General features: G+C 45.7%; 2 protein-coding genes across 5 annotated transcripts in view; one reads left to right on the forward strand and one right to left on the reverse strand.

The window, feature by feature from the left end:
* Positions 1–9,638, reverse strand: part of STAM (signal transducing adaptor molecule) — a 67,018-nt gene extending 57,380 nt beyond the window's left edge. For 2 of the 3 annotated variants that reach the window (XM_088478605.1, XM_088478607.1), the window contains exon 1: positions 5,527–5,997. In XM_088478605.1, the coding sequence (XP_088334731.1) occupies positions 5,527–5,566 (40 nt within the window). In that variant the 5' untranslated portion in view covers positions 5,567–5,997. Of the gene's footprint in view, positions 1–5,526; positions 5,998–9,567 lie in introns of those variants that run through there. The other variant, XM_088478606.1, reaches the window with a different exon arrangement.
* A 13,778-nt stretch (positions 9,639–23,416) lies between these two features.
* On the forward strand, positions 23,417–95,758 carry HACD1 (3-hydroxyacyl-CoA dehydratase 1). Of its 2 annotated transcripts, XM_088478645.1 has the most exons (7): positions 23,417–23,561; positions 75,269–75,386; positions 76,605–76,623; positions 77,333–77,421; positions 86,649–86,770; positions 89,830–90,008; positions 95,359–95,758. In XM_088478645.1, the coding sequence occupies exons 1-7, from the start codon at positions 23,446–23,448 to the stop codon at positions 95,439–95,441; spliced, it is 726 nt and encodes a 241-aa protein (XP_088334771.1). In that variant the 5' UTR covers positions 23,417–23,445; the 3' UTR covers positions 95,442–95,758. The 2 variants fall into 2 exon arrangements, with proteins under 2 accessions (XP_088334771.1, XP_088334770.1); XM_088478644.1 differs by lacking the exons at positions 86,649–86,770; positions 89,830–90,008; positions 95,359–95,758 and adding exons at positions 81,336–81,755; positions 83,084–83,303.
* Positions 95,759–144,179: the final 48,421 nt, after the last annotated feature.

The following is a 144,179-nucleotide window of genomic DNA, read 5'->3' on the forward strand; positions in this document are numbered from 1 at the left end:
CGAGCCCCGATGCAAGAGAATTTCTCTCTCGCTCCCGGGCTTGCGCATGCACAATGCCCCACCATCGACCCGCTTGCGAGCGCATAGCGCTTGCGAGCGGGTCTGAATCAGGCCCCAAGTCCAAACTCATGTAAAAACAAACAGAGTAAAGCCCCGTACACACTGGACGATGTGTGTATTGAGCGATATCGGGGGTGCTGGCATCAGTAAGTGCACACACATTTGCCGGCAATGACAAACGACGACGAGGGGGGGCATTCGGCAACATGGCATCGTTAATGATACCCCCAGATTGAGCTACATGTACAGACAACTGGAGATTTAGATTACGTCCTGCGGAAGCACGCATCGTTTATCACTTAGTGACAGATATCGTCCAGTGTTTATTGGGCTTGAGATATCTAACTGCACTAATAAGAGTATGTTTTAGGTAGAGAGTAAATAAAATAGGAAACGAGTAGCTTTGCAGTGAATCCATCAGCCGTGCATGCAGTGGAGGCAGACATTTTGTTGGCTGGGTCAATATTAATTAGAATGCAGCATAGCAATTTACTAGGAATCATGACATCACTGAGAACGCAGCCTATCCATTTACTAGGAAAATCACTGAAGTATTCAATAAGAACCAATGACATTAATGAGGATACACAGTCTATGGGATTGATGAAGCAGTGAAAAGTGTGTGTAGAAGTGGTCCAGTAGAGAAGTTGCACCTTGCAACCAATCAGCTTTGAGGTAGCATTTATCAAGTACATTCTATAAAAAAAAAAAAAAAAAAAAAGATAGAAGCTGATTGGTTGCTATGGGCAACTTCTCTACTGGTTCACTTCTCCACTCTTTTCACAGCTTGGTACAGCAACTCCTACTGTATATATTCTCTAGCAACCGGCGATATCACTAAGAGTACAGACTATATATTGTCTAGGAACCAATGATATCACAAGAAGTACAGGCTATATTTTCTAGGAACTAAAGACATCACTAAGAGTACAGCTTATATCCGTGATTCCCAACCTCGGACCTCAAGGCACACTAAAGGGGCCTATCCATTAGCAGATAAATTTGAACGATGAAAGATTTATCGTTCAGTCGTCCAATTTATCTGCTAATGGATAGGCTCTGAACGATGAAAATGCGCACTCCCTGTCACCTGTGCTCAACTATGGCTATCCTTAAAACCTGGACTGTTAGTGTGCCTTGAGGACCGTGGTTGGGAATCCCTGGACTATATTTTCTAGGAACCAGTAACATCACTAAGTGGTCAATCCAATTACGTGTGATGTGCCATTGCAACGGCGTTAAAACGCTGGCAACGACCTGGCACATCGCACCTTTCGCAGCCCGACTCGACACTGAATTCGCCGGACTTTGCTCGCTGCCCCATACTTTTAGGCAAATCCGGGCGGCCGTCAAGCATGGCCGCTGTCGCGATGACTCGCATACGTGAGTACATCGCACCTGATTGGATTGACCACTACGGAGTACAGCCTAATTGGCTAGGAACCAATTTCATCACTAAAGGCCCCCTACACGGTGCGATTTGCAAACGATCCAATCTCGTTTGCGATTTTCCTTGAATTCCTGAACCCTCCCGGCCAAACGATATTTAGTGCCCACACACGGAACGATTGTACAAACGAATAAACTATATAGATGGGTTCGTAAACGATTGCAGATCGTAACTGATATATAGTTTGTAGCAAACAACCTCACGATGCTGGTAGGAAAAGTGACAACATATCGTCCATCGCATCGTTCATCATGCACACACATGAAATGATGTGTGCCGAATCGTGAAAGATAGGTCAATATCTTCCTGCAGGTTCAATTGATCAGCGATGACTACGTACGACGGCAGGGGCAGCACTTTTTACACAATTGGTCGATCCAATTGATCGAAATCGGCCAAATAGTTAAAAAAAAAAAAAAATCACACCGTGTATGGGGGCGTTAAGAGTATACTGTAGCCTATGTATTGACGAAGAACCAGTGACATCACTAAGAGTACAGCCTATCAATTTACTAGGAACCAATGACATCACTGTTGCTCAGCCCACAGGACAGCTGCATCCTCTGTGTAACAAGTAAACATTAATGGTAAACAGTGACTGGAAAACAAATGGTATTGAAGTTGACAGTCATCCTCTGAAGTTGTATCATCAGGAAAGCTATCCCCTTGGCAGCAGGGTCCCTAATATGCTTATTGTGCCCTATATTATTAATTCCAGCTATTCAATAGCATGATCATTCTCCTGGTGCTGTTCTGTGCTTTTCTCCCCATAAGCTATGCTCCATTTATCATCGCCTGGGAGTGATTCTAAATAGAGATCTTCTAACAATCGCAGTACTGACTTATTTATGGACTTTCTTTGTGTCTGCTGGAGACACTGAACTCTTGTGTATGTATGAGAACAAGACATCCCCTAAACCTCACAATGACTGGCCTCGCTTACAGTCCCCAGTAATAGTAACCATGACAGAGACTCCACACTCACTGTTACATAATCACTGCTGATAGACATACAATGCAAGAAGAGGCAGCTATTCCAGAAGATGAAGACAAAGGGCCGTATTCAATTAGAAGCGAAAAGTCCCGTACTTTTCGCCGACATCGCTGGTTTTGCATGCGAAAATGTATTGCGTGCGTCTCCGCTTATCCCCGTATTCAATTCCAAAGGACGCGAAAACGCGTCCCGGCGAAACTTAGACAGACGGAAAGTGCTGGCAGATATGGGGAAATCAGCCTGACACCCCTTAAAAGATGCACTGGCATAGGGGATCACTATGGATACCACCGAATAGCCCTGCTGGGAGGTATTTGGGGTGCTTAAATGCTCTCAATTGGTGCTATTTTGTGTCTTTGCACAAGTGGTGAAGAATAGCATTTTGCAGGGTTTTTTTTGCAAAAATAAGTAGTCCCAGCAAATTTGGGGTACATGAAAATGGGTGCAAGCATGGTTAAAAATTGCTAAAGTGAGGTCTTAAAAAGCGTTAAAAACGCACCTTCAGCAAGCACCTGCAATCGAAAAAAAACAGAACTCACCCATACTTGCAGACCCCCCCCCAAAGTCTATTTCGCTAGTTTTTAAGTTTGTACCCCAACTTTAAACTTTTTCGCCCCCTTTTTCAAAGACATTTTTTGGGGTGTTCTTTAATTCTTTTTTGGATTTTTTTGACGCAGTTTACCTTTGGTGACCTGTCCTAAGGTCTCCCCAGGGTGGTTTCCCCACCTTTGCACCCAAAAACCGCAAGTATGCACTTTTTTCCGCCACCTATTCATAGGCGAAACTTTTCCGTCGGGTACACTGCATTGAATTTTTGCTCCGGCGAAAAGTCGCAACAATTGAATACGGTGATAAGTTTCCGCTGGCAAAATGACATCACCGGAGAAATTTTTTCACAAAAAAATTATTTTCGCTGCTAATTGAACATGGCCCAAAGACTTAGAAGTGAGATGGTAGGATGATAATACCTTTACATACATGCGGGGTGCTCCCACCTTACCTACAATGTAGAGTGCTGGCACCTTACCAACATGCAGGGTACTCATGCCTTATCTACATGTGGGGTGTTGGTATCTTACCTACATGCGCCCAGGTGTAGCAGCTGTCTGCTGGCACCTTACCCGCATTTGGGGTGCTACTACCTTACCCACATGCGGGGTGCTGGCACCTTACCAAAATTAGGATCAAAGAGGTAGGATGTGAAGAGAAGCATGTCTGCTGGCCCCTTACCTACATGCAGGGGTGCTCCCACCTTACCTACATGCAGGGGTGCTCCCACCTTACCTACATGCAGGGGTGCTCCTACCTTACCTACATGCAGGGGTGCTCCTACCTTACCTACATGCAGGGGTGCTCCTACCTTACCTACATGCAGGGGTGCTCCTACCTTACCTACATGCGGAGGTGCTCCTATCTTACCTACATGTGGAGTGCTCCTACCTTACCTACATGCGGGCTGCTCCTACCTTACCTACAGTAGTACATGCAGGGGTGCGCCCACCTTACCTACATGCAGGGGTGCTCCTACCTTACCTACATGCAGGGGTGCTCCTATCTTACTTACACGTGGAGTGCTCCTACCTTACCTACATGCAGGTGTGCTCCTACCTAACCTACATGCAGGGGTGCTCCTACCTTACCTACATGCGAGGTGCTCCTATCTTACCTACACGTGGAGTGCTCCTACCTTACCTACATGCAGGGGTGCTCCTACCTTACCTACATGCAGGGGTGCTCCTACCTTACCTACATGCAGGGGTGCTCCTACCTTACCTACATACAGGGGTGCTCCTACCTTACCTACATGCAGGGGTGCTCCTACCTTACCTACATGCGGAGGTGCTCCTATCTTACCTACATGTGGAGTGCTCCTACCTTACCTACATGCGGGCTGCTCCTACCTTACCTACAGTAGTACATGCAGGGGTGCGCCCACCTTACCTACATGCAGGGGTGCTCCTACCTTACCTACATGCAGGGGTGCTCCTATCTTACTTACACGTGGAGTGCTCCTACCTTACCTACATGCAGGTGTGCTCCTACCTAACCTACATGCAGGGGTGCTCCTACCTTACCTACATGCGAGGTGCTCCTATCTTACCTACACGTGGAGTGCTCCTACCTTACCTACATGCAGGGGTGCTCCTACCTTACCTACATGCAGGGGTGCTCCTACCTTACCTACATGCAGGGGTGCTCCTACCTTACCTACATACAGGGGTGCTCCTACCTTACCTACATGCAGGGGTGCTCCTACCTTACCTACATGCGGAGGTGCTCCTATCTTACCTACATGTGGAGTGCTCCTACCTTACCTACATGCGGGCTGCTCCTACCTTACCTACAGTAGTACATGCAGGGGTGCGCCCACCTTACCTACATGCAGGGGTGCTCCTACCTTACCTACATGCGGAGGTGCTCCTACCTTACCTACATGCAGGGGTGCGCCCACCTTGCCTACATGCAGGGGTGCTCCTACCTTACCTACATGCAGGGGTGCTCCTACCTTACCTACATGCGGAGGTGCTCCTATCTTACCTACATGTGGAGTGCTCCTACCTTACCTACATGCGGGCTGCTCCTACCTTACCTACAGTAGTACATGCAGGGGTGCGCCCACCTTACCTACATGCAGGGGTGCTCCTACCTTACCTACATGCGGAGGTGCTCCTACCTTACCTACATGCAGGGGTGCGCCCACCTTGCCTACATGCAGGGGTGCTCCTACCTTACCTACATGCAGGGGTGCTCCTACCTTACCTACCTGCAGGGGTGCTCCTACCTTACCTACATGTGGGGTGCTCCCACCTTACCTACATGCAGAGGTGCTCCTACCTTACCTACATGTAGGGTGCGCCCACCTTACCTACACGCGGGCTGCTCCCACCTTACCTACACGCGGGCTGCTCCCACCTTACCTACACGCGGGCTGCTCCCACCTTACCTACATGTAGGGTGCACCCACCTTACCTACATGTGGGGTGCTAGTACCTTACCTACATGTGGGGTGCTGGTTCCTTACCTACATCAGGATCAAAGAGGTTGGATGTGAAGAGAGGCATGTCTGCTGGCCCAGCCCAGGTGTAGCAGCAGCTGTCTGCACGGCTCCCAGAAGTCACAAAGAGGGGGATTCCTTGTTGTCCTCCTGCCCCTCTACCAGAGCAGCATCAGACCTCCAGAAACAGGGGGCTGTTGCCTGAGCCACTGAGCACGCTGGGATAAGCAGCCGTCCACTACATTGCCTGCCCTGACCACGATGCAGCGGCGACAGCAGGGGTGCGGGCCGGAGGAGCAGCAGCAGCCTGGGTAACAGTGTAATAACAGTGCAGGAGACAAAGGCAGCGGTTACTTGTCATTGGATCTCCCGGCGACTATTCAGTCAGTTCTTTCGGCTGCTGCTGAGAATGGAATTTGGTGACGCTCCCTGAGCTACACTGGGCTCTGCACATGCTCGCTGGGGAAGGTGGGGGCAACATTAGGGGGCAAAGAGTTACCCCTGGACTGCGCATGCGCGGGATCAGCTGCTGGGCTGGCTTGCCTTGCAAAACATAAACAGGAGAGTATGTACTATGTAATAATAGGTATTACAATACACACTGCCTGATAGGTGTGCTCACCTTTATTTCCAGGCACATTTCTATTCCCTGATGTTTAATATTGACAATTTGCCCACTATAACTTCCCTTGTTTTGGCTGCTGATTACATATATCAATGCTTGCCCATACCCTGCTCCAGGCTTAAGCAATAAGTTACTGGCTGTTGGGAAACTACAAAGCCAGGCAATGCTGAGACTTGTAGTTACATAACAGAGCTAAAGAGTGACAGTTTACTTTCGTCTGCTGAATGCTGTGTAAGTTAAAATTAAATAAATGGGAACCATGAAAGTGCATGTCCACATATACATGCAGAGATTCTCATATCCTACAGCAAAATATCTCTGGAATCAATTTTTTAAATTTTCTAGATTTGGTGATTATATGTAACGATTCATGATGGCGTACGGTGTCATTTACCCGTGTACTGTGTCATTCACCCGTGTACTGTCATTTACACATGTATTGTGTCATTTAGCCGTGTACTGTCATTTATCTGTGTACTGTCATTCACCCGTGTATTGTGTCATTTACCTGTGTACTGTCCTTTACCCCCGTGTACTGTGTCATTTACCCATGTACTGTCATTCACCCATGTATTGTGTCATTTAGCCGTGTACTGTCATTTATCTGTGTACTGTCATTTACCTGTGTACTGTGTTATTTACCCATGTACTGTGTCATTTACCCATGTACTGTCATTCACCCATGTACTGTATCATTTCCCCTTGTTACAATTCATTAAACTTTAGAATTCTACATATTCCTGGTTACAAAGGAAACCAAGATGTTCCTAGAATGCTGGCAAAGAGGCTCATATTTAGGGTCCTACTGTATGTATCAATTTTTAAAAAATTTTTTACAAAATGATGTAGAAACTGTATTGTAGCTATGTACTAATAGTATAACGCAGGAGATTTCACAGAAATCGCAGGCAGAGTGCTAATTAGTGCTGCAGATCGCAGTCCCCATTATTCTCAATAGAGACTACGATCTCAGCCCTATGTACCAAATTCCAAAAAGCAAGGGGGGTCATTCAGACCCGCTCGCGAGCGAAGGTCGCTCGCTAGCGGGTCGATGGTGGGCGAATGCGCATGCGCACGATGGAAAGAGCTCCGTCGTGCGCATGCGCGAGACACGGCGAGCGACGAGAAATACGTAGCTCGGGGTCTCGCACCAAAGGGGGCGTGCTGTCGATGGTGAGTGACAGCACGCCCATTTGGTGGGCGTGCCGGGGGCGTGGCTGCCAGACGGAGGCATTCCCATGGGAACGCCTACCGTCTAAGTCCGGCCCCACTGACATCACTAGTGATGTCAGTGGGAGTGATTTTGGCTCTGATAGAGCCAAAATCACTCCAGGGCTTGCGGCAGCGAGACCCTACCGCAAGGGTCTCGTCGCAAGCCCGATGGTCTTGACCATCGCGACCATCATCATGAACGCTCGCATAAGCTGTGGGTTTTAACCCGCAGCTATGCGAGCGTCCATAAGGCCGCTCCACATTTAAATAGGACGGCCCTGATTCAGAGCGAGCGTTCTGCTCAGAGCGTTCAGCTCTGAATTAGGGCCAAAGTTTGGCCCAGGAAGTTTACACCATGCACAGTGTCAGCTTCCCCCAGAGGAGAATTTCACTAAAGTGGAAAGGGAAAGACTTCTACATAATTCCAGGGATATAACTAGAAGGGACAGCGGTTACAGCAACTCCCCTTGGTACACAGCGGGGATATTTTCATTAAAAATGAAAATATCCGCTGCGATACGGAACCTTAATAATCTCGGCAGTTGGGTCATTCCATAATAACTTAAGCTACAAAATGACATAGCAAACAACAATTCCTGTATACTGTTTTTTTTAACCCATGGCTTCCTGACTACATCCCCTAGGTACAGTAGGTATACAAATAAAAATTGCACTTACAAGAAAAAAAAAAACAATATGCAGTTTGAAATGCAAATAATTAGGTATATCTATCCTGTCAGAGACAAGTAACTGTTAAATATGGCAGATCATCAGAAGCGGATTGGCCGTTACTCTTTGCGGGAAAAATCCCGGTGGGCCGATTGGTTGTGGGGACGCTTTTCAATTGAGGCCCTACCCCCCGATTTGTGTCACCCGGCTCCTGAATGGACTGTATGTGTTTTACACAGGCAGCCCGGCTGCCTGTCAGTGCCTGGCCGTGGCTGAGCCTCTCTCACGAGAAGAGAGGCCAGCCTATTTATGCCACAACCACCCAACCTGCCTTCAGTGTAATCAAGGGGCAAGGGATGAGGAAGTGGCGCGGGTCCGCGGATGACTGACGGTGGTGGTTGGCGTGGCCACGGGGGGTAAGTTGCGGGGCCGGGGGGCCGCTCAGGGTAGTCTGTCAGCCCAATTGTCATCACAGGTATTATTCACATATCCACACCCTGTCATCACATGTAACATGTACATGCCACGCCAACATACATATTATTAATATATCACACAATGTCACCACATGTATTATTCACATATAACAAGCCTGACCCCGCCAGCACACATTTTATGTACATATCACACTCACCTATCACAGATATTCACATATCACATGTCTGACCCCGACAGTACACATATTGTTGACATACAGTTCCACATGCCTGACTACCGCCCACAAATGTTTTGTTTACATATCACAAGTCTGACCCCTGCAAGCACACGCATTATTTACATATCACATGTCTGACCCCCGCCCACACACGTATTATTTATCACAAGTCTGATCACATATCACAACCCTGACCTCCGCCATAACACGTATTCACATATCACAACCCTGACCTCCGCCATAACACATTCACATATCACAACCCTGACCTCCGCCATAACACGTATTCACATATCACAACCCTGACCTCCGCCATAACACGTATTCACATATCACAACCCTGACCTCCGCCATAACACGTATTCACATATCACAACCCTGACCTCCGCCATAACACGTATTCACATATCACAACCCTGACCTCCGCCATAACACGTATTCACATATCACAACCCTGACCTCCGCCATAACACGTATTCACATTCAGCTTGACTTGTCCTGGCCACTACGGCACATCATTAATACCCCTTTTTCACTGCTGCTAAAACCCAGGCTATTGCCGTGTCAACCCGGGTTGCGGCTCAGTTAAAAAGGCTCCTAGGAAAAATCCCATTTCTTCCCGGATCTCCAGTACGGTTTTATGCGGGTAAGGCTCAGTGGAAACGAGTATCCCAGGTAATCACAGCATAGGGAGAGCCGCATTTCCTGGTGCTTGGAGATGATGTAATCTCCAAGCACCAGCAGATGTAAGCCCGACAATATCCCGGGTCCAGCCTGCGGTGTAAACGGGTTTCAAGCCGCAGTGACACAGTTTGAAATCCATGTTCAGTGTCCTGGGCTGGACCCAGGATTTTTGGGGGAAAGTGGTATTAGTCACCATGATGACTTGTGATCAGAATTTACTCGCCTTAAACTACATTGTTAAGGTGCCCATCCACTAGACCAGAGGTTCTCAAACTCGGTCCTCAGGACCCCACACTGGTCCCGTTTTCCAGGTCACCCAGCAGGTGCACAGGCGTATTCATTACTCACTGACACATTTTAAAAGATCCACAGGTGGAGCTAATTATTTCACTTGTGATTCTGAGGAGACCTGGAAAACATGTACTATTTGTGGTCCTGAGGACTGAGTTTGAGAACCTGTGCACTAGACGATCTAATTGAGGGATTGAACGATAACGATATCGTTATCATTCAATCGTTCATAAATCGTTTACAAAAATGTCTAAAACGACCAGCGATGCGCGCTCCTGCTGGTCGTTTAATCAATCATCGGCAAAACATGTTGGACAACTTAACGATAACGTCAGATTCAGCATGTTTGCAGATGATTGATGAGCCTGCACTGAATGACTGCTCGTTCAGTGCAGGCACATCACAGACTGACAAACGACTGCACGATTACAATGTCCTAATTGGGCAGTCGTTTTGAGCTCTGCCAGTGGCTGGGCACCTTTACAATATTAGATTCATTTACTTTATATTATTAAGAGTATGTTATTTTGTTATTCTAGAACAGCGGTTCTCTGTTTTGCGGATTTCTGGAATCATACAGGGGAGAATTAAGCTATTTTGCTGGGTCAGTAATTATCCCACCTGCTACCACAGACAGACATCCGAGGGTACTTGAGGGCTGAGGTTGAGAACCACAGTTGTAGAATACTACACAATAACATTGTAGTATCCTGTTTGGGAATCAGGCTAATGCAGATCCTCCTTATCCCACTATAGTTACACATTTATTTGGTAAGTGAAGTGTTGGCTGCTTAGAGGGTGGAGCTGGGCGTGCTGGAAAGAAAGCAGCTGGTGAGAGGAGTGACTGGCATCCACTGCAAGCTACATCAGAAGGAGACTGTATTGTTCTCCAGTCACTTCCATCTGAGTCAGACAGAAGGATCATGTGCTCTCAGTCATGCACTTTCTATTTATCACTCTAGCACATGTATATTACGCAATACCTCTGTGGTCATCATACCAATGATTAATGGGGCATATTACATGACTAGGTGTTTCCTCTAGCTCACAGGTAAGCGACACGTAGCTCTCCAACTATTCCAGAACTACAAGTGACTGGTTCTCAGGACGCACAAAAGCTGGAGGACTGTATGTTGCTCTAACACGGGGAAGGGTATTGTTTACATTGTGTCACTCATTTATATCCTAGTTAACATTTTCTACACACTGTTTCTTATGCACTGATATCACACACCTTATACACACTAATCACTATACACAGGTCACACTGATATCACACACCTTATATACACTGATCGCTATACACAACATACTTGCCTACACTCCCGATTTGGTCGGGAGCCTTCCGAAAATCGGGGGCCGCTCCCGACCTCCCGGGAAGGCAGGCAATCCTCCCGGCTCCGGTGATGTGTCCGCAACCCCCCGCGCTTTTAAGTAAAAACCCTGGCAGCAGGGGGACCGGTGACGCGATTAATCATGGCATTGTGAAGAGGGGTACAGCCACGATGACGCGATCGTGCTGTCACGCCCCCATGCTCCGCCCCCAATGCCTCATCATGTGCCGGGCCCCCGCCCCCTTTGGTCGCATCACGCCCCCAGCCCTGTAAGCCTGACAGCTCCCTCCCTTAAGGAGGGAGCTACATGTCGGCAAGCATGATACACAGGTCACACTGATATCACACTCCTGATACACACTGATCGCTATACACAGGTCACACTGATATCACACTCCTGATATACACTGATCGCTACACACAGGTCACACTGATATCACACTCCTGATACACACTGATCGCTATACACAGGTCACACTGATATCACACTCCTGATATACACTGATCGCTATACACAGGTCACACTGATATCACACTCCTGATACACACTGATCGCTATACACAGGTCACACTGATATCACACTCCTGATACACCCTGATTGCTATACACAGATCACACTCCTGATACACTGATCGCTATACACAGGTCACACTGATATCACACTCCTGATACACACTGATCGCTATACACAGGTCACACTGATATCACACTCCTGATACACACTGATCGCTATACACAGGTCACACTGATATCACACTCCTGATACACACTGATCGCTATACACAGGTCACACTGATATCATACACCTGATACACACTGATCACTATACACAGGTCACACTGATATTACACTGATCACTATACACAGGTCACACTGATATCACACTCCTGATACACACTGATCACTATACACAGGTCACACTGATATCACACTCCTGATACACACTGATCGCTATACACAGCTCACACTCCTGATACACTGATCGCTATACACAGGTCACACTGATATCACACTCCTGATACACACTGATCGCTATACACAGGTCACACTGATATCACACTCCTGATACACACTGATCGCTATACACAGGTCACACTGATTTCACACTCCTGATACACACTGATCGCTATACACAGGTCACACTGATATCATACACCTGATACACACTGATCACTATACACAGGTCACACTGATATTACACTGATCACTATACACAGGTCACACTGATATCACACTCCTGATACACACTGATCACTATACACAGGTCACACTGATATCACACTCCTGATACACACTGATCTCTATACACAGGTCACACTGATCACATACCTTATACACACTGATCACTATACACAGGTCACACTGATATCACACTCCTGATACACACTGATCGCTATACACAGGTCACACTGATATCACACTCCTGATACACACTGATCACTATACACAGGTCACACTGATATCACACTCCTGATACACACTGATCTCTATACACAGGTCACACTGATCACATACCTTATACACACTGATCACTATACACAGGTCACACTGATATTACACTGATCACTATACACAGGTCACACTGATATCACACTCCTGATACACACTGATCACTATACACAGGTCACACTCCTGATACACTGATCGCAATACACAGGTCACACTGATATCACACTCCTGATACACACTGATCGCTATACACAGGTCACACTGATATCACACTCCTGATACACACTGATCGCTATACACAGGTCACACTGATATCACACTCCTGATACACACTGATCGCTATACACAGGTCACACTGATATCACACTCCTGATACACACTGATCGCTATACACAGGTCACACTGATATCACACTCCTGATACACACTGATCGCTATACACAGGTCACACTGATATCATACACCTGATACACACTGATCACTATACACAGGTCACACTGATATTACACTGATCACTATACACAGGTCACACTGATATCACACTCCTGATACACACTGATCACTATACACAGGTCACACTGATATCACACTCCTGATACACACTGATCTCTATACACAGGTCACACTGATCACATACCTTATACACACTGATCACTATACACAGGTCACACTGATATCACACTCCTGATACACACTGATCACTATACACAGGTCACACTGATATTACACTGATCACTTTACACAGGTCACACTGATATCACACTCCTGATACACACTGATCGCTATACACAGGTCACACTGATATCACACTCCTGATACACACTGATCGCTATACACAGGTCACACTGATATCACACTCCTGATACACACTGATCGTTATACACAGGTCACACTGATATCACACTCCTGATACACACTGATCGCTATACACAGGTCACACTGATATCATACACCTGATACACACTGATCACTATACACAGGTCACACTGATATTACACTGATCACTATACACAGATCACACTGATATCACACTCCTGATACACACTGATCACTATACACAGGTCACACTGATATCACACTCCTGATACACACTGATCTCTATACACAGGTCACACTGATCACATACCTTATACACACTGATCACTATACACAGGTCACACTGATATCACACTCCTGATACACACTGATCACTATACACAGGTCACACTGATATTACACTGATCACTTTACACAGGTCACACTGATATCACACTCCTGATACACACTGATCACTATACACAGGTCACACTCCTGATACACTGATCGCTATACACAGGTCACACTGATATCACACTCCTGATACACACTGATCGCTATACACAGGTCACACTGATATCACACTCCTGATACACACTGATCGCTATACACAGATCACACTCCTGATACACTGATCGCTATACACAGGTCACACTGATATCACACTCCTGATACACACTGATCCCTATACACAGGTCACACTGATATCACACTCCTGATATACACTGATCGTTATACACAGGTCACACTGATATCACACTCCTGATACACACTGATCGCTATACACAGGTCACACTGATATCATACACCTGATACACACTGATCACTATACACAGGTCACACTGATATTACACTGATCACTATACACAGGTCACACTTATATCACACTCCTGATACACACTGATCACTATACACAGGTCACACTGATATCACACTCCTGATACACACTGATCTCTATACACAGGTCACACTGATCACATACCTTATACACACTGATCACTATACACAGGTCACACTGATATCACACTCCTGATGCACACTGATCACTATACACAGGTCACACTGATATTACACTGATCACTTTACACAGGTCACACTGATATCACACTCCTGATACACACTGATCGCTATACACAGGTCACACTGTTATCACACTCCTGATACACACTGATCGCTATACACAGGTCACACTGATATCACACTCCTGATACACACTGATCGTTATACACAGGTCACACTGATATCACACTCCTGATACACACTGATCGCTATACACAGGTCACACTGATATCATACACCTGATACACACTGATCACTATACACAGGTCACACTGATATTACACTGATCACTATACACAGATCACACTGATATCACACTCCTGATACACACTGATCACTATACACAGGTCACACTGATATCACACTCCTGATACACACTGATCTCTATACACAGGTCACACTGATCACATACCTTATACACACTGATCACTATACACAGGTCACACTGATATCACACTCCTGATACACACTGATCACTATACACAGGTCACACTGATATTACACTGATCACTTTACACAGGTCACACTGATATCACACTCCTGATACACACTGATCACTATACACAGGTCACACTCCTGATACACTGATCGCTATACACAGGTCACACTGATATCACACTCCTGATACACACTGATCGCTATACACAGGTCACACTGATATCACACTCCTGATACACACTGATCGCTATACACAGATCACACTCCTGATACACTGATCGCTATACACAGGTCACACTGATATCACACTCCTGATACACACTGATCCCTATACACAGGTCACACTGATATCACACTCCTGATATACACTGATCGTTATACACAGGTCACACTGATATCACACTCCTGATACACACTGATCGCTATACACAGGTCACACTGATATCATACACCTGATACACACTGATCACTACACACAGGTCACACTGATATTACACTGATCACTATACACAGATCACACTGATATCACACTCCTGATACACACTGATCACTATACACAGGTCACACTAATATCACACTCCTGATACACACTGATCTCTATACACAGGTCACACTGATCACATACCTTATACACACTGATCACTATACACAGGTCACACTGATATCACACTCCTGATACACACTGATCACTATACACAGGTCACACTGATATTACACTGATCACTATACACAGGTCACACTGATATCACACTCCTGATACACACTGATCACTATACACAGGTCACACTGATATCACACTCCTGATACACACTGATCGCTATACACAGCTCACACTCCTGATACACTGATCGCTATACACAGGTCACACTGATATCATACTCCTGATACACACTGATCGCTATACACAGGTCACACTGATATCACACTCCTGATACACACTGATCGCTATACACAGGTCACACTGATATCACACTCCTGATACACACTGATCGCTATACACAGATCACACTCCTGATACACTGATCGCTATACACAGGTCACACTGATATCACACTCCTGATACACACTGATCCCTATACACAGGTCACACTGATATCACACTCCTGATATACACTGATCGCTATACACAGGTCACACTGATATCACACTCCTGATACACACTGATTGCTATACACAGGTCACACTGATATCACACTCCTGATACACACTGATCGCTATACACAGGTCACACTGGTATCACACTCCTGATACACACTGATTGCTATACACAGATCACACTCCTGATACACTGATCGCTATACACAGGTCACACTGATATCACACTCCTGATACACACTGATCGCTATACACAGGTCACACTGATATCACACTCCTGATACACACTGATCGCTATACACAGGTCACACTGATATCACACTCCTGATACACACTGATCGCTATACACAGGTCACACTGATATCACACTCCTGATACACACTGATCGCTATACACAGGTCACACTGATATTACACTGATCACTATACACAGATCACACTGATATCACACTCCTGATACACACTGATCACTATACACAGGTCACACTGATATCACACTCCTGATACACACTGATCTCTATACACAGGTCACACTGATCACATACCTTATACACACTGATCACTATACACAGGTCACACTGATATCACACTCCTGATACACACTGATCACTATACACAGGTCACACTGATATTACACTGATCACTTTACACAGGTCACACTGATATCACACTCCTGATACACACTGATCACTATACACAGGTCACACTCCTGATACACTGATCGCTATACACAGGTCACACTGATATCACACTCCTGATACACACTGATCGCTATACACAGGTCACACTGATATCACACTCCTGATACACACTGATCGCTATACACAGATCACACTCCTGATACACTGATCGCTATACACAGGTCACACTGATATCACACTCCTGATACACACTGATCCCTATACACAGGTCACACTGATATCACACTCCTGATATACACTGATCGTTATACACAGGTCACACTGATATCACACTCCTGATACACACTGATCGCTATACACAGGTCACACTGATATCATACACCTGATACACACTGATCACTATACACAGGTCACACTGATATTACACTGATCACTATACACAGATCACACTGATATCACACTCCTGATACACACTGATCACTATACACAGGTCACACTAATATCACACTCCTGATACACACTGATCTCTATACACAGGTCACACTGATCACATACCTTATACACACTGATCACTATACACAGGTCACACTGATATCACACTCCTGATACACACTGATCACTATACACAGGTCACACTGATATTACACTGATCACTATACACAGGTCACACTGATATCACACTCCTGATACACACTGATCACTATACACAGGTCACACTGATATCACACTCCTGATACACACTGATCGCTATACACAGCTCACACTCCTGATACACTGATCGCTATACACAGGTCACACTGATATCATACTCCTGATACACACTGATCGCTATACACAGGTCACACTGATATCACACTCCTGATACACACTGATCGCTATACACAGGTCACACTGATATCACACTCCTGATACACACTGATCGCTATACACAGATCACACTCCTGATACACTGATCGCTATACACAGGTCACACTGATATCACACTCCTGATACACACTGATCCCTATACACAGGTCACACTGATATCACACTCCTGATACACACTGATCGCTATACACAGGTCACACTGATATCATACTCCTGATACACACTGATCGCTATACACAGGTCACACTGATATCACACTCCTGATACACACTGATCGCTATACACAGGTCACACTGATATCACACTCCTGATACACACTGATCGCTATACACAGGTCACACTGATATCACACTCCTGATACACACTGATCGCTATACACAGGTCACACTGATATCATACACCTGATACACACTGATCACTATACACAGGTCACACTGATATTACACTGATCACTATACACAGGTCACACTGATATCACACTCCTGATACACACTGATCACTATACACAGGTCACACTGATATCACACTCCTGATACACACTGATCTCTATACACAGGTCACACTGATCACATACCTTATACACACTGATCACTATACACAGGTCACACTGATATCACACTCCTGATACACACTGATCACTATACACAGGTCACACTGATATCACACTCCTGATACACACTGATCACTATACACAGGTCACTCTGATATCACACTCCTGATACACACTGATCGCTATACACAGCTCACACTCCTGATACACTGATCGCTATACACAGATCACACTGATATCACACTCCTGATACACACTGATCGCTATACACAGGTCACACTGATATCACACTCCTGATACACTCTGATCGCTATACACAGGTCACACTGATATCACACTCCTGATACACACTGATCGCTATACACAGGTCACACTGATATCATACACCTGATACACACTGATCACTATACACAGGTCACACTGATATTACACTGATCACTATACACAGGTCACACTGATATCACACTCCTGATACACACTGATCACTATACACAGGTCACACTGATATCACACTCCTGATACACACTGATCACTATACACAGGTCACACTGATATCACACTCCTGATACACACTGATCGCTATACACAGCTCACACTCCTGATACACTGATCACTATACACAGGTCACACTGATATCACACTCCTGATACACACTGATCGCTATACACAGGTCACACTGATATCACACTCCTGATACACACTGATCGTTATACACAGGTCACACTGATATCACACTCCTGATACACACTGATCGCTATACACAGGTTACACTGATATCATACACCTGATACACACTGATCACTATACACAGGTCACACTGATATTACACTGATCACTATACACAGGTCACACTGATATCCCACTCCTGATACACACTGATCACTATACACAGGTCACACTGATATCACACTCCTGATACACACTGATCGCTATACACAGGTCACACTGATATCACACTACTGATACACACTGTGCGCTATACACAGGTCACACTGATCACATACCTTATACACACTGATCATTATACACAGGTCACACTGATATCACATACCTTATACACACTGATCACTATACACAGATCACACTATCACATACCTTATACACACTGATCACTATACACAGGTCACACTGATATCACACTACTGATACACACTGATCATGATCACTATACAAAGGTTACAGTATCACATACCTTATACACACTGATCACTATACACAGGTCACACTGATATTACACTGATCACTATACACAGGTCACACTGATATTACACTGATCACTATACACAGGTCACACTGATATCACACTCCTGATACACACTGATCACTATACACAGGTCACACTGATATCACACTCCTGATACTCACTGATCGCTATACACAGGTCACACTGATATCACATACCTTATACACACTGATCACTATACACAGGTCACACTGATATCCCACTGATTATACACCGGTCACACTGATATCACACTACTGATACACACTGATCATGATCACTATACAAAGGTTACAGTATCACATACCTTATACACACTGATCACTATACACAGGTCACCGTGATCACTGCACACACATCACACTGATATCCCACTGATCATTATACACAGGTCACACTGATATCACATACCTTATACACACTGATCACTATACACAGGTCACCGTGATCACTGCACACACATCACACTGATATCCCACTGATTATTATACACAGGTCACACTGATATCACATACCTTATACACACTGATCACTATACACAGGTCACACTGATTTTACACTGATCACTATACCCAGGTCACACTGATATTACAGTGATCACTATACACAGGTCACACTGATATCACACTACTGATACACACTGATCATGATCACTATACAAAGGTTACACCATCACATACCTTATACACACTGATTACTATACACAGATCACACTGATATCCCACTGATCATTATACACAGGTGACACTATCACATACCTTATACACACTGATCACTATACACAGGTCACACTGATATCCCACTGATCACTATACACAGGTGACACAGATATCGCACTACTGATACACACTGATCATGTTCACTATACAAAGGTTACACTATCACATACCTTATACACACTGATCACTATACACAGGTCACACTGATATCACACACCTGATACACACTGATCGCTATACACAGGTCACACTGATCACTATACACAGATCACACTGATATCCCACTGATCATTATACACATGTCACACTGATATCACATACCTTATACTCACTGATCACTATACACATGTCTCACTGATATCACACACCTAATACAGAATGATCACTATACACATGTCACACTGTTCATTATACACAGGTCACACTGATATCACATACCTTATACACACTGATCACTATACACAGGTCACACTGATCATGATCACTATACAAAGGTTACACCATCACATACCTTATACACACTGATCACTATACACAGGTCACACTATTACACACTGATCACTATACACAGGTCACATTTATCACTATACACAGGTCACACTGATATCCCACTGATCATTATACACAGGTCACACTGATATCGCACACCTGATACACTGATCACTATACACAGGTAACACTGATATTACACTGATCGCTATACACAGGTCACACTAATATCACACACCTGATACACACTGATCATGATCATGATCACTATACAAAGGTTACACTATCACATACCTTATACACACTGGGCCTGATTCAGACCCGCTCGCGAGCGCTGAGCACTCGCAAGCGGGTCGATGTTGGGCCAGTGCGCATGCGCATGACGGACCCGGCTCCGTCATGCGCATGCGCGGGACCGGATAGCGACGGGCAAGCCGTCACTATGGGTCTCGCTACAAAGGGGTCGTGCTGTCGATGGTGAGTGACAGCACGCCCCCTTTGGTGGGCGTGCCAGGGCGTGGCTTGCCAGACAGAGGCGTTCTCATGGGAACGCCTACCGTCTGGGGCCGGCCCCACTGACATCACAAGTGATGTCAGTGTGAGTGCTTTTGGCTCTGATAGAGCCAAAAGCACTCCAGGGCTTGCGGCAGACGAGACCCTACCACAAGGGTCTTGTCGCAAGCCCAATGGTCTTGACCATCGCGACCATCTTTTTGGCCGCTCGCTATAGCTGTGGGTGGTCACCCACAGCTATGCGAGCGGCCAGGAGGCCGCTCTAAAATCAGGAAGGACGGCCCTGATTCAGAGCGAGCGCTCTGTCAGAGCGTCCAGCTCTGAATTAGGGCCACTGATCACTATACACAGGTCACACTGATATCACACACCTGATACACACTGATCACTATACACAGGTCACACTGATATCACACACCTGATACACACTGATCACTATACACAGGTCACACTGATATCACACTTCTGATATACACTGATCACTATACACAGGTCACACTGATATCACATACCTCATACATGGATCAAACTGATATTACACACCTGATACTGCCTAGAGTTTATGGGACCCCTTGGGGTCTTGACTGCACTTAATGCATAATCTTACCCTGCACTTGGCCACCTATATCCTCCAGATATATCAGCCATCTGCTGGTGTATTCGGGAAACCCGCCGGTCGCCTGTACACCTGCTGCATGGACCTGGAGGTGATTGACAGCTCAAGTAAGTGTGCAATTTAAATGCTCACCCACTTGAGATGTCAAACCCGGCACATTGGGAAGACGATTAGTAAGTGTGTATACACATTCCAATTGTCAGGTCAGCGGTTCAGCCAAAAGGCCGACCAGTCGACCTAGTGTGTACCCAGCTATAAAGTGGAGACAGATCAAGCACCAACCAATCAACTTCTAAATGTGTGTTTTGTTGTTTTTTTCTAGCATAGCCTGTAAAATGACAGTTACAAGCTGGTTGGTTAGTATTTTATCTCTCTCCACATTATCTCCAAGAATTGATACATCTCCTCCTAAACTTTCTGTGTTGACTAGAGAGATGCAGGATGTTCCCAGATGCAAAAACATGACTTCTTTTTGCAGGACCAGGGTGCACTACCCCCCACTGTAGAAATTTTAATTGTAAAACCATAATGGGCTACTACATGCAGAATTAGTATTTGTAGGAGTTAGTGATGATGTAAATGAGACAAAGGGCCGTATTCAATTTGGAGCGAAAATCCAGAATCGGCAAAAAAGTTTCGCCGATGACATCATTTCGCCAGGCAGAAAAGTATCACCGTATTCAATTTGAAAGAGGCGGAAAGTCAATGCAATGTAATAGGCAAAAGAGTTTCGCTTATGAATAGCAGGCGAAAAAAAAGTGCAGAATTGGGGTTTTGGGGTGCAACACTGCAGAAACCCCCGTGCAGCCTTCAGACAGTCCCCCAAAAGTAAACTGCATCAAATATATATATATTTTTTTTAAAAAGACTTCAGAACACCCCAAAAATGTACTTTTTATTTTGAGGGTGAAAAAAAAAAAAAGGTTTGGCACTATGGGCCCCAGTTATCAGCACTCGCCTAAGGGGTTATGTCCTCCTTTCAGCAATTACCAAACCTCTGTAAACTAAGATTACCACTGTTTGTCCCTGTATCGCTTATGCCATCTATAGCTGGTGAGAGCATTACGGTCACCATTGCTGACTATAGGGACCCAGCAGCAGCCTTTCCAGCTTCAGCGTAGTCTTCCAGGCATTGCCAAGTCCCCGCCAGGTGAAAGTGACATGCGTATGGCACAGCTGCCCATCGCTGGCAGTGATGGGCTGCTAGCATCAGAGCAGAGGCTGCTGCAGAGGAGGGGGGTGCCAATGGACCTTGCCGGAGTGTTAAGTAAAGTTAAAAACCAGTGGCATATTCGTGTGGGAATTGGTATGATTTACCGTCAGACCCATGCCCGGCGGCTGGAATCCCGGCAGAGGAGGAAATCCAGATCGTCAAAGGTAAGTATATACTTACCTATTTCTAACCCTCCCTTATGCGGTGCCTAACCCTAACCTTCCCACCCCCTCCAGCGCCTAACCCTAATCCCCCCCTCTAAGTGCCTAAACCTAAGTCGTCCCCCCCCTGGGGTGCCTAACGCTAACCCTCCCCATCCCATAGCCTAAACCTATCCTACCCCCCCCCCCCTTTGGAACCCTAAACCTAACAACCCCCCTCGCCTTCGGTCGGGATGCCGGACGTCGGACTCCCGGAATATGTCTAATGACAGGCGTACAGGCGTAAACCCTTGCCGGGATATGACAGTCGGGAAGCCAGCTGTCGGGATTAGGTCCGCCAGCTTCCCGTATGCATACCTTCACTGTGATACTAAACAAAATATGCCACTTTTCATAAGACTAGTTGGTAAATGTGGCCCTATGTAACCAGTGTTTGCATTAGTGCAATTCTTCACATTTTTGGGTCCTGTCGGCACTATCACTCGTTCACTGTTGACCCTCTGAGAAGCAGCAGACAAAGCTATTGAATTGCTCCTCCCTTGTGCTCTATTACTGGAGGGTCCATGTGCCACTAAATATGAGATTTGTCAGCCCCAGCTGTCAGCTTCGCTTCAAACTGTAGCCTGACCTGCAGCCGTGTCTGTGTAGCTATGGCACCAAGTGAGGAGGAAGGGTCTCTGGAAGAGAAGGAAAACTCCAAGAAAAAGCCCATCGGATCTGTGGCCACAGCATGGCTCACCTTCTACAACATTGCCATGACTGCGGGGTATGTACCACCTTGTGACACTGATCGCTGTGCTGGGATATTCCTGATAATTTTTACATTCCTGGAAACTTTGCTGCAATTCTTATATTGTATTCCTTGCAGTAGAACTCGGATCTCTAGCCGTGTTGCAGAACCGAAATGATTAGATAATGTGTTATCTCATGGCGGCAATTTCCGAAATATTAAATTTTTTTTTAAAATGTCATGAAGAATATTACATTATCTTTTAGTAAAAAAAAAATAATAATAATTTTATGTATTTAAAACAGATAAATAAAATATATATATATAGAAGTGATTGCAGGAATATAATAATGTTTCATATAACGTATTTATCCAGTGAATTGGGCATGTGTACTCCCATTCATAGGCATTTGTCTGCCTCATGTAATGCAAACACTTGGCAATCAGCTGACAATCAGGCTTTCAGAAAGTTTTACTGTTCCAACTTTAAAGCTTTATTACTGGCCGCTTCCTGCAGAAAGAAGGAATCGGTGAATGGAGAGCAGTTTGTCTGCAGCTCATCCGAGTTGCATTTCCTAATACGGTTCATTAGAGCAGCTGCGTCACCCTACCGCCGGTGTCTGTGGTTAAGTATAGCATAAGAAGCCAGTGGGCGGGGAAAGTGCTTCCCTAGGCACATTTTACTGTAACAGAAGCATGTATCCCTCAACTTATCATAGCCGTCTATTCAGAGTGCAGTACAGCTCACACATAAAGAGCAGACTTACTCTGGAATTGGCTGCATTAGACTGGGTGCGCATTGGTGTATGGTTTGCATTTAAAAACAGTTCAGGTGTATGTCAAATGTTTATGTATCTTAACTTTTACACAGGCTTTCAAATCTATCCCACCCCCACCAAAAAAAAAAAACATAAAAGGCAAAGCTTATAGGGCATATGTATCAAAGCTTGATGTGAGATAAAATTGTGAAAAATATCTCGCCAACAACCAATCAGCTCCAAACTATAATTTCTTAAATGCAGCCTGCAAAAATGTAAGTTAGAAGATGATTGGTTGGTGATATATACTGTATATCTCACATCTAGCTTTGATACATATGCCCCTGTATATCCGATCAAAAAAAATATTAGATATCACCACCTACCGTGTACAATTTTGGATCATATAGAAGCAGTGCCTAGATTATTTATTTATTTATTTTAATAATTTTTTTTTAAATAAAATGATGTTCACAGATCAATAAACTTTTTGTGTCACAGGTTGATTCAGTGCATTATAATTATAACTTACCAGATTCCAGGAATATCATAGTTCTAATAACGGCTGACAAATGATATGTGCTATTACATTATTATCTAGGTGTATGGTATGGTGGATGATGCATGTAAAAATTGTGACTCTGTAACTAAATATTAAAGGTGCATACACACACGATTTTTTGAAAGATTATCGATAACTATATCGTTTAATCGTTGAAAAAATCGTTCACTTTCTGAGTTAAAACGATGAATGATTATCGTTCATGCGCGTTCACGTTTGTAGTTCAGTCAGACTGACCAAGTGAACAATTTTCATTAAGGGAATATGCAAAAATTGTTTGTAGTTCAAAAAAATTGTTCATTACACTTGAAAAAAATCTGACAGATAAGGAGCGTACACACTAGACGATATGCTCCCTGAGCGATATCGTCTAGTGTGTCCCCGGCATTCTGTGCTCAATGTCGTTCATGACATTGAGCACACCCGCTGAACGATATCATTAACGATATCGTTCGGCACCGGGCTCTATCCCCCATTCCATAACATGCAGCAACCTGACAACATCATCAGGTTGGCCTGCATGTTAACCCGATGAACGATAATGACAAAAGACCCGCGGGATCGCACGTCGTCGTTATCGTTCATCGTTTTTGTTAAAAATTGACGATAAAATGGACAACTGAATGATAACTATATCGTTATCGTTAAGTCGTCCACTTTAATTGCCCAGTGTGTACGCACCTATAATCTGACAGAAAATCGTTCAGAAAATCGTTGGTAAAAAATCATTGTGTGTATGTAGCTTTAGAATTTATTTTAGTTTCCTCTGGTTGTATGCTGGACATGGGTTTGTATGTTAGCTATGGGGGTGGTATTATACTGGACATGTGGTTGTATGCTGGACATGGGTGGGGGTAGAATGCTGGATATTGAGTTATATTCTGGACATAGGGTTGTATGCTAGACTTGGGGTTGTATGCTGGCCATGGGCCATGTGGGAAGTAGAATGCTGCCCATGGGGGGGTAGTATGCTGTACATTGGATAATATTCCCAACATGAGGTCTTATGTTGGATAATGGGGTCTTATGCTGGACATGGAGTTGTGTACTAGCCATGGGAGGAAGGTAGTATGCGGCCATGGAGGGGGGGTAGTATGTTGGGCATGTGGTCTTATGCTGGGCGTGGAATTTTATGGTGGATATGGGGTTGTAGGCTGTTTAGATGAAGGGCACAGGATAGTAATTATATTATGTAAGTTGGGTATATTGGACGGTGCATTGCGGATGTTATGACAGTTTGTTTCTAGTCCAGTGTGTTTTCATGTACATTTTCATATTAGTTCCTTATTTAGGCTGTTTGTTTGGTTAATCTCCAGATAGGAATAATAATTTTGTTATTATGTGCCAGCAGGAGCAATGGTGGTACAATAACCATGATATAACATTCAGCCATTGTGAAATAAAAGCTGAGCACAATACATAGGACATCTTCAGTTCTACTACTGGGTGAGAAGATGATTACAGCAGTTGTGTATAAGTGCACATTACATTAGAGGAATAGACAGAACTTGTATAGACTCCCCCGTGGGAAACTTATCCTAACTGCGAACTCCCCATTGCTGCACACTCACACTCATTTAGCTGCAAGTGCATATTCAGTGGACTGCCGTGATGCTCTGCATAGACCACAGATCCCCAGAGGAGTGTAAGTACGCTTTGGGCGGCTGTGTGAGCATGCGCAGTGCCTGCAACTCTGAATCAGGCCCTCTGTGTATGAGGTGTCGGATCATACAAATCTGCGTACAAAGATGCAGATCAGTCGGTAATCGGGCTTCTGATCTGAGTAACTTTATGGTCACACAGAATGGCTGCTGGAACTGAAACACCAAGGCCATTTTTAATGTGTGTACAGGATCACAGTCACAGGCTGAGATACCCCCCAAAAACAGTCACGGCACGTCTGTGTTTGAGTTGCCAACCCCATGTTGCCACCCAAAAACAGTCCCTGCCTGTCAATCGCACTGCAAGTGACAACGAAAATTAATCTTGATGCATGCGCAGTGCGACAGATTACCGGTAATCGCTCAACTGCGTAACAATTGGCAAAGCATCAATCTCTGAATCAGGGCCTATGAGTTGTATTAAATTCCCTGGCGTTTCTCCTCGTATACCAAAATAAATAATAATGGAAAGACTTATTTCTGTAAAAGTATAAGCAAGCAAAGGAAGTAAACGCGTATAATGCTGTGTAAAGCCCTGTGTTCTGCTGCTACTACTGACTGTGGCATACCTCCCAACATTCGAATGATGGGAGAAGGGACAGGGCGCGTGCCCGGAAAGGGGGCATGGTTTCTGGAAAAGGGGTGGAGCCAATTGAAAATGGGACGGAGCCTCGCAGCTTCCCCCGTTTTCGTCACTTGGGGGCGTGCCCAGCACTCTCTGAGATGCTGGGCAGCCCCCAGGCTCTCCCTACACAAGAGAACAGATGCCGTGCGCATGCATGATCCTGCACACCCGCTGCTCTGCTATGCAGGGCAGCAGTTTGTGCTTTCCCCAACTCCCCACCCCCCTACCGCGGGACACTGCGGCCCGTGGAATGGACAGCGGGACAGTCCCAGAAAAACGGGACATTGGGAGGTATGCTGTGGGCCTGATTAAGACTTGGGAATAGAGAGAGACATAGCACTTAACTGTGAACCTGACCAAACCATATTGCAATGCAAGGGGTGTAAATACATGCATTTTTTTAGCATGTGGGGTAAATACTGGCTGCTTTTGCATGTAGCCCACAAATACTCTACAGCTTTATTATTACTCTACAATTTAGATGTCAGTTTGGACACACTCCTCCCAAATATAAATCTCTCTGCACATTTTAAATCTGCCCACCTGCAGTGCAGCATGGTTTCACCAAGATTATTAGTTGAGAGAGATATCTCACTCTGGGCCTGATTCAGACCCGCTCGTGAGCGCTGAGCGCTCGCAAGTGGGTCGATGTTGCCCAAGTGCGCATGCGCACGACGGAGGCGGCTCCGTCGTGCTCATGGGTCTCGCACCAAAGAGGGCGTGCTGTCGATGGTGATTTGGTGGGCGTGCTGGGGGCGTGGCTGCTCAGACGGAGGCGTTCCCATGGCGTTCCCACTAGTGATGTCAGTGGGAGTGCTTTTGGCTCTGCTAGAGCCAAAAGCACTCCAGGGCAGTGGCAAAGCAGGATTTTTAGAGGGGGGTTTCCAAATGCTTGACTTAGAGTGAGTGTGGCCAGTCCATGAAGAGGGCACAATTAGCACTTATCCAGCTTTAATATGTGTAGCCATATTGATTTATGGCTAAGTTTAAGTCAGAATACCACACACTTTATTCTTGTTATAATACATAGGTACCCACATATAGTAACTTGTGCAATGTATATAGGAGGTCAATTTAGTTAGATACAGGAGGTATAGGATTTATGTGTATTATACTAGTAAGGTAGATAGGGCATGAATTGTATGTGTATTATTCACTGTAAACATGTGGGTTTATGAGTGGAAGCCAGTAGCAGTGGCATGAGACTACCTAGGAAAGTGCTAGAAATGGCATGAGCAGCTAGGTAGTCTATTAGTAATGCAGGGACAGGAGAGAAGGGTTTGTGCTGCTGGCAGTCAGGGACTGGTCACATGGCTGTAGAGTGGGGAGATATAGGAGCTGGGGTGGCAGTTAAGTCAGTTGGTTGATCCCCCCTCAAGCGCTCAGGTCAGGGTGCCTCCAGCGCTGCTTGGACGTAGGGTGTTTGCTAGTAGCAGCGTTTAGGAGCCCCTGTCACTGGAGCCAGTAGGGCTTACCTTGCCGGGAGAAGGGCACCAGTACTCGCTACGCTTCGGGCGGCTGTGCTCACTGTGCTCCAGCGGAAGCGGGTAGCCGGGCAGCAGGAGTAAGTCAGAGGAAGGGCGGCGTCTGCCCTGACGACGGTAGAGGCGGAGCGGAGGCTGGGCTGTCTACACCAACGAGGGCTATAGCGGAGATTGGCGACAGTAGCTGCAGGATAAACCAGGGGGCGTGGCAGTCATCTGGCCCCCCTGGTGCAGTGACTAAGTCCAGCAACAGGCAGCAGAGGCCAGGCAGCAGAGTCCCTGTCCATTGTGATGGAGGAGCGGAGGAGCCGTTAGGGAGCGAGTGAGTAAGATACTGCACTGCAAGTAAAGATTAACTGACAGCAGTATTCCCTGCACTCAGGAATATAGGATAAATAATAGTGATACTGTCACTCAGATTAAAGATAGCAGGTTTCAGCTCTTATTATAGAAAGGACAGAGGAGCAGAGACAGCCCTGAAGGGAAATATATAAGCTGATAACTAACTTTAACAGTCAGCTACATCAAGCAATAAAGGCAAGCGAAGGAGCGTTAGTGAGGAGGATAATTGGAATTCAGGAAGTTTTCATTAAGACTTTGTAATCTCTAATTGGGAGAGTTGTACAAAGAAGGAAAAGGATACATATAGCTTAAACTATAGATAAACAGCTCAGCATCAGCTTAGCTCAGGGATACTGGACTACATATCCTAATACTACAAACATTGGATAGCAGCATATTATAGCTGTACATATATGGCACTGGCTTCACTCCCTAGACTCACATGTAATTGTTATTATATTTGTCGGTGTTGGTAAACTGTGTTTATTCACTCCAGCCCTTAAAGGACACTGCATTGAACTGGGGTGCATATATGAACTTCTTTATTTACCCAGCTAAGTGCAATGAGGGGATTTGTGCTACAAGGTTCTGGACAAGTAGAGACTTATTACCAGATAATATCGTAGACTTGAAGGCGAATATAGAGAGTTTAGCTTAATAATTAATAATTTGGGTTAAGTATATGTATATATTGCCATTTACTATTCCATTTGCATATGGAAACCAAGTTACGTTATGTTTGTAATGTAAGAATGTCATGAAATTATTTAATTTACTTTATGCATGATATAAAGTGGAAAGCGATTACCAAGTGGTGTGTAATAATTACCTCAATAGGAATCGAAAGATTCATAACCATCGGAGGACGGAGAGATCTGGAACGAAGAAATAAAAGGTGGTCAATTATGTGTATGTACTAGGGGTGAGCGGGTTCGGATTTCTGAAATCCGAACCCCCCCGAGCCCCCCCGATCCGAGGCAGATCCGAGTCAGGCTCGACTTTTCCCGCCTGACTCGGATCTGAAATCGAGGCAAAACGTCATCATCCCACCTTCCGAGTCTCGCGGGTTTTGGATCCTATATAAGGTACCTGCGTCGGCGCCATTTTCTCACTCGGCTGTGGACAGTGAAGAGGGAGGGTGGGAGTTAGGGCTGGCTGGGCTGTGTAGTGTAGTGTAGTGTAGTGCAGAGTAGTGTTGTGCTGTGCTGTGCTGCGCTGTGCTGCTGTTGTCCACTACTTCAAAGTCCATAGGGGCTGGCTGTGTTGTGCTGTGCTGCTGTTGTTAATAGGGGCTGTGTCCACTACTTCAAAGTCCATAGGGGCTGGCTGGACTGTGTTGTGCAGTCAGTTCTCCATAGGGGCTGTGTCCACTCCAAAGTCCTGTGCAGTGTCCCAGTCCTAAAGGGGTGCTGTAGTGTTGTCCAGGGGGTGCTCTGTCCATCAGGGGTGCTCCCCCCAAGTGCTAAAAAAATAATATTTTTTGTGTGTTTGTGAATTGTGTGCGCATTAGCCGCACGTGCATCAACAAAGTAGTGCCAAGCGTGCGCCTGTGTCATAAGTAAAGGGCCGGCTGGCTTGACCGTTAAAGGGTGCTGTGACCCCCAAAGTACACTCCAGTCCAAACCAAAAAAAAAATTATTTTCTGTGTTTGTGAATTGTGTGCGCAGTAGCCGCACGTGCATCGACAAAGTAGTGCCAAGCGTGCGCCTGTGTCATAAGTAAAGGGCCGGCTGGCTTGACCGTTAAAGGGTGCTGTAACCCCCAAAGTACACTCCAGTCCAAACCAAAAAAAAAATAATTTTCTGTGTTTGTGAATTGTGTGCACTGTGGCTGCACGTGCATCAACAAAGGAGCAGCGCCAAGCGTGCGCCTGTGTCATAAGTAAAGAGCCGGCTGGCTCATTTCTTAAAGGGTGGTGTAACCCACAAAGTGCACTACTCTCCAGCAAAAATAAAAAAATATTTTCTGTGTTTGTGTGCGCTTTAGCCGCACGTATATATCAATATAACATAAATGGAGGACCAAACTTTCTCCGATAAAAATAAAATAGGGAAAGATCAAGAACCACTTCCTCCTAGTGCTGTTGCTGCTGCTGGGAGTTGTTCATCACTCCAGAGAGGAAGTAGGAACATCACTACTTTTACTAAACAATTGACCCTCCAACAGTCCCTAGCGATGAGGATGAAGTACGACAGCAGTCATCCTGAAGCAAAACGTATAACTGAGGCCTTGACTGCTATGTTGGTGTTAGACGTGCGTCCGGTATCCGCCATTAGTGCAGTGGGATTTAGACAATTGATGGAGGTAGTGTGTCCCCGGTTCCAAATCCCGTCTAGATTCCACCTGCATCCTCAAAGCAGCAGCGACAAGCGTGCGTCTGTCTGTTAAAGGGTGGTGACACCCTCAAAGTGTGCTACACAAACAATAAAAATATTCGTCTTTTTTTTTCTGTCTTTGTGAATTGTGTGGGCTGTAGCTGCCCTTGCATCCTCAAAGCAGCAGCGACAAGCGTGCGTCTGTCTGTTAAAGGGTGGTGACACCCTCAAAGTGTGCTACACAAACAATAAAAATATTGTTCTTTTTTTTTCTGTCTTTGTGAAATGTGTGGGCTGTAGCCGCACCTGCATCCTCAAAGCAGCAGCGACAACCGTGCGTCTGTCTGTTAAAGGGTGGTGACACCCTCAAAGTGTGCTACACAAACAATAAAAATATGTTCTTTTTTTTTCTGTCTTTGTGAAGTGTGGGCTGTAGCCGCACCTGCATCCTTAAAGCAGCAGCGACAAGCGTGCGTCTGTCTGTTAAAGGGTGGTGACACCCTCAAAGTGTGCTACACAAACAATAAAAATATTGTTCTTTTTTTTTCTGTCTTTGTGAAATGTGTGGGCTGTAGCCGCACCTGCATCCTCAAAGCAGCAGCGCCAAGCGTGCGTCTGTCTGTTAAAGGGTGGTGTAACTCTCAAAGTGCTCCAAAAAATAAAAAACTATTTTTTTAATGTGTTTGTGACTTGTGTGCGATGTAGCCGCACTTGCATCCTCAAAGCAGCAGCGACAAGCGTGCGTCTGTCTGTTAAAGGGTGGTGACACCCTCAAAGTGTGCTACACAAACAATAAAAATATTCTTCTTTTTTTTTCTGTCTTTGTGAATTGTGTGGGCTGTAGCTGCACTTGCATCCTCAAAGCAGCAGCGACAAGCGTGCGTCTGTCTGTTAAAGGGTGGTGACACCCTCAAAGTGTGCTACACAAACAATAAAAATATTCTTCTTCTTTTTTCTGTCTTTGTGAATTGTGTGGGCTGTAGCCGCACTTGCATCCTCAAAGCAGCAGCGACAAGCGTGCGTCTGTCTGTTAAAGGATTACATCGGTGACAGCATCCAAGTAGGCATGTCAGACAGTCCGTACCTGTACTGGCAGGAAAAAGAAGCAATTTGGAGGTCCCTGTACAAACTGGCTCTATTTTACCTGAGTTGCCCCCCCTCCAGTGTGTACTCCGAAAGAGTGTTTAGTGCAGCCGGGAACCTTGTCAGCGAAAGGCGTAGGAGGTTGCTTCCACAAAATGTGGAGAAGATGATGTTCATAAAATGAATTATCAACTCTTCCAGGGAGACCAGCCTCCAGAACGTACAGAGGGACCTGTGGTTGTGGATTCCAGCGGGGACGAATTAATACTCTGTGAGGATGAGGATGTACACAACACTGAAGAGGGTGAGGAATCGGTGGATGAGGAGGATGAGGATGACATCTTGCCTCCGTAGAGCCAGTTTGTGCAGTGACAGATTAATTGCCAGCTTGTTTTGTGGGGGCCCAAACGAACCAATCATTTCAGCCACAGTCGTGTGGCAGACCCTGGCGCTGAAATGTTTGGTTTGTTAAAGTGTGCATGTCCTGTTTATACAACATAAGGGTGGGTGGGAGGGCCCAAGGACAATTCCATCTTGCACCTCTTTTTTTTATTTGCATTATGTATAGTTTGGGGCCTAGTTTTTCAAACTGCCATCCTGTCTGCCACTGCAGTGCCACTCCTAGATGGACCACGTGTTTGTGCCGCCCACTCGTATCTCTTAGCATAGTCATCCAACTACCTCGATGCAACCTTTTGGACATAAAAACACTATTGTGAGGTGTGAGGTGTTCAGAATAGACTGGAAATGAGTGGAAATTACGGTTATTGAGGTTAATAATAGCATAGGAGCAGAAAAACCTACAAATTCTGTGATTTTAGCTGTTTTATGCTTTTTTTCAAAAAAATACAGATCCAAAACACAAAACCCAGAACACAAAACACGGAAGGGTGGTTTTGGCAAAACCAATCCAGATCCAAAACACGAAGAAAGATCCAGATCCAAAACCAAAACACAAAACACGAAAAGTGGCCGATGCACACCCCTAGTATGTACACATAGCATTACATACTTTTAGTTACAGCCAACATTTATTTACATAAGAGTAGTTATTATAACCTCAAATAAGTGAGGGTTACATATGCATTATACAAAGTGTATTGTGTTGCATAATTCAAGCATATACAGGACCAGTGATCACAGTAAGCCATTAGATGCTGCAGTAGGTCCATCCTGTCTGAGCAGAATGGATTTTTTTCAGATGTGGGCACCATTCCTGAGCATGGGAGCAAGCCCAGGAGTCTGAGGGAGCAGCAGAATAACTTAGCACTGCCCTTGACATATATGTACATATCGGTCTCCTTATGTACTGGATAGTGTATTATTATACAATATTAATAATTAACCCTATTGATGGTCTATAGCAGTGCACCCCTAACAGTGCATGTTTTCCACATCTTCTAGTTGGTGCACAGGTGCATTTATTTATTTTAAAAGATCCACAGGTTGTGCTAATCATTTCATTTGTGATACTGAGAAGAACATGCAGCACTAGTAACATTTTGTTATATTACTATTTCTATTGTGGTCATGGTGTGTACTGAGGGGGGTTTCCAGGCAGACGGAACCCCCCCTGCGTTTGCCTATGCAGGGCTTGCGGCAGCGAGACCCTACCACAAGGGTCTCGTCGCAAGCCCGATGGTCGCTATGGTCTTGACCATCGCGACCATCATTTTGGGCGCTCGCTCATGCTGTCGGTGGTCACCCACAGATATGCGAGCGGCCAGGAGGCCGCTCCAAAAAGGAGGAGGGACAGCCCTGATTCAGAGCTAGCGCTCTGTCAGAGCGTCCGGCTCTGAATCAGGGCCTCTATTCCCAAGTCTGAATCCGGCCCTGTATCGGTTCAACCTTTGCTCTTTGCACTCAGTTTATTTCACTGAATATGCCCTACTCCAAGATGGCTGCAATTGTCTTGCCCTTTTTAATGCTAATTTCCTTCTTATGTGATCACCCATCTCTAGCTCACATGATCATGCCTGTGAGGTATAGCCATCTTGATTATTTGAAAAACTTCTCATATATTTCTAACCTACAGTAGGCTCCCAGTAGACCTGCATCTGCTTCGCCTCTGCTGTGTCCAATGGAACAGCCTATCTTTCAGCAAAATAGGTGGTTAAAATAAGGTCCATTCTTGGGCTGATGCAGACTTGAACGCACGTCGATTTGCAGAATCTATCTTACATTTTTTTTTTCTCACTATGGGCGGGATGTAGTAAAGGAAAAATGCGGTAAAAACCCCATATGTACTAAGCCCCAGCCACCCTATTATCGGTGCGGAGAGTAACGCCAGAAAAACCTGGTGTTATGCTATAGAAGCCTGTGGGCTTCTTATCGCATCTCGCACCCAACTCCTCGGCGCCCCGCAGTCGCCCAGCACTGGCCCTCACTCACCTGAGCGTCCTGCATGCCGGCCCGTGTTCCTCCTGGGTCCTCTGCCTCCTCCTCCTCCTAATCTTCTTTTGGATGCAGGGAGGAGAAGGAGGAGCCCAGGATTTCCTGCACAAGTCACCAGCAGGAAGTTCCCGGGGCTCAGAGGGGGCGGGGTCCCATGGAGACACCCTCACCCAGCGTCGGCTGCTTCGCAAAGGGCAGCTCTTATTGCAAGAGTTGTCCTTTGCGATACTAATCGCATATGTTAGTACATATGCGATTAGTAAGGTTGAGGTGACTGGCGGAATGTTGACCGCAACCTTAGTACATCTCGCACTATGCATGTTCCTACATGCTGCACAACATTTGTCGTAGATGTGCCGATATCGTGCCTATTTTTATGTGTGTGTGTGTGTGTATTTTTATGATCATGTGTCCGACAGTTCTGCTCATAATTGATAAATAACAAACTTTGTGACGAGCTTTAGGATAGCCAATCGTTCAGATCAGAATGATAAATCACTAGTGTGTACACTAGAAGTCTGATGTGCTCAAGATAGTTTAATCGCTCAGAAAATCATAAAGTTTGGCGGATTGTCAGTGAAATTGTACAGACGCGTACCTAGCATTAAGATGCCCACACACATACCGAGTTTTTCATCCAATTTGGCCGATTTCGACGAATCGTGACGACAGATCATGTAAAAAATGGGCAAATCGTGAGTTTCTATTCTTGATCACGATGCCGATGCGCGTCCCCGCTCGTCGTACCTCGCATCTTCAGATCTGCCGTGCTGTAGGGCAGATTAGCCAATCTGGGATACAATGCGTTGGCTGCAAGATAAATCTTTAGTCAGATTGGACATTTTTAACTCCAAATCGTGACTACGACTGCCTGGGGAGAGTTCAGGGGAAATCGTGTACATCGGCTGGGAGCAAGTCGGTATGTGTGTGGGCACCATTAGACTTTTGCGGTTAGTATTACTTTTGTGTCTGGTGTTTGTGTACATTTGCAACAGTTGCTTGTGATTTTGGGGTAAATGTATGAAGCAGTGAAAAGAGTGGATAAGTGTAAAAAGTGTAAAAGTTGCCCATGGCAACCTACCAGCTCCTACCTAGAGGTATATTATTTACAAAGTGAGAGGTTTTAGAAATGGAGATGTTGCCCACAGCAACCAATCAGATTCTAATTAATATTTAACTAGCACCTTCTAGAAGATAATAGCTAGAATCTGGTTGCTATGGGCAACATCTTCACTTCTAAAATTCTCACTATAAATATACCCCCTATCATTTTATAGAATGTACTTGATAAATGCAACCTCAAAGCTGATTGGTTGCCATGGGCAACTTCTCCACTGGCACACTTCTCCACTCTTTTCACTGCAGCATAAATCTACCTGTTTATTCCATGTAGCCAAATCAAGTCTAGGTGGGTGCAAAGGATCTGAGAGAGCCTCTGTGGAAAAGGTTCTGTTAAAGGTAACCAGCAGGGTAAGTGGCTTGTTCTGTAGTAATACTTCGAATCATTAAAGAATATATGATTCTACTTTTGTGCAAAACGACTTCATAGGGGCATATTTATAACAATGCAGATTTTTTTAATACAGACATGATAAATATGTTTTTGCATAATTTCGCAAAGCGAAAATTAATATTTTCATGCAAATTTACCATTCTGCTCTTCGATAAGAGCCCATCCTGTTGAAGAGCTGAAAGCAGTGGTGATTTGTGGTTCGGGTCCACGGCGCACACTGCGCATGTGTGGCTGTCAGCTGGTGCATGTGTCACCAGAGCCAGACAGAGAGGGATCAATCGGCAAAAATGGGAGACATGGCCACACCCCACTCCAAATTTTTAACAAAAATATTATTTATCCTCTTCAGCAGCTGACCGGCGCTACGCGCTGCAAAGGGGGATATTTATCCTCCTCAACAGCTGACCCGGGCCCCTCCAAACAGCCCTGGTAATCAGTAACACTTGCCCCTGAGCGGAATTGGAATGAGATGCTGCAGGCTGAATAGCAAATACCAAGGCTGGAAGGCTGAATGGTGAGAAGCCCGACAGGTGCAGGTAAGGACCCTAACCCTCCCTTAGTGGTGCCTAAACCTAACCTACCCCCAGTGGTTCCTAACCCTAACCCCCCCTTCCCGCACCCTAAACTAGGGGTGAGCGGGTTCGGATTTCTGAAATCCGAACCCCCCCGAGCCCCCCCGATCCGAGTCCGATCCGAGTCAGGCTCGACTTTTCCCGCCTGACTTGGATCTGAAATCGAGGCAAAACGTCATCATCCCGCCTTCCGAGTCTCGCGGGTTTTGGATCCTATATAAGGTACCCGCGTCGGCGCCATTTTCTCACTCGGCTGTGGACAGTGAAGAGGGAGGGTGGGAGTTAGGGCTGTGTAGTGTAGTGTAGTGTAGTGTAGTGCTGCTGTTGTCCACTACTTCAAAGTCCATAGGGGCTGGCTGTGTTGTGCTGTGCTGCTGTTGTTAACAGGGGCTGTGTCCACTACTTCAAAGTCCATAGGGGCTGGCTGGACTGTGTTGTGCAGTCAGTTCTCCATAGGGGCTGTGTCCACTCCAAAGTCCTGTGCAGTGTCCCAGTCCTAAAGGAGTGCTGTAGTGTTGTCCAGGGGGTGCTCTGTCCATCAGGGGTGCTCCCCCCAAGTGCTAAAAAAATAATATATTTTCTGTGTTTGTGAATTGTGTGCGCAGTAGCCGCACGTGCATCAACAAAGTAGTGCCAAGCGTGCGCCTGTGTCATAAGTAAAGGGCCGGCTGGCTTGACCGTTAAAGGGTGCTGTAACCCCTGAAAGTACACTCCAGTCCAAACCAAAAAAAAATTATTTTCTGTGTTTGTGAATTGTGTGCGCAGTAGCCGCACGTGCATCAACAAAGTAGTGCCAAGCGTGCGCCTGTGTCATAAGTAAAGGGCCGGCTGGCTTGACTGTTAAGGGTGCTGTAACCCCCGAAAGTACACTCCAGTCCAAACCAAAAAAAAAATTATTTTCTGTGTTTGTGAATTGTGTGCGCAGTAGCCGCACGTGCATCAACAAAGTAGTGCCAAGCGTGCGCCTGTGTCATAAGTAAAGGGCCGGCTGGCTTGACCGTTAAGGGTGCTGTAACCCCCGAAAGTACACTCCAGTCCAAACCAAAAAAAAAATTATTTTCTGTGTTTGTGAATTGTGTGCGCAGTAGCCGCACGTACATCAACAAAGTAGTGCCAAGCGTGCACCTGTGTCATAAGTAAAGGGCCGGCTGGCTTGACCGTTAAGGGTGCTGTAACCCCCGAAAGTACACTCCAGTCCAAACCAAAAAAAAAATTATTTTCTGTGTTTGTGAATTGTGTGCGCAGTAGCCGCACGTGCATCAACAAAGTAGTGCCAAGCGTGCGCCTGTGTCATAAGTAAAGGGCCGGCTGGCTTGACCGTTAAAGGGTGCTGTAACCCCCGAAAGTACACTCCAGTCCAAACCAAAAAAAAATTATTTTCTGTGTTTGTGAATTGTGTGCGCAGTAGCCGCACGTGCATCAACAAAGTAGTGCCAAGCGTGCGCCTGTGTCATAAGTAAAGGGCCGGCTGGCTTGACCGTTAAAGGGTGCTGTAACCCCCAAAGTACACTCCAGTCCAAACAAAAAAAAAAATTATTTTCTGTTTGTGAATTGTGTGCGCAGTAGCCGCACGTGCATCAACAAAGTAGTGCCAAGCGTGCGCCTGTGTCATAAGTAAAGGGCCGGCTGGCTTGACCGTTAAAGGGTGCTGTAACCCCCGAAAGTACACTCCAGTCCAAACCAAAAAAAAATTATTTTCTGTGTTTGTGAATTGTGTGCGCAGTAGCCGCACGTGCATCAACAAAGTAGTGCCAAGCGTGCGCCTGTGTCATAAGTAAAGGGCCGGCTGGCTTGACCGTTAAAGGGTGCTGTAACCCCCGAAAGTACACTCCAGTCCAAACCAAAAAAAAATTATTTTCTGTGTTTGTGAATTGTGTGCGCAGTAGCCACACGTGCATCAACAAAGTAGTGCCAAGCGTGCGCCTGTGTCATAAGTAAAGGGCCGGCTGGCTTGACCGTTAAAGGGTGCTGTAACCCCCGAAAGTACACTCCAGTCCAAACCAAAAAAAAATTATTTTCTGTGTTTGTGAATTGTGTGCGCAGTAGCCGCACGTGCATCAACAAAGTAGTGCCAAGCGTGCACCTGTGTCATAAGTAAAGGGCCGGCTGGCTTGACCGTTAAGGGTGCTGTAACCCCCGAAAGTACACTCCAGTCCAAACCAAAAAAAAAATTATTTTCTGTGTTTGTGAATTGTGTGCGCAGTAGCCGCACATGCATCAACAAAGTAGTGCCAAGCGTGCGCCTGTGTCATAAGTAAAGGGCCGGCTGGCTTGACCGTTAAAGGGTGCTGTAACCCCCAAAGTACACTCCAGTCCAAACCAAAAAAAAATTTATTTTCTGTGTTTGTGAATTGTGTGCGCAGTAGCCGCACGTGCATCAACAAAGTAGTGCCAAGCGTGCGCCTGTGTCATAAGTAAAGGGCCGGCTGGCTTGACCGTTAAAGGGTGCTGTAACCCCCGAAAGTACACTCCAGTCCAAACCAAAAAAAAAATATTTTCTGTGTTTGTGAATTGTGTGCGCAGTAGCCGCACGTGCATCAACAAAGTAGTGCCAAGTGTGCGCCTGTGTCATAAGTAAAGGGCCGGCTGGCTTGACCGTTAAAGGGTGCTGTAACCCCCGAAAGTACACTCCAGTCCAAACCAAAAAAAAATTATTTTCTGTGTTTGTGAATTGTGTGCGCAGTAGCCGCACGTGCATCAACAAAGTAGTGCCAAGCGTGCGCCTGTGTCATAAGTAAAGGGCCGGCTGGCTTGACCGTTAAAGGGTGCTGTAACCCCCAAAGTACACTCCAGTCCAAACCAAAAAAATATATATTTTCTGTGTTTGTGAATTGTGTGCGCAGTAGCCGCACGTGCATCAACAAAGTAGTGCCAAGCGTGCGCCTGTGTCATAAGTAAAGGGCCGGCTGGCTTGACCGTTAAAGGGTGCTGTAACCCCCGAAAGTACACTCCAGTCCAAACCAAAAAAAAATTATTTTCTGTGTTTGTGAATTGTGTGCGCAGTAGCCGCACGTGCATCAACAAAGTAGTGCCAAGCGTGCGCCTGTGTCATAAGTAAAGGGCCGGCTGGCTTGACCGTTAAAGGGTGCTGTAACCCCCAAAGTACACTCCAGTCCAAACCAAAAAAAAAATTATTTTCTGTGTTTGTGAATTGTGTGCGCAGTAGCCGCACGTGCATCAACAAAGTAGTGCCAAGCGTGCGCCTGTGTCATAAGTAAAGGGCCGGCTGGCTTGACCGTTAAAGGGTGCTGTAACCCCCGAAAGTACACTCCAGTCCAAACCAAAAAAAAATTATTTTCTGTGTTTGTGAATTGTGTGCGCAGTAGCCGCACGTGCATCAACAAAGTAGTGCCAAGCGTGCGCCTGTGTCATAAGTAAAGGGCCGGCTGGCTTGACCGTTAAAGGGTGCTGTAACCCCCGAAAGTACACTCCAGTCCAAACCAAAAAAAAATTATTTTCTGTGTTTGTGAATTGTGTGCGCAGTAGCCGCACGTGCATCAACAAAGTAGTGCCAAGCGTGCACCTGTGTCATAAGTAAAGGGCCGGCTGGCTTGACCGTTAAGGGTGCTGTAACCCCCGAAAGTACACTCCAGTCCAAACCAAAAAAAAAATTATTTTCTGTGTTTGTGAATTGTGTGCGCAGTAGCCGCACATGCATCAACAAAGTAGTGCCAAGCGTGCGCCTGTGTCATAAGTAAAGGACCGGCTGGCTTGACCGTTAAAGGGTGCTGTAACCCCCAAAGTACACTCCAGTCCAAACCAAAAAAAAAATTATTTTCTGTGTTTGTGAATTGTGTGCGCAGTAGCCGCACGTGCATCAACAAAGTAGTGCCAAGCGTGCGCCTGTGTCATAAGTAAAGGGCCGGCTGGCTTGACCGTTAAAGGGTGCTGTAACCCCCGAAAGTACACTCCAGTCCAAACCAAAAAAAAATTATTTTCTGTGTTTGTGAATTGTGTGCGCAGTAGCCGCACGTGCATCAACAAAGTAGTGCCAAGCGTGCGCCTGTGTCATAAGTAAAGGGCCGGCTGGCTTGACCGTTAAAGGGTGCTGTAACCCCCGAAAGTACACTCCAGTCCAAACCAAAAAAAAATTATTTTCTGTGTTTGTGAATTGTGTGCGCAGTAGCCGCACGTGTATCAACAAAGTAGTGCCAAGCGTGCGCCTGTGTCATAAGTAAAGGGCCGGCTGGCTTGACCGTTAAGGGTGCTGTAACCCCCGAAAGTACACTCCAGTCCAAACCAAAAAAAAAATTATTTTCTGTGTTTGTGAATTGTGTGCGCAGTAGCCGCACGTGCATCAACAAAGTAGTGCCAAGCGTGCGCCTGTGTCATAAGTAAAGGGCCGGCTGGCTTGACTGTTAAGGGTGCTGTAACCCCCGAAAGTACACTCCAGTCCAAACCAAAAAAAAAATTATTTTCTGTGTTTGTGAATTGTGTGCGCAGTAGCCGCACGTGCATCAACAAAGTAGTGCCAAGCGTGCGCCTGTGTCATAAGTAAAGGGCCGGCTGGCTTGACCGTTAAAGGGTGCTGTAACCCACAAAATACACTCCAGTCCAAACCAAAAAAAAAAATATTTTCTGTGTTTAGCCGCACGTATATATCAAATCGATATAACATAAATGGAGGACCAAACTTTCTCCGATAAAAATAAAATAGAGAAAGATCAAGAACCACTTCCTCCTAGTGCTGAAGCTGCTGCCACTAGTCATGACATAGAAGATAACATGCCATCAACGTCGTCTGCCAAGGCCGATGCCCAATGTCATAGTAGAGGGCACATACAATCCCAAATGGCAAAGTTCAGGAAAATGACCTTGAAAAAGACATTTAAATCAGCTGAAGAGAAACGTAAACTTGCCAATATGCCATTTACGACACGGAGTGGCAAGGAACGGCTAAGGTCGATCCCTAGTATGTTCATGACTAGTGGTTCAGCTTCACATGACGATGGAAGCCCTCCTCCCACTAAAAAAATCAAAAGAGTTAAGCTGGCAAAAGCACAGCGAAGAACTGTGCTTTCTAAGAAGATATCACAAATCCCCAAGGAGAGTCCAAGTGTGGTGGTGGTTGCGATGCCTGACCTTCCCAGCACTGGACGGGAAGAGGTGGCTCTTTCCACCATTTGCACGCCCCCTGCAAGTGCTGAAAGGAGCACCCACAGTCCACTTGCTGATATGCAAATTGAAGATGTCACTGTTGAAGTACAACAGGATGAGGATACTGGTGTAGCTGGCGCTGAGGAGGAAGTTGGCGAGGAGGATTCTGATGGTGATGTGGTTTGTTTAAATCAGGCTCCGGGGGAGACAGTTGTTGTCCGTGGGATGAAAAAGCCCATCACGGTCATGCCTGGGCAGAAGACCAAACATTCCACCTCTTTGGTCTGGCAATATTTCTATCCAAATCCGGACAACAACTGTCTTGCCATATGTACCATATGTAAAGGTGAAATAAGTAGGGGTAGGGACGTCAACCACCTAGGAACATCCTCCCTTATATGGCACCTGCAGCGCGTTCATAAAAAGTTACTGTCAAGTTCAGAAACTTTGGCTAAGACCGTAAGCAGTCCAGGGACACCTAAATCCCGTTGTCCTGTTGTATCCAAGCGCCTGCAAACCACACCGTCAACTCCCTCCTCGTCAATTTCCTCCTTAGTCAGGATCTGAAGTAGTCCTGCAGGCCATGTCACTGGCATGACTGACTCTCCTATCCGGGATTCCTCTGGAGGATCCTGCATTGCTACGCCTACTGCTGCCGCTGCTGCTGTTGCTGCTGCTGGGAGTCGTTCATCATCCCAGAGAGGAAGTAGGAACACCACTACTTTTACTAAACAATTGACCCTCCAACAGTCCTTAGCGAGGAGGATGAAGTACGACAGCAGTCATCCTGAAGCAAAACGTATAACTGAGGCCTTGACTGCTATGTTGGTGTTAGACGTGCGTCCGGTATCCGACATTAGTGCAGTGGGATTTAGACAATTGATGGAGGTAGTGTGTCCCCGGTTCCAAATCCCGTCTAGATTCCACTTCACTAGGCAGGCGATACCGAGACTGTACAGAAACGTCAGAAAAAGTGTCCTCAGTGTCCTGAAAAATGCCGTTGTACACAATGTCCACTTAACCACGGACATGTGGACAAGTGGAACAGGGCAGACTAAGGACTATATGACTGTGACAGCCCACTGGGTAGATGTATCACCTTATGCAGCAACAGCAGCAGCGTCACCAGTAGCAGCATCTCAGAAATGCCAGCTCGTTACAAGGCAGGCTACGCTGTGTATCACCGGTTTCAGTAAGAGGCACACCGCCGACAACCTCTTAGAGAAACTGAGGGAAATCATCGCCCAGTGGCTTACCCCACTTAGACTCTCCTGGGGATTTGTGATATCTGACAACGCCACCAATATTGTGCGGGCATTACATCTGGGCAAATTCCAGCACGTCCCATGTTTTGCTCACACAATAAACTTGGTGGTGCAGAATTTTCTGAAAAGCGACAGGGGCGTGCAGGAGACGCTTTGGGTAGCCCGAAAAATTTCTGGCCACTTTCGCCATTCAGCGACTGCGTGCCGAAGACTGGAGTGCCAGCAAACACTCTTGAACCTGCCCCGCCATCACCTGAAGCAAGAGGTTGTGACGCGGTGGAACTCAACCCTCTATATGCTTCAGAGGATGGAGGAGCAGCAAAAGGCCATACAAGCCTATACATCCACCTATGACATAGGCAAAGGAGGGGGTATGCACCTGACTCAAGCGCAGTGGAGAATGATTTCCGTGTTGTGCAAGGTTCTCCAGCCCTTCGAACTTGCCACACGTGAAGTCAGTTCAGACACTGCCAGCTTGAGTCAGGTCATTCCCCTCATCAGGCTTTTGCAGAAGCAGCTGGAGAAAGTGAAGGAGGAGCTAAGACGGAGCGATTCCGCTCGGCATGTGGGACTTGTGGATGAAGCCCTTCATTCGCTTTGCCAGGATTCCAGGGTGGTCAATCTGTTGAAATCAGACCACTACGTTTTGGCCACCGTGCTCGATCCTAGGTTTAAAGCCTATGTGGTGTCTCTCTTTCCGGCCGACACAAGCCTGCAGAGGTGCAAAGACCTGCTGGTTAACACACTGTCAGCTGAAGCGGAATGTGACACGTCAACGGCTCCTTCTTCATTTTCTCCTGCAACTGGGGCTGCCAGGAAAAAACTTAGGTATCCTAAGCAACCCGCTGGCGGTGATGCAGGGCAGGCAGGACCAAGTTTGGACATCTGGTCCGGACTGAAGGACCTGGCAACAATTTCTGACATGTCTACTGTCACTGCATATGATACTGTCACCATTGACAGAATGGTGGAGGATTACATCGGTGACAGCATCCAAGTAGGCATGGCAGACAGTCCATACCTGTACTGGCAGGAAAAAGAGGCAATTTGGAGGCCCCTGTACAAACTGGCTCTATTTTACCTGAGTTGCCCCCCCTCCAGTGTGTACTCCGAAAGAGTGTTTAGTGCAGCCGGGAACCTTGTCAGCGAAAGGCGTAGGAGGTTGCTTCCACAGAATGTGGAGAAGATGATGTTCATCAAAATGAATTATCAGCTCTTCCAGGGAGACCAGCCTCCAGAAGGTACAGAGGGACCTGTGGTGGTGGATTCAAGTGGGGACGAGTTAATACTTTGTGAGGATGAGGATGTACACACTGAAGAGGGTGAGGAATCGGTGGATGAGGAGGATGAGGATGACATCTTGCCTCCATAGAGCCAGTTTGTGCAGGGACACATTAATTGCCAGCTTGTTTTGTGGGGGCCCAAACGAACCAATCATTTCAGCCACAGTTGTGTGGCAGACCCTGGCGCTGAAATTATTGGTTTGTTAAAGTGTGCATGTCCTGTTTATACAACATAAGGGTGGGTGGGAGGGCCCAAGGACAATTCCATCTTGCACCTCTTTTTTTTCTTTGCATTATGTACAGTTTGGGGCCTAGTTTTTCAAACTGCCATCCTGTCTGCCACTGCAGTTTCACGCCTAGATGGGTCACGTGTTTGTGCCGCCCACTCGTGTCGCTTAGCATAGTCATCCAGCTACCTCGGTGCAACGTTTTGGACATAAAAACACTATTGTGAGGTGTGAGGTGTTCAGAATAGACTGGAAATGAGTGGAAATTAAGGTTATTGAGGTTAATAATAGCATAGGAGCAGAAAAACCTACAAATTCTGTGATTTTAGCTGTTTTTATGCTTTTTAAAAAAAAAATACAGATCCAAAACACAAAACCCAGAACCCAAAACACGGAAGGGTGGTTTTGGCAAAACCAATCCAGATCCAAAACACGAAGAAAGATCCAGATCCAAAACCAAAACACAAAACACGAAAAGTGGCCGGTGCACACCCCTACCCTAAACCAAACCCTCCCGTGGGGGTGCCTAACCCTAACCTCCCCTTCGGTGGCGCCTAACCCTTCCTGGGGAGCCGAACCCTAATCTCCCCTGGGGGTGCCTAATCCTAACCCGCCCCCATCCCCGGATAACTGCTTATACTTACCGCCGTTCGGTGGCCGGACTATGATGCCGTTTTGGGGGCGGGACCAGGGGCGTGACCACACGATCACGTCATCGTGGCCCCGCTCCCTCTTCACAATGCCGAAAAAAAGGTATTGTGTAGCAGGGGGCGGAGCAACGATGACACGATTCAGCGTGAATCGAGTCATCGGGCTCCCCCCGCTGTGGGGTTTTTTACTAGTTGTCCGGGGGTAGGCAGCAGCCGGGAGGCTTGCCTGCCTTTCCGGAGGGTCGGGAGCGGCACCCGATATTCGGGAGGCTCCCGACCAAATCGGGAGGGTAGGCAAGCCGGCATATAAACTGCATCCACCCTGGGCACACTAATTACTACAGTGCCCCTATTTGCCCTTGCTCCCTGGTATCCTCAGATTCTTAAGGCAGCATTCTTTGTCCAGCAATGTGGCCCGGAAGCTGTTCCTGGCTCTCTTATTCATAGCAGGAGTGAGGACATGTATGGCAGTCTGCAATGGTTCTAGCAGCCGAGCTCGGTGTGCATCACATTAGAGCAGGGATAAAGCAAGACTAAGGAACACTGACAAACTGTACTGGGGAGTGGGGGAATTCACTCCAATTGTGCCCCCTGGATCCGCCACTGCCTGTAGCACCATAACTTCTCTACCTAGTGAGAGGCCCAAAATGACCCATGGCAAACTGCACTCAGATCTACAATAGGCATCCATTTCCTTCAGACTGGATGCGGTCAATGGACCGGATGCCGACTGCCAAAATCCCGGTCCCAATCAACGTGAGAAGACCAGCAACGGAACCCCGACATGACTGGAGATGCCGACGCCGAAATCCCGGTGCCGGAGTCCCAATCAACGTGAGAAGACCAGCAACGGAACCCCGACATGACTGGAGATGCCGACGCCGAAATCCCGACAGCCGGCATCTCGATCATAAGTACATCGGGACCGGGTAGTTGCTAGCTGCGGGGGGGGGGAGATTTAGGCATAGGCTGCGTGAGGGAGGGTTAGGGTTAGGCACCACCGGGGGAGGTTAGGGTTAGACACTAAGGGGAAGTGCCTATCTTTCCAGGGGTGCGGGGGGGTACCCGAAAAATTGGGAGCCTCCCGCGAAAACCTGGAGGGTAGGCATGTATGATTTACACACCGCAGACGCAACTGCTATGTGTTCTGCGTCCATATCTAAATAAGGCCAACTGACATGTTACTCAGCATCAGGCCCTCAAATTGTAAATTTTTGGGAACAGGTTAATTTTCCTTTGGTTTATTTAAAAAAAAAAAAAAAAAAATTTATATACATAAAGCATTGATTTTTTTTTTGTATGTTTATCATTGTTAAACAACATCTGGTTGTCAGTATTATATATTGGAATTAAAATATTTTAACTATGGTTTCTGTTGCTGCGTCTCGCAGCTGTGATAATATGCAAATGCTGGTGTCAGCCCTTTTTCCCCTGTGTACAAGAGTGCGTTTAATTGTGCAAGGAAAACACTCCCACTTTCTGCTTTTCTGAATGCTGTAATATCGCCGATGATTCTTTAGACGCCACCATCGAAGCACCATCGCTATTTCGGTGTCACCTCCTCGGATGTGTCCCAGCAGCTCTCAGAGCACTTGGCAAACCCTCACAATGATGATTATAAGGACGTGACGTGGTCGCGCCCCCAAGATGGCACAAATCAGGGGGCGTGGCCTAGTGGGAATGCACGAGGTGTTACCACCCTTTGTGACACCTTTGTCACAGGTATTATTTAATGAACAATTCTATAGCATTCACATCAGTTCTGCCCCAGTGGAGCTTACAATATATGGGCCTGATTCAGACCCACTCGCGAGCGGCTGTCCGCTCGCAAGTAGGTCGATGTTATGCACTGAGCATGCGCACGACAGAGGGAGCTCCGTCGTGCGCATGCGCCAGACGCGACGAGCGAAGGAAAGTCCTTCGCTCGTTGTGTCCGATCAAAGGGGGCGTGCTGTCAATGTTGATTGACAGCACGCCCCCTTTGGTGGGCGTGCCGGGGGCGTGCCTCCCTGACGGGGGCGTTCCCACGGGAACGCCTCCCGTCGGAAGCCGGCCCACTGACATCACTAGTGATGTCAGTGGGAGTGATTTTGGCTCTGATAGAGCCAAAATCACTCCGGAGCTTGCGGTTGAAAACCTCAACCGCAGGCTCCGGCTCGCAATTTCGATGGTCGCGATGGTCTCGACCATCGCGGCCATCACAAAGCACGCTCGTATAGCCTGTGGGTGGTGACCCACAGCTATACGAGCGTCCAGGAGGACGCTCCATGAAAATGGAGCCCGGCCCTCATTCAGAGCGTGCGCTCTGCTCAGAGCGTACGGCTCTGAATGAGGGCCTATATTCCCTATCACATCGCACACACACTAGGGTCATTTTTTATCAGAAATATTTAACCTAACAATATGTTTTTGAATGTCGGGAGGAAATCCACACACGCACTGGGAGAACATACAAACTCCAGACAAATAGCGCACCGAGTTTGGAATTTAACCCATGATCTCAGTTCTGTGAGTCAGCAATCCTAACCACTGTGCCAACATGCTGTCCAATATTATGGGAGTGTCCTGGGCATGACGCTGAACTGGTTGTGAACTCAGCGCATGATTCAGCAAGGAACGCGGTTGCTTATACACATGCAATTAGGCGATTGTTGCGTACTGCGCATGCGTATGCATCGCAGTGCGCAAACTAGCCACTGCGATCGGGACTGCGATCAAAGAGGCTATGCAGACCCATGGCAGCGTGATTGACAGGAAGTGCCATTTATGGGTGGTGATGGAGGGGGGGTGGTCTGTGAATGCAGGCGTGCCAGTGCACTTCAATGGCGTTGCAGGGGCGTGCATAAATTATCCACTGCGATACCCTATGCAGCCTGAGGCCTCATAGCGTGCGCTGAAGTAAGCAATTCCTGAGTGATGTCTGACCTGCCTTAACTGGGTGTATGGTTCCGATGTTACTTGATGTTACTGATTGTTTCGCTATGTTGGCCAAGTATACAGATATGAGTAAGGGGAAGTGGGCGTCCTTATGTCAGGCTGTGATCCCAATGTGAATGCAAACATTTACATATCACAGCTAATATTAGCAACTGTGTTGCGTACGTATAAGCAGAATAGCGATTCGTAGTGAATCAGTCCCTCAGACGATTAATCTCTCACACTGGAGACAGAGGGCCTGATTCAGAGCCACTTGTAAGCGGCAGCTCGTTCGCTCTGAGCGATGTTTGCCCAACTGCGCATGCGTACGGATCGTTATACGCATGCGCAAACTAGTCAGTGCGGCCGAAATTCATGTGCTCGCAAAATAGCGAATGCCTGCTAATTTGAGTGACAGAAAGAGGCGTATGTGGGTGGTAACAGGGGAACGTGCTTGAAAACGGGGAGTGGAGATCCGATCGCAGGCGTGCTTAAAGGTCAAAACGGGCGTTTTATGGGTGTGCGTCATTGAGCACGTCACTGGGTTATTTTATAGCCAGAACTGCTCGCAAAATTGTGGTAGCAAAAACCAACCACAAGAATAGCGAGCAGTTCATACCCTGTTCGATGTACTCGATTAATCTAATAAATAGCGGACATGATGTAGGATGCGAGCGGCCAGGGGGCGTAGTTTCCTAAAAAACGACTGCAAGTTTTGTACGCTCGTTCAGACCTAGAGGCGTGAACAGACCGCAAACAGCGAACGGATCATTTGAATAGCCACCCATTGTTTTTGAACGAACGACCGCAAATAGCGAACGGCTCTGAATGAGGGCCAGAATCTGCACCTAGCATGGAGCTGATGCAATTTTCTATAGTGCATCCGATGCTTGTGTCTAAAGACGCACCTAGCGGAATTTCAGTATTTTAAAGAGGCTCATTGTGGGCGTCCCAGTCCTTGCACACACACTTGTACGCCAGGGGAAGGGCTATACTTGCCAACTTTTTGATCCCCTCTCCAGGAAAAGCCCAGTAAGAGAATGCAGCTGACTGCTTCAGGGGGCGGGGCTGCTTTCTGTCATTATGCCCCGCCCCATCATAGCAAAATGCTGCCATTCGCAGATCCGTGGGGAGACCAGATTCCCATTTTTATCTCCTCCATTCTGCCGGGACAGTAGGTAAGTACGGGAAGGGCTGATACTAGAATAAGAATAGAGTCAGCGACTATGGTAAAAGATATTAAAGCAGTCGCAGCAGCATATGACTCACAACCTGATCCATATTGTTTTACTGACATGATAATGTGCCTTTAAAGCATACTTGCTGACGTTCTGGCCAGGGTTCTCTTAACAGCAGTATGGGCCCTGGGCAAGTCAATGCACTGGGGCCCCTACCCACCCATTCACGGGAAAAAAATGTAAATGGTCAATAAAATTAAACCCTCCTGCATGCCCATCAGACCTCCCACACATGCAGAGAAACTGTCTGACTGGTCTGAAGCCAGCGGATGAAGTGGTGAGTACTCGCGGTTGTAGGGGGGCGAGTTGGTGGGCCCCTACAAGCTTCGGGCCCTTGGGCGCGATCGCATCATTGTGGCCCAGCGCCCGCTACACAATGCCGAGATTAGCGGCATTGTGAAGCAGGGGGCAGGGCGACGATGACGCGATTCATCACAAATCGCGTCATCGGCCCTGCACTGCGGGGACTATGTGTGTGAGGGTGCAGGTGTGGGGGGTCCGGGGGAAGGCAGCTGGCCGGTAGTCTTGCTCACTTTTCGGAGCGGCCGGGAGTGCTTCTACGATCCGGGAGAATAGGCAAGTATGCTTTCATGTATTTTGAATAAGTCAATTCTACTCAAAGTTATGGAAACGGCAACCGGTCACTGCCATAGTGGTGCCATCCGGCAGAAGTCAATGCGTGATATTTGCAGCACATCATAGAGAATAAAATCCCAGGTGACCCTTACAGCATAGTAGAAATATTGTACAAAGTAAACAGCACAGACAAACTAGCCAAAGGTTTATTTTCAGTTTGGGGTCTTTAAAGGTGAAGAATCATCTGAGGTCAGAGCATGAATTTTCCTGGTAGGCAGCTCAAGAAAGTGTGGTCATTAAAATACGCTGAAGAGATGAAATGCCCAGAGGAGATCAGCTCTACATAATCTACAACCTGTACAAAAACGCATTCTGCCTAAGCAAGTAAGTAATATAATCAACAGTTTCCCTGTTTATCGTCATTCTAACTTGTATCTTCCTCTTCTATTGTCCCCAGCATCTCCTGGCCTCCCCTATCTCTTTCCCATGAGACCATGGCCCTATTTCAGGTGCATTATCTTATGTCCCCATTTAAAAAATGGGGCGGGGGGAGCCAATGCTCTCTGTGGCACATGACATCAAAAAGTTTAGTTATGGCTCTGTGTGGTGGGGTCTTATAGTGACAAGTCCTTTGATGTAGATGTAGAGTGGAAGTTGGGGGAAGGGATGGGGTGGAGGATTGGCCAAGCCAGGACATGGATGCTACATGGAGAGGACCTTCCCAGAGGATTAATGTGAATAAAGAATGGGTAAAAGAGGGTTGCCTGGGGTTGTTTTATGTCAATATACTTCTACAATATTTGGTGGCACTTGTGGTCCTCCAAATCCCAGCTTGCCCTGGCAGTCGTTAATATTGACCTGTTGTGTGCTAGTAAATATATATATTTGTTATTAATAATATATAGCTATGTATTACCCCACAATCCCTGCTCAGGTGTGTGGAAAGAGCACTAGTGCTATCATACTATCAGCAAAGAGCTGGTATTTCCTGGGGATGGGGGGAGAAGAGCCTATTTGGAAGGCCCATTCACTCTAGTGGGCATAGCCCCGTGCTGACTATGGTAGGACCCATGCTGCAAGGCTGATTCTGAGATGGGAGTAAAGCAAAAAAAAAAGCCATAACTGTTCTCCTTGGTAAAACCATGTTGCTCCGCAGGTGAGGGGGATATATATATTTTTTTACATTTATATTTGAGAGGGGTTTATATAAACTCAAAACTAAATTGCAGTGTAAAAATAAAGCTGTCCAGCATTTGAGGGCTACATGCAATAGCTGCCAGTATTTACCTTGCATGCAAAAATAATACATTTATTTGCACCCTTACATAGTAGCATAGTTTGTTGTATGCGGGGCTACACCCGCTTTTGTTTTTTGGCAGTGATGTGTGGATACATAACTCGACGCACTTTGCTGGCAGCTTGGCCTCTATGAGCATCCGACAATCTGTGAGCTAAAATCGCCGGAAAATCACTACGATTTTCAGCATCTTGAAAGTCGCTGCAGAAACTATTACATTCCGGCCTTAGGGCCTGATACAGCAAGGATCGCTATTCTGCTAATACGCACGCACCACAGTTGCTAATATCAGCGGTGATATGTAAATGTTTGCATTCGCATTGCAATCACAGCCTAATATAAGGACGCCCACTTCCCCTTACACACATCCGTATACTTTAGCAACATAACAAAATAATCAGTAACATTGAGTAACATCGGACCCATACACACAGTTAAGGCAGGTCAGACATCACTCAGGAATTGCTAACTTTAGCACACGCTATGAGGCCTTAGGTGGCGTCTGGTATCGCAGTGGCTCATTTAAGCATGCCCATGCAAGGGCGTTGAAATGAACTGCCACACCTGCTTTCGCCGAACCCCCCCATCACCACCCCCAAACTGCACTTCCTGTCAATCACTCTGTGATGAGCCCGCGTAGCCGCTGCGATCGCAGTCCGATCGCAGTTCGCACACTGCGGTGCTTGCGCAGTACACAACAATTAGCCGATTGCTTGCGTATTAGCAACTGCGGTCCTTGCTGAATCAGGCCCTTAGTGTTTATAGACACATTGGGGCTCATTCTGAGATGGATGCATACAGTATGTGTCTTTGGTGAATGTAGGATAAGAGCAGAAAAAGCTTATTTGCACCTGATTGTTGGATGCATCTTGTGATGCAATAACTCATAGAGAGTAGTATATACACCAGTCTGTGCATCTGATATACATGTGTATTCGTACTTAGGGCCTCATTCAGAGATGGGGGATGTAACATGCTAATGCTGCAGGAGGTGTCTTGAGTTAATAGATGTCTCCTGCAGGCTTCTGTGATCCGCTACTCTGTCCAAAGATGCAGCATTGAATCACTGCTCCGTCGACATTGGCCATCTGAATAGCCCCCAGGTTCAGTAGCGGATTCTCCCTAGGGGCCCCCCAGTAAAAATCTGCCACTGCGAGCCCCTATTGAGCTCCGGTCCTGGCTCCGGCACCCACCACTCACCGGTATGAGTACGATCATTGCTAGCAGGGCAGGCACAGCAGGGCGAAGGAGAAAGTCGCCCTGTGTAGATCTGCCCTGCATGTGTTGGCAGTGTAGTGGCTTCCTATTGGAAGCCCTACCTGCTAATTTCACACAGGGCTCCCCTGTGGGACTGCCAGGCCGGAGGGTGAACCTTCTGAACATGTTGACATTCTGAAGATGTATCAACTTTCAAAAATGTTGACATCATAACTGTTATGAATTTTTAACATTATGAATGTCGTCATTATGACTACATGCCATTAAAGTACTGTTCTATCTTAGCACATTAACCTTGTACTGATTATAATGCTGACAGTCATCATTATGAGTGTGATTATGGCCCAAGTGTCTGGTTTACTTCCAGAACACACCCAGGATGGTGAGCACAGTTGGAATAATGTTACACGCAGACAGGCCAACATCCGTAATCTTCAGAGTGGATTTATGGGCCGGGTGTAGTATAATTATAATAGATCTACAGTCAATAGGTTGACACCAGATGGTTGACATGGTCAAAGGTTGATTGAATAATGTTAAAATGGTCGACACAAAAATGGTCGGACCATTTTTATTTTGTAATTCAACCCTAACATTCCCCCCTAGTGCCTAACCCTAACCCTTCCCATGGTGCCTAACCCTCTCCCTAGAGCCTAAACCTAACCATTCCTTCCGGCAGCCTAACCCTAACCCTCCCCCAAGTGCCTAACCCTAATCCTAACCCCTAACCTTAAAAATTTAGAAAAATCATGTTGACCATTTGTTTGCTGTCCATTTTTGTGTCTTGACTATTTGAACCTGTCGACCTTTAAACCTGTAGACCTTCTGCACTGTCATCCATTTGTCAATCGACCTTTTGTCCCTGTTGACTTTTGCCCATGTCAATTTATAACATGTCCACCATCTAGTGTTGACCTATTGACTGTCGATCGTCCATCCGGATACCTTATTGACCTACCTATGAAGTAGTGATCCAATTATTATTGAGCACCAAGGGGTTTTTTAGGATACCCATACTGTAATACCGAGTCACAGATTTAATAACGTGACGGTGTATGGACACTTTATTCATGCAGGGTGATAAATGCGCACTCTGTCAATTTCCAAAGCAACAAAAAGTTGTAGATACAGTGGGCGCTAATTAATATCAGTATGTTGAAAATAGTAATTAAATACAGACTAATACAGCTGTCCCCACACTGTGGAAACGGATTTCCACTATACATACAAATCCTAGAGAAAATAATAAAAAATGGGAGCACTTGTACAAGGCTGCTGATATGAATATAGTAAAATATTTATTTATACTTAATAGGACATATAGAGTAAAATTAATAATTAACATTGTCAAAAACAAAGATGCTTGAATCATGCCTCCACATAGACTATTTTTGTCCATTATAATGTAGTAACTTGTCTACCAAATTTTAGCTTTGTACGTTGTAGTTTAGTGGTCGCCCAGAAGTTTACTTGAGTTTAATGGAGACTATGCTTTCAGATGTCTTCTCATGTATATTCGGCTCTACCGGAGGCCCAGAAGTTGGAATTTCCAACCGCTTTCAGAAAGAATGGAGAAGTATTGATAAAAACGTTTATAGTGCAGTGGATATTGCCCTCTTCCAAGATCCTGTATTAAACGGGTTACGACAGGAAATGTTAGACTATTTACCAAATGCACTGGAAAAACGGCAACCAAGAGACTATTATGCAGAGCTTTTGCATTTATCTCTTTTGTTTCTTGGTTGTGCAAATAGCAGGGAAACATTTCGAGCTTCTGGTCCTACTCACCACACTCGATGGATGGGTAAAGGTAGTTACGCTCTGAAAGTATGTCTCTTTTGAAATCAGTTCCAGTTAACACCTAGGGTCATCATCACTTAATTTTCACAATCGCAGGAGTAGCGAAGCCGCTCGTGGGGACAGCTGATTTCGCATCACCTGTCACTGCGCCGGTGCAATGATGAATTGCTCCGGTAGCCGTGGTGAGTTAGAATGTTAATTATTGGGGATTATTTACTATAAACAATTAATTGAAGAAGCACTTACAAGTGGTACCGGGGAACAGAAGGGAGACTCTTCCTGGCAGCGGCATGTTGCTGCTGGAACTCTGGGAGAAGTTAGGAAAGTATTAAAAAAAAAAAAAAAGCCTGCAGCATCTTCTGCCCAGCTCTCCCTGGCCTCGCTTGTAACTGTAAGGCAGAGTGGTTCCAACAGTGGGGGTCTGTGCCAGTGGCTGCCGCACATCTGACAGCCGGGCAGTCCCGGCCAGGGAGTGGGGGCTATAGGACGCAGGAGAGAATGGATGGAGCAGGCAGCGGGTCGGAGCCACGTCGCCGGGGGGACAGATCTCTGCTGCACAGGAGACGGATGACGGCAGTGGATTCAGGTAGGGAAAAGTATCTATTTTTCGAAAAGCTGTCATCGCAAAAATGACAGCTTTTCGGAATAGATACTTATGGAGCGGGGGAATGATGAATTCCTCTGATAATTAGATAGAACGCCATGCGAGTTGTAAACCTAATTATCTTCAAAGAATTTTATGTGTTAATGAATAGGCCCCTATGTCTGGTTTATTTAAAGTATTGGAAAGAAGCTCCATTGGGAATCAGAGCACCATATAATGACATTGAGCTCTTAAGGCTCCTATAAATCCGCCCTGATGTAACAATTGGTAAGAAAGCTTACATTGCTTTTTAGAAAGAAATGGAGAGCGCTGGACAGAGGTAAATATTTTAATAGTCACTGACAATGAACAATATATATAAAAAACTATAAATATAGTCATAAAATACAATGTAATAATGAGTCCCAGATCACACAGACCACCTGAAAACCTCTCAATGAGGAATCAGCATATAATGTAGCAAAGCATGCATCAATCAGCAATGGTAGGTATATAGTTCATAGCAGAGCATGGCATGCATTCCACAATACACTTAAAAAAGCATTTAGTAGATCAAGCTGGTTAGCAGACATGGGCTTGCATGCAATATGTCATGGCAGCTGATAGAGAGTAATAACTCAATATGATGAGGAAATGGAGACCTGTGTATATGTCAATAAACAGTGGGATCTTACCATCTGAAAGACAAACTGTGTGCCGGCATCCCGGCAATTAGCCAAGTGGCGTCCGTCCTGCTTGTGGAAGCTGCAAATGATGTGGACAGTCTGCACAAGGGGACCAGGGACTGAGGACTGAGGTGCAAATGTCCACTCCACGTATGTGTGTCCCGGCGACTGGATGCGGGCAGTTGGTAGAATGTGCGCTACCTGCTGCCCGCTGGGGAACCAAGCGGCACAAGGGAACCAGGGACGGAGGACTGAGATGCAGATATCCACTCCACGTGTGTGTCCCGGCGGTTAGATGCAGCAGCGTGTCCGTCTGTAAGCTCACCAGAGCGATGGAAGCGGGAGAAGTTGGGAAGGGGTGTGCAGCCAATCAGGTGATGTCTGAGTCTGGGATTCAAGGGAAACCACTGACGCGTTTCTCGGCCAATAGGGAGGGCCGTTTCATCAGACACCTCTGGTTTCTTTCTGAACACTTGGTAGCTTTAGCATTTTTTGACAATCGAGTGTCTACAAAAACCAAACAAAATTTTTTACAAAATCGGAAACGTCCACAGCAGTGGCGTAAATTCATCCCAGATGCCCGGAGGCAAGTTATAATTTGGTGCCCTTCCCCCGTCACAGCTGCAGACAGGCTGAAGATAGACAAAGACAGCAGCTGATGGTCTGACATGGAGCTCTCCAGTAGTGTATGGTGGCTTCTCAGGTGCCGGGAAGGGGTGCCATGTATTGGTCGGCCATGACGGTACACTCCAGGTACATAGTTACAGCCCTAAGTGGAGTGAATATGTTGTGGACAATGGAGGAGGTGCCCCTTCAGAGCTGGAGCCTGGGGGCAGGCGCCTCCATTGTCTCCCATAGTTCTGCCCCGGGTTCACAGCTACCCGATTTTCCACGACGTATTCAACTATCTCAGAACGCAGATCTAAGTCTAGAAAAGTTCAATATAGGGCAACCCCTAAATATTGTTTGTTTGGAAAATGTTTTGGTGTTCTACCCATTGATGTACTAAGGAATAAAAATGACCTTGTAGAGAAAGAAAATATGAGTGTTTTATTTTTTGACCACCCTAATATACATGACAAATATTATTACACGGGTCTGGCTAAATTATTTTTTTTAAAGTTATCTATAATTGCAGAGTTGCAGTTCGGCCAATGAAAAAAATATGTGTGATATTGATGCCAATATTGTATTCAATTAGTCCATTCACAGCTGAAAAAATGGCTGGTAAAAATATTGGAGAGTACCATCCAACTTATTATAGAGAAATAAACTTACAGAGCTTCCAAGCAACTTGCAAGTTTAAGGCTGACAGTTTCTGCCTCTACCCTTTGAGGGGAGGATGATAGAAAGTTCTTACCAGTGGCTGTGTATAGGGATGTGCGTTACTCACTGGCTGGAAGGTGGTGAAGCTGGGTACACTGGAAGGCTGGCGGTGCTGTGACCCAAGGCAAAGGAATCTCTGCTCCTAAACCGCGGCACTAACAGCCACTCATGCTGCTTCAGCTGGCCAGGAGACGCTGCTGAACTCGCGGTCCGCTACTTCAGGCTTTGGGGCTTCCGGTTTGCATTCCACAAATCACTGATGCATTTCTCCGCCCAATTACACAGCTGTCTCCTCATCAGAGGAGAGCCAGACGTTTTTTCAGCCATGAATGGACTAATTAAATACAATATTGCCATCAATATCGCACAGATTTTTTCATCGGCCGAACAGCAACTCTGCAATTATACATAACTTTTTACTCTTTTTTTTTTTTTAAGCTGGATTCGTGCAATAATATGCCATGTATATGTATTACTGATTTTGTCCACCTGTTTGTCCTAGTAAATTATTATTATTATTTATTTTACTCTCTATATATTATTAAGTATAAATAAATATACTTGTACAAGAGCTCCCATTTTTTATTAATTTCCAAAGCTATTTAATCCTATATATTTAGTCTAGCTTAATATATAACACAACAGGATGTAGTTACATTACCAGCGGCTGGAATGCCGGCTGTTGGAAGCCCGACCCGGGACTAAGGATAGACGTCGAAATCCAGACTCCTATCTATATCCCGATGCCGAAATCCCGACAGCCGGCATCCCAAACGAAGGTAAGCAGGGCTTGTTAGGTCTAAGCCACGCAGGGGGGGAGGGTTAGATGTAGGAATCCTCGGACGAAGATTAGCGTTAGGCACCCCCCGAGAAGGGTTAGGGTTAGGCTACAGGGAGGGAGGGTCAGGCACCACCGGGGGTTTAGCTTCAGGCACCCCCCCCAGGAGGGTTAAGTTTAGGGTGTGGGAAGAGGGGGGGGTCAGGGTTAGGCACCATCGGGGGGGGTTAGGCACTAGGGGGGGGAGGATAGGGTTAGGCACCACTTAGGGAGGGTTGTAGGGGAGAAGGGTGGGGATAGCATTCTTGCCACCCCTTTCGTTATCTTCATCCATCGGGATGTCGCTGTCGGGATTTGAACCAGCGGCTGAATACTCAACACAACAATCAGTTTGCAAAGTGTGTGACTGGCACTTTCATATGAGAGGTCTGGAGGTGCTGGGAAGATTGGTTATCGTTCTGTTGTCAGCTCATTATGACCTTGACCATGTTACTTGATCACCGTGTGTATCCTGCAATACATGCCTCACTTAAATCTCTCCGGATTGTCACTCATGTTGGTTTCCGCTCTTCTAGGACAAGAAGCTCTAATGTTTGTTTGTTTGTTTGTTTGTTTTTTGCTAGCAATAGGCATTTATATGCTTTGCCCTATACATCTAAGAGAGATCACCGGCAATGCCAGCAGTAACTTTCTGTTATCACAATGGTGATGATAGATGAAAATAATTTTTATAATGGATGAGCCTTAGGTCCCGAGTCTGAGTTTCATGTGATGCCAGTGTTCACAGAGTTCAGTGATTGTTTGCTAATGCGTGTGTGCGAAATTCCTAAAATCATGTATGGAATCACACAGTACTGTATTGGAAATGTGCTGGGCGGTGACTGGGAGGTAGTTATTCAGATGCATGGAAAGAGTCCATCTTACGGGTGTGTTATGGGAGTGTTGCGGGTGCTTAATGGCTCACATTGGAGGCCATACACTGACATAGAATTTGCATCTAGCATGGGGCTGGTGCAAGTTTTTATGGTGTAACCAATGATTGTGTCTAAAGATGCACCAAGCGGTATTAAAGCGCCTGAAGATGGTCAGAATGGGCGTGTTAGCCCTTGCACAGTCAGACACACACATGTACACCAGGGGAGGGGCTGATACTAGCATTAGCTTAAAGACGCAGATGGGACCCTAAAGCGATCTCAGCTGAGCCAACATGCAACTCAGAATCGGGCCCTTAGGATTATATTTATAAAAGGAAAATTTTAGTTTTTTCTTCAATTTACCATCATTTACGAAGTCAAAACCACAAAAAATTTGACTTTAGAACATTGGACTATCAATATTTTTACATAGGCAAGTAATAGGATACGGAGATTTACTAATGGTCAGTTTTATTACCGGCCATTAAGCAATGACAAACCCACCTATAAATAGACCTTACTGAAAAGAAACTAGCACTAATTTACAAGAAATTTTATATAATATAAAATATACGCAAAAAAAGTAAATATAAAAAAAAATTCAATAATATAAAATCTACTCCAATACACCACACTTCTGAGGAAGCCGCTGATAAGTTACACAGGCGGAGAAACGCGTAAAGACTGTGATCTACAAGACACCAGCTGGTATATACCATCCTTTATATTTGTAAGGAGAATCAGGAGTTACTAACCCGATCAAAGGCAGTGGGTGGCTTCAATTTAAAGTGGAAGAAAGAGGTTTCTAAATCTCGATGTTTGCTATGCTTCTTATTTAATCATGCATGCATGCTAAAGATGCTAAACAAATACTAAGAATTCTTTGCATGGCTTTACTAACAAAGATTTAAAAACACCTCTATTCCTGCCTAAATGAACTGCTTTATCCTTGCTTGCAACAAAAAACACCCACACAGATTCAAAAAATATATCAATGGTCCTTCCCTATTATATAGGTACAAAAGTATATTTATTGTTTATAGTTGCCAAGGGAGGTGCTCCCAGGAATAGAATTAACACAAGACAGGAAAAAAGAAAAAGTATTCCTATATGGGGCACACCCGGACCTGATCCAAATTAGCTAAAAAATATCTTTTATTGATCTATTAAAATTGTACAGCGAAATATAAAGAAATGGACACACACACACACACACAATACATAAAATGACTTTAAAAATAAAATATGACGCTATCAAGACTTCCAATAAATTCTATCTCTTATTAATTATATAGTCATCATTACATGTTATCAATAAAGGTTAGTATTCCACCGCTTGTAACATAGTATTATCCTAAAGAGGGTCCTCTTATCAAGATTATACAGCCAGCGGTAACGTCTCCTGTGGTCATTATGCATATACCGTTATTTTAGAATATAATCAAAACACAAGACCGCTATTAAAGATATGGTATTATTCTTAACAGATGGTGTATAATGATGAACGTCTTATAAGAATTCCTCTATTATATTAGTGAAATTAATGTATGAAAACACTAAGATTTTAGTCTCACATAGGATATAGAAATGACCCCCGTTTGTTCCCTAAAGTGGGTTATACTATTATATTTTACCCAGTATAGATAAAGCTGATTAAATCAATCTGGGTATTCTATTACAGTGACCTATTATCCACATTAGAGACTCATCTTATAGTAATATGTGGGTTGGTTACACTATATCTCTCACATATACAATGTTGTAGATGTATCCATCTCAGTGTATAATAACCATATTGTTGCCATAATATGATGGTTACTATTACAAAAGCCACTCTAATATAATATTGCTTTGCCATAATACTATTTTACAAGCGGTGGAATACTAACCTTTATTGATAACATGTAATGATGACTATATAATTAATAAGAGATATAATTTATTGGAAATCTTGATAGCGTCATATTTTATTTTTAAAGTCATTTTATGTATTGTGTGTGTGTGTCCATTTCTTTATATTTCGCTGTACAATTTTAATAGATCAATAAAAGTTATTTTTTAGCTAATTTGGATCCCATATTGATGGTATTATAACAATCATTATTAGGTCCGGGTGTGCCCCATATAGCAATACTTTTTCTTTTTTCCTGTCTTATCCTTGCTTGCTTAAAGACTGAAAGTTTGCTTTATGTCTTGGCAAGACGAAACTGCTTTATAAATGTGCCTGACTGACTATGGCCCTCATTCAGAGGTGGTCGCAAGAAGCGATCGCTCTCTCTGAATGAGGGCGGACGCTTGATTTTTTTAAGTGCGGCCTCCTGGTCGCTAGCTAAGCTGTGGGTTACCACCCACAGGTTTAGCGACCGGCCAGGGCGATGGTCAAGACCATCGGGACCATCAGGGCTTGCGACGAGACCCTAAGGTTGGGTCTCGGCAACCGCAAGCCCCAGGGAGCTTCCTGCTCTGATCGAGCAGGAAGCTCCCCACTGACATCACTGCTGTTGTCAGTGCGGCCGCCCAGAAAACGGCATGTGTTCCATTAGGAACGCCTCCGTTTGTGTAGCCACCACTCTGCCTACAAAACGGGGCGAGCTGTCGATCAACATCGACAGACGCCCCTTTTGTAGTGAGTTCCAGAGCGAGATAGTTTCTCTCTCGCTCCAGGGCTTGCGCACGCGCAGTGCGGCTGCTGCGCGTGCGCAGGGCCTTAACATCGACCCGGTTGCGAGCGCTCAGTGCTTGCGACCTGGTCTGAATGAGACCCAATATGATTTTAAGATCTGAATATATTATTCTAAAGGCAACTATAAGCTTTCAATAACTCTAACATCTAGCGGATTTTGGGGGTCATTCAGACCCACTCGCGAGCGGCAGTATACTCGCAAGTGGGTCGATGGTCCCCACTGCGCATGCGCATGACGGAGGGAGCTCCATCGTGCGCATACGCGAGACCCGACGAGCGAAGGACTTTCCATCGCTCCGGGTCTCGCACCAAAGGGGGCGTGCTGTCGATGTTGATTGACAGCACGCCCCCTTTGGTGGGCGTGCCGGGGGCGTGCCTGCCAGATGGAGGCGTTCCCATGGGAACGCCTACCGTCTGAAGCCGGCCCCAGTGGCCCTAGTGATTTCAGTGGGAGTGATTTTGGCTCTGATAGAGCCAAAATCACTCCTGGCCTTGCGGCTGGGAAACCTGACCGCAGGGTTTCCCTCGCAATTCCGATGGTCGCGATGGTCAAGACCATCGCGACCATCTTTTTGCACGCTCGTATATGCTGTGGGTGGTGACCCACAGCTATACGAGCGTCCAGGAGGACGCTCCATATTAATTGAGGAGGGCCCTGATTCAGAGCGAGCGCTCTGGTCAGAGCGTCCGGCTCTGAATGAGGGCCTTTTTCTGTTTTTTTTCAACAACCATAATAGAGTAATAGAGAAATCAGCAAAGGTCCATGATTAAGATGCCACATGTTCTCTAAGTACTCACTTTTCAGACCAATTGCAAATTTAAGTCTGATTTACATTTGCCATGGTTTTCATTGTCTTATGTATATCTAATGATGTGTTATTAACTTGAAATCTGTATATGGTTACACCGGACGGTGTATTGGAGTAGATTTTGTGTTATTGAATTTTTTTTTTATATTAACTTTTTTTACATGTATTTTATATTATATTAAATTTGTTGTAAATTAGCTCTGTCTATTTTCTTTTTAGTACTGTATAGGGTTGAGCATATACCTATTTCTGATTGCTCGTAAACAGCAGCTATCTTTATATTTGTATTTACACAGAAATATATACAAGCTAAGTAGGAGAGCGCCTTTTACTTTCTTTTGTACTATAAATAGACCTGCCTGTGGCAGGCGAGTTTGGGTGAAACACATTTTTTTTCTCTGTTTTTTACTGCTACTGTATTTATCTGTTTTGAACAGACTGACATCGATGTCTGGTTTCAGTTGATGGTCTTTACTGGCCATTCACCATGGAGGAGGGGATGCAGATGGTGGGAACTAAATGGCGGACACACAATTGTAGATCTTATGCTGGTATACAGTGTCAGATGAAATGTCTGTCAGATTAACAGACATTGGGGATGATTCAAAAACCCCGCTGCTAATTGCCACGCCGGACCAATTCAATTACCGGGGATCCCTCACACGCGAATCCCCACAGTCGGGCTTATGGAGGTGCGAGGTAAAATCCTCGTAAAACCAAACAAATCGGCCCCGCGCGGGAAAAAAAAAAACATTGATTCTGCAGTTTACATGGAATCGGTGTGTTTCCAAACTTTCCATGCGTGAGTCCCGGTGTTATGGCATGGGAAAAAGGCTTTTCCCCACGCCGCGGGGATTTTGGACGGCAATTAGTCGTGGGGAAAACTCTGCGGCTAATTGAATCTGCCCCATTTCATCTGACAGCCTGAACCCAGCAGATATCGTGGCCAAACACTGTTAGTGTACATGGCCACATAATATCTGGTTCCTCCCCTGTGAAGGAACGGGAATTGTCAGTTCCTCGGCCCGGCAGCAGCAGCACATACATTGCCTAGTGTGGCCAATTAGTAGCTTACAAATTATCGGAATTTTCGGACATGCTGGATGACTTGGCATGTCAGTGTTAGGACTCTGGGCAAGTGCGCTGCTGATCGCAGATTTCCGAGTATCGGGAATCTGACCGTGCGCAGGACCCATTCTGCGAGTGTGCAGAATGGGACCTGTGTAGTCACACGCAGACCCTTGAATGCCTCTGCATGATTTAAGGGACGTTCTGGCGTTCGCAGCAAGTAGGAATGTTAATTATTGGACCCCGATAATCAACATAAGGTGCCCACACACATACCGACTATACTCACGTTCCGACGATGTGTCCGATTTCCCTTGAAACTCTCCGGGCAGCTCTGCACACGATATGCTGTCCAATCTTCATCTGATCTCCTGCAGCCAGGCTCTTTCACAGTGCATTTGAGTCTAGATCAGTGGTGTCAAACTCGGGCCCTCCAGCTGCTGTGGGACTACATATCCCAGCATGCCCTGCTACAGTTTTAACATGCTCTAATATGAAAACTCTAGCAGTGCATGCTGGGATGTGTCGTTCCACTTCAGCTGAAGGGCCCGAGTTTGACACCACTGGTCTAGATCGTCAGATCTGCCCTACAGCACGGCAGATCTGAAGATGCAATGTGCAACCTGCGGGGGCACGCATCGCATCGTGATCGTGAGTGGGGACTCACGATTTGGTCATTTTTTACCCGATCTGTCATTCCGATGTGTGGTGCTACTGCACATGCATCTCAGTGCATGAGTTAGCATTGTGATTGCTCTGCGATTACCTACGCAGATACAAAGCCATAGCAGAGTGAGTGACGTCGGGTCAGCATTTGGAGGTGGTGACAGGAGTGGTTGGAGAAACGCAGGCGTACCTGTCCGTGAATATATTAGCCACTGCGACGGCATACGCAGCTTGTGTACTCACTGCGTGCGATGAGGTTAGCAATTTCTGAGTAAGGTCAGACCTGTTGTAATTGAGCATGAGGGGCCGATGTTACTCGATGTTCCCGATGTATATGCAGGATTGCGAGGTATTACGGATGTGCGATAGCGGTAGTGGGCGTCTCTATGCTGGCTTTGGATGTCTCTATACTAGCTTTGCGATTGCAGTCATTAGCATATATTCACAGCATACCTGCGTGCATAACCGCAGCTGCGATCGCAATAGTGATCTGTAGTGAATCAGGCCATGTGTTCCACTGTGTGATCCTGCCCTCCCTTGTCCTGGACTTCTGCAAACTGCAGCTCCACTGCTATCTGTGAGTCTGTCTCAACTTCTCTGCAGCTTTTTACCTTTGCTTGATTCCAGTCTGTATACCTCCATCTTGTAATCTGTGCAGTTCCAGCCAGCTGGGTCTCTGCAAGCTGTTCTTCCTATTGCTGCATGTGAATCTGCAGCATATGGTTATTGTTTGCATACTTCAAGTTTCTTTTCACCACCAATTTCAGTTCTGCTCAAGCCTCTGATTCCAGTCCGGTTCATTATTCCTGGTTTTCCTGCATTGTCTGGACTTTGTTTTTGTTTCAATAAACAGTTTATATTTCACTATGCTCCTGACTCCACAGCTTTCATTACAAGTATCCAGTTACATAACAGTCAGGCAGACCGATCATTTGTGAATGGTACAAATTTCTGCCCAATCCGCCGATATCTGGTGTATGTAATGACATTATTATTATTATTATTATTATTTTTATTTAATATTATTATATTAATGTGACACTATCAAAGACTCAAAGCCCTAAATATAGGAATTTTGCCTATTTATCAAGCCATAGCCTTCACCAGGGGCATTCTGTAGTGCTTCCCCCACCTACAAGTATCACATCTGTCTCCTACTCTAATAGGTACTGCCATCTCAGGATGGTGTTAGCCAGGCGTGCCCACAATAAAAATGCTTTATTAGAATAGACTATATTTTCCTTTTTTTTTTTAAAAAAAAATCTTGCAGCTAAAACTTTGTCACTCTCAGCAACCTGTGGCCTATTACATTTTGGGTCATTGGTTTGTAGTGCTTGTATGTATATGATAAATGACTTATATTGATATACCCATATACAAGCTGATATGCTGCTCAGTTATTGCATATCACACATGAACTATATTGTGTGGAGTTGGCCTAAAAATTTAATTACACCCAGACCAGACCAGGCTCCTCATTAAAGGAAATAAATAAGTGGTGTAGATCAACCTAGCATCTTTACTATTCCAATCCTGAATTGTACAAGGACTGCAAGGGAAATGTGGAACAGAATGTTGTCAGTTCCTTGTGCTCTGGTTATCAGAAATACTGCCCAAAATATCTTCAATTATTCTTAGCTTAGAATACAATATTCAACTTGCTGTAGGCTGTAAGGTATTATCTCAGCCTTTAACCCCTATGCAGTGAGCCTTGGAGAGAGATAAAATGGAGAGAGATAAAGTACCAACCAATCAACTCCTGTCATTTTTCAAACACAGCATGTAAAGTTATGGTTAGAATCTGTTTGGTTGGTACTTTATCTCCATCCACTTTATCTCTCTCCAAGGCTCAGGGCCTGATTCAGAACCGCTCGCAAGCGTTATGCGCTCACAAGTGGGTCGATGGTTACCCAGTGCGCACGCGCGACCCCCGCTCTGGCGCTCGCATCCAAAAAGGGCAGCTGTCGATGTTGATTGACAGCTGCCCCGTTTGGAAGGCGGGGAAGGGGGTGGCTGAGCAAACGGAGACGTTCCTGCAGGAACGCCTCCATTTGTGGGCGGTCCCACTGACATCACTAGTGATGTCAATAGGTGGACTTCCTGCTCTAATAGTGAAGTCCACTGAGGCTTGCGGCAACGAGACCCTACCGCAAGGGTCTCGTCGCAAGCCCGATGGTCGCGATGGTCTTGACCATCGCAACCATCATCATGGCCGCTCGCTATAGTTGTGAGTGGTAACCCACAGCTAAGCCAGCGGCCAAGAGGCCGCAACAGAAAAAAAACCACACGCCCTGATTCAGAGCGAGCGCTCGCTTTTTGCGAGCGGCTCTGAATCAGGCCCTCAGTACAGTGCATAGACCTTTTTATTGATAAGTTCTAGGTTAAGTACAAACAGGTGATTTTTCTCTTTTGAAAAACTTTTGTTAATGTTGTCAGTCATATCCTGTACCCGGTGGTCCTAAATGAAAACATTATTTATTTCCAGAGCACCCAAAGTATTAATCATTTCAAATATACCTATAAAAACACCCGTCCTGTCTCAATGTATTCTTAATGGATTGCTACATTTGTTCATACCTCCATTTATCCAAAATTGTTACGTAATTGAGCTAAGGTCAGTGGGTCCTGTTCACAATCATTGTACTATTTGAGGAAATATTTTCCTTTCCTTTATTGGGTCATATAATATAACTGTGAAGTGCATGTCTCCAAACATTTGGGAGTATGGGATCAGGGGGTCTATGTACTAAGCCTTGGAGAGAGATAAAGTACCAACCAATCAGCTTCTAACTGTCACTTTACAGGCTGTGTTTAAAAAATGACAGGTTGATTGAGTAAATGACGCTGATTGAGTAAAACTTTATCGCAATTCACTTTATCTCTCTCCAAGGCTTAGTACATATACCCCAAGGCTGGGGGCGTGGAGCACAGACTTTGTATGCTTAGAGGGGGCGAGTTGGAATTGGCTGCAAATTTTCCCCAGTCTTTTATTTGCAACCAAGCAAACCAGCACTGTCACGGGTACAAATGCTGCCTTGTTTTGAATGCAGGGCAAATACATACTACGTGCTCTTGAACGCTGTATTTTTACTCTAGAGTTGCATACCTCCAAACTTTGCGTCAGCCAAGATCATGACAGAGGAAAGTGCACGCATTGCGAATCGGACGTGCCTGCAGTTATTGAGGGGACATGGCCACAAGATAACTGCTGCACGTAACATTGGCAGGTGTGGGCGGCACTCATTCACCAATATTCAGGAGGTATGGAGCCTCACAATTCTAAATCAGCTTGAATATTTTACGTTCCGCCATCCAGCACAAAATGTTGTATCATGATGCACCCAATAGTTGGCTTTGCCCCTAACTACTTAGTGATAATAATTACACCAAATACGTTCGGACGCACCCACAGATCAGATTTTAAGGGACGCATGTTTTGCAGGTGGTAGAGGCCTGATGTAAAGATACAAGCTGATGACTATGGGCCTGATTCAGCAAGGAACGCAGTTGCATATACGTATGCTATCGGGCGATTAATTCACACTGCGCATGCATCGCAGTGCGCGAGCCAGACGTTGCCTTCAGAACAGCATTGGCAGAGGCTACGCAGACTCATGACAGAGTGACAGGAAGTGCCTTTGTGGGTGGTGACGGGGAAGTGGTCGGGCGAACGAAGGCGTACCAGTGCGTTTCAACGCCGTTGCATGGGCGTGCATTTTTTAGCCACTGCGATACCAGACACCGCCTGAGGTCTCATAACGTGCGCAGAAGTTAGCAATTCCTAGGTGAGGTCTGACCTGCCTTAGCTGTGCGTATGGGTCGATGTTACTCGATGTTACCGATTGTTTCGCTATGCTGTCAAAGTATACGAGTGAGAGTGGGAAAAAGTGGGTGTCCTTATGTCAGGCTGCGATCGCAATGCGAATGCAAACATTTAAATATCACCGCTGATATTAGCAATTGCGTTGTGTGCGTATAAGCAGAATAGCGACCGGTAGTGAATCAGGCCCTATGATATCTGCTGCATTATCTGCCGACTCTTGATTGGCATCTGCTTATAGTACTTCATTAGTGTCCCGTTATAATACATCAGGTTGTGGCTGTCTATTTGGGTTTCTTATTTGTCATCTCCATTTGGACTACTGCAGGATAGAAGACAGGAATTGAATCTATAAAGTGGTAAGCGATGAATGTGGGTGTGTTTGTGTAAAAGCCGAATGTTGCATTTTAAATGTGATTAAATACAAAGTGATGACACTGCCAAGATGCTTGTTTCTCTTGTGTATATGATCCTTCCTGCTTTTAGATCAGGGATGAAGAATCTCAGGCCCGGGGGCCGTAGAAGGCCCCCGGAATCATTTGGTCTGGCCCTCAGAGCTTTTTTCTGCTAGCCTCATCTAGATAGCAGGGTGCCTAGAATGGCACCTTCAGCCAGAATCTATGCAGTAGTGCCACCTGGATTGTCCATAGGATGCTTCAGATGGTCACACTGCTGCCCTTACAGCTCCCTGGAGCATCCTCAGGATGCTACGGACATTGCTGTAATCACCTGTGATTGTGGCCCCGCCCCTGTGTGACATCACACCTAGGGGCGTGGCTTGCATCGGGCCCACAAATAATATTATATATTTCAAAATGACCCTCAGCAGAAAAAAGGTTCCCCACCCCTGCTTTAGATTGTCTACAGTACAAATAGGGTAATGCAATTTTTGTACTTATATCTAACACAATCAAGCCGCATCTCTGCATATACAGTACGTGTTTGTACGCCTGGCATAGAAATTCTGCTGCGTTTTATGCATATGTTTGTTAAGTAACATGGGTCAAACTCTAAATGAGACCCATTATCTGAAAAAGTACAGATCCTATTGAAGCATTTTTCTTAATTTCTTATGGCATGCGTTATGATGTTTTTTGGGGTTTTTTTTTAACAGTGAACAGGTAAAATTTGTAGTTCTACAAGAATCCATAATGACAGCATTGAAACACTGTATAAAAATTGTTAAACATAAATGTTGAAACCATTAGAAGTGTATTTATTTATATCTACAGCCATGGCCAAAACTTTTGAGAATGACACAAGTATTGGTTTTCACAAAGTTTGCTGCTTCAGTGTATTTAGACCTTTTTGTCACATGTTACTATGTTATACTGAAGTAAAATTACAAGCATTTCATAAGTGTCAAAGGCTTTTATTGACAATTACATTATGTTTATGCAAAGAGGCAATATTTGCAGTGTTGACCCTTCTTTTGCAAGACCTCTGCAATTCGCCCTGGCATGCTGTCACTCAAAGTCTGGGCCACATACTGACTGATGGCCGCCCATTCTCACCTAATCAATGCTTGGAGTTTGTCAGAATTTGTGGGTATTTGTTTGTCCACCCGCACCTTGAGGATTGACCACAAGTTCTCAATGGGATTAAGGTCTGGGGAGTTTCTGGCCAATGACCTAAAATTTCGATGCTTTGTTCCCCGAGCCACTTAGTTATCACTTTTGCCTTATGGCAAGGTGCTCCATCATGCTGGAAAAGGCATTGTTCATCACCAAACTGTTCTTGGATGGTTGGGAGAAGTTGCTCTTGGAGGATGTTTTGGTACCATCCTTTATTCATGGCTGTTTTCTTAGGTAAATTGTGAGTGATCCCACTCCCTTGGCTGAGAAGCAACCCCACACATGAATGGTCTCAGGATGCTTTACTGTTGAAGCGCATTACACATGATGGATTAACAACAGGGCAGGGAGATTTATCAAACCTTAAAGTACTAACCAATCATCTTCTGTCACAAGCTGTGTTTGAAAATTGACAGTTAGAAGCTGATTTGTGGTTATTTTATCTCTCTCCACTTTATATCTCTCCAAGCTTTGATAAGTCTCCCCCTAAAGCCATTTCGCACATACTGTCTCCCTCATCTTGTTAATCCCTCATGTTAGTTCTGATTCTTTTGCTATGCCAATGGTTGGCAGGAAGTCAGGTACACCTGTAAATACAACTATATGGTTGAGCTCAATTAAAAAAAAAAAAAAAAAAAATGATCTCCCAATTGACAATTGGATGATTTGTAATGTATTGTTATTGTAATTGACCTGTCTGGAGTAAAATAAGAATAGATTAACCATTTAAGCGGCTCATATTTTTTCCAAAAACAGCTCAGAAATTGTTGGGTTTTTTTTTATGATTGAATTAGGTCAAGACCATCTATTCATACCTTATACAACACAATTTCATTAAAAAAAAAAATTGTTGCAATACATAATATAAATATATATATATATATATATTTCTTACATATCGATCATCAATATATCGATGATCAGACCATTGTGACTTTGCATTTCACCAGCGGCTGCTCCTGTGAGTTGCTGCCAGGTATACCGTACACTTGGGGGCTGAGGGCTGCTAGATTTACATTTCCCCAGCGGCTGGTCCTCTCTGGATCCTTTACATTTCCCCAGCCGCTGGGTGGTGGGTACTGCCATGCTGCCTGATCAGCAGTGATCGGTAGCATGGCAGACACTGGCAAGGCTGTAGAGAGTCAGCACGGGCCCCGGTGATGGGGGCATGGCCTAATTGCAGAGGCATGGCCTCACCCCCTTATAAAAAAACAGAAAAAGAAAAAACCTATTTGCAGCACCGCTTCGCGCTGGGGAGGAGGGCACTGTGACCCCCTCGGCCCGGTGCAAATCCAGGAGGGCAAAATCAGTGTGATTGCTCCCCCCCCACAGGTAGAGGAGAGGAGGCTGCTGCTTCTTGGCACAACAGTGTGTGCTGGGATGCTAACAGGTAAGAGGGAGGGAAGGGGGGGGGCCGTGTTGGACCCGGGCCCCTCCGACAAGCCCGGGTAATTAGTATCCCCCCCCCCTCTCGGCTCCCCTGGACACTGGGGGGAGGATGCAGGAATGCAGAAGGGTTGGGAGGTCCCACTGCCATTGGTGGTTACTGAAAGATTATCTTCCGGCAGCGGCGTAGTGAGCATTTCTTACTGGTCGCATTGATTGCAACCATGCCAGGTAACACACAGCGTGGCGTGGTTGCAAACAATGTGACCATGCTAGGCAAATGATTAAAGTTCTTTCTTATCCACTTGTGAGCTGGCCTGTCAAATCCTCCACCTTTCTCTAAACAATATAATAAAAACTGGCAGCCATCACTGCTGTTAGTGTTGTTACTTTGCTTTTCTTAGTGTTGTGCTGTAGACCTCTCAATCATTACCATTTTGGCCACATACACAGACATTGTATCAAAGCATTTAACACTGTGTTCTCAAAATCTACTAAATGCATTTTCACGCTAATTATCGAATAATAATGTATATAGATAACCCTGTATACACTCCTGCAAGCGATCACTTTGCTTTGTTTGCATTTCAACATTGCCTGCATCATTCAGCAGCATTAACACTCAGTGGAGTGGAGTGAAGTTTTATGGAAGCACTTACTAAGCACTATGCTGCCTGACGGCTTTGAGACATGTTGGTGAAACGCGCATCAACACACTGTTAAAGTGAGGGCAGAGCTTAAAGTCTTGTCTACATTTGTACAATCTTAGGGCCTGATTCAGAGGTGCACGCTATTTGCTTATGCTCGCTCTGAATCAGGGCGTCCCTATTCTTTTTAATTCCGGCCTCCAGGCCGCTCGCACAGCTATGGGTGACCACCCACAGCTTGTGCGAGCGGCCTGGCGATGGTCGCGATTATCGCGACCATCAGCATTGTGAGGAGACCCTTGTGGTAGGGTCTCAGCACTCACAATGCCAATTGGACTTCCAGTTCTAATAGAGCCGGAAGTCCACTACTGGCATCATGAGTGATGTCCGTAGGGCCGCCCACAAATGGCAGGCGTTCCTTTGGGAACGCCTCCGTTTGTTCAGCCACCCCCCTACCCGCCTACAAAACGGAGCGAGCTTTCGATCAACGGGGCGGCTGTCGATGTTGATCGACAGCTCTCTCCATTTTGTAGGCGGGTAGGGGAAGGAACGCCTGTCGAAGGAACGCCTGGCATTTATGGGCGGCCCTACTGACATCACTCATGATGTCAGTAGTGGACTTCCGGCTCTTTTAGAGCTGGAAGTCCACTTGGCATTGCGAGTGCTGAGACCCTACCACAAGGGTCTCCTCGCAATGCCGATAATCGCGACCATCGCCAGGCCGCTCACACAAGCTGTAGGTGGTAACCCACAGCTGTGCGAGCGGCCTGGAGGCCGGAATTAAAAAAAGGAACGCCCTGATTCAGAGCGAGCGCACGCAAATAGCGTGCGCCTCTGAATCAGGCCATTAGTTTTTACTGTTCCCTTCCAGTAGATCTGAGTGGGGAGGTCCATGGTGCTGGGCTGGTATCACGTAGTGGGGGGCTGTAATGTTGCAATTCACTGTGACTAAATGCTGAATTTAGGCTTCTTTCTGCCGTTAATGCCCTCTGCCCTTGTCAGAGCAGGTGGCACAAACGGCGCTCTCGGTAAACAGCACATGAGCAGGTGGGAGCTGGCGTGTGGTCATTGGGCTAGTTAGTTTGTGGCACCCTAGTGCGGGTTATAATCCAGCTCTGTAATTAGGTCACCCTTAGGATTTGAGCATTTATTTTATTTGTTGTCACATTAGATTATTTAGAAAGAAATTACTGTTTTGTCTCTAAAATTGTTAATTAACAACAGAAAAAAAGACAAGATTTTGATCCAGTTCACTTCATAGGTCAAATAAATTCTCTATACCTTATTCTCTGGAAAATTAATAAAAATTTACCTTTATTTATGATTCTTAAAATATTGTGTTCAGATATAAGGTGAAATTTTATGATAAAATCAGAGTATAGTTTATATAGAAAATAATGTGTATTAAGATATATAGAAAGGGTAATTCAAATCTTTCTTCTACCGTCGGTCATTTCCCGTTATTAGATTTATTATATATATCCGAGTAATGATGGTGTATATATATATGGCAGCTTGCTCAAATATTTTCAATCAAAAATAGCCTCTGCTCATATGATAGGTAGCTCACTATGTGACAGTCATTATATAACCAGGCTAAAGTACTCTGATATTGTAAGCAGTGAGCACAATATGTAGTAACCACACTCTGTTAATATGTATTACTTTGATAGTGCCACATGTAGCCTATTTTAAGTATCCTATTTAGAACAACATCAGTGGTTACTTTCTAACAATTCCAGTGGTAAAGGGTATCCTCTATCTGCAGGGTGAAGCATATAAAGGCTACAGATGTCATTCCCTGTGTTTGACTGTCACAGTTAAAGCGCAACGGAATTTGCTGCGCTATATAAGTAACTGTTAATAAATAAATAATAAATAAATAAGGTGCGTACAAACAGTACGATTAAAATGGATGATATGAACAATAACAATATCGATCATATCGTTCATACCGTGCATTTTTCTATGGCCAACGACCTGCGATGCACGGGCACTTATGTACCATAACGATATTGTCCATCCCCCATGCATGCAGGCCAACCTGGTCGATATCGACCAGGTTACTATAGGGACCCGCGATCGTTGGGGGAAATTTGGACCTCATTCAGAGTCGGTCGTTGCGGCCACACGGTCGTACGCCAACCGATGTTCACTATACTGCGCATGCGTAAAGTTCGCAATGCGCGTGCACAAACTAGCCGCTACGATCAGAAATTTCTCTCTCCTTGAACACAGCCAGGTCGGTAGTTTGAGTGACAGATGGAGGCGTTTGTGGGTGGTAACAGGGGAAGGTGCTTGAAAACGGGGGAGTGGAGATCCGAACACAGGCGTGCCTCATTATGCGAACGGCGTTTTATGGGAGTGCATACGGATTATGGGAGTGCATAATTAACAAAGTAGCGTCATGGCACATGTGACCTGGGAGGTTTTTACACTGACATGATCGTAGAGCTTAAGAGAGGGTATGGTCAACCTTAAACTCTACGACCAGTTCCGATGGTTCCCGATGGTCTCGATTAATCCTTATATGCCCGGAGATGACATGCAATGCGTACGAGAAGGGGGCGTATTTTGTGGTCTTCCGACCGCTTCCTCCCCTTGGTCGGCCAACTACCAATCCGAACTTAGGGACGCAACTTGCAAGGGAATCATTTGCATACCCGGACCCTTTTTCCGTACGACCGTGCGGCCGCTTCGACCGACTCTGAATGAGGTCCAATATGTGGTTAATATAGTTAGTGGATTCCGTAATGTTTCGGCTTGTTCTCACGCCATATGTTTATATTTTATTAACACTCATATATCTGTCTATTTCTCATCCTACATATCTATACAACTGTCCATAAATTTATCATCCCACATATCAGATATTGGGGCAGATGTATGAAGCTCTGGAAAGTGATAAAGTGCAGAGTGATAAACGACCAACCAATCAGCTCACAACTGTCATGTTACAGGCTGTGTTTGAAAAATGACAGGTAGGAGCGGATTGGTTGGTCATTTATCACTCTGCACTTTATCACTTTCCACAGCTTCATACATCTGCCCCATTGAATGTTATGCACAGATGGATGATTATACACCTAATAAATAGTGTCATTCTCTCGGTCATTCAGTTGTGATACCAGATACTATATGTGGCCTGCCCCTGTTACCACCCACAAACGGCCTCTCCTGTCACACATTCAACTGGGCTGTCTATGCTGAGTGAGCGAGAGCTTCCCGGTCTGTCGCAGTGGTTCGCGCAATGTGATGCATACGCATTCGCAGAACGCAAAAATCATCCAGCAACAAGCGAGCGCATCCTAGCGAGCACGTCTGAATCAGGTCCAATATCTTAAGAATCATAAATAAAGGTTAATTTTTATTAATTTTCCAGAGAATAAGGTATAGAGGATTTACTTGACCTATGAAGTGCACTGGATCAAAATCTTGTCTTTTTTCCTGTTAATTACCAGATTATCAGGAAGCACCTCCATGAAATTATTATTGAGAATACTAACCATATAGGTTAACGTCTTGAATGGAGTATCCAGGTCATTAAGAACAAATAATTTTACTTCTCTGGGTAAGGAAATAATACTCTACACATATATCGGTACAGTTGTTCTGTGATCTCTAAAATTGTTATTGGCCAAAGCCGATCAGGAATGCCCACGGTTCTTTATGAGGAGTGTTTTCAGAAAAAAAAGAGGTGAAACTTCACAAAAAGTCTAAGGGGGAGTTGTATCAAATCTTCTAAAGAGCAACCAATTAGCTTCTACCTATCATTTTATAGAAGTACTTCATAATTGCTAGCTAGGAGCTGATTGGTTGCTATAGGGAACTTCTTCACTTGTTCACTCTTTAAAAGCTTTTAATACATTTACCCCTAAATAATAAAAAAAAAGTGTTTTATTTTCTAATGAAATGATCTGTCCGCAGGTGGCTAGTCCTCACGATTGCCATGTGTCGCTTCTACATGGAGAAGAGAACACACAAGGGCTTGTACAAGACTATTCAGAAGACACTTAAATTTTTCCAGACGTTTGCTTTACTTGAGGTAAACTTTTGTATGGATTATTTAAATAAATATATAGGGCCGTTGCAGGGCTAACTAGCACCCTGTGCTGGCCTGCCTCCTTAGCGCCTGATGTCATGACATCATTGCGTTGCTAAGAGGGGGTGGGGCCAGTAGCACCTGCCAGGATCATCTAAAGGACACTCCGGCGGCACCACAGCCGCAGCAGAGTCCTGTTCTTTGTGTGGTGGCACTGCTCGCACATCCCTAGTTAATGCTATATACAGTATATATATATATATATATATATATATATATATATATATATAACAGTATGCGTGTGTAATCATACAGTATATATAAACCAATAGACTCTCTGACATTTATGGTTAAGTAGGCTATATAAGCAGCTTTTTGCATTCCGTGGAAAGAATCAGAAATCCATCTGCAATGCAGACTCCACAGATGGTGGCGCTAGGGGATAACAAAAACTGGTAAAGGCTACTGACAACTTAGAAACCAACGTTTCAATGCTGTTAGTACACTTTCTTCAGGGTTACAACAAATTAGTGCTCACCTTAAATAGCATATCATATCTCTACGTGTGCTGTGTGTGAAACTCCCAGCTCTCGTCATACACCATGATCACTTCACTGTGTGTGATGTTTTTGTTACAAATGCAAACATACGGAATATATGCAGATGCAAGTGCTAAAATAGAGGGTAGAGATCTATTAACTATACAGTAATATAAGGAACTAGCAGTATCCAACATATATGCTATACTATTAAAGGATAATAAATCAGGACCTATAGTGTTTAAGTGTACGGAAATGTTAAGATGTAGGTGTTATCCATTATTCTTCAAACTCCAATGTGCGAGTTAAAAATTAGTTAAAATTCTAATAGATACACAACTGCATATCTATTATTCTATGGGGTCTATTTACTAAGCAGTGTTAGGAGACAGAGTGAAAAGTGATAAGGTCGCAGCCAATCAGCTCCCAACTGCCATCTCACAGGCTGTGTTTGAAAAATGACAGTTGGGAGCTGATTGGCTGGCACCTTATCACTTTTCACTCTGTCTCCTAACACTGCTTAGTAAATAGACCATGCTGTAATGTGTGTGTCTAGCAGCTGCACACTGATATATATGAGTTTTATATTTATAGAGTTCCTAGAGATGACAATGATATAATACTAATGATAAACTGCAACAGGAATAATCTAATCTTATATTTACCTTATTTTCCTTCATAGTTGATCCACTGCGCACTTGGTAAGTTCTGACTTAATTGTCATTTTGCTTCCTTCTAAGTGTTTTTACATCATTAACGTAAAAGTAACATCAGACAGGAAACGAGATTCTGTTAGACATCATTTTTTGTTGTTGTTTTTTTATTATTGATTTTCAATCATTTTTTTTTTATTATTTATTTTCAATCTGTGGACCTGATTCAGGCACTACACATTCCAGCATGCGCTGCCACCGTTTTGCTGTCAGGGCATTCTAAAACTATGGCAGCTGGAGTGCCACACAGTGCCTACCCCTGTAGTAGCATTGGCACATATGTGCCTACTCTCCCTGAACGACCCGGGAGGATCCCAAAAATCGTTTGGCGCTCCTGGCAGGCTGGAAGAGTGGGCAAGTCCACTCCCGGCCGTCTGAATTGCGTCATCGTGGCCCAACCCCTGCTGCACAATGGCGGTGGTCTCGGCATTGTGTAGCAGGGAGGGGCTGCAAACGCGCAGTCACACCCCCTAGCTCACCCCGCAAACGTGTGTCACAGCCCTCGTCACACCCCCTGCTGTGGCGACCTGGCTGCCTTCTCCCGGGGGGGGGGGGGCAGAGAGATTGTCGCCAACTATGCATTCGCTTTTTATTCGCTACAGGCATCCAGAATCGTGTTCGAAATTTGTAATACTCAGAATCAGGCCCAAAGTGTGTTGTACAAGGCATAACTCAAATATCTTTTTCCTCCTTAAAGGTTTAGTGCGTACATCGGTGCTAGTAACGGGGGTCCAAGTCAGTTCAAGAATCTTCATAATTTGGTTTATTACCAACAGTATTAAACAGGTGGGTTTGATGTACAGTACTTTGATTTCCTGGACACTTTTATTGCACATGGAGAACAGGATCCCTGTGAAAGTCCGGTTCTCCTCTGATTTACAGTTACCTGACATAAGCATTACATTTTATCTCATACCATTCACTGTTTCTAAATAAACACGTCCATAATCAATGCTTGGGTTTGGCCGGCGCTGGATGCCAGCATTCGGTTCAGGTTACCTTTTTCTGAAGCGTGTGGTTCTTGGAGCAGTTACTGGCGGGATCGGAGGTATCTGCAGACTGGGGTGTTTAAGAAGAAGCATCGTTCATTCTCTGAGGTCCTGGGCTCTGTTCCAGGTGTCTCTGTGGTTACTGCAAAAAGCTTCTAGTATGTAGAAAGCAAATGTACTGTAATACACATACTGAGTGATCACTATTCGTTTATATGAGGCTAAATACCACTGATATATAAACCTTATTGAGCTGACACTTAGCCCACTACCTAGAAGTGTATTTCAGACTAATAACTTGTCCAGTAGGACAGTTTTACTTTTTCCTGCATAAATTTGCAAGCATGTAATATCTGATAACTTCACATGAGTGATGTAAATACATTTATATTATAGAAGTGTTGTTAGTATTTCTACAGGCTCCTTTAAATAATATCTGTATAAATTGTTAGTTCTGATATCAACACTTTGGTCATTGTGCGTTATAAGCACTAACAAACCCCTACTGTTAATTATTATGGATAATACCGTCCTGGATATCTGTGACCTGTTTAATATCACATGGCCTACAGCTTCATGCTCTGTGACTTCAAACATACATATAATTTCCAGTAGGGAGTGCATTATTTCATATATATGCAGTAGCACAGAGGCCCATATTTATTAGTGCAGGTTTATAGAAGTGGAGGTGTTGCCCATAGCAACCAATCGGATTCTAGCGATTATCGTCTAGAAGGTGCTAGATAAATCAGGGCCATAACTGACTATGGGCAACCAGTGCCATTGTGCAGAGGCTCTGTGGGCGGCACCCTTGCTGCCCCCAGACTTTTCTTTTGGCTAGCAAGGTGCATGGAACGGCTAGGATTGCTGTGGCAGCACTCACTGGGCATTCTGTGGACGCTTCAGATGGGCACACTGCACAGTATATGCAGCTGATCAGGATGCCCTGTCAGCACCGCACTTACCAGAGCAGGTGGTCACACCCCCTTCTGCATGACGTAATGACATTATGCGCACAATGTCATGACCAGTCCATGCACAGCGGGCGAGGCCGGAACAGGGCGCAACAGTGCCCTGTTACGGCTCTGACATAAATAAGTAGAATCTGATTTGTTGCTATGGGCAACACCTCAGCTTCTATAAACCAGAACTTTAATATACCTCCTAATGCCTGGGAAGAGGCTTGGGGCCTTATTTGTCAAGGAGTGTGATAAAACTCGTTGCGTATGATAAATGGTGCTCCAGCCAATCAGCTCCCAACTGTAATTTTTTTAACAGATGACAGCTGGGAGCTGATTGGCTGGAGCACCATTTATCATATACAACGAGTTTGACTGGGGCTAGGCTGAGGCAACATTCACATCACTGCCTGCTCCAGTGGAGCTTTATATGTTCTCTGTCACATGGACACACACTAGGGTTATTTTTTTTTCTCAGAAGCCAATTAAACTACCAGTATGTATTTTAAATGTGTGAGGAAGCCAGAACACTAGGAGGAAACCCATGCAAACTCTGGGAGAACATATAAACTCCACACAGGTGGCCCATGACCTCAGTGCTGTGAGGCAGTAATGGTAACCACTTCGCCGTCCATGCTGCCCATCTTTACACTAATAGCACTGATTTGTGTAATAGAATAGAGGAGTCTCTGGCAGAAAGGCTAGGCCAGTTCCTGTCAGGGAAAGGGTACACGAATCTGTGTGGTTTTGCACATGCCAGGTCCAGTACTGCAATGTTACTATGTCTCCAGCAGATGGTAGTCTTGGCACACATAACAAAGTGAAACAAATTATTCAGCCTAAATTCCCACAAACGTGAGATCTTGTGAACACAACTACTGTACAACATTGACTTGAGGGGATTTCTCTTAAACTTACTTTGCATTAGTTCATAATTATTAAATCTTTGTACTTTTAAGCAATCAGTAATGTTTTATTTTCACTGTAGTACGTCAGTGAGATTCCAGTAGCATTGTTTATTTTCCATTTAAGAATCTAAAATAATACAAGTATATGGTGGAAATAATAGTTATTTAAGGTATTAAGGGGCATATGTATTAATTATTGGGTTTCCGTCCCAATAATTATAATTTCCTATCGTGGCCAGTGAGTGCAGGGGCTGTGGACAGGGTGTAGCCGTGTCCCCTCTATTGGTCATGCCCACCAGTACCCAGGCCCATCCGATGTGTTGGTGACCCAGAGCATTTAAGCAAGGAACATTCACCTGAGCTGCCCCCCATGACCCTTAATATCGGTGAGGAATGCAGAATTCATTATGTGTTAGAATCAATCTGTGTGGAGATGGCAGCTCCTAATTACCTTCCGAAAATCAAAACTGCACCATGACGCTCCACAAACGTCGCTCGCACTGTAGTTACAGGCTATGACGTTCCGTAGGTCACATGTAAAAGTAATGACGCATGTCTGCTAATGAGTGAAATCTTTTGTACCTATCAAAGGAAGCAGTTCGCGCACAACCAGTTTAAATGGTTGAAAAGCTACCCAATCAGGTGCCACGTTCCCGACACACCTCCCTCATAGTGCAGCTTTTATTTTTACTCACGTCTTCTGGGGGACTAAGCAATGTGACTGTCACTTTGGTTTATATTAAGGGTGTAAGGAGATGCGAGCCTAAAACACACTCATATTTAGAAAGGGATATACTTTGGTGTACAGAAATTTGTATATGTATGCCAGAAATATTAACATGTCACCATCCCTAAATGAGGCCCTGGGTTTGGCGAGCCAATATTATGTAGATTAGATGCAATGGGTGAAGAGTCTATATATAGGAAGGGGATATGTTTCTCCCTATAAGAGACTTTAATTTTATGGGTAGTAAGCAGCAGCTGGTAATCGGTTGTCATCCTAGTCCTCTGATCGGATGCCTTTTACACCTGCCAGCTGCACTTTGTACAGGAAAAGCACATTTCCATCAATGCCATAAAAAGCTTCTCACACACACACAAAAGGAATCCGTGTAATAAAGACAAACGCCTCACTGCTGTGATTTATCCAGGCCATAAATAGAGCTGTATTTTAGGATGCAAAGTAAAAGTATCCCATAAATAAGGGGAAAAGTGGTTGAAGGTCGGGCTCTGAAGTTTAGTTTTCATGCACATGTCTAATTAGACCCACAGACTGAGCATCTGGGGGAAGTCTCTAAAACCTATACATGCGACTAGGACGGCTATCAGGAGAGCGTCATTGAATGTTCCATTATTGCCACTATCGTTACATGCCAAAAGCTGGCCACAGACATAGCGATGTGCTCACGATCAGTCGATGTGTACGATTTGCCGTGAACTCTCCACCACGGGAGCTCCCCGGCATTTGTGAGCACGATTTGGTCCAAAAAAACTGCCAATTTGACTTCCAATCTCACGAACCATCATATCATACGAATCATGAGTTTCATCTTGACTTTCCCAAGACAAGAGTAGAGGCTCTTCATGATTGGTGGGAAATTTAAATAATAATAACAAAGGGAGGGGCTAGCCAGGGTGTATAAAAAGCAGCCACCATTTTAACCCTGTGCACATTCTGCTCTGCTACTAGTGAGGCTAGGTGTATACCAACTGAAACCTGTACATTGCTACTGTGCTCTGCTTTGTATTTGGCTTTTACCTTTTACAAAGTGTCTTCTACCTGCAAGTGTGTGCAACTGCATTCTATCCTGTTCCTGAATTCTGTGCTGATGCATCCCTATCAGTATAAAGTGTTGGTCGCCCAAGCTGGGGTCCAGTTGATCCAGGAGAGGGCCCAGCGAAGGAGAAGAACATGCTGGACCAAAGAGTGGCTGCAGCAAAGGGATACCCGCTCTCACATGTCCCTGCTGATGGAGATCAAGGACAATAACCCGGACGACTACCACAACTACCTGCGCATGGATGACGCCACTTTCCAGGAGTTGCTGAGTATGGTGAACCCCCACATCCGGAGGCAAGATACAAGGTGGCGGAGGGCAATCCCTGCTGAAGAGAGGCTGGTGGCTACCCTGACATACCTGGCTACAGGAAGGTCATTTGAAGACCTGAAGTTTGGGACCCTTATCTCACATCAGTCCTTGGGCGGCGTCATTCCAGAGACCTGCAGGGCTATCGGTAAAGTGCTGCAGTACCAGTATTGCAAGGTAAGAAGAAAAAAAAACACACTACACATTTGTTTCTTGTGAAAGAAATTTTTTTTTTTTCTTTTCAATTTAACTCTTTATATAACTGGATAAATAGGCCTGGATCTATGGTTAGTATATTGATGACTTAATTGGCCAATATGGATGCCTGTATTACTAACTAAACCAGACAAAGAGCACTAAAAAACAATAACAATTTATTACATACAATGCATAAAAAACACAATAAATGGTGAATAGAATAAAAACACACATGCACATATTGGCCAATTAAGTCATCAATATGCTAACCATAGATCCAGGCCTATTTATCTAGTGAGTCAAGGTGTTAATTACAGATTTACCACGATTACGAGCTGCTTCTATAGCACTACTATATTGAGACAAGTCACACAATATTTTATATATGCGCCTGAATTGTATATGGTTTCATATATTTTATCTTATATAACTGTCCCAACCAATAAGGCTTCATTAACAAAACTGTGCTGCATAGCAGTCATAACATTTGTGTTGCAAGAACAGTACACTACGTAATTTTAAATATATATTACATAATCGTGTATAAACAGTACAAAACAGCATTATCACCAAATTTTATCAATCCCAATAGGTAGCCTGCTGTATGTTGTACAGCAGGCTACCTATTGGTCAGGCTATCTGGTCAGACACCAGATTGAACAGGCCAATACACATATGGCACAAGTACAGATTGTGGCCCCGGCTTCCAGCAATCTGTACTTGCGCCATGTGTGTAGTGACCTTGTCCAATTAGTGTCATCACCACCGTATAGCATACAGCGGCAAATCCTCCTCTGACTCCAGCAGAGCATTGTAAGCGGCCCTGCTTGTGATTGGGGTGCTGGGTGGGGGAGTAATCTCAAACTGGGCTGGGGGGGCCCTGACATAGGCATTTGGAGCAGGGGAATAAAGCATAGGGTCAGTAATATAGGTGGAGTCGTACAAATTACTATTGAGGGATCGAATGAGAAGCTCATAGACGAGCCTATGGAAATATTTGGAAGTTACCGCATCCATTTTTCTTATTTGACTATTAATGTGAGCAGCAAAGTCGTCAATATCATCAGGGGCTTTTTGAAGGATGCTTTCTGCTTTTTGTAGAAACAACTCCTCGGTGGTACCGAGGAGGATGATGCTCATTGGTTCAATGGGTGTGGGAATTGTGTTGATGTTTTCCACCTCACGGTCCCCGATCAAAGTTAGGTCCGGCGTGGTGTTCAAATCAGGATCTTGGGTGGGAGTCTATATAGGAAAAAATAAAATAAAACGTTATCTTTTTTCTATAAACTTTTTTTCTATTTTTCCAGTTTCCTAACACCGTGGAAGAGTGTAAGAGCATCGCTGAATAATTTGAACAACGTTGGAATTTCCCTAACTGCGGAGGAGCCATCAATGGAAAACAAATCCACATCAACCCACCTGCCAACACCGGATCATTTTACTACAACTACAAAGGCTTCTTCAGCATTGTTCTCATGGCAGTGGTGAATGCAAACTATGAATTTTTGTTTGTAGATGTCGGCAAGAATGGCCATGTTTCAGATGGTGGGTCCTTCAAACAGACTGCTTTCTACCGGAGACTCACCAACAAAACCCTCCATTTGCCATCACTGGAGGAAACAAAGCACGGCCTAAATTACGTTTTCGTCGCAGATGAGGCTTTTGCATTACATGAACATGTGATGAATCCATTTTCACAGAAGGGCCTGACCAGAGAGAAGAGGATCTACAATTATTGTCTATCCAGGGCATGGCGCATTGTGGAAAATGCGTTTGGAATACTCCGCAACTGGTTTTGCATTTTCTACACCACCATAAGCCTACGTGTGGAGAAGATAGATTGGGTCGTGATGGCATGCTGTGTGCTGCACAACTTTCTGCAAAGGAAAACTACACAATGAGGACCAGTCCCAGCTAGATCAGAAGATGTAGGTCCTCTGGAGGACATTGCCGAGTTTACATCAATGTCTGCACCAACAAATGCAACAACATCAACAGCACGTGCCAAAGAAGTGAGGGAGGAGTATATGGCCTATTTCAACGGACCAGGTGCAGTACCATGGCAGGAGGGCTGTCTGTGAGAAAATTGACTATAGTGGACAACTGTGATTGAGGCACAAAAAAACTTTTATAAGGTTTTGGTTTGTGAACTGTGGCCCTGATTCAGAGCCGGACGCTCTGACAGAGCGCTCGCTCTGAATCAGGCTTGCCCTCCTTCATTTTGGAACAGCCTCTTGGCCGCTCACATAGCTGTGGGTGACCACCCACAGCTATAGCGAGCGGCCATGATGATGGTCGCGATGGTCATGACCATCGCGACCATCATGCTTGCGACGAGACCCTGTGGTAGGGTCTCGCTGCCGCAAGCCTAGGAGTGCTTTTGGCTCTATCAGAGCCAAAAGCACTCCCACTGACATCACTAGTGATGTCAGTGGGGCCGGACCCAGACGGTAGGCGTTCCCATGGCATGCCCACCAAAGGGGGCGTGCTGTCAATCACCATCGACAGCACGCCCCCTTTGGTGCGAGACCCTTAACGACGGCTTGGCCGTCGTTATTCGGGTCTCGCGCATGCGCACGACGGAGCCGCCTCCGTCGTGCGCATGCGCACTTGGGCACCATCGACACGCTTGCGAGCGCTCAGTGCTCGCGAGCGGGTCTGAATCAGGCCCTGTATCTCTACTTACCAACAAATCCTCAGATGGTGCAATCACTTCTGCCGCCTCCTGTTCTCCCTCTCGCTCGGCCATCAGGACCACTGACTGGCTTTGTGGCTCTTGTTCGCTTATGAAACTTATAAGGTCATAGTACCAGAGTGTTGGCTGGTACACGCCGTCACTGCCTGCCCCAGAACTTTTGGACTCATCGACTTTTCGCTTTTCTTTTATATAGATGGTATGCAGGTTCTGTATTGTGCCATACTGCTTTAAGGTCAGCATCCGCAATTAACTTTTTTGTGTACTCCAAAAGGACCCCCAAAGCTGCCAATTTTGCCGACTTGTGGTGGTACTGCCGACAGGATATCCGCCATAGACACTCCTTTTCCTGGAAGATCTCTAGGAAACCAGTTACCAACTCCCGTTCACCATCCACAGACATTACTAGGAGGAATTAATAAGGACATTTTAATAATCTACAAATGTGAATTGTTTCGTACATTTTTAATGTATATTTTTACATTTTTGTATATTTTTGTATATTTTTTTATTTTTTTATATTATATCTTTACAAGAATTTCATGTTTTTTTAAATGTATTTTAATGTGTTTTTTTTTTTTACAGGAATGTTCTGTGATTTTTTCCAGAGATGTTTTGTGGTTTGTCTATGTATTTTAACATATATTTTTTCCAGGGATATAATGTCTATTTAGATGAATAGTAATATGTTTTATTTTTGTTGTTGCAATATATTTGTTTATGTTGGTGACATACATTGGTTTATGCTGGTATACTCAAACATCATAAACTAATGTATCGCAGCAACAAAACCAAATTTTATATATGTATTGATGTTGTAATGTTTTAATATTTGTTGTTGAACTAAATTTTTTTAATTCAATTTATAAAATTTTTAGTGATTTTTTTTTATTGTGAGGTTATTTTATAGGTTTCACGTGAAATTGGTGGGTAGGTGGGTGGCATACCATGGTGGGTAAGTGTGTGGCACACATTGGTGAGCTGTGGGAGGTTAATGCATGGCCCAGCCACCGCCCGCCTCATTCCAACGGACGGTTGCTGGGTCATGCATTTAGAAGTGGCTGGCACACATTGGTGGGCAGTGGGGTTGCATTAAATACAGTACCAATACTCACCAAACTGCTGTAATCCAGATTTCACTGTGCAGTCTCTATCATGCTTCCTCTTCTATCCATGATGCTGCACAAGATGGTGATTGGGCATGTACAGGGTCCTGTCAGTCAAATTCCCCAAAGTACGATGAATCGTGAGATACATCGTGAGTAAAAAAAAACTCACGATTGAATCAAATCGTCTCCCTGATTGGCAAATCTGGCCTACTGCACGGCAGATCTGAATATGCGAGGTACGACGAGCGGGGACGCGCATCGGCATCGTGATCAGGAGTAGAACTTCACGATTTGGCCATATTTTACACGATTTGTCATCACGATCCGTCAAAATCGGCTTAATCGTGGAAAAAAACGCCATGTGTGTGGCCAGCGCATAATACTGTCACTTCTAGACCATGCGATAGACCATGCGACAGTCTGAACCATTGATGATACACTTGTGCGCAGATGAGAGAGCCAGTTCGCTCATGCGCAAAGGAGCACTGGCAGTGTCAGCGTTTCTCCATGTGGTGTATTACATCACCAAACATTGGGAAAGCACACACCAGAAAGAAGCAAGCGAGAGTGGCGACCATCAAAATTATGATATTGATAAGCAAAAACCATTACCACTGAGCAGAAAACTTTGGTTGTGAACCCTAGGTTACCGATGACCATCTCTACTTGCAGATCAGTGTGTTGAAACGTTACCTGTGAGCACGGATGGTGTAATGGTTAGCATTACTACCTCTCAGCAGTGAGGTCTTGGGTACAATTCCCACATTGGCCCTAACTGTGTGGAGTTTGTATGTTCTCTCTGTGTTTGCTTGGGTTTCCTCTGGGTGCTCCGGGTTCCCCCCGCACTGAATGGTCAAAGATTCCCTGTAAAGCGCTGTGGAATATGTGTCTGCTATAATAACTGGTAATAAATAAGTTATAAGCACTGCATGGGCCATGCCTCTGTACAATGTTTTTAGAGGCTTTTCAGTTGCCTTGATGTTGCCAATCATTTCATTGTCCCCGTACTGTATTTGTCTTTTGTACTTGTTATATGAATGGCAGTGATGAACTTGTGCTTTTTTGCAGATACAGAATGAAGAGAGTGTTCTTCTCTTCTTGGTTGTGTGGACTATCACAGAGATCACTCGATATTCCTACTACACATTTAATCTTCTCAACCACATGCCGTACTTCATAAAATGGGCCAGGTGGAGATCCCTTACCTTGCAGTGTGCCGATGCATGGCGTCTTAGTGCATGTTCACCTAACAGCTATGGGGGCTGATTGCTGGGCAGGGATAATTCGCAGAGCTTCCCTGTCCTTTGATTAACACAGGAAAGGGTGAATGGACCGGGCAATTTGTACTATAATATTTAATTATTTTTCTTTTAATGGAGCAGATTGCACATATTAGTTATCTGTTCATTTCCATCCACTTACAAATTGAAAAAATGTGTTTATTAAAAGTAGTTCAAACAATTTCATTTGCTGCCTTAGGGCTTTAGGCCCTGATTCAGAGCCGGTCGCTCTGACAGAACGCTCGCTCTGAATCAGGGCCTGTCTTTTTTTTTTTTAGAACGGCCTCCTGGCCGCTCGCATAGCTGTGGGTGACCACCCACAGCTATAGCGAGCGGCCAGGAAGATGGTCGCGATGGTCAAGACCATCGCGACCATCGGGCTTGCAACAAGACCCTTGTGGTAGGATCTCGTTGCCGCAAGCCCCAGAGAGATTTCGGCTCTAACAGAGCTGAAATCTCTCCCACTGACATCCCCCGGCCCGCCCACCAAAGCGGGCGTGCTGTCACGCAACATCAACAGCACGCCCCCTTTGGTACGAGACCCGGAGCAACGGATTGCCCGTCGCTATCCGGGTCTCGCGCATGCGCACGACGGAGCCGGCTCCGTCGTGCGCATGCGCTCTGGGCCACCATCGATCCGGTTGCGAGCACTCAGCGCTTGCGACCGAGTCTGAATCAGGCCCTTAGTGTATTAGCTTGTGCATGCGGTCGTGCCATGTTTACTACAGTATATATGCTGATATTTTTTTTTTTATCATTTCCACAAATTACTTTTAAGAGAATTTGTGCCTGATCCAGATGTGGGCACAATGCTGATAATTACGCAGTTAAGCGATTATCGGTGAACGGCGCAATGTGTCTTAGCTGCAATGCGCACGAGCAACGATTAAATTGCAATGAAATGTGACTACTGTTATAATGAGGATTTATTCGCAAGTTATTGACAGACAGGGGCCATTTTGTTGGAGGCAGCAGGTGGTGGCGGCAAAAATGCGGGCGTGTAGTGACCGTTTTCGCGACCTACATCTGCAATCCCGTACGCAAAAATTATGGCGCCAGGATCTCAGTTCCCATGGCCATTCTGCATGATTATAGGATTACTCAGATGGTCGATTATTGAAGGATTTGCGTCCACCACTGCGCGCTTGTACACATTTGCTTGGATCTGCGAAGCCAACGATGGGCATGTCATTTCCAGGCGGCTGCATGCATTAGCATAAATTCGCACAGTTACTGCGATTGAATTAGCGCACATCTCTGAATCCGGCCCTTTGTTAGTAAGATAACACAGCAAATGTAGTAAAAGTTGCAGCAAAAGGTGGCACTCGTGGTTTCAGACTGTGGCTCGATACACCTCCCCCTCATTTTTTTAATGAAGCCCGGGAAATGCATGCCAGTTTTACCAGGGGCTCGAGCATTGTGCTGAAGCTGGTGCTGCATACCCAACCTCTTGGATCCAAAATGAGAGATTATAGCTTAGTACTGGTCCCTGGCAGATAACTAACAGGGGAGAGTACGGGCATAAAGGAACAACCGAGCTTGTTAGGCACTGGCCATATCCCACTGTGGATCTAGTCACACTCCGTATGGCAATAACCATCACCCCTCCAGGTCGACCTTGGAGGGGCTTTGGCAACTGTACAGCTTTACTAGTGTGAGTAAAGTTGTTCAGAGACCAACAATAGCCTGGATTTCACTTTAAACTAGAGGTGCGGTGTGGTTTTGGCTCGGAAGGAGACAAAACATCATCTTATACGGACAAAATGTAATCTTTCCCGGGCATCTTCGCAGAAATGTCCACGAAAGATGAAGTCTTTTTTGTCTCGTTCAGAGATTCGATTTTGGCAGGAACATCTGAGCCAAAACCGGACCGCACATCTCTGCTTTAAACATTTAGGGCCTCATTTATTAACGAGTTTTATCATTCAAAACAAGTGATAAAACTTGCTGTGTATGATAACAGTGCTCCAGCCAGTCAGCTCCCAACTGTTATCTGTTTGAAAAATGACAGGAGCTGATTGGCTGGAGCACCATTTATCATACACAGCGAGTTTCATCACTTGTTTTGAATGATTAATCTCGTTGATAAATGAGGCCCTTAATGCTGAGAACACTCCTATTAGAGGAAAGACTGGTTTGGAGAAGATCACCATTATGAACACATTGTAAATCAGTACTGACAATGGCAGGGATTCTGGTTTGGGAAACCATGCCATCCATCACTTTTATTAGTACCAAAAAATCAAGCTAGAGAAATGTGGCCTGTATTCGAGAATCTATTGTAACTTGTAACAATCATTGTAGGGTAAATCGTTGTCCACAATGGGGCCAGAGAATGGTAGCAGTTACTCTGCAAAAAGGATGAAAGATTTTCAGCTGCACCATTGAACGTTGCACGATCCCTATAGAGGCGCAAAATGTCTGTCTGAACATGGCCGCCGAAATTAGTGCGACTGATGCGATACTCCCGTGTCTGGCAGGCCACCCCCCTGTTGCCACCCAGGAATGCCCTCTGAAATTGCCTCTGTTTGCGTCCAAATTCATAATATTCACGTCTTCCAAAATGGAGAAGATGGAGCCTAAAAAGATCATACGGCAGGCCCAAGTGATACTGGGGGTGTGTCTCAATCTGGGAGGTGTGGCCAAACCCCCAAGGGGAAGAAGTAAATGAAAAAAACTATACTCGCGTTGCAAAGGGAGCATTTTGTCTATGTCAACAGCTGGTCTGGGCCCAGAACAAGCCGGGGCCTGGGTATTTAGTGCCTGCTACCCCCTCCCTCCTCACGGTGCCAGCTATACAAATATAAGTTACAGTACAAAACGTGAATTTTTACCATCGCTATATTTTGTTATGTGCATGTGTTTGTGCATGGTATATTCAATTCATTCACCTATATTATGTAGGAACTTATGTTCCCAAAGAAACACCTTCAGTAAGTGATATAGTCACTTTTGCTTTTCTCCTCCAGGTATAATTTATTTATTGTCTTGTATCCTGTTGGTGTAGCTGGTGAACTCTTAACAATTTACGCTGCTTTGCCATACGTGCGGAAGACCGGAATGTATTCTCTGAGACTTCCTAACAAATACAATGTTTCCTTCGACTACTACTACTTCCTGATTGCTGCCATGTGCTCTTATATACCACGTGAGTCATTCCGCGTCCCAGACACACAGTGCTCTATATACATTCTTCTCTATATAGGGGGAGATGTACCAAACCTTGGAGAGAGATAAAGTGGAGAGAGATAAAGGAGTCTATTTACCTTGCAGTGTTAGGAGACAGAGTGAAAAGCGATAAGAAAGTGATAAGATGCCAGCCAATCAGCTCCCAACTGTCATTTTTCAAACACAGCCTGTGAGATGACAGTTAGGAGCTGATTGGCTGGCACCTTATCACTTTCTTATCACTTTTCACTCTGTCTCCTAACACTGCTTAGTAAATAGACTCCTTTATCTCTCTCCACTTTGGGCGGAATTCAATTCTTTCCAGCCCCTATCGCGACGTAGCTATTCAATTCTTGCTCCTGTCGGGCACGATGAGCTGCCAGCGCTACATTTCAGCTCGCAGCCCCTGGGGGATAAGAGCTGAAATGTGCGAAAAGTGACATGTTTGGGTGCCCAAACATCACTTTTCGCGAACGCGCCCAGCACTTTGGTCGGGTTTAGCTGCTTTACGCGGCTAAACCTGATCAGCCGGGCACGATCAGCACGAAAATCTTGGACAATTGCATAGCAGCCCGCGATCTCCTGTCACTTTAGACGGGAGATGCGGGCCGCGAAAACAATTGAATTCCGCCATTTATTTCTCTCCAAGGTTTGGTACATCTCCCCCCTACAAACAACATATTCTGCACATTCAATATGAAATGACAATTATAGAAATTATGAGAACACAAATTTACAACCCAGTTTGTTCTATTAATGCTTCAAAATGTAAAACACAACGGAATATGCTGAGCTATATAAGAAACTGTTAATAAATAAATAAATAATGAAGAATAAAAAAAATACAGTTGAGGGGATCCTCTTACAGGAGCTTAAATATCTGTCTGAACACACACTTTTGGGTTAATGAGTTTGAAAACAAATTAGGTTCTTGCGTAGACCAGTGGTTCCCAAACTTTTTGAAATCACAGTACCCTACTGTACCAGTATTTTTTCCACGGCCCCCCTGGCCAAAAATTAAATGGTGTAAATTGTGCTAATATGTCACCCTAAGGTTCAATTATGTAGTAGGTGACAGGGCTGTGCTTCTGTATGTCCACATATTTTTTCATTGGCAGCCCCCAGCACTGGTTTTGCCTATCATACTGACTAAAGCTAATTTTATTTGGTACTAGACTACCAACCCAAGGAACCCCTGCAAGTTCCCTAGGCACCCAGTTTGGGGACCATTGGTGTAGACAATGGGACTGATGCAGTGAACGCAAGTACGATGTAATTGTTCCTTCATGGCCTGCACAGAATGCAGTGGGGGAATCGGTATGAAATACCGACAGCTGGGATCCTGGTGTTCAGAATCCCGACACTGGGATCCTGAGAGGGTTAACATACCGACACTTGTTGGTCGGTATGCTAACACTCCTCCTCTCCCTACCCTAGCCCTACCCCTCACTCTTTGGTGCCTCAATCTAACTTCCCCCCTTAGTGCTTGAACCTAACCTGCCCCTCCCCACACCCTAAATCTAACCCTCCCCCTAGTGTCTAACCCTAACCCTCCCCCTAGTGCCTAACCCTAACACCTAATCCTCCCCCCAACCCCGCTACTTACCTTTGCCATCCCAGCGGTTGGGATGCTGGTGCCGGGATTCTGACCGGCGCCAGTATTCCGGCGACAGTAATGTAAGCTTCGGCATCCCGACCGCCGGGATGCCGAACGCATCCTGCAGTGGGTATATTTGCCCGTATGCAGAGTTGTATCTGTCTCTGCAGCTGAACCACCTGTAATATCCATGCGCACTTGCAGCAGTCTCTCGTTGGTGCAAAAGTTTCCTATGAAAACGTGTGTAATCATCCAGACGCACAACTCTATATAGTCCGCAATTCTGTCAGCAGGCCCTCACTGAGCATTGCCCCATTATCACCCAATTACACCCCTTCAGCTGCAAGTGGAGATGTGACTGAATTACGTAGGACTCAGCACCGTGGGCACAACCAGCAGATGAAGGCAATGAGGTAGAACTTGTTCAAACTTATCTTACAGCAAAGGCTCATTTCGGAGAAACTGACTCCTTTCCCAAGCCAAATATATATGGCTTTATTTTCTCTTTAATTAAATATTGTATTGTCATTCAGCTGAAGATAATGCACTAGAGGCTTATGCACAGGCAGGTAAAATACATTATAGATGTACAAGTTCCATTCTTCTTTGCTTTACTCATGCACATAGCTATATAATAAACAATGATTTTGGTATCTGCTTGCTATAATCCTATAGTGCGCCCTGGGTCTACGTCCTATTCTCCATCACTGTATTGATTCACACTTTATATCACAACACTGTCAGTGTCAGCAATGGGCGAGTGATGCAGAGCCACACAAAGTTTCCATTGCATTTATACTCATGACCCACTGGGCTGTGCTGGGTCATTCTCAGGTAGACAAAGGTCAGTGAGGGCCTGCATCACATGCAGACGTGAATGTTATCAAAGATACTCCGGCCTTTGAAGGTGCACCACGCTGATAATGACTAGTAACAAACCAGGGGCACATGCAGGTGCATACTCTTCTTCATATACGGGGCGAATATATACATTTTTTTCAATGCACGCTTCTTTGTGCAAAATATCCATGACCACCCACTCTGCTTCAGGATCATTGATTCTGCCCAATGTGAAAACTCTTCTAAGAAGCCATGATTATAGCAGCCCTATGTGACTGAAAGGGAGAGGTATAATGTCCGTGCATATAGATAAAAGGCTTATAGGGGGGAATATAATAGGTTGTGAAATATCTGTGAGTTTACATTCATCAGAAATCATGGTGAGATTCCTGCGACTTTCCATTCAAAGTTACCACATGTAATAGAAAGCGGTTTTGAGGATTAGTATAAAAATCAACGGCAAGTTTCAGCGATTTGTGGCAGGTAAGAAAGGACAAGCACCCCAGAAACGCGCCTGAATATGGCTCCGACCAGAGAGGTTGTTGTATGTATTCTCATCTATCTGCCCAGGCAGAACATAATAAAGAGCCACATTAAACATACTGTATACAATTACTGTGTCACTAATTAATGCTCCATAAAGGGCCCCCCCAAAAAACAACAAAAAATATTGATAAGCCATAATTATTTAAAGATTTTTTTTGGAACAATAATGTTCAGAAATAATAGCATTTACAATTATGCGGCCAATAATATTTTTATGTTAATTAGGGCCAAAATAATTCATTATTAAATGACAGAAACACCAATTCTATTGCAAAGTTGTGGCGCTACAAGTGCCAGCATGTCTGTACTTCTATCATTAATTACTATGGCCTCAATTAATCTAAAAATATTATTGTCTTCCTAATATAACATTTATGCTTTTTTTTTTTTTTTTATGTTATTGTCCCAATAATAAATATTCATTATGGCCCATCAATATATTTATTATTTGGGACCCTTAATTGAGTATTTAGTAGTGATAAAAGTAATGCTTTGGTTATTTTTATTATTATTTTCCACCTGGACAGATAGAATAAATTGCACTCAGTTTGAGCAATCGCACCAACCTCTTTTATACCCCTTTTCCACCTAAATCCTGGGTCTGACCCAGAGTTGGAACAAAGTTCCTATCCGGATCAGACCCGGAATTTTGCCGGCGTCGCACACACCGGAGTCAGGTCTGCATAGACCCGGCTTTTCCAGAGTGAAAGTGGTCGCTTGGAGATGACGTCATCTCCAAGCGCCACTGAAGACGGACCAATCGGCCGGCTAGCAGAGCACTCCAGGTCATCGTGACCCGGAGTGAGCTGTTATAACAGCAGGGTTTCACGGGCTAGGCCCGTGTTAAATCCTGCTAGTTACCTGGGTTGGATTGCCAGGTCACTCGACCTGGCGATCCAACCCTCTCCCCTTTTACACCAGGGAGCTGCCCGGGTTAACCCTTCAAAAACCCGGGTTTTAGCTCTGGTGTAAAAGGGATATTACTCTGCTAATTTTTCTTGTGATTTTCCGGTGTCGCAGGCTAACGATTTGTAGGTTTAACATAATTAAAAAAAAAATATCAGGATGCCAACTTGCATCCAGTAGAGAGTAATTCTGGTGTATTCCTGGTGACTTTGGTGGCTGATTCTGAGAAGGATGTGTTTGCGGGTAGCCGAATGAAGCCAAATTAATTAATCACATTTACTACTCACCAATGCCAGTTTCCATACCGCTAATGTGAGGACCTGTGCTCTTGGAAGTGGAAAGCCGCACCACCCACTGATTTCATGCCAACCACTGCAATCGTAGTGATTAGTATTGGCACGTGGTTAAGTCCAATGCTAGGTGCAAGAGATCCATTACAAACAGGTTTCCCTTCCTTGTACATACGACTCAGAATAGCGCAACCATGACACGATAAACAAGTCATAACAGTTCCCTCCCCAAAATGCTAATTTCACTGAAAGACAGATCCGGAGCAAGATCCATCCAACTTAGAGTAGATACGCAAAATTCCTAAATTTGCACCTGTGTATGTGCTGCATTCTAAAACTCGCCATTTGCGTCCATACACAGAGATCCCTCCAACTCATAATCATCCACTTTGCCTCTAGTCCCATTCAAATAAATAAGACGACTGGAAACGGGATGCAATCGGGAAGCCGGCTGACATTATACCGACAGCCGGCTTCCCGATTGTCATATCCCGGCGAGGGTGAAATGACCAGCGTCTAGATGTAGATGCCGCTCATTTTACCGACGCCGGGAGACCGGCATCCCGATCGAAGGGATGCCGGGTGCCACGAGCGGACAGCCGCGCAGGGGGGGAAGGGTTAGGTTTATGGCTCCCGGGGGGGAATTGGGGTTAGGCACCCCCCCCAGGAGGGTTAGGCTAGGGGGAGGGAGGGTTAGGGTTAGGCACCCCCAGGGGGAGGTTAGGGTTAAGCATCCCCCCAGGGGACTTAGGTTTAGGCAGCGGGGAAGGGGGGGGGTTAGGGTTAGGCACTTGAGGGGGAGGTTAGGCTTAGGCACCCCTAAGACAGGGTATGGTTAGGGGGGTAGGTTAGGTTAGTTAGTACTTACCTGGTGGGGACGATTGGGATTTCCAGCGCTGTCGGGCTGCTGCCGAGATCTGTTCCTCTGTCGGCCTGACGCTGCCGGGATTCGAACTGCTATGCGGCCGGCGGTATTACATACCGATTCCCTTGAAACTTGTCAGAAACAACTTTATTTCAAAATCAGAGGTTACTACATTCCCCCTTGTCTCTTAATTATTTCATCTTGTATATTTACATATGTTTCTCTATTTATATTCGTAATACATTCTTCAAGAACATTATTGTATATCTCATGTTTTTCATTTCAGTGTTCCCCCAGCTGTATTTCCACATGCTTCGTCAACGAAGAAGAGTTCTGCATGGAGAAGTCATTGTTGAGAAGGACGATTAACACAAGACAGACACACAATCTGTGGGAGCTTCTCACTAAAGGAGTCTATCACTGGCAGAGCCATTTGCTGGAAGGACCTCTTGGTTTAAAGACCTGGATAACCTCATATTCCGTACAATAGACCCATTTTAACAAAAACAAAAATGGTGGGATTATAATTGCCATCTATATGTCTTCCGGTCCCTTATTCTGTACGCATTTTTTTATATATATATATATATATAGGTTGAAATCAAGACCGACATTGACTCATGTTTTCATTGGGTTTTTAAAGGTGCATTGTGATCTTTTTATAGAGAGAATGAAGACAAAAATTAAACAACAACAACAAAATGATGTGTATCGTGTTTACTTTGTGTACTGTGTATAATGATCACATCTCAGCACATATCAAAACAGATATTAACATCATCCACCACACAAATTGGATATGTTTGGGTCATGATCAGGGGCATAATGGACATTTGTAGGTCACATAGCAACATTTTGTAAGTGCCCCTGTGGAGTGTTGGACTGGGGCATTAAGGGCCTACCAGGGAAACCAATTGTTACAAGTCGCGGTCATGTCTTGTCTCCTAGCAATGTTGTTCCTGTTCCATCGGTTGGTAGGCGACCTGGATGCCCCCGAACATCACGTGTTCTTCACAGCACGACTTGATTGGTTTCTTCCCATATTTCTGCACAGAGGCCCTTTGCCGCCTCACTGACTATAGCATTCCTTGTGGATCTCTCGGCTCAGCTGCATGGTCAGTGCTCCTGTTTTTTGCCTTGTTTTGGTATCTAGCGATATTGGCTTCCCAGCCGCACCATCAGCTCCCAAGCTGTTATAGTCTTTGTTGCCGTTACATCTGCTCCCAAGTTGTTACCTGCTTTGTTGCCGCTACATCAGCTTCCCAGCCGCACCGTCAGCTCCCAAGCTGCTACCGGCTTTGTTGCTGCTCCATCGGCTTACCTATTACCTTTCATCTTAGTCCTTTTCGATCAGCTGCGTCAAGCCAACATCTTTTCCAAGATCGACCTTAGGGGAGCTATTAAGAGTGGGGACGAGTGGAAGACGGCTTTCAGTACTCACTCAGGGCATTATGAGTACCTAGTCATGCCATTGGGCCTTGCCAATGCCCCAGCGGTCTTTCAGGATTTCATCAACAATGTCCTTTGAGAATTCCTGGGGAATTTTGTAGTCATGAACCTTGACGACATTCTTAGTTTTTCTCACTCAGTGGATCAACACCATCATCATGTTCACCTAGTGTTACAGAAGTTGCGAGAGAACCACCTTTATGCCAAGCTGGAGAAATGTGATTTTGACATCACCCAGATTGCTTTCCTAGGCTACATTGTTTCCTCCCAGGGATTTTTCATGGAACCCGGTAAAGTCGAGGCCATACTGAAGTAGGTCCATCCAACTACCCTTAAAGCGGTTCAGCGCTTCCTCGGCTTTGCTAATTATTACCAAAGGTTTGGCAGGTCTTTTCCTACCATCGTGGCACTCATTGTAGAGCTAACCAAGAAAGGAGATGACACCTCCAATTGGTCACCTAAAGTTGTTCTGGCTTTCGAAGCTCTTGAGACTGCATTTACTCAAGCTCCAATACTTCGACATCCCAATCCGGAATTCCCATTTATCCTGGAAGTTGGTGCCTCTGAAGTTGGAGCTGGAGCCATCCTGTCCCAGAGGGATCGTATTGATAAGAAATTGCACCCCATGTGCTTTTTTCTCTCGCAAGTTTACCTTGGCAGAACGCAGCTACAATGTGGGAAATCGGGAGTTGCTCGTGATTAAGTGGGCCTTCGAGGATTGGAGGCACTGGCTAGAGGGGGCCAAACATCAAATCACAGTTCTTACTGACCACAAGAACTTGTCATCTATTCAGTCTGCTAAGCGGTTGAACTCCCGACAGGTACGCTGGGCATTGCTTTTTACTCGGTTCAACTTCCTCATCTCTTTTCATCCTGGATCAAAAAACATCAAGGCGGATGCTCTCTCCAGGAGTTTTGTACCAGTACAGTCGACCATTTGTGCTAATGAGCCTATCATTCCTAATTCTTGCATCCATTGTGCTATCTCCCGGAATTTGGCTGAGCTCATCTAGGTCTGTCAGTCGGAATCACCTCCTGATAAACCTTCCGGTCTTCTATTTGTTCCGGAAAGATTCAGAAGATCAGCCTTACTGATTTTTACTCTCGTCGAGCTTTCGGTCATCCTGGCATTAGTAAGACCTTAGAGTTACTCTCCCGCTTGGTCTGGTGGCCTTCCCTAGCCAAGATTGTTTGTGAATTTGTTCTGGCATGTGAGGTATGTGCTTTTAACACCTCAAATATCTCCTTCAGGTTTGTAGCTTCCGGTCTTCATACCTAAGAGACACTGGACTCACATCGCCATGGACTTTATTGTTGATCTTCCAGTTTCTGCTCGATGCTACATTATCTGCATGGTGGTGGACCGGTTTAGCAAGATGGCGCACTTGGTTCCTTTGCCTAAATTACCCTCTGCCAACAAAGTTCTGGCTTGTTCCTCCAGCATATCTTCTGCCTGCATGGTTTACCAATGGACATTGTGTCGGATTGAGGAACACAATTTGTGGCATAGTTCTGGAGAGCTTTCTGTGCTTCCCTGGGCATTTCCCTTAGCCTTTCCTCTGGGTATCATCCACAGTCCAATGGACAAACTGAGCGTGCAAACCAATCTCTGGAACAGTATTTACGCTGTTATGTCTCCAAATGTCATAACTACTGGGTTGCTTATCTGCCGCTTGCTGAATTTTCTTTTAACAATTCGTGTCATTCAGCATCTTCACTGTCTCCTTTTTTTGTGTCACCGGTCAGCATCCCAGAGCTGGAATCTGCTGATAGACATCGGAGGTCATGTGCATTCAAAAAAGGCGAATTTGGTTTGGCTCTCTACAAAAAACATTAATCTTCGCCAACCTACTCACAAACTGAGTCCTAGGTTTATTGGCCTGTTTCGCATCAATCCGGTTGCTTTCAAGCATCAATTACCTAGATCTCTCTGCATCAACAACACCTTCCACTGTTCCTTATGCAAACTGGTCTTCATTTCTGCTAAATTCAAGCCCAAGGTTCCATCCAGACCTGCTTCGATTGTGGTCTATGGTCTACGCGAATTTGTAGTTGACTCTAAGATTTCCAGGGGTCATTTGCAGTTCCTGGTTCACTGGAAGGGCTATGGCCCAAAGGAATGCTCCTGGGTCACTGAGAGTGCTTTACATGCTCCTAGGTTGAGAAAAAATTTCTTCCGGGATTTTCCTGAAAAGCCGGGTTCTGGAAGTTCTTCAACCCCGCGTCAAGGAGGGGTCCTGTTACAAGTCACAGTCACGACTTGTCTCCTTCTAGCAATGTTGTTCCTGTTCCATCGATTGCTAGGTGACCTGGATGCCCCTGGATGTCATAAGTTCTTTGCAACATGACTTGATTGGTTTCTTCCCATATCTCTGCATGCTGGCCCTTTGCTGCCTCACTGAATATAGTGTTCCTTATTGATCTCTCGGCTCTGCTGCATGGGCAGTGTTTCTCCTTGTTTTGGTATCCAGCGTTATCGGCTTCCCAGCCACACCATCAGCTCCCAAGCTGTTATCGCCTTCATTGCCACTACATCGGCTTCCCAGCCGCACCGTCAGCCCCCAAGCTGCTACCAGCTTTGTTGCTGCTCCATCGGCTTTCCAGCTGCACTATCAGCTCCCAAGCTACTACCACCTTCAAGGCCGCTTCTCGCAATAGGCTATTCAGCCACACCACTGGCTCGAGGCCACATCTCACTACTGGCTCTCCAGCCACACCGCCGGCTCAAGGCTGCATCTCACTGGCGGCTCACAGGCCATACTACAGCTCTCAAAGTCGCATCTCACAACCAGCTCTCCAGCCACACCACCGGCTCTCAAGGCCACATCTCACCACCGGCTTTCCAGCCACATCACCGGCTCTCAAAGCCGCATCTCACCACTGGCTTTCCAGCCAGATTACTGGCTCTCAAAGCCGCATCACATCACTGGCTTTCCAGCCACACCACCGGCTCTCGAAGCCGCATCTCACCACCGAATACTACCGGCTCTCAAAGCCACATCTCACCACCACCTCTGCAGCCATACCACTGACTCCCAAAGCCGCATCTCACTACCAGCTCTCCAGCCACACTACCAGCTCAAAGCTGCGTCTCACCACCGGCTTACAAGCAATACTACTGGTTCTCAAAGCCACATCTTACCACCAGCTCTCCAGTCATACTACTGGCTCAAAGCCGCATCTCACCACCAGCTTACAAGCCATGCAACCAGCTCCCAGAGCTGCATCTTACTACCCGCTTGCAAGCCATACTACCAGCTCTCAAAGCCGCATCTCACCACCTGCTCTCCAGCCACACTACCAGCTCAAAGCCACATCTCACCACCGGCTTACAAGCTATACAACCAACTCTCAGAGCTGCATCTCACCACTGGCCCACAAGCCGTACTACCAGCTTTCAAAGCCACATCTCACCACCACCTCTGCAGCTACACTACCGGCTCAAAGCCACATCTCAGCACCAGTTCTCAAAGCCGCATCACTGGCCTCCGTGCCACTGCATCAACTCTTCTAATTGTACTATCAGCTTTAGCCATATCATCGGCGTCTAAAGCCGCACCATCGACTTCTTAGCCAAACTACTGACTTCTCTCTCAGTTTCCAGTATCTTCCGTTATTCTCTGGGTTCCGAAGGTAACCAGTGTAAACCCCTACTACTTCGAGTAATAAGTCCAGGCGTCCACTTAAGTACCGGTGAACGTCTGCCAGTTTTAAGGGAACAGCGTGGCTGTTAGTGGCGGAAGACCTCGCTAGCCTGGGTTCTAGGGGTTTACATGGAATGGCCTGGGAATCCGTAACACCAACAGTAGGAGCCCATGCAGTAGCATTGGGTGGGCATGGCCAGCCCTAGTGCAGGGCTGTGTGAAAGTCTGTAGAGTTGCAGAGCCTGATTGAGCAAAGACTTTGAAGGAGGATTGTGTGGTTAGCTGTGTCAAATGCTGCTATGAGGACAAGCAGTATAAGAATAGTGAATTGGCCCTTGGAGTTGGCTGTGAGGAGCTCATCTGTGACCTTGACTAGACCAGTTTTGTCTGAATCAAGAATCTGAAAGCCAGATTGGAGTTTGTCAAAGCGGTAATGGGTGGAAAGGAATAAGGTGAGGTGGTTGTATACAACCATTCAACAAGCTTGGAGGTATAGGGGAATAGAGACGGGGACGATAATTATCATACTAGCAGTGAGGGTGAGATGACTGGGAGGAGGTGACAGCCTTGAAATAGGACTGTTTAACAAGTGAGAGAGCAGAGCAATAGGATGAGAGAATGATGATGGAGGAAATCATCAGGAAGGATCCTTTTGGAGGTCAAGGTAGAGGGCTAGGGTTGGGAAGTGGATTGACATTAATTGATGACAGTACACAGTGACAGAGTTATATGGCTGCCTAAGTACATGCGACAGAAGGTCAGAGAGATGGTATGAAAAGAAAACAGTAATGGTAGAGAAGCAAAGTAAATGATATAACTAACTATGGCAAGTTAAAAAGAAGGGACAGAGCAGGCAAATTTTGACTACAAGTTGGTAGGTGCGTAACAGATGTGAGCAATAAAGTGAGCCTACATATTTATTCCAAACGAGAGTAGGTTTTATTGAAGACAACAAGATACAGGTGATAAACAGCAGTCAATATCAATTTCTCTTGGGCTAAGCACTGTACAGCCATACAGCACTGTGATGCTTTAATACACGTAGTGACAGGATTGGGCACATGCAGAATCTTTTATAGACCCAAGTAAACAAGTGTTGCACCTGCAGTCTAGACTACCTGACCTTTTGGTGAATAACATTCACTCAGACATGTGATGTTTATTCAGACTGATGCGTCATGCACAAACAGTTAAGAGACAGAATGCAGCGATTAATCATTTAACATATCAACATGAGTTGCACTGCTCATGAGTACAGATTCCATATGCACAGAATTGCAGCTGTGATTGAGGCGCACGGGAGAAGAAAAGTTTTAAAAATGTATTGGGCATTCCTGGGCAGTGACAGGTGGCTAAGCGGATGCACAGAGATGTCTCATTTTATGGGCATGTTATAGGAGTGTTGCATGCATGTAGCTAATAATGGTTGCATATAGAGTTGTTCACATAGGAGGCCAGAATCCGATGGATAATCTGCACCTGCCATAGGGCTGTTACAAGTTTGGATGGTGCATCTAAATACGCACCAAGCAGTATTTAAGTGTCTGAAGGCACTTGAAGTCGGCATCTCAGTCATTGCACATGCAGACATGTGGATGTACACCGGAGAATGACTTGTAGCAGTATTTGCACAAAGTCGTAGAAGCAATACCGGCGAAAGGGGCACACATGGAAGCTGCAGCGTCCAACTCAGAATCAGGTCCTACGTCCAGTGTTTTACATAGTGCTAAACCAATCATTTGATCAGCCATATCCCTTAGCCTCAAACAGGGCCAGGGAGTTGGGTGGCATATGACCACCAGGCTGGTACAGTTTCAAACTTTTGGCGGCACCAACAGCCTGCAGCCATTCACTTCATGAGGAAGCCTGGCAGCCAAGGGGCAGAGAGAATATGCTCCTCACCTGTACAAATTTTGTTTTAAACACTATCAAGGAGGGTACACAGCAAACTCCGCAGTACGCAGCCACACAGTTACTGAGTATCACAGACTTCTTCCATGGGAGGTCTCCACACGCTCATTGATGGGTGGCTGGAAAAATCCAAAAATCAGAGTGCAAGGAGCTGTAAGCACATTAGGAGATGACTAGGGGGATGATTCAGCTACGGACGGAATTGCAAAGCTGCAGGCAGGCAGATTTGCAGTTCTGTCCTTGCTAGAATACAAATGCAGCAGGAGGTGTATGATGCTGCATTTGCGATCCCAACATTGCGACCGAGGTGCCGGGCTGCCGGCCAGCTGAGTAAGGCTTACTCAGGCTGGCCGGCTTGCGAGGCCGAGAAACTGTGACTGACGCAGTCCCTGGCCTTGCCACTCCCAGAAAATGGGAGCAACATGCCCCCGTTTTCGGGAACGTCGGCCGTACCCGCCCCTGCACCGCCCCTTAAATGCCTCTACCTGTCAATCAGGCAGAGGCATTTGCAGAACGGGTCCTGCACATAAGCAGATGCTGAATCAGAACCTAGGAACAATCAGAAGTGGTAAAAAAAGAGATTCAATATACTATACCTAATCTTATACACATAAAAAACTGGGCCCAATGCAATGTTGAGTGCAAATTGGCTGTATTTGCGGAAATAAATATGTATATGTGTCCGCATACAGAGTTGTATGCATTTTGTCGTGCTGCAGCCCTGATCAATATGTTTGGTTTTCTACACACCATCATCATCAGTGCAGACTTGCACCAGCCTACACTTGATGCAAATGATATGACAGTCTGAAAACAGGTATTCCTAACGGGATACTGGATAAGTCGCTCAGAATTCTAACGCCGACATCCCGACTGAGTTACAATGCCAACACCTACAGGTAAGTAGACTAACCATACCCCTAAACCTAACCCTCCCTCCCTGCAGCCTAAACCTGACCCCCCCCCTCCGCAGCCTACATAGGCAAACGCAGTGGGGCTTTCCGTCTACCTGGAAACCCCCTTCCCCAGCCCACACCATGACCACAATAGAAATAGTAGATTGTTACTAGTGCTGCATAGTCTTAGTATCACAAATGAAATAATTAGCACCACCTTTTAACATGTATCAGCCAGTAATAAATAACCCATTCATGCCTACCCTCACGGTTTTCGCGGGAGGCTCCCGATTTTTCGGGTAACCCCCCGCACCCCCGGAAGGGTAGGCATTTCTCCCGCATTCTGCCCACTTCCTAGTGAAGTGGGTAGAATTAGGAGAATACCCCAGGCAATCGCGGGTCTCCGTGGAGGGGGCAGGGCTTAAGCTGTGATTCTGCATGAATCACAGCATTTGGCCCCGCCCTCGTCGGCCCCCTGCTGCATCTCTTACCCGGGCTTCTCCCGGGAAGAGAATGTTAAAGGTAGGCAACCCTGAAATAACCTGTGCACCAATTAGAAGATCTGGAAAACATGCACTGTTAGAGATGCACTGCTATAGAGCCCAATATGTACATATATGTCCAGGGCAGTGCTAGGTTCTTTTACTGCTCCTCCAGGCTTCCGGACTTGCTCCAATAGTCTGGAGGGTTCCCACATCTAAAATAAATACATTCAGCTCAGGCAAGATGGCCCTACTGCCGCATCTAATGGCTTTCTGTGATCACTGGTACTGTATATGCTAGACTTTATTACACACAATACACTTTTTATGACGCTTATTAAAGATGATTAAGTACTAATTCTGCCCTCTTCATTGACAGGCCGCACTCGCTCTAAAATTAAGCATTTGGAAACCACCCTCTGGAAATCCTGCGTTTGCCACTGGCCCAACCCCTAGTGCCTAACCCTAACCTCTAACACTAACCCTCACCCTCCACCAATACACCCTCCCTGAGCTTTGCCGACATGAGCTTGTCTACTTGCAACCTCTCTTGGACTGAAATGCCTATGACTCTGCATTGCTTAATTCCGAAGTGCACACAGTGTGAAAGCACGCCAGATAATCTCTACAAACAGGTTTGCATTCAACTCTGCATCAGGTCTATTATGTCCATAAGATGTACATGGTTAATTTTACATTACATGCCATAAACATATGGTTAAAATTAGGGGTGAGCGGGTTCGGATTTCTGAAATCCGAACCCCCCCGAGCCCCCCCGATCCGAGTCCGATCCGAGTCAGGCTCGACTTTTCCCGCCTGACTCGGATCTGACATCGAGGCAAAACGTCATCATCCCGCCTTCCGAGTCTCGCGGGTTTTGGATCCTATATAAGGTACCCGCGTCGGCGCCATTTTCTCACTCGGCTGTGGACAGTGAAGAGGGAGGGTGGGAGTTAGTGCTGTGTAGTGTAGTGTAGTGTAGTGCTGCTGTTGTCCACTACTTCAAAGTCCATAGGGGCTGGCTGTGTTGTGCTGTGCTGCTGTTGTTAATAGGGGCTGTGTCCACTACTTCAAAGTCCATAGGGGCTGGCTGGACTGTGTTGTGCAGTCAGTTCTCCATAGGGGCTGTGTCCACTCCAAAGTCCTGTGCAGTGTCCCAGTCCTAAAGGGGTGCTGTAGTGTTGTCCAGGGGGTGCTCTGTCCATCAGGGGTGCTCCCCCCAAGTGCTAAAAAAATAATATATTTTCTGTGTTTGTGAATTGTGTGCGCAGTAGCCGCACGTGCATCAACAAAGTAGTGCCAAGCGTGCGCCTGTGTCATAAGTAAAGGGCCGGCTGGCTTGACCGTTAAGGGTGCTGTAACCCCCGAAAGTACACTCCAGTCCAAACCAAAAAAAAAATTATTTTCTGTGTTTGTGAATTGTGTGCGCAGTAGCCGCACGTGCATCAACAAAGTAGTGCCAAGCGTGCGCCTGTGTCATAAGTAAAGGGCCGGCTGGCTTGACCGTTAAGGGTGCTGTAACCCCCGAAAGTACACTCCAGTCCAAACCAAAAAAAAAATTATTTTCTGTGTTTGTGAATTGTGTGCGCAGTAGCCGCACGTGCATCAACAAAGTAGTGCCAAGCGTGCGCCTGTGTCATAAGTAAAGGGCCGGCTGGCTTGACCGTTAAGGGTGCTGTAACCCCCGAAAGTACACTCCAGTCCAAACCTAAAAAAAAATTATTTTCTGTGTTTGTGAATTGTGTGCGCAGTAGCCGCACGTGCATCAACAAAGTAGTGCCAAGCGTGCGCCTGTGTCATAAGTAAAGGGCCGGCTGGCTTGACCGTTAAAGGGTGCTGTAACCCCCGAAAGTACACTCCAGTCCAAACCAAAAAAAAATTATTTTCTGTGTTTGTGAATTGTGTGCGCAGTAGCCGCACGTGCATCAACAAAGTAGTGCCAAGCGTGCGCCTGTGTCATAAGTAAAGGGCCGGCTGGCTTGACCGTTAAGGGTGCTGTAACCCCCGAAAGTACACTCCAGTCCAAACCTAAAAAAAAATTATTTTCTGTGTTTGTGAATTGTGTGCGCAGTAGCCGCACGTGCATCAACAAAGTAGTGCCAAGAGTGCCCCTGTGTCATAAGTAAAGGGCCGGCTGGCTTGACCGTTAAAGGGTGCTGTAACCCCCGAAAGTACACTCCAGTCCAAACCAAAAAAAAATTATTTTCTGTGTTTGTGAATTGTGTGCGCAGTAGCCGCACGTGCATCAACAAAGTAGTGCCAAGCGTGCGCCTGTGTCATAAGTAAAGGGCCGGCTGGCTTGACCGTTAAAGGGTGCTGTAACCCCTGAAAGTACACTCCAGTCCAAACCAAAAAAAAATTATTTTCTGTGTTTGTGAATTGTGTGCGCAGTAGCCGCACGTGCATCAACAAAGTAGTGTCAAGCGTTCGCCTGTGTCATAAGTAAAGGGCCGGCTGGCTTGACCGTTAAGGGTGCTGTAACCCCCGAAAGTACACTCCAGTCCAAACCAAAAAAAAAATTATTTTCTGTGTTTGTGAATTGTGTGCGCAGTAGCCGCACGTGCATCAACAAAGTAGTGCCAAGCGTGCGCCTGTGTCATAAGTAAAGGGCCGGCTGGCTTGACCGTTAAGGGTGCTGTAACCCCCGAAAGTACACTCCAGTCCAAACCAAAAAAAAAATTATTTTCTGTGTTTGTGAATTGTGTGCGCAGTAGCCGCACGTGCATCAACAAAGTAGTGCCAAGCGTGCACCTGTGTCATAAGTAAAGGGCCGGCTGGCTTGACCGTTAAGGGTGCTGTAACCCCCGAAAGTACACTCCAGTCCAAACCTAAAAAAAAATTATTTTCTGTGTTTGTGAATTGTGTGCGCAGTAGCCGCACGTGCATCAACAAAGTAGTGCCAAGCGTGCGCCTGTGTCATAAGTAAAGGGCCGGCTGGCTTGACCGTTAAAGGGTGCTGTAACCCCCGAAAGTACACTCCAGTCCAAACCAAAAAAAAATTATTTTCTGTGTTTGTGAATTGTGTGCGCAGTAGCCGCACGTGCATCAACAAAGTAGTGCCAAGCGTGCGCCTGTGTCATAAGTAAAGGGCCGGCTGGCTTGACCGTTAAGGGTGCTGTAACCCCCGAAAGTACACTCCAGTCCAAACCAAAAAAAAAATTATTTTCTGTGTTTGTGAATTGTGTGCGCTGGCTTGACCGTTAAGGGTGCTGTAACCCCCGAAAGTACACTCCAGTCCAAACCAAAAAAAAATTATTTTCTGTGTTTGTGAATTGTGTGCGCAGTAGCCGCACGTGCATCAACAAAGTAGTGCCAAGCGTGCGCCTGTGTCATAAGTAAAGGGCCGGCTGGCTTGACCGTTAAAGGGTGCTGTAACCCCCAAAGTACACTCCAGTCCAAACCAAAAAAAAATTATTTTCTGTGTTTGTGAATTGTGTGCGCAGTAGCCGCACGTGCATCAACAAAGTAGTGCCAAGAGTGCGCCTGTGTCATAAGTAAAGGGCCGGCTGGCTTGACCGTTAAAGGGTGCTGTAACCCACAAAGTACACTCCAGTCCGAACCAAAAAAAAATTTATTTTCTGTGTTTAGCCGCACCTATATATCAAATCGATATAACATAAATGGAGGACCAAACTTTCTCTGATAAAAATAAAATAGAGAAAGATCAAGAACCACTTCCTCCTAGTGCTGAAGCTGCTGCCACTAGTCATGACATAGACGATAACATGCCATCAACGTCGTCTGCCAAGGCCGATGCCCAATGTCATAGTAGAGGGCACATACAATCCCAAATGGCAAAGTTCAGGAAAATGACCTTGAAAAAGACATTTAAATCAGCTGAAGAGAAACGTAAACTTGCCAATATGCCATTTACGACACGGAGTGGCAAGGAACGGCTAAGGTCGATCCCTAGTATGTTCATGACTAGTGGTTCAGCTTCACATGACGATGGAAGCACTCCTCCCACTAAAAAAATCAAAAGAGTTAAGCTGGCAAAAGCACAGCGAAGAACTGTGCTTTCTAAGAAGATATCACAAATCCCCAAAGAGAGTCCAAGTGTGGTGGTGGTTGCGATGCCTGACCTTCCCAGCACTGGACGGGAAGAGGTGGCTCTTTCCACCATTTGCACGCCCCCTGCAAGTGCTGAAAGGAGCACCCACAGTCCACTTGCTGATATGCAAATTGAAGATGTCACTGTTGAAGTACAACAGGATGAGGATACTGGTGTAGCTGGCGCTGAGGAGGAAGTTGGCGAGGAGGATTCTGATGGTGATGTGGTTTGTTTAAATCAGGCTCCGGGGGAGACAGTTGTTGTCCGTGGGATGAAAAAGCCCATCACGGTCATGCCTGGGCAGAAGACCAAACATTCCACCTCTTTGGTCTGGCAATATTTCTATCCAAATCCGGACAACAACTGTCTTGCCATATGTACCATATGTAAAGGTGAAATAAGTAGGGGTAGGGACGTCAACCACCTAGGAACATCCTCCCTTATACGGCACCTGCAGCGCGTTCATAAAAAGTTACTGTCAAGTTCAGAAACTTTGGCTCAGACCGTAAGCAGTCCAGGGACACCTAAATCCCGTTGTCCTGTTGTATCCAAGCGCCTGCAAACCACACCGTCAACTCCCTCCTCGTCAATTTCCTCCTTAGTCAGGATCGGAAGTAGTCCTGCAGGTCATATCACTGGCATGACTGACTCTCCTATCCGGGATTCCTCCGGAGGATCCTGCATTGCTACGCCTACTGCTGCCGCTGCTGCTGTTGCTGCTGCTGCTGGGAGTCGTTCATCATCCCAGAGAGGAAGTAGGAACACCACTACTTTTACTAAACAATTGACCCTCCAACAGTCCTTAGCGAGGAGGATGAAGTACGACAGCAGTCATCCTGAAGCAAAACGTATAACTGAGGCCTTGACTGCTATGTTGGTGTTAGACGTGCGTCCGGTATCCGCCATTAGTGCAGTGGGATTTAGACAATTGATGGAGGTAGTGTGTCCCCGGTTCCAAATCCCGTCTAGATTCCACTTCACTAGGCAGGCGATACCGAGACTGTACAGAAACGTCAGAAAAAGTGTCCTCAGTGTCCTGAAAAATGCCGTTGTACACAATGTCCACTTAACCACGGACATGTGGACAAGTGGAACAGGGCAGACTAAGGACTATATGACTGTGACAGCCCACTGGGTAGATGTATCACCTTACGCAGCAACAGCAGCAGCGTCACCAGTAGCAGCATCTCAGAAACGCCAGCTCGTTACAAGGCAGGCTACGCTGTGTATCACCGGTTTCAGTAAGAGGCACACCGCCGACAACCTCTTAGAGAAACTGAGGGAAATCATCGCCCAGTGGCTTACCCCACTTAGACTCTCCTGGGGATTTGTGATATCTGACAACGCCACCAATATTGTGCGGGCATTACATCTGGGCAAATTCCAGCACGTCCCATGTTTTGCTCACACAATAAACTTGGTGGTGCAGAATTTTCTGAAAAGCGACAGGGGCGTGCAGGAGACGCTTTGGGTGGCCCGAAAAATTTCTGGCCACTTTCGCCATTCAGCGACTGCGTGCCGAAGACTGGAGCGCCAGCAAACACTCTTGAACCTGCCCCGCCATCACCTGAAGCAAGAGGTTGTGACGCGGTGGAACTCAACCCTCTATATGCTTCAGAGGATGGAGGAGCAGCAAAAGGCCATACAAGCCTATACATCCACCTATGACATAGGCAAAGGAGGGGGTATGCACCTGACTCAAGCGCAGTGGAGAATGATTTCCGTGTTGTGCAAGGTTCTTCAGCCCTTCGAACTTGCCACACGTGAAGTCAGTTCAGACACTGCCAGCTTGAGTCAGGTCATTCCCCTCATCAGGCTTTTGCAGAAGCAGCTGGAGAAAGTGAAGGAGGAGCTAAGACGGAGCGATTCCGCTCGGCATGTGGGACTTGTGGATGAAGCCCTTCATTCGCTTTGCCAGGATTCCAGGGTGGTCAATCTGTTGAAATCAGACCACTACATTTTGGCCACCGTGCTCGATCCTAGGTTTAAAGCCTATGTGGTGTCTCTCTTTCCGGCCGACACAAGCCTGCAGAGGTGCAAAGACCTGCTGGTGAACACACTGTCAGCTGAAGCGGAACGTGACACGTCAACGGCTCCTTCTTCATTTTCTCCCGCAACTGGGGCTGCCAGGAAAAAACTTAGGTATCCTAAGCAACCCGCTGGCGGTGATGCAGGGCAGGCAGGACCAAGTTTGGACATCTGGTCCGGACTGAAGGACCTGGCAACAATTTCTGACATGTCTACTGTCACTGCATATGATACTGTCACCATTGACAGAATGGTGGAGGATTACATCGGTGACAGCATCCAAGTAGGCATGTCAGACAGTCCATACCTGTACTGGCAGGAAAAAGAGGCAATTTGGAGGCCCCTGTACAAACTGGCTCTATTTTACCTGAGTTGCCCCCCCTCCAGTGTGTACTCCGAAAGAGTGTTTAGTGCAGCCGGGAACCTTGTCAGCGAAAGGCGTAGGAGGTTGCTTCCACAGAATGTGGAGAAGATGATGTTCATCAAAATGAATTATCAGCTCTTCCAGGGAGACCAGCCTCCAGAAGGTACAGAGGGACCTGTGGTGGTGGATTCAAGTGGGGACGAGTTAATACTTTGTGAGGATGAGGATGTACACACTGAAGAGGGTGAGGAATCGGTGGATGAGGAGGATGAGGATGACATCTTGCCTTCGTAGAGCCAGTTTGTGCAGGGACACATTAATTGCCAGCTTGTTTTGTGGGGGCCCAAACGAACCAATCATTTCAGCCACAGTTGTGTGGCAGACCCTGGCGCTGAAATGATTGATTTGTTAAAGTGTGCATGTCCTGTTTATACAACATAAGGGTGGGTGGGAGGGCCCAAGGACAATTCCATCTTGCACCTCTTTTTTTCTTTGCATTATGTACAGTTTGGGGCCTAGTTTTTCTAACTGCCATCCTGCCTGCCACTGCAGTGTCACTCCTAGATGGGTCACGTGTTTGTGCCGCCCACTCGTGTCGCTTAGCATAGTCATCCAGCTACCTCGGTGCAACCTTTTGGACATAAAAACACTATTGTGAGGTGTGAGGTGTTCAGAATAGACTGGAAATGAGTGGAAATTAAGGTTATTGAGGTTAATAATAGCATAGGAGCAGAAAAACCTACAAATTCTGTGATTTTAGCTGTTTTTATGCTTTTTTTCAAAAAAATACAGATCCAAAACACAAAACCCAGAACCCAAAACACGGAAGGGTGGTTTTGGCAAAACCAATCCAGATCCAAAACACGAAGAAAGATCCAGATCCAAAACCAAAACACAAAACACGAAAAGTGGCCGGTGCACACCCCTAGTTAAAATAGAATACATATCTTGAAGCTGCAGCACACAATAATGCAGTCACTCAGAAGAAATTGGTTGTCTAATAAAAGCAATAAACCACATAAAACATATGTAATCCTAAAATCAGTTATTTATACTAGAATGCTCCCTGTATTGTAAATCGGTCCCTTGGATGTTCTAGGTATGGTATAGAGGTTATTATAATGCCATCCGGAATATATAGAGGTCACAAGCATAGTGTCACAAGCTGCAGTCACGTCCGGGCTGGTGAAGATTCTCTCAGGCTAGTTTCTACTGAGGCAATGCACTAATTTCTGCCTGTCTGTATGCAGTATCAGGTGCACACTAATTGATTCTCCAGTCTGAGCACAGCCCAGGTGCACACTAGTCTGTCATTATGGGAGGCTTGCTCTGGTTGGGCCCTGTTCTGTTAAATTCCAGCCAGTCCTTCACTCCATGCCGGTGATAGAATTTCTCCTACTTCCAGTTTTTCCAGTCTCCTGCTAGTCAGTCGAGTTCCTGAGCCAGCCCTGCTGTGTTTGTTATTGCCGTTTGTTCCATCCAGGTGGCTCCACCTGCATCTCGTCCACTTGTGCTGCTTGTGCCATCTGGGCAGCATAGTGCGCTTCCTACGTCAGAAGCATCTGTCGCCATCCTTCGGCTTGTGTCAAACCGGCGGCACTGGTCACAACTGAGCGTCACTGGTGCGCAATCCAGCACATCATCACCAGTGTCATTCCGGGGGCACTGGTCGTAACACTGCGCTCCAGGTGTGCAATTTAGCACACCGTCGCCAGTTTCATCCCAGCGGCACTGGTAGCAACTCTGTGTTCCAGGTGCACAATTTAGCACGTTGTCGCCAGAGTCATCACGGCGGCACTGGTAGCAACTCTGCGTTCCAGGTGCGCAATTTAGCACATCGTCGCCAGTGTCATCCCAGTGACACTGGTAGCAATTCTGCGTTCTTGTGCATACCTCACCTTAGATCCATCAGCCCAAAGGCTGCATCGATCCTGGGGCCCCAGATCACTACTAGCCCCCAAGGCTGCTACAATAGCCCAAAGGCTGCATCACATCTCTAGTCCCTTGGCCATGACTATGAAGGCCACAACCAGCCCTCAAGGCTGCTACAACAGCCCAAAGGCTGCATCACAACTCTAGTCCCTTGGCCACGACTATGAAGGCCACAACCAGCCCTCAAGGCTGCTACAACAACCCAAAGGCTGCATCACATCACCAGTCCCTTGGCCACAACTATAAAGGCCGCAATCAGCCCTCAAGGCTGCTCCAACTGCCCACGGGCTGCATCACATATCTTGCTCTCGGCCACAACTAGTCAAAGCAAATCAGCCCCCCAAGGCTGCATTGACAGCCTAAGGGCTGCACCATATCCTTTAATCCTCGGTCATGACTAGTAAAGTACATTCCAGCCATCAAGGCTGTCACCAGTCGGCTCAACAAACACGCAGTCGACTCCCTCCTGTAATCGTAACAAATAGTCTCTGCTTCATCAGATGGGGTTGATAGGTATTAGTGTTCATAGCTCTTTGAGATAACAATTTTTCATATGTTGATTGGGTTGATTGGCCACATCCACATTAGACAAGCCACACCTATGCAGTTTGTCACGCCCATTTTTCCATCACGGCACACTGGTGGAGCAACCAAGGCCACTTGATTGTGTTTGAAACCCCCACCCTACACCCACTTTCCTGGGCTAAATGTTGCCAGCCACACCCTAGCTTCCATGAGTTCCCAGTGGACTCCTGTACACTAGTTTTATTTATCTGTGCACTTCTATTGTACACTTGTAATTGCAAGAATGGGGATGGCCATCAACCATTGATGGTTAGCAACTATCAATGGTTTGCCATTAATGGCAGAGATAGAATGGATCCCCGCCATCAATGGCAGAGAAGGCAGTGATGTTTTTCTTTCTCCTCACATAGCACATGTAGCAAGTAGCTTACCAACACCCCTCATATGGGCCACATAATGCCGTCCCTTATTGGCCACCACCCCCTGGGTCCCACATCCTACCACGAGACAGCTGCTAACTGCACTGTGTGTCTGATCTATCATATATCTACATTTAGCTCTCTATCTATCCATCCATCCATCCATCCATCCCTCCCTCCCTCCCACACAAGTCTTGCAGGTCACAGCAGGAATCTGACATTCCGGGCAATGAGGATCTTGCAGTTACTGTATGTTCTATTGTGTAGTGCTGCACATGGAAAATAGCACATTTATACTCAAATTGCTTCATTGTAAAGAATACAATTTTGTGATTCCATCTGTCTCTTAAAACAGCTGTGTCTTCGAAAGGTAATTTTTCTAGGTATTCCAAACATGAACCGTCTGTGCCTATCGATAAAGAAATATATTGTTATGAAGCATTACATCATTTTCTACCTGCTGCTGTGTTAAATTTACTGTAAAATTGCTTGCTTAACAAATACGCTACATCTAGAGCAGACATTTGTCTAGAGAGGCTTGGTCCTAATGGAAGTGGCTATGTGACCACTTGAATGGCAAATTTTGCAGATAAATGCACACAAGCAAAATAAAAAAGGCATATACTGTATGAGCAATAACCAATATATTGTTATGTGACAGAAAACAGATATATGTTTATTTATTCAGTAAACCATGACTCTTCAGATTGATTTCCAAATGACTAGATCTGTGGTGACATGTGGTCGAATTAGAAGGATCTGGTCATTGTGTAATCAGGCTTACCATCCGGTTCCAATGAGGTCCTTTTAGTGCAGTTAGATAATTACCAAAGACAAAGAGCACCAAATACAAATTGGATGGAGCTATCTGACAGTTGTATCTCACTTGGCCATAATTGGCACCGAGTGACCATCTTAAGCATATGCTTGTTGGCAAAGACAAGTGTTAGAAGCAGTTGGGTAGCTCTGCAGGTTGCCTAGGAGACACAGGTAGCTTCTTTTCTCCCCTGAGCTGTCTCTCAAGTGCTGATCATTCATTAGGAGAAGGCTGGAATTCAGACTCCATTCTATTGGCTGCTCTGCTTTTAAATAACTGCTTTGTCATTTCACCTATGTCGGTGATAGTTCCTGCCCAGTAGTTTCTATCTATGCTCCTAATCAGTTTGGTAATTTGATTCTGTTTTTCAACTTATTCTGTGATCTTATTTCACCTGTCATGATCTTTGAGATAGATAAGTTTGCATTTCTAGGTAACCATTTATTATGTCTACTATTTCACACTTCGTACTATCTGTACTACTGTGTTTGCCACCTCTTGCCAGAAGTTGGTTACCTTACGCCGCACCAGTATTATTGTTATACTTTTTTATTGCTGTGTGTATTGTGTTGCTGAGGAACCTTTTGCCAGAGGTTCTTATATAATTTCTCAATTACTCCTGTCGAAGTTGAATAATTGAGTGAGACAAGTTCAGTTTAAAATTTAATCGCAGCGACGCCATCTTGCGAATGTCCGCAAGACTCCATTTTGGAAATGAGATCGCAAGGCACCATTTTGTGTGGTCAGCATTAATTCAAGTTATAACCCAGGAGCTAAGAACAGATGGCAATGTTTTTGTTAACCTACCAAGGGCAACGGGAAAAACCAGCTTTCTAAGTAGAAGTAAATAAGAAGAGACAATGGGTATTTTTACATACAAATTGGGAATCCCTGGATGCAGATAAAGTATAGTTGTGGCAATTGTAATATAATATCTACACAATTGGATTTGCCTGAATCCTAGACAAGATGGCTCCAAATCCCAGTTTGAGGTGATAATACATTTGCACTTCACACAAGAGTCTGTGAGAACAAAAGAGGTTTTGTTTTCCTTTGAACACAGCAGGTGGGGGCCTGCTGACAGAGGGCATGTAGAATTACAACCCTCAGCCATCCACACTGCAGGATGTTCACTTCGTGTATGAGAGATTATGCACTTAAATCTCACCCATTAATAACTAGCGTCATTATACCAAACCCCGAATACCCACACACTACATATTCGCACATAAGGTTCCATAAGCATCAAAATGTATGATTCAAGAAGGTTCAGTTAGTTTAAATGCTAGGAAATAAAGATATTTGTTAACTAAGGAATTATACAAGATAAACATGTCATTCTTGGAGTTGTTCTGATGCATACTCTTTCCACAGTTTCCTGGTGCTATCGGTGAGGAGATCGCATTATGCATTCTCGAGTTATGGACCGCAGAACCTACAAGCAACCAAAATGTATATTTTAGATTCAACTGTTAGGATGCTAAAGGAGGCGTTACCAGAAAGACTCCGGCTGTTAGAGGCAGGGAAAGTCTATTTGAAACAAACCTGTTAAATATGTAATTACATATGCTTCTCCTCTGGGAACCAATGAGATCAGCAGGAAGTTCTCCCTTTGTCCTGTTTCAGTCTGGGGGGGAATAAATACACGTGTCCAAACACTGGTTTGCCAGTTCATGCTGAATTTTGGGTGAACTGAGGATATCTAGTCAGAAGTCTATCTCTGGGTCCAGAGGCACAGCGTATGTATAACCGCACTTGGTCTGTATTATTTCCTTTTACGCCTAAATTATGTATGTATAGATTGCGTGTAACTGACTGTACTTTTACCTGAATAATACTTGTGCGTTGGAACCACAGATTCCACTCCTGTCTTTATTTGCGGTCATACTGCGTACGCAATTAGCGTTGTGTTTAGAGGTTTATAGGCAGGTTTTGTCTTAGAGGTTCTAGGCAGGTGAATCTTAGAGGTTTATAGGCAGGAATGTATTAAAAGGTTTATTTACAAATTTAACAGTGGGGGCTCATCGGTTTATCACACTATCTGATACACGATAACACTCCGTCAGTCCTCTCTCAGCAAAAGGGTGGAGGCGCCTTTTGAAAGATTCATTAGTCTTTCATTACCACAGTGTTGCTGAGAGCGTACTGCCGGTTATTGTGTAGAGGAAGCGCTGATCAGAATCCAGGGACAAGAGAGAAAAAAAAAAAAAAATGTTTTTTTTCTCTGTTGATAGAACCTTACGTTTAGAGGGGTGCCGCAGTATTGAGTATGCGGCTGAGATGCATTTTTGCGTACGCAGTTAAAAAGTCATTATACGCTTGTGTGGTAGTCGCATAATTGTGTATGCGGCCGGTCGCACAATAAGCGTATACGCACTTCCAGTTCTGCTGCCACGTGTTTGAACAAAGCCATTAAGGTTTACATTTTTTTCTATCTACCAATATCTGGGTTAAACGTTTATTTTCTGCGCAGAGAAAAAGTGTGTAACAGTGAGTATGTGTTGGACAGTTAAGGGTATCATATGATCCTTAAGGGCTAGGTGCAAGGGTTAGCCTAGCCGCTCGGTAAGCAGCTTACCGTTCAGTACACAGAGCAGGTGTATGGTTTGTTATTTTTGTTAGGGACCGGCTCTCAGTGTGACTGCAGTGTTCAATAAAATTTGAGCATTGTAGTTGAGCCGCACTAGGTGTGATTGTGAGCTGAGAGATAATAGGTGAGCGTGGCGCATCTAGAAATTTCGTCCGTAGGTGAGCGTGGCGCATCTAGAAATTTCGTCCGTAGGTAAGTGAAAGTATCTTGATTGTCTTTCACCAGTTTAAATTTTTATTGAAAAGCGTAGGAGTTGTCTCAAAATGGGAGCCACGCAAACGGTAGAAATGTTAAGCAATGATGTGCTGCTAATGGAGGCTCCAATTGGATCAGCCCGTCGTATTATGCATACTAAGTACGGTACTTATGCAATAAGGTATTGTGATATATGGTTTAATATGACGAGAAAGAGTGTTAGACCGTTTCCCAGACTTGGTAGTTTTGATAAAAATGTGTTAGACAATGTCCAGGATCACATCAGTATGGTGCGATCCCGAGAGAAAAAGATTAAGTATTTTGAATGTTTAAAAATATGGCAGCATGAAGGGGATGCTTGGCTTAAAAATGTGCAAACGACGCAAACTAGCGTTGCGAACGCATTGCCAGAAAATACATCCACGACGCTGAGATGCAATACGGGCGAGCCGCAAATTGGCACGCACGTGCGGCAAAGTAGCGTCGTGGAGAGTATTGCCAGCAGTTCACGCTCACCTCCCCCACCTTATGTGGATTGAGGTGCAAGTACGGTTACCAAAAATACCAATAAAAATGTAACAAGCAACTTGTACCCTCTCTTAAGCAACCATAAAGAAAGTGTTTATGATATGGATGATGAGCCTATTGTAATGTCTGCCATTTCCCATGCTGTGCAAATGATAGATGCTGCATCACCACAATCACGGGTGGTGCCGCCATCTCCATCGGTAACAGCAAGGGAAGTGTTAATACACTCTGCACCCATTGAGGAAGTTGTTAATACCATACGTAGCAGCAGCAGATTAAACCCCCAGCCAGGTAACCAGGTCAGAGGTAGCAACGCTGCCGGTCTGCATCCCATTCGGACAATAACTGTTCCGAATGGAAATGCAGATGCAAACGGTGTAGTGCCCACGAGGGAAGTAGTAATGCATTGTCCATGGACAAGAGCAGAACTGAATTCCATCATAAATGATTTCCCCAATCCCAAAAAGGAACTAGCCAAATGTCAAAGATTTTTGAGAAATTTGGGTAGTTCTCATGAGCCCACTAATAAAGATTGGCGTGTAGTGTTAAGGGCCTGCCTGCCACACAATACCGACGTGACAAAATTTATCACGGACTGTGTATTGGATGGAGACGTTCCCTTAACAGACCAAGTAAACCAAGGTAACATTTCCCGCATTGTGACTCAATTGGGTGTATATTTTCCAGTAGTAGTTATCTGGAACAAAATCTTCACAATTAAGCAAAAGGAGAGTGAAACTGCAGAAGACTATTGCGACCGGGCTCTGCAGGCTATCACCCAGTACACTGGGATAGAAGATATTAAAGATAGCACTCACCACAGGGGAATGATAGTCACGGTACTCATGGACGGTCTGAAAAACGATTTAAAGATTCGGGTTCAGACCTCACAACCTGGCTGGAGGGGACTTACAATAGATAACCTCATAGAGTCTGCCATAGAACATGATAAAAACATCTCCAAAAAGAGAGAGACCCAGAGCGAAAAACTAATGGCTGTCAGTATACAAGCTCTGGAAGGAATGACAATAACATCACAGCCAACCGACACACCTGCACCCACACACACACCTGCACCTGAACAATTACACGTCCTCACCAATCCCACACCACAGCAAACACATCCTTACCCCACATATCATACACAACCACAGGTCCCATACTCATATCCCCCGCAATATCCTTACCCTCCCTATCCTTACCCATACCCACCACCTTTCCCACTTGCTCAAATCCCACAACAATCTTTTCATCCACCCCATTCAAAATTATGTTTTAACTGTCACCAAGTGGGACACGTAAGTAAGTACTGCAAAGCGAAGAACACCACACAGGAACACGAGTTTCCCATGAGCTCATAGGTAACCCCAGTATCTTCTCCCAGGCCTTATATGACTATTTATAATTTTTTCAACCTATCAATGGATCTGTTCTAATGTAAAATGTGGATGATTTATTGTTGTATTTTGGGTCATGTTTAAATGATATTAAACTGTTGTGCTTTATCTCCCACTCATCGGACACAAGGTTGCTAAGGATAAACGGCAGCCATGCCAGGCTGAGGTCGACTACTCGGAAAACTATCCAACCCAGCGGCACAGGCATTATTTAGAGCAGTAGCTATTAATAACAAGATTTAATTGCAAGAACCTGTATGCAGATACTATATCCCTAGAATTATTAAAAGTGATAGGGGGACTTATTTTACAGGTGACGTTTTCAAGAACATGCGTAAGATGATGGAGTTTTATTTTTTTTTTGTCATGATGATCTGTTTGGGGATGCTCGGTGTCTGTGATGGGGGACCAATAAAGGAGATGTGAGCTGATGGCGGAGCTGATGGAGTGGAGTCAGGAGGAGGAGTGCTATACCAAATCAGGGGAGTGCCGGTCCAATTTCAGTACAGTAAATTGTTGTGAAAATGTGAATAATAATAATAAGAACTGTATTTCAATCCTGAGTTATGACGTAGTGTATAACAATGTAGCCTGAGTTTGAGTGGTCGTGCATGGATATAACGTTTATGTTGTTTTAAGTCATCTTAGGTAATGCAGTCCCAACCCCTTCCAAGGCTCTCCTTATAGGATAGGTGCATCCCCACACCTTTCCCATGATCCCTTAAGGATCCGCGGTGTGCGTATAAGGGCAGTTTTATGTCCCTCCCGGAGACACATTATCTGAATGGTTCAAATGACCATACTGTGTCATACCATAATAACATTGAACGGTATATTCTCATGCATGGCTAAACAGATTCAAATAGCAGATTGTGATAGCATGTTGTTTGCTATCAAAGGGTGGACTTTCGAAGTTGAATAATTGAGTGAGACAAGTTCAGTTTAAAATTTAATCGCAGTGACGCCATCTTGCGAATGGCCGCAAGACTCCATTTTGGAAATGAGATCGCAAGGCACCATTTTGTGTGGTCAGCATTAATTCAAGTTATAACCCAGGAGCTAAGAACAGATGGCAATGTTTTTGTTAACCTACCAAGGGCAACGGGAAAAACCAGCTTTCTAAGTAGAAGTAAATAAGAAGAGACAATGGGTATTTTTACATACAAATTGGGAATCCCTGGATGCAGATAAAGTATAGTTGTGGCAATTGTAATATAATATCTACACAATTGGATTTGCCTGAATCCTAGACAAGATGGCTCCAAATCCCAGTTTGAGGTGATAATACATTTGCACTTCACACAAGAGTTTGTGAGAACAAAAGAGGTTTTGTTTTCCTTTGAACACAGCAGGTGGGGGGCCTGCTGACAGAGGGCATGTAGAATTACAACCCTCAGCCATCCACACTGCAGGATGTTCACTTCGTGTATGAGAGATTATGCACTTAAATCTCACCCATTAATAACTAGCGTCCTTATACCAAACCCCGAATACCCACACACTACATATTTGCACATAAGGTTCCATAAGCATCAAAATGTATGATTCAAGAAGGTTCAGTTAGTTTAAATGCTAAGAAATAAAGATATTTGTTAACTAAGGAATTATACAAGATAAACATGTCATTCTTGGAGTTGTTCTGATGCATACTCTTTCCACAGTTTCCCGGTGCTATCGGTGAGGAGATCGCATTATGCATTCTCGAGTTATGGACCGCAGAACCTACAAGCAACCAAAATGTATATTTTAGATTCAACTGTTAGGATGCTAAAGGAGGCGTTACCAGAAAGACTCCGGCTGTTAGAGGCAGAGAAAGTCTATTTGAAACAAACCTGTTAAATGTGTCGTTACATATGCTTCTCCTCTGGGAACCAATGAGATCAGCAGGAAGTTCTCCCTTTGTCCTGTTTCAGTCTGGGGGGGAATAAATACACGTGTCCAAACACTGGTTTGCCAGTTCATGCTGAATTTTGGGTGAACTGAGGATATCTAGTCAGAAGTCTATCTCTGGGTCCAGAGGCGCAGCGTATGTATAACCGTACTTGGTCTGTATTATTTCCTTTTACGCCTAAATTATGTATGTATAGATTGCGTGTAACTGACTGTACTTTTACCTGAATAATACTTGTGCGTTGGAACCACAGATTCCACTCCTGTCTTTATTTGCGGTCATACTGCGTACGCAGTTAGCGTTGTGTTTAGAGGTTTATAGGCAGGTTTTGTCTTAGAGGTTCTAGGCAGGTGAATCTTAGAGGTTTATAGGCAGGAATGTATTAAAAGGTTTATTTACAAATTTAACACTCCATTTGCAGAATTAATACTGTACTTTGCCTCTGGCTCTATTTGTATTAGGGGTGAGCGGGTTCGGATTTTTGAAATCCGAACCCCCCCGAGCCCCCCCGGTCCGAGTCCGATCCGAGTCAGGCTCGACTTTTCCCGCCTGACTCGGATCTGAAATCGAGGCAAAACGTCATCATCCCGCCTTCCGAGTCTCGCGGGTTTTGGATCCTATATAAGGTACCCGCGTCTGCGCCATTTTCTCACTCGGCTGTGGACAGTGAAGAGGGAGGGTGGGAGTTAGGGCTGGCTGGGCTGTGTAGTGTAGTGTAGTGTAGTGCTGCTGTTGTCCACTACTTCAAAGTCCATAGGGGCTGGCTGTGTTGTGCTGTGCTGCTGTTGTTAATAGGGGCTGTGTCCACTACTTCAAAGTCCATAGGGGCTGGCTGGACTGTGTTGTGCAGTCAGTTCTCCATAGGGGCTGTGTCCACTCCAAAGTCCTGTGCAGTGTCCCAGTCCTAAAGGTGTGCTGTAGTGTTGTCCAGGGGGTGCTCTGTCCATCAGGGGTGCTCCCCCCAAGTGCTAAAAAAATATTATATTTTCTGTGTTTGTGAATTGTGTGCGCAGTAGCCGCACGTGCATCAACAAAGTAGTGCCAAGCGTGCGCCTGTGTCATAAGTAAAGGGCCGGCTGGCTTGACCGTTAAAGGGTGCTGTAACCCCCAAAGTACACTCCAGTCCAAACCAAAAAAAAATTATTTTCTGTGTTTGTGAATTGTGTGCGCAGTAGCCGCACGTGCATCAACAAAGTAGTGCCAAGCGTGCGCCTGTGTCATAAGTAAAGGGCCGGCTGGCTTGACCGTTAAAGGATGCTGTAACCCCCAAAGTACACTCCAGTCCAAACCAAAAAAAAAATAATTTTCTGTGTTTGTGAATTGTGTGCGCAGTAGCCGCACGTGCATCAACAAAGTAGTGCCAAGCGTGCGCCTGTGTCATAAGTAAAGGGCCAGCTGGCTTGACCGTTAAAGGGTGCTGTAACCCCCAAAGTACACTCCAGTCCAAACCAAAAAAAAATTATTTTCTGTGTTTATGAATTGTGTGCGCAGTAGCCGCACGTGCATCAACAAAGTAGTGCCAAGCGTGCGCCTGTGTCATAAGTAAAGGGCCGGCTGGCTTGACCGTTAAAAGGTGATGTAACCCCCAAAGTACACTCCAGTCCAAACCAAAAAAAAAATAATTTTCTGTGTTTGTGAATTGTGTGCGCAGTAGCCGCACGTGCATCAACAAAGTAGTGCCAAGCGTGCGCCTGTGTCATAAGTAAAGGGCCGGCTGGCTTGACCGTTAAAGGGTGCTGTAACCCCCAAAGTACACTCCAGTCCAAACCCAAAAAAAAATTATTTTCTGTGTTTGTGAATTGTGTGCGCAGTAGCCGCACGTGCATCAACAAAGTAGTGCCAAGCGTGCGCCTGTGTCATAAGTAAAGGGCTGGCTGGCTTGACCGTTAAAGGGTGATGTAACCCCCAAAGTACACTCCAGTCCAAACCAAAAATAAAAAATTATTATCTGTGTTTGTGAATTGTGTGCGCAGTAGCCGCACGTGCATCAACAAAGTAGTGCCAAGCGTGCGCCTGTGTCATAAGTAAAGGGCCGGCTGGCTTGACCGTTAAAGGGTGCTGTAACCCCCAAAGTACACTCCAGTCCAAGCCCAAAAAATATATATTTTCTGTGTTTGTGAATTGTGTGCGCAGTAGCCGCACGTGCATCAACAAAGTAGTGCCAAGCGTGCGCCTGTGTCATAAGTAAAGGGCCGGCTGGCTTGACCGTTAAAGGGTGCTGTAACCCCCAAAGTACACTCCAGTCCAAACCAAAAAAATATATATTTTCTGTGTTTGTGAATTGTGTGCGCAGTAGCCGCACGTGCATCAACAAAGTAGTGCCAAGCGTGCGCCTGTGTCATAAGTAAAGGGCCGGCTGGCTTGACCGTTAAAGGGTGCTGTAACCCCCAAAGTACACTCCAGTCCAAACCAAAAAAATATATATTTTCTGTGTTTGTGAATTGTGTGCGCAGTAGCCGCATGTGCATCAACAAAGTAGTGCTAAGTGTGCGCCTGTGTCATAAGTAAAGGGCCGGCTGGCTTGACCGTTAAAGGGTGCTGTAACCCCCAAAGTACACTCCAGTCCAAACCAAAAAAATATATATTTTCTGTGTTTGTGAATTGTGTGCGCAGTAGCCGCACGTGCATCAACAAAGTAGTGCCAAGCGTGCGCCTGTGTCCCATAAGTAAAGAGCCGGCTGGCTCATTTCTTAAAGGCTGGTGTAACCCACAAAGTGCACTACTCTCCAGCAAAAATAAAAAAATATTTTCGGTGTTTAGCCGCACGTATATATCAAATCGATATAACATAAATGGAGGACCAAACTTTCTCCGATAAAAATAAAATAGAGAAAGATCAAGAACCACTTCCTCCTAGTGCTGAAACTGCTGCCACTAGTCATGACATAGACGATAACATGCCATCAACGTCGTCTGCCAAGGCCGATGCCCAATGTCATAATAGAGGGCACATACAATCCCAAATGACAAAGTTCAGGAAAATGACCTTGAAAAAAACATTTAAATCAGCTGAAGAGAAACGTAAACTTGCCAATATGCCATTTACAACACGGAGTGGCAAGGAATGGCTAAGGTCGATCCCTAGTATGTTCATGACTAGTGGTTCAGCTTCACATGACGATGGAAGCCCTCCTCCCACTAAAAAAATCAAAAGAGTTAAGCTGGCAAAAGCACAGCGAAGAACTGTGGTTTCTAAGAAGAAATCACAAATCCCCAAGGAGAGTCCAAGTGTGGTGGTGGTTGCGATGCCTGACCTTCCCAGCACTGGACGGGAAGAGGTGGCTCTTTCCACCATTTGCACGCCCCCTGCAAGTGCTGAAAGGAGCACCCACAGTCCACTTGCTGATATGCAAATTGAAGATGTCACTGTTGAAGTACAACAGGATGAGGATACTGGTGTAGCTGGCACTGAGGAGGAAGTTGGCGAGAAGGATTCTGATGGTGATGTGGTTTGTTTAAATCAGGATCCGGGGGAGACAGTTGTTGTCCGTGGGATGAAAAAGCCCATCACCGTCATGCCTGGGCAGAAGACCAAACATTCCACCTCTTTGGTCTGGCAATATTTCTATCCAAATCCAGACAACAACTGTCTTGCCATATGTACCTTATGTAAAGGTGGAATAAGTAGGGGTAGGGACGTTAACCACCTAGGAACATCCTCCCTTATACGGCACCTGCAGCGCATTCATAATAAGTTACTGTCAAGTTCAGAAACTTTGGCTAAGACCGTAAGCAGTCCAGGGACACCTAAATCCCGTTGTCCTGTTGTATCCAAGCGCCTGCAAACCACACCGTCAACTCCCTCCTCGTCAATTTCCTCCTTAGTCAGGATCGGAAGTAGTCCTGCAGGCCATGTCACTGGCATGACTGACTCTCCTATCCGGGATTCCTCCGGAGGATCCTGCATTGCTACGCCTCCTGCTGCCGCTGCTGCTGTTGCTGCTGCTGGGAGTCGTTCATCATCCCAGAGAGGAAGTAGGAACACCACTACTTTTACTAAACAATTGACCCTCCAACAGTCCTTAGCGAGGAGGATGAAGTACGACAGCAGTCATCCTGAAGCAAAACGTATAACTGAGGCCTTGACTGCTATGTTGGTGTTAGACGTGCGTCCGGTATCCACCATTAGTGCAGTGGGATTTAGACAATTGCTGGAGGTAGTGTGTCCCCGGTTCCAAATCCCGTCTAGATTCCACTTCACTAGGCAGGCGATACCGAGACTGTACAGAAACGTCAGAAAAAGTGTCCTCAGTGTCCTGAAAAATGCCGTTGTACCCAATGTCCACTTAACCACGGACATGTGGACAAGTGGAACAGGGCAGACTAAGGACTATATGACTGTGACAGCCCACTGGGTAGATGTATCACCTTACGCAGCAACAGCAGCAGCGTCACCAGTCGCAGCATCTCAGAAACGCCAGCTCGTTCCAAGGCAGGCTACGCTGTGTATCACCATTTTCAGTAAGAGGCACACCGCTGACAACCTCTTAGAGAAACTGAGGGAAATCATCGCCCAGTGGCTTACCCCACTTAGACTCTCCTGGGGATTTGTGATATCTGACAACGCCACCAATATTGTGCGGGCATTACATCTGGGCAAATTCCAGCACGTCCCATGTTTTGCTCACACAATAAACTTGGTGGTGCAGAATTTTCTGAAAAGCGACAGGGGCGTGCAGGAGATGCTTTGGGTGGCCCGAAAAATTTCAGGCCACTTTCGCCATTCAGCGACTGCGTGCCAAAGACTGGAGCGCCAGCAAACACTCTTGAACCTGCCCCGCCATCACCTGAAGCAAGAGGTTGTGACGCGGTGGAACTCAACCCTCTATATGCTTCAGAGGATGGAGGAGCAGCAAAAGGCCATTCAAGCCTATACATCCACCTATGACATAGGCAAAGGAGGGGGTATGCACCTGACTCAAGCGCAGTGGAGAATGATTTCCGTGTTGTGCAAGGTTCTCCAGCCCTTCGAACTTGCCACACGTGAAGTCAGTTCAGACACTGCCAGCTTGAGTCAGGTCATTCCCCTCATCAGGCTTTTGCAGAAGCAGCTGGAGAAAGTGAAGGAGGAGCTAAGATGGAGCGATTCCGCTCGGCATGTGGGACTTGTGGATGAAGCCCTTCATTCGCTTTGCCAGGATTCCAGGGTGGTCAATCTGTTGACATCAGATCACTACATTTTGGCCACTGTGCTCGATCCTAGGTTTAAAGCCTATGTGGTGTCTCTCTTTCCAGCCGACACAAGCCTGCAGAGGTGCAAAGACCTGCTGGTGAACACACTGTCAGCTGAAGCGGAACGTGACACGTCAACAGCTCCTTCTTCATTTTCTCCCGCAACTGGGGCTGCCAGGAAAAAACTTAGGTATCCTAAGCAACCCGCTGGCGGTGATGCAGGGCAGGCAGGACCAAGTTTGGACATCTGGTCCGGACTGAAGGACCTGGCAACAATTTCTGACATGTCTACTGTCACTGTGTCACGGCTTGGCGTGCGCTTGGACCCGGAGTGGAGTCGGATGAGGAATGAGGACTTGTTTGCTGGTACTTGAAGGCAGCCGGCCTTAGGGGAGTATGACTCATGAAGCAGTGGCACGCGACGGGATCAGAACCAGGCTGTGAGACACTGGCGGAACTTAGAGACCCGGGGTAGGCTGGGTATAGCAGGTAGATGGGATCAGGAGACAGGTAGTAACAGGAGCATACTGCACCAAGGCTGAGAGGGGAGTCTGCAGAAACACACTGGTACTGACACTTTAAATGAGCAAAGGAGCACAGAGAACTAGCTCACAGCATACGCTGTGATAGACGTTGCACTTGCAACTAAAGAGCCTCTGGACAGCCCTTTAGTACCCTCAGGTAGTGCAGGATTGGTTGCTAGCCTCCCCAGCCCAGACTGAACCTGATTGGCCAGAAAAGACATGTGACCCAAATCCAAGATGGCCGCGCCCAGTGGTCACAGCATGGAAGCTCTGCTAGTCTCAGCCCCTCTCACCTGCCTCCAGATGGAAGCCCTTGGTCTGCGGAGACTCACAGCACCCAGCGCTATTCTCCAGGAACCTGCACCTCTGCTGGAAACACCATGCCACAGCGCCCGGAGCGGTAAGCACCGCGATCTCAGCAGCCTGTCACCCCTGGTCGTGACACACTGCATATGATACTGTCACCATTGACAGAATGGTGGAGGATTACATCGGTGACAGCATCCAAGTAGGCATGTCAGACAGTCCATACCTGTACTGGCAGGAAAAAGAGGCAATTTGGAGGCCCCTGTACAAACTGGCTCTATTTTACCCGAGTTGCCCCCCCTCCAGTGTGTACTCCGAAAGAGTGTTTAGTGCAGCCGGGAACCTTGTCAGCGAAAGGCGTAGGAGGTTGCTTCCACAGAATGTGGAGAAGATGATGTTCGTCAAAATGAATTATCAGCTCTTCCAGGGAGACCAGCCTCCAGAACGTACAGAGGGACCTGTGGTGGTGGATTCAAGTGGGGACGAGTTAATACTTTGTGAGGATGAGGATGTACACACTGAAGAGGGTGAGGAATCGGTGGATGAGGAGGATGAGGATGACATCTTGCCTCCGTAGAGCCAGTTTGTGCAGGGACACATTAATTGCCAGCTTGTTTTGTGGGGGCCCAAACGAACCAATCATTTCAGCCACAGTTGTGTGGCAGACCCTGGCGCTGAAATGATTGGTTTGTTAAAGTGTGCATGTCCTGTTTATACAACATAAGGGTGGGTGGGAGGGCCCAAGGACAATTCCATCTTGCACCTCTTTTTTTTCTTTGCATTATGTACAGTTTGGGGCCTAGTTTTTCAAACTGCCATCCTGTCTGCCACTGCAGTATCACGCCTAGATGGGTCACGTGTTTGTGCCGCCCACTCGTGTCGCTTAGCATAGTCATCCAGCTACCTCGGTGCAACCTTTTGGACATAAAAACACTATTGTGAGGTGTGAGGTGTTCAGAATAGACTGGAAATGAGTAGAAATTAAGGTTATTGAGGTTAATAATAGCATAGGAGCAGAAAAACCTACAAATTCTGTGATTTTAGCTGTTTTTATGCTTTTTTTCAAAAAAATACAGATCCAAAACACAAAACCCAGAACCCAAAACACGGAAGGGTGGTTTTGGCAAAACCAATCCAGATCCAAAACACGAAGAAAGATCCAGATCCAGAACCAAAACACAAAACACGAAAAGTGGCCGGTGCACACCCCTAATTTGTATTATATGTTAGACCAGATTTGTTTGTAATTTATGTTAAACAATTACACTAACTATTGATAGGCCATTAACTACGCAAGCTAAAGTCCTGGCAACAACTAAGTACCTGTAAGCATACCTTGGTTTATGGGAAAGGCGGGTGTTATAGGTGAGGAATATGTTGCTGGCTATATGACTTAACACCAGGTTATTAGTGCGGTTTATAACGACAAGGAAAAAGTTCAGTACCAAGGAAGCATCCTCATAATTTACACAGATTATGATAAAGACCATTGAAGATCCCAGTCAGCATATTCAGGCCTCTTATGAGAACGTAAGTCACTCAGTCCATATAATGGACTGCCCTCCATATAGATAGAATAGGAATGAATGTACTTTTACTGGTAGCAGACCAAATGTTTTCACAGCATTTATCCTCAGTTTCCCACCGACTCAGTCAGTACACGTCTCTCAGGAAAAAAAGGTCTTAGAGCAGTCAAAGCCAATAAGTCTTTCTCTAGTTTAGTTGTGTATTTTCACTGCCATATTATACTTCAGCTTCCACTGTATTTATTTAACCTGTCACAGGATTTGGTGGTAGAGGAGTTCCCTGGACAGGTTCAGGGGTAGAGGGTGTCATGCCTTCAGCATAGGGTTTGTTCTGTTGCACTAATCCACATTAGCAGCCCCACCTAGTGTAAGCAGCTATTTTCCTTTTCACATGGTCCCAGACAGTCAGGGCCGGATTAAGGTCTGTGGGGGCCCCTGGGCAACACACTTGTTGGGGCCCCTATCAATAAAATTATAAAACTATACAAGTGATATACTGCTGATGTTTTAAAAAAATATAACGTACTGCGTGTGTGTGTATGTATGTATGTGTATATATATATATATATATATATATATATATATACAAAAATACACAGTAAACAGTATAATATATATATATATATATATATATATATATATATATATATACACACACACACACACTAATAGCAGGACCCAGCACTCTCTGTATCAAAATGAACAGCACAGCGATACTTTGCTATAAGTTTTATATATATATATTAGGGGTGAGCGGGTTCGGATTTCTGAAATCCGAACCCCCCCGAGCCCCCCCGATCCGAGTCCGATCCGAATCAGGCTCGACTTTTCCCGCCTGACTCGGATCTGAAATCGAGGCAAAACGTCATCATCCCGCCTTCCGAGTCTCGCGGGTTTTGGATCCTATATAAGTTACCCGCGTCGGCGCCATTTTCTCACTCGGCTGTGGACAGTGAAGAGGGAGGGTGGGAGTTAGGGCTGTGTAGTGTAGTGTAGTGTAGTGCTGCTGTTGTCCACTACTTCAAAGTCCATAGGGGCTGGCTGTGTTGTGCTGTGCTGCTGTTGTTAATAGGGGCTGTGTCCACTACTTCAAAGTCCATAGGGGCTGGCTGGACTGTGTTGTGCAGTCAGTTCTCCATAGGGGCTGTGTCCACTCCAAAGTCCTGTGCAGTGTCCCAGTCCTAAAGGAGTGCTGCAGTGTTGTCCAGGGGGTGCTCTGTCCATCAGGGGTGCTCCCCCCAAGTGCTAAAAAAATAATATATTTTCTGTGTTTGTGAATTGTGTGCGCAGTAGCCGCACGTGCATCAACAAAGTAGTGCCAAGCGTGCGCCTGTGTCATAAGTAAAGGGCCGGCTGGCTTGACCGTTAAAGGGTGCTGTAACCCCCGAAAGTACACTCCAGTCCAAACCAAAAAAAAATTATTTTCTGTGTTTGTGAATTGTGTGCGCGGTAGCCGCACGTGCATCAACAAAGTAGTGCCAAGCGTGCGCCTGTGTCATAAGTAAAGGGCCGGCTGGCTTGACCGTTAAGGGTGCTGTAACCCCCGAAAGTACACTCCAGTCCAAACCAAAAAAAAAATTATTTTCTGTGTTTGTGAATTGTGTGCGCAGTAGCCGCACGTGCATCAACAAAGTAGTGCCAAGCGTGCGCCTGTGTCATAAGTAAAGGGCCGGCTGGCTTGACCGTTAAGGGTGCTGTAACCCCCGAAAGTACACTCCAGTCCAAACCAAAAAAAAAATTATTTTCTGTGTTTGTGAATTGTGTGCGCAGTAGCCGCACGTGCATCAACAAAGTAGTGCCAAGCGTGCGCCTGTGTCATAAGTAAAGGGCCGGCTGGCTTGACCGTTAAGGGTGCTGTAACCCCCGAAAGTACACTCCAGTCCAAACAAAAAAAAAATTATTTTCTGTGTTTGTGAATTGTGTGCGCAGTAGCCGCACGTGCATCAACAAAGTAGTGCCAAGCGTGCGCCTGTGTCATAAGTAAAGGGCCGGCTGGCTTGACCGTTAAGGGTGCTGTAACCCCCGAAAGTACACTCCAGTCCAAACCAAAAAAAAATTATTTTCTGTGTTTGTGAATTGTGTGCGCAGTAGCCGCACGTGCATCAACAAAGTAGTGCCAAGCGTGCGCCTGTGTCATAAGTAAAGGGCCGGCTGGCTTGACCGTTAAGGGTGCTGTAACCCCCGAAAGTACACTCCAGTCCAAACCAAAAAAAAAATTATTTTCTGTGTTTGTGAATTGTGTGCGCAGTAGCCGCACGTGCATCAACAAAGTAGTGCCAAGCGTGTGCCTGTGTCATAAGTAAAGGGCCGGCTGGCTTGACCGTTAAGGGTGCTGTAACCCCCGAAAGTACACTCCAGTCCAAACCAAAAAAAAATTTATTTTCTGTGTTTGTGAATTGTGTGCGCAGTAGCCGCACATGCATCAACAAAGTAGTGCCAAGCGTGCGCCTGTGTCATAAGTAAAGGGCCGGCTGGCTTGACCGTTAAGGGTGCTGTAACCCCCGAAAGTACACTCCAGTCCAAACCAAAAAAAAAATTATTTTCTGTGTTTGTGAATTGTGTGCGCAGTAGTCGCACGTGCATCAACAAAGTAGTGCCAAGCGTGCACCTGTGTCGTAAGTAAAGGGCCGGCTGGCTTGACCGTTAAGGGTGCTGTAACCCCCGAAAGTACACTCCAGTCCAAACCAAAAAAAAAATTATTTTCTGTGTTTGTGAATTGTGTGCGCAGTAGCCGCACGTGCATCAACAAAGTAGTGCCAAGCGTGCGCCTGTGTCATAAGTAAAGGGCCGGCTGGCTTGACCGTTAAGGGTGCTGTAACCCCCGAAAGTACACTCCAGTCCAAGCCAAAAAAAAAATTATTTTCTGTGTTTGTGAATTGTGTGCACTGTGGCTGCACGTGCATCAACAAAGGAGCAGCGCCAAGCGTGCACCTGTGTCCCATAAGTAAAGAGCTGGCTGGCTCATTTCTTAAAGGGTGGTGTAACCCACAAAGTGCACTACTCTCCAGCAAAAATAAAATAATATTTTCTGTGTTTGTGTGCGCTTTAGCCGCACGTATATATATATCAATATAACATAAATGGAGGACCAAACTTTCTCCGATAAAAATAAAATAGGGAAAGATCAAGAACCACTTCCTCCTAGTGCTGTTGCTGCTGCTGGGAGTTGTTCATCATCCCAGAGAGGAAGTAGGAACATCACTACTTTTACTAAACAATTGACCCTCCAACAGTCCCTAGCGATGAGGATGAAGTACGACAGCAGTCATCCTGAAGCAAAACGTATAACTGAGGCCTTGACTGCTATGTTGGTGTTAGACGTGCGTCCGGTATCCGACATTAGTGCAGTGGGATTTAGACAATTGATGGAGGTAGTGTGTCCTCGGTTCCAAATCCCGTCTAGATTCCACCTGCATCCTCAAAGCAGCAGCGACAAGCGTGCGTCTGTCTGTTAAAGGGTGGTGACACCCTCAAAGTGTGCTACACAAACAATTAAAATATTGTTCTTTTTTTTTCTGTCTTTGTGAATTGTGTGGGCTGTAGCCGCACCTGCATCCTTAAAGCAGCAGCGACAAGCGTGCGTCTGTCTGTTAAAGGGTGGTGACACCCTCAAAGTGTGCTACACAAACAATTAAAATATTGTTCTTTTTTTTTTGGTCTTTGTGAAATGTGTGGGCTGTAGCCGCACCTGCATCCTTAAAGCAGCAGCGACAAGCCTGCGTCTGTCTGTTAAAGGGTGGTGTAACTCTCAAAGTGTTCCAAAAAATAAAAAACTATTTTTTTAATGTGTTTGTGACTTGTGTGCGATGTAGCCACACTTGCATCCTCAAAGCAGCAGCGACAAGCGTGCGTCTGTCTGTTAAAGGGTGGTGACACCCTCAAAGTGTTCTACACAAACAATTAAAATATTGTTCTTTTTTTTTTGGTCTTTGTGAAATGTGTGGGCTGTAGCCGCACCTGCATCCTTAAAGCAGCAGCGACAAGCATGCGTCTGTCTGTTAAAGGGTGGTGACACCCTTAAAGTGTTCTACACAAACAATTAAAATATTGTTCTTTTTTTTCGGTCTTTGTGAAATGTGTGGGCTGTAGCCGCACCTGCATCCTTAAAGCAGCAGCGACAAGCGTGCGTCTGTCTGTTAAAGGGTGGTGACACCCTCAAAGTGTTCTACACAAACAATTAAAATATTGTTCTTTTTTTTTCGGTCTTTGTGAAATGTGTGGGCTGTAGCCGCACCTGCATCCTTAAAGCAGCAGCGACAAGCGTGCGTCTGTCTGTTAAAGGGTGGTGACACCTCAAAGTGTTCTACACAAACAATTAAAATATTCTTCTTTTTTCTGTCTTTGTGAATTGTGTGGGCTGTAGCTGCACTTGCATCCTCAAAGCAGCAGCGACAAGCGTGCGTCTGTCTGTTAAAGGGTGGTGTAACCCTCAAAGTGTGCTCCACAAACAATAAAAATATTCTTTTTTTTTTCTGTCTTTGTGAATTGTGTGGGCTGTAGCCGCACTTGAATCCTCAAAGCAGCAGCGACAAGCGTGCGTCTGTCTGTTAAAGGATTACATCGGTGACAGCATCCAAGTAGGCATGTCAGACAGTCCGTACCTGTACTGGCAGGAAAAAGAAGCAATTTGGAGGTCCCTGTACAAACTGGCTCTATTTTACCTGAGTTGCCCCCCCTCCAGTGTGTACTCCGAAAGAGTGTTTAGTGCAGCCGGGAACCTTGTCAGCGAAAGGCGTAGGAGGTTGCTTCCACAAAATGTGCAGAAGATGATGTTCATAAAATGAATTATCAACTCTTCCAGGGAGACCAGCCTCCAGAACGTACAGAGGGACCTGTGGTTCCAGCAGGGACGAATTAATACTCTGTGAGGATGAGGATGTACACACTGAAGAGGGTGAGGAATCGGTGGATGAGGAGGATGAGGATGACATCTTGCCTCCGTAGAGCCAGTTTGTGCAGGGACAGATAAATTGCCAGCTTGTTTTGTGGGGGCCCAAACGAACCAATCATTTCAGCCACAGTTGTGTGGCAGACCCTGGCGCTGAAATGATTGGTTTGTTAAAGTGTGCATGTCCTGTTTATACAACATAAGGGTGGGTGGGAGGGCCCAAGGACAATTCCATCTTGCACCTCTTTTTTTTCTTTGCATTATGTACAGTTTGGGGCCTAGTTTTTCAATGCCATCCTGTCTGCCACTGCAGTTTCACGCCTAGATGGGTCACGTGTTTGTGCCGCCCACTTGTGTCGCTTAGCATAGTCATCCAGCTAACTCGGTGCAACCTTTTGGACATAAAAACACTATTGTGAGGTGTGAGGTATTCAGAATAGACTGGAAATGAGTGGAAATTAAGGTTATTGAGGTTAATAATAGCATAGGAGCAGAAAAACCTACAAATTCTGTGATTTTAGCTGTTTTTATGCTTTTTTTCAAAAAAATACAGATCCAAAACACAAAACCCAGAACCCAAAACACGCAAGGGTGGTTTTGGCAAAACCAATCCAGATCCAAAACACGAAGAAAGATCCAGATCCAAAACCAAAACACAAAACACGAAAAGTGGCCGGTGCACACCCCTAATATATATATATATATATATATATATATATATATATATATATGTGCTGCCTTCTTTTTTATATATATATATATATATATATATATATAATTTTTACCAAAAAGTTTTTAAACACCCAGAACATTATATTTAAAAGCAAATGTAATAAACTGCAATTTTAAGTGCAAATATATATATATATATATATATATACACAAATATATATACACACACACTTGCCTACATGCATATATATATATATATGTATATATATATATATATATATATATACACACACACACACACACAATTACCTTCATACACACACACATACACACACACACAATTTCCTATATATACAGACACAAACACACAATTACCTACATACATACACAATTACCTATATACACACACACACACACACACACACACACACACACACAATTACCTACATACATACACACACACACACACACAATTACCTATACACACACACTATTACCTTTATATACACACACACACACAATTACCTACATACATACATACACACACACACACAATTACCTACATACATACACACACAATTACCTTTATATACACACACAATTACTTACTTGCACACAGGCTCTCTCCTCTTCTGCTCCACGGCCAGGTGACAGGCAGAAGCAGAGTGTAACACGACAAACACGACACCTTGGAGTCTCCTCTGCCTCACGCTGTCACACACTGCAGGCTGCCTGGCTGCCGGGTTGCTGCTTGGGCTCTGGTCTGATCAGCCACAGTCTCCTAATCTCAGGAGACTGTGACTGTAATGAAGCTCCTCGGCGGCTGCTGAGAGAAAACAGCTGAGCTGCCGAAGAGTACTGCAGCGGAGACAGCAAAATGCTGTACTCCGGTTCTCAGTAGATGTAGTGGCCGGAGGCAGGGGACAGTGTGTGGGGGCCCCCTATGTGTGGGGGCCCCAGGACGACCGCCCCTGTCGCCCTGCCTATAATCCGGCCCTGCAGACAGTCATCATTATATATGCTCAACCTGGTACAGCATCCGATGTTTTACCACATCACTTGCCATTACTTATCATCACATCACTTGCCATTACTTATCATCACATCACTTGCCATTACTTATCATCACATAACTCATCACATTACTTATCATTTCTACGCAAGTTCCTCTATCGAATACTAAACTCAGTTCTTCAGATCACATCTGACTGGATTATTGGAAGATAGATTATTGGTTAATGCTGGCTGCTCCAAATTTGTCAGACACACGGGGCAGTACAGAGGTAAGTGACTACAGGAGCAGATCCCGATGTGATCACTGGGAATACTACAAACGTAGGAGGAGTAAAATCGTCAGCGTCCGGAAATGTAGCTTGGAATGGACTTGGCGGCAAGTGGTTCAAGCTGGACTCGCGTTGATGTATCAGCCAGACCTGGAGTGAATGACCCAGTAAAACTCGGCGTCGGTGTACCAGCCAAAGCCAGGAGCAGTAACCAAGCTGGACTGTGTCGACGTGTCGACGTGTCAGCCAGTACACCCGCGCACGCAGGGGGGGTTTCCGAGTCCCAGGAAACCCCCCCTGTTCGAACCGGCGAGCAGCGCTGCTTAAAACATTTATTTTATTTTTTTCAGGAAGACTGTGACACTGCCTGGGCTGGCTGTAGGGGGAGCTGCAGCGCGCAAGCCCCTCCCAGCCAGTTCGATTATTTGGAAACCCCCCTTTCAAAATCCTGCGTTTGCCACTGCAGTACTGAAAATAATGACCAAGTTGAACTCGGCGTTGGTGAACATCCCGGATGGGATGCCGGCATCGGAATTCCGGCTGCAGGGATCCCGAGCACCGGCATCCAATACCCTACCCTTCCAGCCCTAGTGGCCCGGAATATACGCCTATATGTAATAGTATAATAAAATATTCTATCAGCACAAGCTTTATGCATATCAGGTATAGACTGTTTAAGCATATTGAGTTGTCTTGCATTCTCTCAATTAACTATTTCTTGATTCTACATGACATATGAATCCCTCTCTGTGCTGCACCCGCAGGCCAATATAGACACTTTATGTATCTGTTTAGTTAAAGTTTATTGATTTTCACAGAATAAGGTACAATGAAAAAGAGATAACCATCTTAGGGCCTGATTCAGACCCGCTCGCGAGCGGCTGTCCGCTCGCAAGTGGGTCGATGTTATGGACTGAGCATGCGCACGATGGAGGGAGCTCCGTCGTGCGCATGCGCCAGACGCGACGAGCGAAGGAAAGTCCTTCGCTCGTTGTGTCCGATCAAAGGGGGCGTGCTGTCAATGTTGATTGACAGCACGCCCCCTTTGGTGGGCGTGCCGGGGGCGTGCCTCCCTGACGGGGGCGTTCCCACGGGAACGCCTCCCGTCAGAAGCCGGCCCACTGACATCACTAGTGATGTCAGTGGGAGTGATTTTGGCTCTGATAGAGCCAAAATCACTCCGGAGCTTGCGGTTGAAAACCTCAACCGCAGGCTCCGGCTCGCAAATTCGATGGTCGCGATGGTCTCGACCATCGCGACCATCACAATGCACGCTCGTATAGCCTGTGGGTGGTGACCCACAGCTATACGAGCGTCCAGGAGGACGCTCCATGAAAATGGAGCCCGGCCCTCATTCAGAGCGTGCGCTCTGCTCAGAGCGTACGGCTCTGAATGAGGGCCTTAATGTATAGCGGAACACAATAAAGGGTGATCATATATAGTAATCGACTGTAAGGCAAAAAGCAAGAGGATAGAGGGCCTGATTCAGAGCCGGACGCTATTTGCGCTCGCTCGTCAAGAAAATAGGGGTGGCTATTCAAATGAACCGTTCGCTGTTTGCGGTCTGTTCACGCCTCTAGGTCTGAACGAGCGTACAAAACTTGCGGTCATTTTTTGGGAAACTACGCCCCCTGGCCGCTCGCATCCTACGTCATGTCCGCTATTTATTAGATTAATCGAGTACATCGAACAGGGTATGAACTGCTCACTATTCTTGTGGTTGGTTTTTGCTACCACAATTTTGCGAGCAGTTCTGGCTATAAAATAACCCAGTGACGTGGTCAATGATGCTGCTGTATTAATTATGCACACCCATAAAACGCCCGTTTTGACCTTTAAGCACGCCTGCGTTCGGATCTCCACTCCCCATTTTCAAGCACCTTCCCCTGTTACCACCCACAAACGCCTCATTCTGTCACTCAAAGTAGCAGGCATTCACAATTTAGCAAACAAACGATTTTCGGCCGCACTGACTGGTTCGTGCATGCGTATTATGGTCCGTACGCATGCGCAGTTGGTCAAACATCGCTCGGAGCGAACGAGCAGCCACTTGCGTCCGGCTCTGAATCAGGCCCAGAGTCCTCTCCCCCAAAGTTTACAACAAAAAGATCAACATCACTCAATCTCTTACTAAAACATAGTAGTACTACACAAGTACAAAAAAGGAAAAATAAAAAACAAACTATTACACCTAATATATGTCAGATGACAAAAAGTGAAATCAAATAGGCGAAGAAAAAAAAAAAAGAGAGAACAGCATGGGGGCAACACAAGGGGGATGACAGAAGAGGTAAGTAGAGGGAGGGGATATTGGAGAGGAACAAATAATTAGCTTATCCTAAACCAGAACAAAGATACAGTATACACACCGCATAAGTGTAATAATATAGCAGGCATGATTAAAGGAATATAAAGAGATTGTGGGCCTGATTCAGACTTGGGAATAGAGTGAGGTCCCTCTCTCAACTGATCATCTTGGTGAAACCATGCTGCACTGCAGGTGGGGCAGATTTAAAATGTGCAGAGAGATTTAGATTTGGGAGGAGTGTTTCCAAACTGACATCTAAATTGTAGAGTAATAATAAAGCTGTGAAGTATTTGTGGGCTACATGCAAAATCAGCCAGTATTTACCCCACATGTAAAAAAAAATGTATGTATTACTATTTACACCCCTTGCATTGCAATATGGTTTGTTCAGATTCACAGTTGAGAGAGATATCTCACTCTATTCCCAAGTCTGAATCAGGCCCCATAATCTCAGTTACTTATGTAGAAGACAAAAGTCGTTTTAGGAGATACCGATCGGTATTTTTTAAAAATGTAACAATAAAGACAATTTAATGAGTCAGATTCAAAATCCGTCAGATATCAAAGCCTAACAATTCGGGAGATAGCGATTAGAGGAAAAACCCCATGTTCTTACTTTGACATCTGCCACTAAGTCTTCTTTACTAAAAAAGGGGCCGGGAAGTAAATCTCACGCTCATTACAGATTATTAGAAAGAGTCTCTGCTTGCTCAGTATCCACGCTGTGGCATTGGAAAAAGCCAGCAGGGAAATGTAATCCCTTAATGCACCCTAATTGCATGTACAGTGTCAACCTAATGCATAATAATATTACCTCCCTTTTTACTGTCTTGGAGTCTATTCATCCAGACCCTCAGTCATATTTCGCTTTCAGCAGTATGGGACCGTAGCTATTAAATCTGCCTAGCATTATATTAGATGTGCACAGCACTTTAAAATACAAGTAATTGCAATGTACTCTTTCTAGACATCTTAAGCAGGAATAAAAAATGAGAATATTGACTACTGCTGTGAGAGGCTTGACAATCATAAGTACATGGTGGTTCAACTGTGCCATTTATACGAAATAATATTATTATGAACACATAGTCATTTTCCACCCAGTTGTGGCCTATTTAGTTGTATAAAATAATTTACTCAACTCATACTGTGACTTTTATCACTAGAATTTATATAGCTTTCTTTCTTAATATATTTCCAAAAGCAACATATATGCATAGATACATTTATATTGAAGGGTCTCTCTCTCTCTCTCCCTCCCTCCCTCCCTCCCTCTGGGGCAGATGTACTAAGCTCTGGAAAGCGATAAATTGGAGAGTGATAAAGTACCAACCAATCCTAAAGGTGCATACACACATAACGATTTTTTGAACAATTTGTCGATAATGATGTCGTTATCATTAAATTGTTCAAAAAATTGTTTCGTTTCAGAGTTATAACGATGAACGATAATCACAAATGCGCACTCCCGTTTGTAGTTTGTAGTTATCATTCATCGTCCATTGCAGACTGTCCAACATGACGATTTTCATTAAGGGAAGGAACATTATTCGTTCATCGTTCAAAAAATCATTCATTACACTTCAAAAAATCGTTCACTTTTTCAAGGGAAAATCTGACAGAAAATCGTTGGTTACAAAATCGTTACGCGTGTATGCACCTTAACTGTAATTTTTCAAACACAGTCTGTAACATGACAGTTAGGAGCTGAGTGGCTGGTAGTTTATCACTCTCCAATTTATCACTTGCCAGAGCTTAGTACATGTCCCCCTCTCAGAGCCGTAGCTAGACTTGTTGGTGCCCTGTGCCAGAAAGAGCATTGGCGCCCCCCTTATTTTTCAAAGAGACATAATGCACCCAAAAAAGGGCCATGGCTTCATGGGGAAGGGCCAGGGAAGAGATGGGGGAGGCCAGGAGATGCTGGGGATGAAATAAGAAGAAGCTACAAGTGAGAATGATAATAAACAGAAATTTGACAGGCCCAAACAGTGCCCCCTGACCTGTGGTGCCCTGTACGATGGCACCGGCCGCACTACCCTAGCTATGGCCTTGCCCCCTCTTAATCCCATAGTTTATCTCTCCTCATATTTCCTTCTTTCCCCTCTCTATCTTGCTTCACTCCTATATCTCTACCTCGTCTCTCCTTGACTCTCCCCCAATCTCTTACTACCTCCTCTCTCTCTCTCTCACCAGGCCACCCAAGAGCCGTGGCGGGCCCGGGTAACAGGGGGCCTAACCATGAGAGGCGTGGCCACGCCCCCTTCCCGAAACACCCCCCCCCAAAAAAAAGATTTGCACCGCCACTAAGCATTGCTGCGCGCTGGGGAGGGGGGGCACTCTGAGCCCCCTCAGCCTGGCACAAAGCTGGGGGGGCACGATCAGTGTGATCGCTCCCCCGCACAGGCATAGGAGACTGCTGTGGCTACTGCTCAGCAGCCACGAGCAGTCTCCCACTGCAGCTCAACACACGCTGTGTGCTGGGCGGCTGTGAGGGAGGGGGGACGGCGCCGGACCCGGGCCCCCGCCAGGCCCCTCAGGAAGCCCGGGCCCAGGTAATCTGTACCCGCTCCCCTCCCTCTCGGCGCCCCTGTCTCTCACACATCTTTCGCATACGCATACATACAAAATGTAGTTTTGAGCCGGGTACACACTATACAATATATCACAGGTTCTCAAACTCGGTCCTCAGGACCCCAAACAGTACATATTTTCCAGGTCTCCTCACAGAATCACAGGTGAAATAATTAGCTCCACATGTGGATCTTTTAAAATGTGTCAGAGTAATGAGTACACCTGTGCTCCTGCTGGGTGACCTGCAAAACATGACCTGTGTGGGGTCATGAGGACCGAGTTTGAGAACCTCTGCAATATATCTTACGGTATATGGTATATGAAACACTATAACATGCAGTTGTACACCGGATAGTGTAGTGTCTACAGACGCGTGATACATATTGTTCCATCGCGTTGTGATGTCATACACATCGTATAGTGTGTACCCATCAGCTTACTAATTCTGGCATACATAGAAGCCTTTGCATGTTTCCAGGGCGACGCTGGACTGGTATACAGAAAATTCAGTAACCCGGATGGACTGGCCAGCTCAGAGTCCAGATCTTAACCCCAGTGAGAACCTCTGGAACGAATTGAAGTGACGGGTGCTTTCTGGGCTGACTTGACCTTCTTCAGTGTGACAGTTGGTCACTGTACTTAAGGCAGAATGGCAAAGCATATCACCTGCTGTTATCCAGGAACTTGTGGACAGTTTGCCAAGTAGGTCCACGTGGTGGACCTCCAAAGTACTGATGTCAATAACATCTCATTGTTCTGTTTGCTGTCAGTGTCCAATCACTTTTGTCTACATAATGTATTTCTCTTTTTCTGATCCTTGGTTGAATACTACAAATGTGCTTCTTGTCAAAGTTATGTGCATTTTCAGTTTCCCTATGCTTTGCTGAATTCACAGGTTTTATGCTTGCTAAGCAGAAATTACACTTAGACAATAGTTGCATTTGGATTCCGTTTTTGGATTTTTTCCACATCAATAAAATTCCCAAATTGTCCTGGCCAGACTTTATTGCTTTCTCAATAATTTAATTTTCTTAAGTTGGTTTTTAATAATTAGTTCCAAAATATGAAATGATCAGTAAGGGAATTAATGGATGGAGCTAGAATAACCTGGGCACCTTATAAGAAAAGATATAAATTAATTAGCTTTGTGGGAATCCAATGCATCTTCATACTGCACAAAATGAACTAAACTGGACAGTCTCATACCTCATAAATGACATTTTTCAGGTGAGTTTATCAAAGGAGAAACAGATAAGCAGGAAAGAATGGGTGGGTCTTCAACAACCTGTAGCCAATCAGAGTATGAGAATACTAACAGCAGAATGGCGTATTTTAGTGGACCAAGTGCATGTGCAAAAAATTTGAGATCAGTACCTTTGCCACAGGTGTCATACTGGGAGGGAGGTCATGAGTGGCTAGGCCATAATGTTAGGCTGGGTACACATTAGGCGATATGTAGCACCCCGCTAACAGATAAAACCTAGGCCCTGATTCAGGGAACGCCTGTGTTTGTGCAACCATCCCCCCTACCCGCCTACAAAATGGGGCAAGCTGTCACTCAACGTCAACAGCCGCCCTTTCTTGTAGCGAGCCCCGTAGCGACTTAAGTTCAGTCGCTCAGTGGGGCTCATGCATGCGCACGCAGGACGCGGCGCATGCGCAGTGGCCAAACATCGAGCCGCTTGCGAGCGCTGTGCGCTTGCGAGTGGCTCTGAATCAGGCCCCTAGTGTGGTGCAATGGTGTTCTGTCTTATCAGGGCTAAACAGATGTCTTGGTCCTGTTAGATGTATCGGAGAGGTAGGCAGGGCCGGTTCTCCCATTACGCATGGTACGCAGCTGCGTAAGGCGCCACATAGTGAAGGGTGCCTCAGCTGCGTACCATTCGGGCCGCGGTGCAGACTGTGTCTCTGTGACACAGCTGCACCGCGTGTGTAGCGCTGACCGGACGGAGTTCGGTCAGCGCTACACAGCACAAACACACAGCCGCCGGCGCCGGCAGCTGTGTGTTTGCTTTTGCAGTTGATGAGAATCTGACAGTGTCAGGGCTCAGCCGGGGATCGGCGCCCGCTTACCGCACCACCGGCTTCCCCTCTCATCCTGGGTGGTCGGTCGGCCTGCGTGACGGCGGGGGAGAAGCTGAGTATTCTCCCCGCATGCTGTCGCTACCTGGAGGGCTGGTGTCCGGCATCGCAAATCCGGACATGGGCGCTGCCATGACAGTCGGCCCATGTGACTGGACCCTTCTCCCTGATAGGCCCGTTTCCAGCTGATGCTGTGCACCTGTCTAAGGGTTCCCCTGGGTATAAAACTGTTCCACAGGTTATGGGAAATTGCCTGAACAACGGTTGTCTCCTAGCGTGCTTTAGAGAGTTCCCGGTCCAGGTTCCTATTCACCCGTACAGCAGCAGTGTCACCACCTTTACCTGTGTGCCTATACATCTCTGGTGAATACCCGTGCAGCAGTGTTACCACCTTTACCTGTGTGCCTATACATCTCTGGTGAATACCCGTGCAGCAGTGTTACCACCTTTACCTGTGTGCCTTTACGTCTTTGGTGAATACCCGTGCAGCAGTGTACCCACCTTTACCTGTGTGCCTATACGTCTCTGGTGAATACCCGTGCAGCAGCGTTACCATCCCCACCTGTGTGCCTTACGTCTCCAGTGAACATCCGTGCTACAACGTGCACCACCTCTACCCATGTGCCTTCTATCTCTGGTGACATCTCAAGTAACCGTGAGTTGCTTCCCACTTGAAATCCTGATTGACATTTGATCCTCGTGTCAAGGTGTTTTCTATACAGTGTTTTAAGGGACTGTTTGGTGCCTAAGCAGGCATATCCTCGCTGGGCCACGGGTGTAGTGTCTCTATCCCTGCAGGGCTTGGGTACCTGGTCAAAGGACCGCGACCTGCTCACGGGGTGCAGCTAAGCCCATATCCCAATTGGGGGGGTCACTGGCGAATACCATCCTGTGGGTTAGACTCCGCACCTTTGCCCAGGTCTCGCCAACACTCAAGACCTGTGGATGAGGAGAACGTACATCCAGGCCCCTCGTCTCCGCTTCTTTCCCCAACTTAGGCCCACCACGTCCTCTTCTCCAGTCTCAGACGTGACAGACAGACTCTCATCGGCTGCTGCTCCCACTGCCGGAGCCGGACATCTTCCGGCTCCCGCAGTGGGTAATGGGAGTGACGCGTCACTCCCATGATGCTTCACTCCCATAATGCAAAGCGGCGGACGGAGGAACTGATCTCGGTGGCGGGACCAGGAGTGGGTTGTCAGTTAAGTGTTATTTTTTAATTTTTTTATTATGTCTCTACTGCGGGGGGGCGGATTACTACTGGGGGCACTACAAGGGGGGGGACTACTGGGAGCACTACAGGGGGGGAATACTACAGGGGGCACTACAAGGGGGGGAAATACTACTGGGGGCACTACAATGGGGGAATACTACTGGGGGCACTACAAGGGGGGGAATACTACTGGGGGCACTACAAGGGGGGTGCTACTGGGGGCACTACAAGGGGGGGACTACTGGGGGCACTACAGGGGGGGAATACTACTGGGGGCACTACAAGGGGAGGGGCTACTGGGAGCACTACAGGCGGGGACTACGGGGAGCACTACAGGGGGGGACTACTGGGAGCACTACAGGGGGGACTACTGGGAGCACTACAGGGGGGAATACTACTAGGGGCACTACAAGGGGGGGAAATACTACTGGGGGCACTACAAGGGAGGGGAAATACTACTGGGGGCACTACAAGGGGGGGGGAATACTACTGGGGGCACTACAAGGGGGGAAATACTACTGGGGGCACTACAAGGGGGGGAAATACTACTGGGACCACTACAAGGGGGGGAGATACTACTGGGGGCACTACAAGGGGGGGAATACTACTGGGGGCATTACAAGGGGGGGAATACTACTGGGGCACTGCATGGGGGGAGTACTACTGGGGCACTATATAAGGGGCTTACTACTGGGGGCACAAGGGGCACTGCACTGGGGGGACCACTACCGGGGGCACTGTAAAAGCGGCACTGCATAGGGGGGGGCGCCAAAAAAATACTCGCTTACCAAAAAATTTGGGCTAGGGCCGGCCCTGGAGGTAGGGAGGTAGTTGCAGGAATTGATCGTCACCAGTTTAGTTTCAAATAAGGGTTTGAATTTATTAAAAGTTACCTTCACATAATAAATATGTTTTGCAAATGGCATGCATCAACAGGTCAAAATACAATATATCTTCACTCTTTAGCTAGTAATACAAACTTTAACAAAAGGAATGTTTTATTACTCTGGATCGCTGGAACGGCTGTATATCCTTTGCTACAGCAATAACAGTAGCTTCAGGATTCTGCGGATTAATAGGTTAGTACATTAAACACAAACAGTTGAGCATTATCATAAAACAGTTCACAATAAAACTGGTTTCGTCTGACCAGGCTTTAAAGTCAGCAAAATAAATATTACGACAATATATTACAAACCTACGAAATAACTCGCCACACTAGGTATTGCGTCAACTATATTTAGTTTCCTTCACTTCCTCAAAATACTCGCTGCAAGCATGCAAGTTATTGTCTATAAACCATCCGATGCTCTCTGTAAAGGTGGTGCACTTGCTGATATAGTATTAATGAGCAGAGGGCCTGATTCAGAGCCGGACACTCTGACCAGAGCGATGGCTTTGCGATTGCATTCATTAGCATATTTTCACAGCATACCTGTGTGC

Source organism: Taudactylus pleione, unplaced genomic scaffold, assembly GCF_031769625.1.
Source record: "Taudactylus pleione unplaced genomic scaffold, aTauple2 ptg000216l, whole genome shotgun sequence".
In the NCBI taxonomy this organism is placed as follows: Eukaryota; Metazoa; Chordata; class Amphibia; order Anura; family Myobatrachidae; genus Taudactylus; species Taudactylus pleione.

What these genes read in the sequence shown, in the direction of transcription:
- HACD1 (XM_088478644.1), top strand. Translation starts at nt 23,446, where the DNA reads ATGGCACCAAGTGAGGAGGAAGGGTCTCTGGAAGAGAAGGAAAACTCC. An exon ending in AACATTGCCATGACTGCGGG is followed by an intron (nt 23,562 to 75,268) that starts GTATGTACCACC and finishes ATCTGTCCGCAG; the next exon opens with GTGGCTAGTCCTCACGATTG. An exon ending in TGCAGTACCAGTATTGCAAG is followed by an intron (nt 81,756 to 83,083) that starts GTAAGAAGAAAA and finishes CTATTTTTCCAG; the next exon opens with TTTCCTAACACCGTGGAAGA.